Here is a 144,179-nt window from a genome sequence, read left to right on the forward strand (position 1 = left end):
AAGAGCCCTCCATCTAGGGACCTGCCATTTTTCATCAAGTTTTGTATTGTTTTGCAATACACTACTGAGTACTAGATGGTGCTGGCACTAGCACTAATTGATGTTTTTTTTTTTTAATTCTTACTTGTTTGTTAAACACTAGCTAACTAGTCTGAAACCATGCAGTAATATATTGTGGTGATAATTGTTGTGTAAGATGCCTGTAATGACTGGATGAAGCTCTTAGTCATTTTTACAATGGAATGTCTGGAGTGCTACCTCAGAAGGCAGCCTTTACAATATATATATCCTTAGATGTGATTGGCTAAAACCTGATCACATGACCAACAGTAGATCCAACTATTGCCCCCGTGACGCTGTTTACGGTTAATAGTTTTTGTTCAAACTCCCTACTTCACACAACAAAGCAGCATGGCGGACAACAGAAAATGAATTACAAAATATACTACAAAACAAAGATGCTGCAAACACTAAAATCGTCATAAAAACTTCACTTTCAGTGTTTTCTGTCTTCCTAAAATTCAAACAAATCCAACTTGATGATGTAAATAAACAAACTCAACGGACTCCTCCAAGAATTCTATGCTGCAGTGGGAAAGTCAAACGGACAGTTCTATGCCAAAAACCTTAATAACTATGAGCTATGGACTTCAAAAACATTACTTTCTTGACTGATTCATGAAACAAATATGGACTGCAGACCCCGGCTCATAGTGAGAAACTAAAGGCCCCTCAGTAAGAATTATAGTTACCTGTGGCTTCGGGCATTATGGTCCCCTGTTGGTAACTATAGTTCTTCCCTCGGGGGCCATAGTTTCCCACTAGGGACTGCAATAGTTTTCTACTTGTGCTGGTGGACAAAACAAGCTCACATAAGACCTCCAATACATTTCGGGAACAAGTTAAATTAAGGAGAGCTACTGTTCTTGGAATACTAATGCATATGGTGTGAGTTCTTTCATTTTGAGGGCATGTAGGCTAACACATCCCTCAGGCCACATACCTTCTAACCCCAAAGGATTTTTATACCAGCCAAATATAACGTCATTTTGGATCTAGGAATCCACCAGCCAAAAGCAGATTCTGAGTGTGGTGATGATGGGATTGAAATTGTATTCCTTTAGAATTGTGCAGCTGCTACACTTTCCTTATGTTTCTGAATGAAACCTGATCATCTGAGATCATATAGCAAGCAACCTGCTGGGTATGCATATGCACAGGGTATAGGAATAATGCCATACATGTAATTAACTTGGACTTGTGCCATATGTGTTAAACAGGGTGATTATTATTATTATTATTATTATTATTATTATTATTATTATTATTATTATTATTATTATTATTATTATTAGTGGTGGTAGAGGTAGTAGTTGTAGTAGACTAATAATAATAATAATAATAATAATAATAATAATAATAATAATTAGTCATGGCTTCTAATTATTAATTCATCTATATACAGTTACTGCTCATGCATTACTGTATTCTTCATCTGAACCGTTGATATTGTGAGATATTTAATACAAACCATAAATTCCTTCATTTTTCACAGTTAAATGATTAGTCTCCAAAACAAATCTAGAATGTTGGATTTTTTCCCCAGATGTTTTCACATGTAATAGTTTATATTATATAATTCTATTAAGCTTCTTTTTATTCCCAGTGTGGAAATCTGTGATGAGAAAAGAACTGCAGCAATATTTAATTTAGCCCTTTTGGTGCAGATGTTGAATCGTGTTCTGCAAGATTTGAAAAATAGGAGTCTGTTTATTAAACTTTAAAGTTATTCTAGCCAAGTAAGCTCCCACTAATTATAGTTTAAAACCAGTTGGTAAGTATTTACTTATTTTGTCAGATACTGTAAAACATCACATTTGTTGAGCTGTTGAAAGATGGAATCTTTCCATTTGTCCCATTGATAGTTATAATTGCAACAAGTGGTCAAAGACTATTAGTCTTCTGCAAACTAATTAGTTGTTCCCACTCTCAGCCTTTTGGGAGAGTGAAAGCTCTGTGGCGTCAGACTTTTATTTCTCTGTAATCATAAAACAGACAGCAGATTTTTTTAGTTTGCATGCATGTGTTCAAATGTTTGCTATACATAGGAGTTGCCAGTAATCAGTAATCAAATGTAATGCATGTGAAAAAGTAGAAAAAAAACATGTCCTTTGCCTGTAGCTTGAGAAAACAAAATGGACAAAAGCTGAAGGCCTTTAGACCTTTTGACATTGTACCGAACACTTGGTGACACGTCTAAGAAGTGCTTTGTCAGTATGTTAATCTGTGTTCTGGCACCTCTCCAAGACACTTTGAACACTACTGACAACACTTTATTTTGGGGAATAGTAAGACAGATCAGCTCTCAAATGGTTTGGAATTTATTGCTTCAAAAATGTCACACAGAAGTGGTATAATAGTGTAATCCTACGCACAAGCTGCCACAGGACCATATTGCCAGTAGTACAGAATTGGTTTGACGTGTGACAGTGACTATCAAGCAACACTTCACGAGGAATCTCTAATAAATTTTCCATTAGTTTCTGACAAAACACAAGGCTGCAGGCCTCACTGTAAAAAGTTGCCCTAAGCCGTGGAAAAATAGGTCCAGAACATTACAGACTAGTTCAGAAATCTTTTTCCACAATGGAAATACCTGTCAGCTCATGAATACTATGAATCCACATTATGGATGTTCAATGACCCTGATCATTTGATAATATAGGCTCACTATATGAAAATAAGCAGGCATCAAATTGTTGTTACAGCCTTTAAAATGACTTATTTTCAACTCAGAACTTTCCCTTTTTACTGAAATTTCACGAGTTTCCACTCTCAGCATTCTAATTTGAAATGCATTCAGATTTTTTGTTAGACTGTCATCTATATAGTTTAGATGCAGAATTGAAAATACTGTGCTTTCTGCTTCAACAATGTAATAATATGTAAACAATGTGGGTGATGGGATTTTATAGTATTCTGTGCCTATGTGTTCTTTTCTGTAAACAATATTAATGATTTATTCACTTGACAATTCCTAAAGAAAAGTAAAGTGGTGCTTTTTTGTTTGTGGTTTGTTATTACAAATTGCTTAGGCATAAATCATGTTGTTGTCCATACTGCATTTCATTGGGAGTCATACACTGGAGTGATAATATGTGTGGGAACTCACTTTAAAATCTATTTATGCACATGTGATCTGTCCATGTGTACATGTGTGTGGGCAAGTTAATCCCATAGAGCCTAAACCGAACTGAGATCCTGTCACTGGCCACAGTGTAAGTCATATCTTGTATCATTACAGTTCTGTCAGCAGTGCATCAGCGGCATTGCTTCAGGTGGTTACAAGGGGCTGTGTTGCCCATCAAGGGAGTATCACCAGCAGGAGCTCTGGAATATCTACAAAATATCGGAACTTTAGAAATGTATGTATTCCCTTGACAATACTGCAAGTAAAGTGCTGCATGTATAACATAATACAGTATTGTAATGATTAAGCAAATAAACATATAGCCCTAAGTACCTGTTTTAGAACAAAATATTGAATGTGTGTGTCAGTACAACCCTAGGTTAGGACCCTATCTCATTACACAGAAACATTTACTGTACCGGTAAGCGGTCTTTATAAGTTCATATAGTTCATACAATTCTTTTGAGGTTTTAAAAAGGTGATTTTTTTCATTGCTTTTCAATATTGCAGCATTGTACCTCTAATAAAAGTTGGACAGCTCATTGTATCTGTACACTGTTGCAGCTTTAACAGCAGTGAATGATGCTACATTGTTAATTTTGTGTGCAGGTAAAACCAGGTTGCAACATAAAGCAATGTATTTTTGAAGTTTATTGCCTTATTGTGTTTCGATAATAAAATGAACAGATGAGTAGACCACCATTTTTCAGTGCATGATTTAAAGCACTAAAACTTTGTGGAAGGCCACATTAGCAACTACAAAATCTTTGTGGACCACAGTGCAAAACTATATTTACTGTTATAAGACACTGTTTTGCACACTAGGCTATTACAAAAGTCACTAAATCTTAATTCATACCTTTCTCTCAGCAGTCTTGTTTAAGTTACTGCTGCTGTTCTGACAAACTGTGGGTGTTGTTACAAACTTGAGGAACAGTGTCCAGTGCAGTGTACCTGGAAAAAGTTGAAGGGAGCACCCTGGGTGTCCTGGGTCGCATATGGAATGTGGGTCATATTATGAGGACCACCTATTAAATGGCACGGTTAAAAGCTAAAATGCTCTTTAGTCAGGGAGATGTCCAGGGAACAAGCTTTTGGCCAAACATTCTACAAATGTAGACATCTGAAAAAACTGAAGTGCCTAAGGTGCCATACTTTAAGCACTTTTGAAAATAGTTCTAGATGTCATCTAAATATAGGTTTAAACTAGCTGCTGTATAAAATGCATACACACTTTAATAAAGTATACTGTAAGTACAAAGTTATAATGTGCGTAAAAAAAGCATATCTTTATCAAATGTTTAGTTTCTAAATCATTATAAATGTCAGGCAATGATTCTCTTAGACATTTTGGATTCTGCTTCTAGTTTCCAACATGGACTGCTTTTCATAGTGCAGGAGATAAATGAGCCATTGTCAAACCCAGTGGAAAATCACGTTCAGACCATGAGAATGATCTCACTTTACTTATCTGTATCAGTTATTGTTTGCAGTGCATGTTTCCCTGAAATGTGGCTTTTTTTTCCAGGAGGCTTAAGAAGTTTACATTGTAGGTATGGTCTCAGGAGTGAAATGTTTACATTAAGCTTTGTACTTGATGTGTGTAATAATTTGGGAATGGATTCAGCAAACATTATTAAGGTTGCACATGTACTGTTTTTGAAATGAACTATGAAGGAAAAAATGCTAGCCATGCACAAAGTATGCAGCTGTGGAGCAGCAACTCTTTCCTCTTTAACACACTGATTTCTGTATTGTATCTGTGATAGAACAATAATAAGTAACGGTAAATACTGGTTGGGTTTATTCTGTTGACCGCTATACAGAACTCACAGACTAGTTTATTAACACCAAAACGTTTTAGGCCTGTATGTTTTTAAAAGTGTAGTCATCCTGTCTCTATCCAGTTATCTAAAGTCTGCTTCAGTATCTTGTCTGTGTCAGGCCTGCAAGGCATAATTGAGCAGGTCATAATGCAGGAGAAAACATGCCAACAATGGAAAGTAATAGGCTAATTTCAGCTGCATTTCTTTGAAGATACCCACAATGGAATACCAAGATGCCAATTTGTCAGAGTGCTCTGTTCTGTGTTGCAGACACTGCATAATCTCTAACTGAAGATGTTCTCCTTAGAAATTTGCCAGGTTTCAACAGAAAATATATAAAGGTACTCTCCAGCCTAGACTACTGCAACTCCCTCCTGGCCGGCCTCCCTGTGTCCGTCACCCGTCTGCTCCAGCTCTGCGGTGTTCTCTTTGCCTCACTTCTGCCACGCTATTCCACTGCTCCGCCCACTCCACTGCTCCGCATCACCGCTTGCATCCAATTCAAGACTCTTGTACTCCAGTTATGTGCTCCCTAGTCATTAAGACACTCAAAAAAGATGACCGATGGGCAGAAAAGTGCACTTCTCCTAGGGTAGGATCCATAGTTTGAAACCCACTGGTGGTGACCAATAGGTTTAGTACCAATGTATTACCTGTTTCTGCTCAGCAGCCTTTTGCCTCTGGGTTATTAATCCACCCTCAGGGATTTAGTGGTGAAGGTCCATGGGGAGTGGGTCTACAGATATTGGTGGTTTCTGTGGGGGCCAAACCTGAAAATGTTGCTGTTTTGGTGAGGGATTTGCAGAATGTATTTTAGTTCAGCCAAATCCCTTACTACGTTCTCTAAATGGAATCTACTCTTATAAGAAAATATTTTTACTATAAGTTTAATTGCTCTTAATCAAATTCTCTTAAATGTAATTATTTACTGTATTCTTTATTTTGCTCTTATTTAAATTTGATCTTATTTTCTTCTGATTTTACTGTACTTTATAACTGCTCTTATCTGTAATGTGATATTTTGTAATGTGATATTTTGTAACAACTGTAAGTCGCCCTGGATAAGGGCGTCTGTTAAGAAATAAATAATAATAATAATAATAATAATAATAATAATAATAATAATAATAATAATAATAATATCTGTTGGACGAAAGATTAAATTACATTTAAATTTGCAAAACAAACTAACTCCTTGCCAAGCTTTTGAGGAATGAATTGTAGTCTGGCATGAGATATCTCTCCACTGATCTCATTGCTGAATGCTGTATAATGGAGAACAGCTGGCAAATTTGTCACTGTAACTGAGTTAGAAATACTGTTGAAAAGAATATGGAAAGGAGCAATGGTGGGAAACCTTTTGATGATAGATATATTACTCCTACACAACAATTTATGGGAATGATTGGGGCAGTGAGATTGGCACCCAGGTAAATGTCATTTAGAACCATGCACACAACCACATACATTTTTTCTACCCTCAAAACCCAATTTGAAATGCCCTATTTGAATTCACTGCTGCAGCCCACTTACCAATCAAGAGGACTGAAGGTGAACATTCCTACTATCAATCCAATCACTTGTTTTCACCCACTGAACCTAAGTAACCAGTTAAGTTTGGAGGTGTGGAAGCACAATGAGGTGAACATCACCAGCATATTCCCTCCTCAACCTTGAAGGACCAATGCAGCAGGCCAATGCAGCAGGCCAATGCAGCTCTGCCAACTCGGCTTGACCGGGGTTCGAACCACGCTTGCAAGAGTAGTTATGAGGACTCATTCTATTACTTAAAAGAACAATATTGTGTAAGATCACATTTTAAAGAAAATGCTGTTAAAAGGGGCAACAGAGGTTCCTCGACCTGCGAGAAAAGGTTTATGTCTGCCATAAATATGGACAGGAAGGTCAAACAGCTAGAGGATGTATGAGAACTACTGCTAAAACCTCATATAAATAAAGTTACCAGTTGGACATGGGAAAGCTTACTGGGAAACTCTAGGTGTGAGTTCAGTGTCTTTTGGAATATGGGATGCATGCAATCCATAAATACAATAGTTGGAAATGGTTGTGTGTATGTATATGTGTGGGGAGTTAGGGGTCTTCTTATGTGGTCTCCTGTGGCAAAGTGGTGAGTAAATACAGGTGTGTGCAGTGCAGAGTGGATACAAAACAGACAGACAATGATTTCCAGGTGCAAGGGTGTTGATTTAATTGACAATGTCCAGAGCCTTATGTCACACACTTGTAAATAATAATGTTGGAGTGATACAGTGGTGTGTATCACTTGGTATTTGTAAATCCCCGGGTTTGACCCGTAACCAAAAGTCCAGTTTTACACACCAACACTAAACACAAAACACAAACACAGTTCCTACTGATAGTGAATAAGTGCAAGTGGTGTATTACAGTTCTCTGTGAAATGCAGGGGTGAAAGTGATGTCTGGGTTTATGCTGGCTTTCGCTACAGCTCTGGATTGTGCTACTGGTAGTCTATTAAAAAACAGACGACAGTTAACAAACACTAACAAACACAAGACAAAACTCACGGTTCACGATACTGCAACACCGTCTCCTTGTAGGTTTAAAACACTAACCATTTACCACGGAACAGATCACTTACACTACGCCCCCCTATTTATACCCTTGCTCATGACCCCTAGGTTAACGAGCGCAACCGCTCCTCCAGTCCTCGGATGCCACGCCATTTCCGTCCGAGTCATTGAGTTTGGGTACCATAGCTCTGTCCCCTTCCTAAATGACCGACTTCCACCAACCCTAAGGAATAAATTGTCGTGCCATTTAGTTAAGAGTACTCTGTTCCTTTTTTACAATGCCCTCACAGGTCGGGAGGGAGATCTAACACCAAGAATCATTCCTGTCACATCCCCTCAGTTATGTTGTGCAGCTCATCATGATAGATTCACATTTTCAAGCGCACTTGAGTTGCCCATTAAAGTGCTCTGTGTGAATCCAACATTCATTGCTACCCAAGCTCTGTATATTAAATGGTAAATGTTACTTTGAAAAATATAGAGGTATGTCCATTAATTATTTTTATTTTTTAATCCAAGTCAGCCAGTAGTGTTAATAAAAGAATGCTGTTGTTTTTTTGTTTTTTTGTGGCTCTGGAGAACAGATTTTCCAAGTCCTGTTTTATATTATTTCATAGAATACAAGGAAACTTTTGCACTGAAGTTTGATGTTTCAATTATTATCTTATTTGTTTGTTCCCAAAAAAACTGGACTGGATACAAGTAACATTAACACACAAAAATGTAGAAAGCATTTCTCATGACTGTCAGTCCCCAGGCACTTCAGCTCATCTGAGCAGCATTTCGAACAGACAGGAGTATCGATATCATGGAACCATTGGTGTACAATGTGTTCTGCATCACACCATGTGTTGCCCTTTTTTTTAAAGTGTTTGCACCTGCAGAAAAAATAACAGCAGTCCCAAAGCTGAGTACAGATTTCTAAGGTTTCTTAGAACGATGCAGCTTTCATGGAATCTCTAATGGAGATTTCAACTGTCCAAATTATTGTGAACCCTTCCTCATCCTACACAATCGCATATATGGTAAAACACCACTTCTGACTGCATGTGTTTCTGGATTGTCTTGTCTCCCAATCCGCACACTCCTATCTAAATTGAAAGGGGTGAAATATCTGTCATCACCCCACGGGATATACAATGCAATCTCAGTGCACTGCTCAAGCACTAGTTTCAGGAACTCAATTTGGTGATATCACATTATAATCAATAGCAGGAAGATTCCTAATCTACTGTATGTATTGGCCAGACTTCCTGATCTTTTGGGTTAACTCCTTTGTTATAGATTGAAGATTGGAATGTTGGGTGTTCGTGACAATCTTGTGCTGTATCCGGTGATCATGAAAAGTGACTTTCTGGGGTCGCTCAGGGCAGCTGAGCAGCGTTTAACAGTAGTTTGCTAAAGTAATTGTCATGTGACCTTTAAAGACCTGACCTCCATATGTTTACAATTTGTTGAGTGCCACAGGCAAAATATATCTTAAATATTTGGCAAGTAGTATAAATGACCTAAATCTAATTATTTTATGGCTTTCCCAACAGATTTCAGTACTTAGTATGTACAGGAGGCTGTGTGGTCCAGTGGTTAAAGAAAAGGGGTTGTAATCAGGAGATCCCCAGTTCAAATCCTGGCTCACTCATTGTGTGACCTGGGGCAAGTCACTTAACCTCCTTGTGCTCTGTCTTTTGGGTGAGATGTTGTTGTAAGTGACTCTGCAGCTGATGCATAATTTACACACCCTAGTCTCTGTAAGTCGCCTTAGATAAAGGCGTCTCCTAAATAAATAAACAAATACAGCTATCAAACTATAACTTCCACAAGTATTTTCATGCTCAATATAAGGCAACACAAATAGCATGGTCTTGTAATTATGACTCTCGACTATAGCATTGTATTATGGTAAATGGATATTTTTTTTCATGAGCTTCTTGCAGATATTCCAATGCTGCACTTTTGCTGCATCCCTACATTCTACTTCAGTAAGTTATTTGAATGCAAATAGAGACATTTGAAACTGTTTTGTTAGGTCTGTGTACTTTAAATGCAGAACAAGTATATAGTGTGTGTGTGTGTGTGTGTGTGTGTGTGTGTGTGTCTGTCTGTGAGAGAGAGAGAGAGAGAGAGAGAGAGAGAGAGAGAGAGAGACAGAGAGAGGTTCTAACTTGATCAACACATTTACACAACCAGTGGAACTTTCAGATTGCAAGATTAAGCTGTAAGTGGACACAGACGATCTCTCAGGAACGTTAGTGTTCTTTTGAAACAATTGCATCATTACAGAAAATTTGGACCACCTGAGCAGAAGGCCCAGGTGGACAGTTAATAGAACACTGGTCACCTCAGAATAATCTGTACATTAACCACAGTCTAGATAAGGAACACACACTACTATTGTCCAGATATTTCTTACACAGCCTAATTTAATGTCATTTTTGTGTTGTACAGTAGCTGTCGTGATCTGAAGATTTATTGTGCTAGGTAGAGAAAAAGTAAACAGGTTAATATTGAAAAAAAAAAATTGCATTTTCTTGTTGACAAATGTTTGCATACGTTCTGTGTGAAGGTCTTTCTGTGATGAACTCTTGCACAGCTGTGTGTATAATCAGGATTCCCCTTCCCACACTTATCTCTTACAAGCTGTTTGCCGACCCAAATTAATTTCAAGGACATATTTGCAGTTTCGCCACAGTGGTCCCATTAATCAAAGCTTATCCAATTGTGACAGAACATTGTTAAAACATTGTTAAGTTATTCAGCGTATCGGTCTGGGGAATTTTGGAGATGCCTGTCTTTACATATGTAGGGATACGACACATTTGTGTGCAGGCCATGGTTATCAACCTTTTTGTAATACTGATATCTCTGATTTTGTATTTACAGCTGTGGCTGGGGATGTATGGCTCCAGTCTTTTTTTTGTAACATTTACTGGTGCACATTGCATCCAAGTTAAACCTGTTTTAAACTGCTTAGCATCTTCAAAGTCAACAAGATTAACATAGACTGACCATTTTTGTCTTGAGTGAGAGTAGAGCAGGATTATCATCGTTGGGTACACACTTAACTCTCAAAGTCAGAACTGATATTTCTATGACTATTCACCTGATCTGCTTGTTATCTACTCATTCAATGGAAATATGAAGGATTGTATGACAAGAGGAATCTTTCTTTCATTTGGATTCCAAATTATGTTATCCTGCAAAAACAGAACACAGTTCGGTTTTAATAAACAATCACAAGGGACCCCTTTCACAGCACATCACAACCTGTGTAAATAACTCCTGCTTTATAATAACTGAATGCTTTAAATTAATTTGAATAGACCCCACTATTATTTCAAATGTTTCATTATTTTATTATACATTGCTGTATATTAAGAAATAATATTTTTGAAGAATCAGATAAACCTCTTAAATATAGCTTATCTACTTTACTGAATTCAAAAGGCCCTAGGTTTAAATCCTGAGGAGACTGGCATCTACTTACACAATGAAGAGCTGAGTTTTGGCTGCCATTTCATTTGAGCCCATTGATGTATGGCAGAACATCTCATTTAAAGGACACTTTGAAACTGCAGTTCCATTCACCATTAAATAGAGGGGTAAAAACGATGGCATGATAAAGAATTATGTGGCTTAGCTTTGCTGTTGTTCTAAAGGATTAACCGTGAATAAAACACTAGTGTGCTGCATAAGATAAATGACATCTTAAAATAAAAGATTCAAAAGAAAATGTTCAAATACCTTGATTTAATCCTGCCTGCATTTTTGCACATTAGAAAGAATCCCCCTCAAGTCATGGAAAATCTGCTGATATCTTTCCATAATCATATTTTGAAGAGGCATACATAGTTGTCAGACTTGATACTAAAAAGGGTTATTATAAACAACTTAATGAACTGCAGCTGTCAAACCATATTATTATTAAATACTGTATGAAAAACCCATCAATGGACATTTACCACTTACTGAGATCTCTATTTTTGCACTTACTGTTTTAAACCTTGGGCTGTTAAACACTTTATAAAACCCAACCTGGTTGTCATGCTGAGGCGCTGGGGAGACCACACTGTGGTTGATCCATGGAGCCAGCATCACAGTCGTTGTGTGTGCTGATGCGCCAGGGGCAAAATAAGCTGATCCCTGGAGCCAGCCATCAACACCAGGCAGAAGGATATCTACATCATCAGAATGGAAGGAAATGCAAATGGATGAAAACATCTATTCTCATGTAATGGAAATCATGAAGATTTGGACATGTCCATTGACTGCCGTGAATAGTGCAGCTGGCAACAAGGGGAAGACCTTGTGACAGCCTGGAGAGACAGTTCATTCAAGAGGAAAGAGACCCCATTGCGGCTGGCAGGGGTTAGCTACCCTTGTCGGCAGTATCCAGCTCTGTGTTTTCAAGGGGAACAGGATGCTGGAGACATCCACCCAAGGCTTCTAAGAAATTAAAGAGAAAAATACCCCTAGAGTCTGCGAGAGCAGGGGCAGAAGATGACTCAATGTTAGACAACATGGTTAACGACTTAGGAAAGGAAACATATATGAGTATGGAGAGTACTTCACAAAAGACTAGTTCAAGATCAGCAGTTAGCAAAGACAAGGAACTCCAGGTTTGTGTCTGCGGCTGGAGCAAGACGACAATGGTCAGGGGTTTGAAGGTTCATCAAGGGAGAATTAAATGCTTGAGGGAGAAGGGACAAGGGCCTCGCATTGATCAGTACTTCTTACGAAGTCAGTCGAATGAAATCCAGCAACAGGAAACAAACCACAGTTTGCAGGATATCAGCACCCCTGTCATAGACGTGAGGAAGACTTGCATCGATACAACTAGTGATGAACCTAATGATCCTTGTGAACCCGGTCAGATAAACCAGCGTAAGCGAGAAAAGAACCTCAACGGGCAAGAGCCTGGAGTCAAATGGCCAAGAGCTTGTGAGAAAACTGCGTGGGACACAGTAAACACAGATCTCTGTTTTGCATTGGAAAGGTTAAGTGGAACAGTTGACATCATAGGGACATCATCTACGCATATGGAAGGGAGAGGTTTGGAGTTGAAAAAAGGAAGGAAAACATAACCTAAACCTCTGGGTAGGAGAGGATCCGTCATGTAATTTATGTTCATCACCTGCAACATTAAGGCACATTTTGACAGGATGTAAGGTGGCTCTTAGCCAAGGACGGTTTACTTGACGTCATGACCAGATGCTGCGTTGTTTGGCCTTAGCATTGGAAGACAAACATAACATGGCCAATAAGTTGCCACCAGTTCCATTAAAACATTACACACAAAGGACAACATTCCTCCATTCAGGGGAGCAATTCCTTGTCTAGGACAACTGGAAGCTAATAGAACACTGGTCACCTTATTTTGTTCATCTGGTAGAGTTAACAGTGCCATGGGAGGATGCTGTGGATGAGGCGTATGAGAGGAAGAAACTTCAGTATGCTCAACTAGCTGCTGAAGCAGAACAGCGAGGACGGAGAGTCCGGGTTTACCCAGTGGAGTGGGTTGTCGTGGATTTGTGGCATACTCTACAACCCACTTTCTCAGAGACGTCGGATTCAGTAGTCAAGAGTTGCGCTGCACAGTGAAGAACTTGTCTGAAGCAACAGAGAGGAGCAGCAACTGGCTGTGGTTGAGACGGAAAGGTTCTGGTTGGGGATTTCAAGCACAATAGAAAGAAAGCAACTTTGATGCACAGGTAAGTAAGCTGGGCTGAGCTGAGTGGGGGGCAGAGGGGGGGTGATGCTGGGACGCCAGAGTCACCATCGAGCCCTCTTGAGGTGTCATGGGCTAGTTGAGGAAACACCAAGGATAGAAGGTGCCCACTTGAAGACCCCAGAGATGTACCCTACTTAGCTCAATCCAGACGGTTGTCATACTGAGGCGCTGGGGAGACCGCACTGTCCCCGGAGCCAGCATCGCAGCCGTTGTGTGTGCTGATGCACCAGGAAGACAAAATAAGCTGATCCCTGGATCCCTGGAGCCAGCATTACACTTTAGCCATCAACACCAGGCAGAAGGATATCTACATCATCAGAATGGAAGGAAATGCAAATGGATGGAAACGCAGATGGATCACATTAGTTTACTGTAGAACTATGTCTTAGTTGGTGCTTATCTTGGAGAGAGCCGAGTCTAAAATCAGCATGAAGTTGTTTTGTTTTTTTATTTAGCCCTTAGCGGTCCGTTTATTCAGCACGTCACAGGTGCGTCAGGTCCAATTTATATTCACACGCACAGTTTATTTTAGACACACTGTTTAAAAGTATTTTTTTAAAGAAATACTTTTAAACAGGTTGAAAAGGCACTGCATATCAACAGGACACTCAGCCCCACCCCTTGTTCACATACCTCTTCATAGTCGTGCATACTGATAAATCATCTCTTGATCACTCGTTTTATCACCAAACAATAATGCGATCCAAGTCATCATTTTATTACTGTAACATCTCAAAAAGCTTTGCAAATGTCTGTGATATTCTTTGACCGCTGGATGCGGAAGCAGCTATCTTTTTTGTTTATGGCCGTGTTATCTCTGTGGTGCCGGGGCCATGTGTATTGCTCAGATCCGCCCCCTTTTTTTTCGGCTTCTCTCGGCTCCTATGGTAAAGTGTATTCATCAACATGACAAACAAGTGTAAACTATGGTAAATGCATAGTATAACTATGGGAGAAGCAAAGGAAAACTGCAAAGATACTGTGCAAATATACTTGGGTAAACTTTTATAAGTTTGTAACTTGCTGATAAAGATGGAACTGTTCTTCTTAAACTTACATACAAACAAAAGCATTGGCACCCTATATTTAATATAAGATAATTCAAGAAAACATGTTAAATGCAATTAATACGACAAAGACCAAAATACACAATTTCTTATAGTTTAACAAACAATCTTTATATATATTGGAGTATATATATATATATATATAAACAGGCACTTAAGCATTATGAAAAGTGAAATTGGAAATTACATTATTGACCACTTTGACACAAACCGTACACTACTTTCAGCTATTTAAAGTAAAACCACTTATGCGTAATACTAGGCATACCATCAAGGCTGCAAGAAAATTAACTAACAGAAAGGGAGTGTGATTCGAAAGGCACTCGCTTGACTCTTTGGTTTAAGTTAGAGCAAAGTTACTAGGACTTCTACCACTGCAACTGTAACAACACTAGAACCCCAGCAGCCGCAGTTGTGCAGTGTAAGAGGAAGAAGTGTGTAGGAATAGTAGTATATAACAGGCTGAGAAAGTCGCACTTGTGATTGGCGAAGCAGCCCCAGGGGCGGACCTAGTGTTTGATGTTGGTTGTGGGGTAGGGGGTGTTCTATGGATGGCCAAGGAAAGTTTAGCTGGCACCGATCCCTTCTGCTTACAAGTAGCTAAGCTAGCGAAGTAACTATACATCTAATCGATTTTTGGTAAATCGCACGTTTTGCTGAAGATGGTGGATGTGGCTGCTTTGTAATGCGATGAAGGGATTGCACTTTCCCAGATTTGTGCTGCAGAGATCCTCCACGGACCCGACGACCTGTTGCTGCTGACAAGCCGGGAGAGTAGTTGGGGAGACGCCGGTAGATTGAGCAGGCACTTCCCTGGAGACTAAAGCCCTCGTTTCTTTGCTGAGGGAATCATGCAGTTTGCAATCTGGTTAGTTGGGCTCCTGTGTCATCTCTCAGCACTCATCTGCATTTCCATGGAATTTAGATTTCATCCCAAACAAGGTAAGCCTCTTGAGTCATAGGGAAAAATGCACTGGTTATAGAAATATAAAGTTGAAAACGTTTGTGGATCATGGCGCTGAATAGAAAGCGCAATGTTTAAATAATGTGCAAATACCGTAATTTGTAGTTGCTGAAGCAGTTACTTTATCTGTTGTGTCGCTTGAAAAGTACTGGAAATAAAACTGCATGGTATGCTAACATACAGTAATCAGCATCACTTAGTTTTGCAGGCAGTAGGTTACACAACGCATAATATATAAATACACCAACTATAGTCACGCTTCTGTATAGTCAGTATACACCACATTTTTATAATATTACTAACTAGGTGTATTAGTGTTAATACAGTTTTATTTTTGTTTTAGAAAACTTCATCAAACAGCTGTCATTTTATGAAATTATCACGCCCGTCCGTGTGAATGGTTTTGGAGAAACATTTCCAACCACGCAGCACTTCAAGAGGAAGCGGAGAAGTTTAAATTCAGACCTTTGGGGGTCAAGAACTCATTACAAAATTGATGCCTTTGGGGAGCACTTCCACCTCAACCTCAGCGCTGACTCCGGATTTATAGCACCGTCCTACATGGTTTCACATCTAGGGGCAGAACACAGCAACAGGTCGGATTTACAGGAAGATAGCTCTGAGATAAGGCATTGCTTTTTTAATGGGCATGTCAATGCTAAAAGCGAACACACTGCTGTTTTCAGCATCTGCACTGGCCTTGTAAGTATTATTATTATTATTATTATTATTATTATTATTATTATTATTATTACTTAAAAAACACTTTTGCAATCACTACATTTACAAAAATATGTATTTGAAAATGCTCTGCTAGTTGCCATAAGTACTGCTGAATGAGTTTGCCAGGGCATTTGAACTTCAAGTTTGAAAGGATGGCTGTTGAGTGGTGGTGATATAGTATGTAAACCATATCAGCTGTCTTCTGATTTTACAACAAAACCTTGGTATTGGTAACACAAAGCAGCAGAGGCTTGTGAACTCCCCATTCTCCAGCTAACAAAACATCTCAAGTGTAATTGGTAATCTAAAAACGAACTGCAGTGCAGGGGGGTTTCCACTGAAGGAGTTAATAATGCGTAAGTGGTATCAGGAATTTAAATAGCAGAACACATTTTCTATCTGTGCCAAATCCTCAAAGCTTAACCTGGGAAATTAAAGTACAACCTAAAACATATTACAGTTTCTGTTGACTGTGATGTTGAAAGCACACCTGCTGTAGGACTTGTAAAAGTAGTAAATACTTGATGGTTTAACAGGTAAGAATAAGGAAAACGTGCTGCAGTATGTTTCCTCACAGAGACCAGGATGCTGGAAAACAAGTTTTAGCTGAATGCTGTGCTTCTGTGGACTTCTGCCATTGGCATTTAATTAGCTCATTGTAACTCTGTTGGCCCCACCTTGTCTATAGGTAAATAATAACAAATAACATGGTGTACAGCTATTTATACATATATGGTTTCCTTATAAAGTATGAGGTGAAGCCAAGTACTGTCAGTATATCAGCAATAGGAAAAATAATAAAATGCTTCCTGACAGCTTCTAATGTTTGTTATCTAATCAGATTTATTCAGTGCCCTTTTAAAAAGCTGTATAAAATAACAGGTATTGGATGAGTCTATAGATTTGAAAACTCTATGGACATACTAGCTTGTCAAACCCAACAGGACTAAGTCTGGTGTGATAACAGTAGCGTCACTGTACAGCATGTCTCAAAACGTTTATCAAACCAGGGAAAACCTTGAGAATCAGGATCTTTAAGTAAGCTATTGGCAGCAACGCCTAATTTCTCTGATAACCTTTCCAGCTTTAAGTTGACATGACATGAGGTTTTGTTTTAAAAGCAGGTTATAACTGTCCACAGAGCGATTTCCGTAGCTACCACTGCCATCTATCATTGGCTGTAGGTGGGAGCATGTCACAGAAGCTGCCTAACATATGCACTGATGGATGAACTCAACTCTCAAATTCATATGCTGAGGGTGTCATTAGAGTTAGGATTATATTGAGCTTAGTATCTGAACAGTAAGGTGGAGCAAGTGAAGCCCCACAACAGCACGTAATTTAGCTGACAGGGTGGGGGGTGGGGGGGTGGGGTGGTGTCAAAATGAGGTACACCGGGCGGCATTTATAGGGGTCAAAATAAGAGAGTCGGTGGGGTACCTCGAGGAGGAGTAACTAGGAGGCGTGTTTGGAGGCAAGGAGAACGGAGAAAGGAAAAACAAAGAAAGAATTACAAAGTAAAAGAATTGCGATGGTTTTGAGAACCCGGTCAGGTTACAGAAATAGCCCAAACAAAAAGTTTAGTCAGTATTCCTTGTTGGAGTTAGACTTTTGTTTTGTTTATTTTGTGTTTTTGTATTATAAATAAATATGCAGGTACCGCCCTTTTTACACCCATCTAGAAGTGTTCATTTTACACAAGGAAGACAGTGGAAAAGGTCCCGAAAAGTGGCAAAGCAACCCCACTTTGCCACACAGTGCACACAAGACAACCAAGGCAAAACTGTACAATACAAGTTTAATTTCATGATCAGATCTCACCACAAAGCATTGCACTGGAATGACAGGTACAACCTTTGTTTTTAATTTGTTTCAAAATGTACATTGAGCTGAAATGTAAACCAATAGGTCAGACAAAACAAATACTGTCTGCTTTAAATCTAAATGGATTAAATTATTGAAAGAATGCTGAAGAAAAAAATGCTACAGGGGAAACGCGTCACAGAAAATGAAGAATCTTGGAAACTGAAAGACAATAGCAATGTTGAGGTAGATGTCATTGTGTTTAAGCTGCCCTTGTCCATGTCCCTGGGGGAAGCAGAAATGCCCAATTGTTTGATTCACCTTTGAAGTGTCAGAGACAGCACACAGAAAATGATTGACTTGGAAACCAAGACTGGTATTTATACAATGTAGGCATGCTCCAGGAACATTCTGTAGAAGAAGGTGGAAAAATGTTCTTGTTAAAATGTGTACTCTTTAGAGTGCTCTGTGGCTTCCTGTCCTCAATTGTGTGCTATGGGGCCCTATTCACAAACCTTAAGAAATTTTAAGTACTGTTTAGTTAAGCACCATTTCAATTAATTGAACCAAATTTGCAGTTTATTTGTACGTTTTTCAACTGTGTTATACTCTATTCACACTACCTATATAATGAACAAACATCACATTTTGAAAACATAATTGTAAATGAAGTAAATGTCAGATACACAGTAGGTAGTGTGGGTAAGTTATTAGATAGGGTTTATTCTCATTTTTCAATGCAGTGTTTGGTAAGATTATGTTTATAAACACTATACAAAAACAGTTCAGTAGTTATGGACAAACCGAAGACCCAGAATTTGAGAATAGCGGTATTGTTATTGAGTATGGACTGGAGTCTGATACCCACATGAGAGTTAAGGCCAAATGACTGATATGAACAAGGCGATAGACACCCCCCTCCCCCCCCCCCCCCCCGCCCCACCGTATCCAAAGGGAAATTGAAGAAAACAAAAGGGGATTGCAGTTGGGGGAGGTGGGGGAATTGTTCACAAGGAGATGTAAGTGTCTGGTTTATTTATAATCTCCTGATTGGTTAATAGATGATGTAATGAGTGTGTGGTAGTCCTTCCTCCAGAACTAAAGTTATAAACCTCTATTCCTTAAAAGAACATTCCTTAAAACAGTGTTGTGTTGTGAATAATCTCTTTCAGCCTGCTTGTCTTGACTTTTTCCCTCTTTTTTGTGTTAAATTGGTACACTTATAATGTGTATCTGATACCCTGAGTCGAATGATATTGTTCCATCTTGGGGTACGTGTTGTGATAACGTGTTGTGTGAATTCTGCAGTGCGATCAGGTTTTCACTTTATTTGCACTCTCGGTTTGGATAAGCTACACGTAGCTCTTGTGGCATTTTATTTCCTTAGTTCATTACGATATTTTCAAAGAAAGTTTTTAAAGTTCTTTAAGCAAACATCTTAAAATTACTCACAGGTGTGTTATTATGTGATAGCTCTTCTCACTTTTTGTGAACTTTACTGTATCCCCAAATTACATTGCATGTCAACACTCTTCTATATCTGCATGCTAGGATCTAGCGGATGGTCTTCTCTTTACAAACTGAAAAGGATTGCAGTCATGTACTAACGTTAACATAGCTCCTTTTGTTTCTACACTGCACTCTTACAGTGGTATTAAATGGTCAAGTAGATCAGAAACAAAAGTACAAGTATCCTTTATATTGTGCTTCCTGGTTTAAGCTTTTAGCATATTATGGGTCTCCTCGAGTGATGTTATCCTCTAATGGTAGCCACAGACAGTACTGTGCTTTCTTCCTGCATCAGTAACAGGACATCAGACCTCATCTGTTCAGCCTTGAAAGCCATTATACTAGTAGTCTTGTTAGCTAAATTACAGTACTATTTGAAAGTAAACGTGAGTGGAAGTCATTAGTAGCCTTGGCATCTAATATTTTGGTGTGTAATCGTCATTATTGGTTATTTTGGTATTAATTAGTCTGTGTGAATGTACTGTAAAGATCCAAGTCTGTACTGCACATCGCTGGCTGGGCGCAAGAACATTATAAACAGAGGATACTCCATGAGCATTCATAGAGTGCTGCAGTTATTTCACAAACGAAGCTGAATAACCACCAAGCCCCTGAAGGGATCCGGTAATAAAAATACTCACTCAGGACCACTGAATATGGAAATGTTGTTCAATGCTAGATGTCTCAACTCTTCTTGTATAACTGCAATTATTAAAAAAAAAAAAACAGATATGATTGGTCTGTCTCATATGTAATCGTAAGTGCAATTGTATTTTATTAAAACTATTGTTCTTGGTCTCAGCCAGTGGCATGTTAAATACATCATTAAGGTTGGTGGATTACTATAGAGACGGTACTGTTCGTTATGTGTGTGAGACAGTGAGGGGTACCAGATCAGATTAAGACAGTGCCACTTTGGTATGATGCAGTAGTTTTTGTGTACAGTACTGTGCGACTAAGGTAGTGTAAAACAGTATTTGACTTTTCTAGTACTGTGTAGGTTTTTCAAATGAACTTTGATAAGGCGCAGAAACTATTTCTTAGAACGGATGTGTTCCAAAACACACAATGGTAATATTTACATTTAAACATAAAAAGGGATTACTGTTAACTTGCTAGAGCCATTGCCTTTCCTGATAAGCACTATTGGTTTAATTGGGAGATGGATTCTGTCTTTGAGAAATTCATGTAAACACAAAAAATGAATGGCTTAATATACATTATGGTACCTTAGGTGAAAGTAAGTTTGTGTAATAATTGAAACCCTTTTTTTTAATTGAACAATTTTTTAATAATAATAATAATAATAATAATAATAATAATAATAATAATAATAATAATATTATATTTTTGTATTATTATTTACAGTAAGAATACCTAATTGTAGTTTTGATTATGCCTATGTATTTTGAGATTTGATATGTAAAATTGTAAATAAATTAAAAAATAAATAATAAATAATTTCACACTTCTGTTCCTTTAGGACAGCATTACAGTATACATCACCAAATTGGAATGGATTGAATTACTGTAATAGTCCTATGGTTTTGGAGGCATATTTGTGTGTGGGACCTAGTTCAGGTGAAGAGCTTTTAAAACCTTTGTTTGGGGACAGGTTCATTTGTGAGCATTGCCTAGGGACATGTAAATCGACACCGAGAAGAGATTTTGGCAATAATGATTGTCTAAAAAGTACTACTGTGTACGCCCTTTTATTTAAAACCTGGGTACTTCTATTCATGTGTACCAGTTTCCTCCATTTCAAATTTGCTGCTCAGTTAAATTATAGAAGGGACTCAGTTTGACATCACGTTCAGGTTTCTACTGGCTGCCTGGCATTGCCTTTCTTTGGCATTCAGTTTAAGTTCATCCTACTTGTTCACTGGGTAAACCGGATCAGGTGTGTCATCATTATCATGCACATGTTCAGTTGTATTTTAAACTTCAGCTTCTTCTTTTATAAATAACAGACTGTAGCCTGGTGGTTATGCTCACCTTCAAAGAGCAACATAACAACTTAACAACAGAGTACATTTACATTAGACAAATCCGCAGTAGGAAACACTCCAACATGAGAAAATGGGCTTTCTGTAATTAGGGATTGAGCTTTATGTTTTAGTCTTCAGCAGACAGATGTTTTTATAAGTCACATGCTCCTGTGTGATGTTTAAATACATTCTTTGGAGTCTCTTTTGTAGAGTTAGGATAATGTATAACCTGCCTGGTTGTTTTAAAGGGGAGAGCTTAACAAAGGCTACACTGAATGTGGTTGGTTATAACAAAGACGTTCGTAATGGGTGTATATATTGGAGTCCGTCTTTTACAAGAGTTCTAGCAGACTTGTTGCAACTGTAGATTGTGGTACTTCATTGATTTGTTTTGTTATTTTGAATGTATATACAGTATGTGATGTTGGTTTGTGATTGTGTTTAAATATCACAAGTACAAATGATATTGGAGAGGTGGATATTGAGGGATACCAATATATTTAGTTAGCAAAGGTAAAACAGTCAACAAATGCCCACCCCCGGTCTTCTTTATTTACGTTGCTGCCATTGTGACTTCAAACACTGCTATATGGTGTCAACTGCAGAAACATATTTTTGGGGATAAAATGAGATACAAATGTCCCAACCAGCCATTCTGCATTCCTCGAAAAGCATAGGGGTAGCAAGGCTTGCTCATTAAAATATTTTCCATATATAGAAAGTGGAGTCTGTTATCAATTCGGGGCTGCTAAGACACAGTTTGGCAGTGGCCTCTAGTTCTCGGTTGTAAAGTGGTGAAAGCACTGTTGACATGTCACCAGTTTAAAGAATGTTCACTACGCTGTCGGAGCCCACAAAGCTAATAAGTGTAGATCTGATTCCAATTTCAGGTGTTCACTTTTTGCTAGTAACCTACAGAGCTTTCATTCAAAGCAACGGTTCATTGTCATTCTGTGAGTCACGCTAGAGTTTTATAATTATCAAGATAACGCATAATAAGAACATGGAAGAACTGCTAGATGATTACACAGTCCAGCCAGGTTTAACTTTACTGTTTCTGACATTACTGTTTCTGACCATGATTAAGTAGTCAAATGTTTCGAAGTGATGCTCCTTTTTTTTTTTTTTTTTAAGAAGAAACCCTAACCATATTCTTTTTCCATAAAGATGATTTCTTTCATGCTAAACCTCCAGAAAATCAGAATTTCTGTGACCTGAATATTTAAGTTGATCTTTCTTTGTGTAGTTAATCAAGTAAAACAAGTGAAATTAATTCACGTAGACAAACATGTTGGCTGAAACAAGTGTTTACTTGCTCAAGGCACTTGCCGAAACAATTTTTTCCCCTGCTTGACTTTCTTGCAAGTTTTGCGTTCTAATCTATGATTTGGTATTTTATCAGCTTTTTAAAGATCTCTGAAAAACTGAATTGATAATTTTTGCTTTTTCCACAGATTGGCACATTTAGAACCCACAATGGTGAATATTTTTTAGAACCACTCTTGAAATCAAATGGAGAAGATTATGAAGACGAACACAACAAACCTCATCTCATTTACAGACAAGAAATAAAGAAAGAAAAAACACTGGAGGAAAAAGTTAAACCATGTGCAGCTTCAGGTAAGGATGGGCATACTTCAAATCATTTGTGTTAATGTGGATAGGATTGAAGCCCTACAGACAACAACGTCTTGAGTTCAGTTTCTTCTGTCAAATGGAAATGTGTAACTATAGTAGTCGACGCACAGTGTGATTCACCAGGACCTCTGTGTTAGCCTTGGGGTGTTTGGTTTGCCCTCATTGCTTTAAAATTATGCCATTACAGACAACATAGTATGTCATCATTATGTCTTTTGTGAATTGCTGACTTCATGCAGATCATTTATATTGTCTTGTGAGGTTTAGGATATGACACTTTGGGCTTGATATATTAAGTAAAGTAAAATGTGCCGGTGGCAGGAATATACTGTCCAAACACTCTGCTCTATTGTGGTTACTAATGAGAGAACTTGGGCTTTTACTAATCACCCCAGAATGAACTTGCCCCAGCAAATGTATTCAACCCTTATTATGTAGTGTTTTTGAAAAAAAAAGCTAAGCTATGGTAAACTACTGTAAAATGGCATGTTTTTAGCCTGGGGGGGGGGTGAAAAGATTATAGATGCAGAGCATGTGCTGATGATGGCTTGTCAGTCTTGACTGTAAGAAAAATAAATGAAGAACAAACTAGTCAGTTGCAGGAAATCAATTGTTAGACGAGGGGTTATTCCAAGGATAAATCCCCACTGCCAGAATGGGACAAGATCTTAATGCCAAAATGCAGTTGTGAAATTTTATGTGATCTGAAAGTCCTAATCCCTTAATAATCAGGAATGGCTTGACAATTTTTAAATAACTTATTTGTTAAAAATATACTCCACATTTTACAAGAGGGGATATTTGCCATTGGACAGTGATTCATAACCTTTTGATGAATGCTTGTTCCCTTTTTGTCAATATACATAATTTAATTTGCATGTGACTTATATTTGTGAGCTGGTTAGAAACACAATACTACATAACTGCAATTTGAGACATTTTCTTTTAGTCTGTACTTCACGTGTGGTCACCAGCGATATCTGCTGGTAGAATCTGATTTTCTTTTTTATATAGCTTTCCCCATTTAGAAGAATTCTCCACAAATAAGCTTTCCCCTATAAAGTTCACTGTTGCATGAAGCACAGTTATCTGAAGTTGTCTTTGTGGGCGGCCTTTGTAGAGAAACTATAAATTCTATATTCACAGGAGGCTGATTTGTAGGTTGCCTAAACTTGTCATTATCTGGCAATGGTAAAAGACAGAAATAGGGGTTAAAGGGTTAAAATGATCTTCTGTCCTGGACAGATTATCACATTAAGCTGCCTCCCAGCATGTGGACGGAGCATCTTTGGAAATGAGTTTGTGTTGAAGGACCAGGTTGCGACTCAAAGACGTGATCATGTATAGATAGCGTCCAGTCAGTACCACATGCCGACTTAAGATCACTAATTATATTTCTTGGAAGGTTTTTGCCTATTTCTTTTTTGTTGTGTTATTTCTGTCATCTTTATTGTTTGTAGATTGGCCAGATCCTATTGATTTCCCTGTCAAAAAATCAGTTACCTCCAAGGACAAGTTATATTTCCTGTGACACTAACTTACACTAACAATGTTGAAGATGGTTAGAATTAAGCAGTAATATTAGACACATTAGTCTAATTTTAATACTGCTGTGTAGTTGTACAAAGGTTTCTCTGTTAGAAAGGCTGTTTGGAAGATACCAGTGGGTACCTATGCATGTAACTCATTGAAGGGCTAACAATTATAATGAGACATGAAAAAAAGACACCTGCAGCCATCATCAAAGTGCAAAATCCAGACAATCAAGCTGCATTAAAAGGGATTTCGTTGGAATAGTAGGTGCCCAAAGCTCTGGTTGCTAACGCTGTAAGATACCGTTTGTTTTCAGATATAATGACAAAGAGGCCTTTTGAAGGGCTGTGCTTGTGAGAGCACTTCTTAAACCCTCAGTTATTGTGCCATTTTAGAAGTGGTTCTTTCTTCGTCTGACTTGACACAAGTGTACTCTCTCTGTTGCGTGATGTGTTTTAGTGGTTCAAAGAAAACATTGGTGGAAAAAAAAATTGCAATATACACAAGGCTAATGAAATAAAGAAACTCTTGTGTGTCGCAAAGGAATCGCCAACAAAATTGATAAATATACACAGGTCTGAAGAATGTTTACATTTCTCTTTAAGTTCACAGCTAGTGTCCTTCCCCAGGGGTAAAGTGGTTATAGGAAGCCATAAACCTGTCCATTTCCTCCCCTCAAGCACAATGTAATTAGAGGCCACAGAGCTATTAGGCTTCTAGTATGTAGGTGTGTCATTGACTTTTTATGGATTCTGTGCTGCTGTAATACCTTGAAGCAGAATCTGTCAACTGGTCTGATTGTTACACTTTTAAAAATAATAATACATTGTGACCTTGCGATGGCATTGATGGATTGAGAGATACTGTGTCATGCTAATTTGTGTTTTGGACTTTTTTTACCTCAAGATTAACCCCAGTACACCAAGTAGTTTCTTTTGAGAGGTCAGTGAGAAATGTTGGCTTGCAGTTCCTGAAGACACTCCAATAGCAAGTGTCTGCTAATTACTGCACCTGGTAATCAGCCAGACAGTTTTTGCTTGTGCAGAATCTTTGATTTTCCTGCCTCCTCCTGCAAATATTTCAACCCATGACTTGGTAATGTGAATCTCTGACAGGCTGATATGTGGAGAGAAAAAAAAAAATCTGAACAATATAACAAAAGAGGGAGAACATTGGGATGCTTCTGCTATATCCATTATGCTGGTATTCCCTCTACAGCTAGGAAACATGTTTTTAAATAACCTTGAAAAGCAGTAAGTGCACGGTTGCTCTCCTGATTTAATATGGAACTGGTTCACTTTAATTGATGCAAATTAAAGATGTTTGTATTTGGCCACCACATGGGGTTACGCCATAGGCCATAGAGAGCAGCATGAAGCCCAATGGTATATATTTTTTTAAAATAATGTTATAGTTGTTAAAGATGAAAGTCTGGCATTGCTCAAGACTGGAGCCCCCTCCATCAAATCCCCAGGCCAGGTACCTACTGCAAGTTGGTATGTACAGACACAGGCATTCTCTACTGCCTTGCCAACGAGCATCACTCTCCATAGGAGGGACCACCGTGGGAGATGAGACGGGAATGTAGCTTTGGCTTATTCAGTCCAGGGCGTGTTTAAGCAAACACTGCCAGTTGTGCGGAATCATGCCAAATTGTGTGAAGATTTTTTTAATGTGAGCCCCAGTCCGTAAAAGGACCACCAAGCTCACTTTGCTTGTGAGGTTTGCACTGCTCTATTATTATTATTGTCTGCAGGAAGAAACTTTCCATTTAATCCAATGTTTTTTTTTATTTAAAGACACCCTGATTTTGTTTTACAGGTATTGAATAAATAAAGTTTGATCTGTTTTTACTGATATGACCAGACTGTCCAGATCTTTTTTTTTTTTCCTTCAGGTGTGGTGTAAAATCAAGATCCCACTTCCTTTGTGGGTGTCATTGACCCACTGGCACGTGACTGCCCCTGCCCCCTTGAGACTTTAATTGCATGGAGAATGCATTCAGAAAGGCTCTGCAAAATCTCTAATCACTATTTGCAGATACCATGCAAGACTTAATTAAGACTTCCTGGTTTTGATTGCTATGGGTGGCTGCAGTAAAAACTGACTCGCTGTCCAAATTTGTATTTTAATTTCTCAGATAGACAAGAATGCCAGTAGTCAACAGCCCCAACAGTTTTACTTTGTGAAACATATTATTTTTCATGCTGGGGGCTGTTGTAACATACATCTGAACCACAGCGTATTTTGAGCAAACTTGAAACCAATCAGAAATGTTGTCAAATGTATCTCCAACACCAGTATGTGTTACAATAAAAAAAAAACTCTACCAGGAGACAAGGATTAGGCCAGTATTCATTAATGTATGTCCAAAAGAATTAAACTTGGTTTAACTGCCTTAAATGAAACATGACTTAGTAGTGTTGTAACTCAAATTCCAGTTTTTGGACTCTGTGCACGTTGCTCCTCTGTGTATTTAGTAAAGCCTCTGCTTTTCAGTGTTTTCTCTTGTCACATTGAGCAGAGCCTGAAAACCAACACTTAAATGCAAATGCTATTGTCTAAAATCCTGGGCAAGCATTTTAGGTTTGCATCAGGTAAACCTGAAGACGGTCGTTTTCACTTCAGAGTTTCTTTATTGGTATTGAATTAAAAAAAAAAAAAAAAGACGGATTGATGATGCCTGCTTCTCTCCTCTGCGTCATCCCTCTGTTGCAAAAATACAACTTTATTCTGCTAATGTAAAACCCTTAAAACAAGCTGAATCGCTAGAGACTACCACATCATTACCAGCAAGGGCAACACCATTTTGGGGAATTTGATAGCATTCCCAAAACTGAAGAAACATCTGATGATTGATTTTAATGTTTTTATATTAAAACTTTTTTTTTTTTTAAATACAATTTCCAAATGGCAAAGTAGTGTATCTTTGACTCAGATTGTCAGTAAGCATCTTGCAGTACCATGTTGTATGAATACATTGGACAAGATTTGAAGTGTAGTGCAAAGAGAAAATCTGCCAGTTGGACTGGGAGATAATAATGGGGAGTTTTCTTGGCAGGTGCTGGCTTCTTGTATCAACTTGTTGCTAAGTAACTGGAGGATGTTTGCAGTAACGTGTGATCTGCAAGAGGGCTAACCCAGAACACATTCAGCATTAGCTGGTGCCAGCGTTATGTGACTCACCCAGGACTTGAACAGATACAATTAACAGATTTAAGTTGCATAAAACAATTATTGATCCCAGTTCAGAGAATTCAAAGTGCTGCACCCTAAAAAATAATAAGCAGCATTTTTATTTAATTTGGTGTTTGTTTTGCTTAAGGTTTTTGTGACTTGATGCAGACACTGACTTTTCAGTCTTCATGTGTAGTAAACACAGAAATACTTGTAATACTTTTGAACCAAGTGGATTCAGTCCAACAATACCAATACCCCTGCAGTGACCCCTGTCTGGGTCTAACTGCATTCTAAAACCTTTAGCAACTCTTTAACTCAGACACCTCATTTTAGTAAATAATATGGATTTTTTATTTTTATTTTTATTTTACCCTGATAAAGACAACTTCCGGTTTTAACAACATTTTCGCGGGAACCAGTCCCATCCTATAGACTTTAATTGTCTGCCTCTTAATGGCAATTTTTTTTAACCAATTTCTATGGCTACGTCACGTACACGAATACATCACACGCACTCACAGCGTCTATTTTATGTCAGTTTTCATAACTCAGCTGTACATTTGAGTCTGATTGTCGTAATAGCTTCAAAACGTGTAGACCTTTCTATAGCCAATAAAGTTCGGATTCTGGATGCAGTACGTGAACCCGGTGCTAAACAAATACGGGTAGCAGAAAAGTTTGGCATCTCAAAATCTGTTGTATCCTGCATTTTGAAATTGCCTACGAAGCTGCACGCAAAATTGAGAGTGATTTACATTACAGCTAGAGGTGGGGAATCATTCAACAACTACTTATTTTAAAATTATGCTTCTGTATTAAATGCAAGTACAATATACCACGTTTGTTTACTGGTTTTAAGGATATTGATAGTACGTTGTTGTTGTACTATGTGTACAATACAGTACTGTGTATACGTTTTTGTTTTACACATCCGTGTAGTATTAGTAAACAGTTGTTTGTTCTGATATTTGGTGTTTTTCGTGTTTATTTTAACACTAATGAACCAAGACATGTATTTCAGTGCGCTGTTTCTACAGCTGTAGTAGAATATCGTTTCTACAACTATAACATCGTTTTTCCATATACACACTTAAGTGTTTATTTTTGCTTAATAAGAAGTTTTTGCTGGGAACAGTGGTTGCTAATAAGCGGCAGCTAGTGAGTGTGTGTGTATGTGTGTGTATGTGTGTGTGTGTGTGTGTGTGTGTGTGTATATATATATACACACACATATATATATACACACACACATACTGAGCATCAAAAGAAACTTATCACTAATTAGGTGATTAAGTGCTTCAGTTATAGTCATTCAAGCATGTGATGGTCAAGGATGAATGATCGAGTAATTAAAAAGAAACCAAAAACATTTCGTCAATGTCCATCATCTATATACCTTTTCTTTTGATGCTCAGTGTGTGTGTGTGTGTGTGTGTGTGTGTGTGTGTATATGTATATATATATATATATATATATATATATATATAATATATATTTATGCATATATATATTTATGCATATATGCATGTGTGTGGCAAGGTGAGAGAATGGAGAAGGAAGAGGATGTGTATACACGAGTGTGAGTCCTTGCCTGGAATGTGGCTGAGGCGTAATTCGGTAATTTGTGGGCTAAGCAGGTACTGTGTGAACCTTAGTGTGTTCTTTAACTTGTAAACTGTGTGTGAAACTAGTGGTTTTGGCTGGTAAACGGCTTAGCCGTCCAGCTCAATTGAGGGATTTGGAAAAAGTTAGTTAGTATTCCAAGGGGAGTTAGGTTTTTGTTTTATTATTTTGTTTTTTAAATAACAAAAGTGCATGAAAGTGCTTAAACCCGCAGTTCTTGTGTCTGGGTCATTAATTCAAGGGTGCAAACCCACCTTGGCCAGGGGCTTTGCCAGACATATACTAGTGACGTTTTATCATCTTTTCCCATCTGTATGAAACGTACATGGTTACTTTTGAGGAACACTTTATACTTAAAAAATAAACAATAAATACTCATTCAGTGTCAAATCACCCAAACAACAATTCCATAAAAACAAAGCATACTATTTATTTATTTTTTATTTTTATTTTTTTTTAACTGTGCATTTGAACTTTAGTGTTTGTGGCACGACTGTAAGCCTGCTGAATACTATCCCACATTGAACGATGCCATCTATTTATTTCACAAAGCAATTTAAGCTCAACAGCATTTTTTTAAGCAGTTAAAAAACGTTGAATATGTACAGGCAAATGTTTTTCTTAAACGTAAAAAAAAACAAAAAAAAAAAACTATTCTGCTGTTTTCAAAACGGATGCGTTAGTTTAACTCAGCCTTTATTTGTGCAAAACTTGCACGTAAACAGACAAACCTCTTACCATACTTTTTTTTTTTTTTTACTGTAAAAGTAACTTATTTTAGACTGTGTCAAGCCTTTTTCATGTTAAACAAATCGACCCGACAAAGTAAGCCATTTGTTTTTATCCATTAGAATGTCTCCAATTGTCCTTCAGTTTAACAGTATATGCCTCACTTAGGTAAGAAAACATTTGCAATGTCTTGCTTTCTTATTTTCAGATGCATATATGCAGATTTTTTTCTTTTGCTCTGGTGTTAAATGTAGGGTCGACTCGCCATTTTATACTTTCTGTTTTGCTTTGAGAGAGGGAGTGTTGATGACATTGGTATGAACGTTCACTTAACAACGAATTAGGAAAGCGAGTCAAAGGTTAACTGCATAACTTTGTTGTTTTAATTGACCATGATTATTTCACTGGAGCTACAATGAGGGAAACTACAATATTTATATTTACAGATGCTTGGCTTGGGAAGTTGGCGGGTGGCGGAGAGTGGGGTGGTGATAACACGGGTAAAAATAGCACTGTTTTTATATTGGTGACATTTGTTCAGAGAGAATAACTTTGTTATATATAGATTATAGTATGGTTAAGTATTAGCACACTTTTTGTTACTGTTGTATCCTTGAATAGTTCCTGTGGTGTAGGTCAAATTGACTGTAATGGGCAGTTGGCTTAGTGTCCTAAAGCACAGGTGGTGATTAGATATGCATCAGTAGGCAGTAGTTAATCTATATTTAAGTGGAGGCTACTGTTTCATAATTTCAACAGACGTTTACCGGTAGTCCTTCACCCTTTCAGTGGAAATTCTTTAAACATTTTTTTATGCATCATCAACATTTACAGGAGCTGGGTTATAATATATCTTCACTTTGTTTTGCCAGGAAGTCTCACTTAGATCTTTCACCACAAATCTCTTAATAGTGGCTGGCTGTATTGAGGACGTCACCTAGAATTAGCCTGAAGTGGTGCTGAAATTGGACAGTGATATGTGTTTTGAAAGTAAATGTTTCAGTCATACAGGTTTGTTTTTCTCTTTCTAAAATCAATTTATCTTTAAAGAATCTGTCATTGAGGAGTGCACCATTAGTTTTTGGTTTTACATACAGATCACACAGACATCCCCTACAATACTTCGTCAGGGTTCTCAGCAAAGAAAAGTTACCCAAATATGTTTTGAAATCTTACATGACAGGCAATACATTTGAAATCGGACACTTTGAATTCTCATAAATGCTTTCTTTCTTTGTAACAATTCTGTCATACCAAATAGTTGACTGGTTAACAAAGAGTAAACCAATTTGATTTTTTTCCATAAAGGGCAAAGTATTAAAAAAAACAACTTTTTTTTTTTATATAAGCAATGGAACCCTATGTAGAAGGCACCTACCATGTTGAGCTTCCTGATTTGATAGAGGTTTTTTTTTTTCTTTTTTCTTACAATTCATTGGAAGATGGAAGACTGGCTCTGGTCCCGTTCTCCACAGAAGACAAATACATAAAGGGCATTAGTCATGGGATTCATTTGAAGTACCTCAATTATAAATAATTCAAGAATGTATCAGAGGTGCAGTTAATATTCCTCATTGTACATTGCCAGTCACGGTTGTCACGCACCCTGGAAATCTTTAGACTACTGTATATAAACTAACAAAATATAACATGTATACTTTTAAACATGTTTAGGCTAGAAATAAATAACACCAACAATTTGGCATTGCAATTTTACTAGATGATATTTCACCATTAGATAATTCAGTTAGGTCATATTTCCAGCGTGTAAAAAGTACTATATTTTACAATATACTCTAAGAGCCGTTCAATGTTTTCAGTATTTCATGATTTTTTGATGTGCAAGTCAGATTGTGAAATAAAGAGAGAACAATGTGTATGGATTTTATGATAATATATAGCCATGACGTTCTTGGGGATATGCATTGAACACAGAGCAATGAATAGCCTGCCACACACAACAACTGAAGACACTCTTGAGACCAAAGTTTAATACATGAAACTTTGAAAGGACCACTCAACCAGAGTTTGTTTCTTTGTTTGCGGCCTGGTTCTGTAAGGGAGATTGGCACTTTGGCACTTTGGCTCTTTCATTTTCATCTAACTAAATGCTTGCCAATACAAACAAATTACCCAATTGAAACATTTTGTGCTACTAGGTTCTTGCATGTTTAAAAGTATTTCTTTTTTTTTTGATTTACCGCAGATAATTTAGCCTTTGTATTTACAGATTCATAACAGATTGAATACAGAATACAAAAATAATGAAGTTGTAGCCAGCTGTGATGTACCAGGGATGAATACTGTGCATGCTCAGTGGGTAACCTAGTAAAGGTACTGTGGATGCTCAGTGGCTAACCTGGTAAAGCACTGCATAATCTGGGTTGAGGACCCTTCTGGAAATATGCATTGGCCTTTGCTCTCCCGCAGGCTGAGGAAGAAATAGTCTGGGTTTGGTTTGCTTCACCACTCCACAGTGACCCACACTGGTGATAACTAGGCTAGACCAGGGTCCTGTAGCTTGGCAACCTCTGAAGAAGTATTCAGAAACACAAGTAGTGTGGGGCAAAACTGCGCTGATGCGCTTGTATTTATTCAATTAAATAATACAAAACAAAAAGGCACAAGGGCCAAAATAAACCAACAAAAAAATAAACACAATAAACAAAACGAGTACCTCTAAAAAATTCACCAGTAGCATTTGTTTGTCTTTTCTTCTCCAAACAGTCTCCTGTACTGTCCAACTCTCCACCACCCAGACAAAGGATTTCCCCTGGCTTTTTTAGTGTGGGTGACATTGTATTTTTATAGTATGGGTGACATTGTATTTTTATAGTATGGGTAACATTGTATTTCTGGCAGGGAGGAATTTAACCCCCTCCTTGCCGATCCAAAACAAGTAATAGCAAAAATAATAGAAACAAATGCATATACAGACATGCTCAAATTTGTTGGTACCCCTCCACAAAAAACGAAGAATGCACAATTTTCTCTGAAATAACTTGAAACTGACAAAAGTAATTGGCATCCACCATTGTTTATTCCATATTTAATAGAAATCAGACTTTGCTTTTGATTTTTTATTCAACATAATGTAAATAAGAAAACAAATGAAAATGGCATGGACAAAAATGATGGGACCGCTAACCTAATATTTTGTTGCACAACCTTTAGAGGCAATCACTGCAATCAACCGTTTTCTGTAGAGCTCTCAATGAGACTTCTGCACCTGTTAACAGGTAGTTTGGCCCACTCTTCCTGAGCAAACTGCTCCAGCTGTCTCAGGTTTGATGGGTGCCTTCTCCAGACTGCAAGTTTCAGCTCTTTCCATAGATGTTCGATAGGATTCAGATCAGGACTCATAGAAGGCCACTTCAGAATAGTCCAATGTTTTGTTCTTATCCATTCTTGGGTGCTTTTAGCTGTGTGTTTTGTGTCATTATCCTGTTGGAGGACCCATGACCTGCAACTGAGGCAGAGCTTTCTGACACTGGGCAGTACGTTTCGCTCCAGAATGCCTTGATAGTCTTGAGATTTCATTGTGCCCTGCACAGATTCAAGGCACCCTGTGCCAGGTGCAGCAAAGCAGCCCCAAAACATAACCGAGCCTCCTCCATGTTTCACTGTAGGTATGGTGTTCTTTTCTTTGAAAGCTTCATTTTTTCGTCTGTGAACATAGAGCTGATGTGACTTGCCAAAAAGCTCCAGTTTTGACTCATCTATCCAAAGGATATTCTCCCAGAAGGATTGTGGCTTGTCAATATGCATTTTAGCAAATTCCAGTCTGGCTTTTTTATGTTTTTCTGTCAAAAGTGGAGTCCTCCTGGGTCTTCTTCCATGGAGCCCACTTTCACTCAAAAAGCGACGGATGGTGCGATCAGAAACTGATGTACCTTCACCTTGGAGTTCAGCTTGTATCTCTTTGGCAGTTATCCTTGGTTCTTTTTCTACCATTCGCACTATCCTTCTGTTCACTCTGAGGTCGATTTTCCTTTTGCGGCCGCGCCCAGGGAGGTTGGCTACAGTTCAATGGACCTCAAACTTCTTAATAATATTTGCAACTGTTGTCACAGGAACATCAAGCTGCTTGGAGATGGTCTTGTAGCCTTTACCTTTACCATGCTGGTCTATTATTTTCTTTCTGATCTCCTCAGACAACTCTCTCCTTTGCTTTCTCTGGTCCATGTTCAGTGTGGTGCACACAATGATACCAAACAGCACAGTGACATTTTTTCACCATTTAAATAGGCTGAATGACTGATTACAAGATAGGAGACATGTGTGATACTAATTAAAGAAACTAATTAGTTTGAAATATCACTATAATCCAATTATTTATTATCTTTTCTAAGGGGTACCAACAAATGTGTCCAGGCCATTTTAGAATATCTTTGTAGAATAAGCAATAATTCATCTCTTTTCACAGCTTCTTTGCTTTATTCTATGACATACCAAAGGCATGCAAGTATACATGATAAAATAGCTTTTAATTTCATCACTTTTCAGGAGGAATGAAGCATTATTTCAATGAGCTGTAAGGGTACCAACAAATTTGAGCACGTCTGTATATACACATAAAAACGGAAATAAATCATAACAACAACAAAATAATATATACATTAATAAAGATAGGTTAACAAATGCAGACTGAAGCATGATATGATTTTTTCATCCTCTAGTTAACCATGGTATTACTATATGGTTTGCATGGATGGTAAACAAAAATCAATTTATACAAGGTTCATTTATTTATTTTACTGGGGATCTGCCTTTTGGAGTTTGTAATGACCTATTTTCATTTCGTTTGTTTTACACAAAAAAGAGCACCTTAGTTGGTTTTGGTGGACAATAAAATTAATTTTTACTGTCCAATAGATGTGAACTATGCTTAAAAATAAAAACAAGTCAAAAAGAAAGCCACCACTTGCGTGGATTGATTTTAAATTTGATTCACAGTTGGTGCTGAGTCATTCCAGCGGGCATCTACTGTCTATTAGTGCCCGCTAGACCTGGAAGCTGATTGGCTGACGATACTTAATCATTTTCTAATTTCAACTATATAACGTCCCAGATTAAACTATAAAAACATGCATAAAAGTGGAAGATATTCAACACATGCTTATGCTAATGAGATGGATTTTAAAACCTTGGTTATCACTGTCATAAAACTATTTAAGCTGACAAAAGTGGCATGTGACTAACTCTGATGGAGTAGATCACTAATAGTGATACACAGCAAGTCAACTGTTACATTTTGTGCAGCATTTCAACATGGGTCACTGTTGACAATGGATGGTAATGGTTGAAATGCCTAGCAAACAAACCTCCCAGCTGTTTAAATTGAGCCCTACCTTACTCTCTACTTTTAAGCTTTGAGAATACCAATGATTTACTGTAGGCATGAGTGTCAGTGTTAATACGTTAAAATTGTTCCTTTTGAGAAAACTATATCCTTGAGTGTTTCAGAATCTTAGACTAAAAGCAATAACTTTTTTTTAGAACCCTTACCCTACTCAGAATTCTTGATGTTTTCATAAAAAAATGAAGCTGCCAATTGTATTAGTATGCTACTGGCAACGTTCTTTATGCACAGTTGGTTGTAATGATTAAAGAATGTTAATGAATATAATAAATAAACAGGTGCCTCTTGTTTATGGTATAAAAAAAAGTCAGATATGTAACCAATAGATTAGTGTACGGAAAATACGGCTTTTCGTGCTTTTCCCACTTTACAAACAGATTTTTTTTCTGCTTGTAGGCATCTAGCAGCTGACCGTCAGCCTAAGCTCCATAAATGATTAATAGCTAGCCCCGTCAAATTAAGCTTGGTGTAAAGTGCTCCTGCAATTCACACAATGTTAGTAGCAGCTAATTCTTGTATGAAGAGGATTTGGAAGTAAGCAGATTTCTTAAGAGGTTTCTGGCTAAACTGGCATGATTCAAGTAATGGCATTATGGTGACCACTGAAGAGAGGATGCTGAAACCACTGAAAGTGTTCACTTTAAAAGCTTTTAAAAGAATAACTATTCAGATTTTATAGCATTAAATCAAAGATTGGTTATATGTATGCTGGTTATATGTATGTTTACTCAATGCAAGATGAAACTAAAGATCATATTACTCAATTGTGAAAGAGCAAGTAACTTCAAATGGCATTTTTACCATTTGCTTTACACTCTCTTACCTGTTTTACTATCGGTCTGAGAAGATCGTATGTCTGTCACTCGAATATTTGAGTTTTATTGCTTTCCCCACCATGAGCTGGGACTGAGTGGTCAAAGAATGCTACAGTACAGGTAGCCATGGAAACCCAGTACCATTAGGAATCATTCCAGATATTCTTAAAGATTAGAGAAAGTTAAACAGAAGATTTAAAATAATATAAAGCTACTTTCTCTTTTTAAGGATTTGGTCATCTTAAAACCAATATAAATGTGTTAGTACTGTATGGAGTTAATCTTTGACACGTGTGGGGGAAAAGAGTGGGAGGGTTAACCCATAATTCACGCAGTCCTTTTGTATTGCAGTATTATAAATAGCTACTGATCTGTACAATCCAGGACCCGTCACTCAGTGTAAGAAGTCATTGGCCTGCTAGCAATCGAAGGTCTTGGGGATGTTGTCTAACAGAAATGCTTCAGCTGTTTCTCAAGGGCGCAGCATTGGTGAGAAATATGAATACACATAGTACAGTAAGGAAGCTGGACACTGCTGTGTTTTCTGAAGAAGTAATGAATTCCATATTTCTGCATATTATAACAAGGGACACAATACAAGCCCAAACCTGAGTCACATTGTCTAAAGACAGTGTGGGCCATAGGGGTCATTCTTCTGTGGGTGAAACATGTCTAAGTTCAAATATAGGTGAGGTAAGGGTCCCTTATTAAAATAAGATGTTCAGCACATCTGCAAACATATATTGAAAGCCGTAATTCATTTTCAGAGTAATTTGGAAACCTGGTTTTTAAGCTGATAAGAATGACCCACTTGCTATTTTTAAAGGACATGCTTCAAGGTAAGAGAATACACAAGTCAGCAGTTTAACCCCATACTGTTAGTCTGGCGCTGCCCACCCAAATACCAGCACATTTACACTTCCAATTAGCAGCACCTGGATCTAATTAACATGGCGTTCCCTTAGGAGCTTTGATTTGATATGAATGCTGCTTTATATAAAAATTCTTATAACAAGTAGCTTCAAATTAAAATAAGTATTGGTGGCAGCTGAGTAGATAAATGGGATTTTAAAGTTTTGACTACATTTTGTGGAAATGTATTCCACCCTATAGCGTTTTATTGTTTGAATTAGGTATCAGATTCATCTTGAGTAAATTCACAGCGGGCAATAAGTCAGAGAACAAGGGGTGGCCATAATCATTTTTTTTTCAACACACCCTCTATATCCTTCCTGTTCAGAGAATCACCACAGACCTTTGAAGCATTCTTTATGTCATTATCTTGTTGAGAGATAAAGCCATGGCGATCAGCTCAGTAAATGTCCCCAAACATTTAAAGGGTAATGGGCTTCAGTAGATACGGCACCGTCTGAAGCAGTTGCCTGAGGTAACCCATTATAGTGAAAACGATAGCTATTTCTTTGGAGTAGGCACTTGATGTAGTTCTGTTTCCTGAAAGCTGTCTGTTGTATGTACTTTTCCACTGTGGAAGCGAGTAGGGAAGGGCAACATTCAAACCCATTTGCCTCTAACAACAGTGTTGATTTATATATTGCATCCTATTTGTTAATTTATTTTTTTGGTCTAATTCAACATACAGCAATGGTGGTCCAGCAAATTGTATCAGTTAACCTAACCTAAATGGAATACGTTTTTTCCATTTCTTCCGAGTTACCCTGGGTTAAAGAAGTATCAGTATTGTTGTAGTTGTTTTTATTTTGTAGAATGAAAAGCATGTACATCAGTTTTCCTCTGACACTTAAAAGGATTACAAAGAGCAATAGCCTGCTTCTTTAATCTGATTTGTGTAGTATTGACATGTGTCACTGTCAAGGACCTATGTTCCAGACATGCAGAGTCAAGCCTAATTCTACTTTCAGTTTGGTATACGGTTATGTAGGGTTATGACTTATGTTGCTGGGCTGCTATATTTAAACCAACCTAGAAATCAAACTTTTTTTATTTATTTCTTAGCAGACGCCCTTATCCAGGGCGACTTACAATTGTTACAAGATATCACATTATTTTTACATACAATTACCCATTTATACAGTTGGGTTTTTACTGGAGCAATCTAAGTAAAGTACCTTGCTCAAGGGTATAGCAGCAGTGTCCCCCACCTGGGATTGAACCCACAACCCTCTGGTCAAGAATCTAGAACCCTAACTACTCCGTAGTGAAGATAAATTCAGAAGGTGTAAATGAGCAGAGCATTTCCCTCATGTACTGAATTTTATAGCCAATGATAGCTGAAGAACATACAACATCAACAATGATGAGAAACAAGATACTAGGACGATGAAGCCTGTAAATGAATTGCATGAACTGTTCTAGAATGGTATTTTAAAAGTACAATGAAACCCTCTCATATGCTGTGCAATAAATATGCACAGCATCAACAGTTACCAACAGACCAATGGCTGGCTGGAATTGTTTATAGCAAAGATTAGTAGCTAACACCAATATACTGGATGCCAATTTCAAAAGCTTGTGTTTTACTGCAGACAGCCTTGAGGCCGATGAAGACAACTATAACAAGGTTTTGTGGTATCTGAGTCCACAAATTACTTGATATATTGAAAATGTTTTACCGGCAAACCCAGTTTAATGTAGTTATAATGTCATTTTCAACACTAAACAAAAAGCAGCTTTCCTCTCCTGATGTTATCGCAGTTTCATTTCCTTGAGTGAAAATGACAGTGACAATGTCTGTAAGCTATGACATCAGTAGAATGCACTGTAATTTAAGTAACACGGCTCAGAAGCTTCACTGTGTTACAGTTAATATGAGAAATGGGGGGGTTTGTTTGGGTTAATGTGAATTTTTCAGTTTACAGTGTAACGAATATGAGTTGGATATAAATCTTTGAAAAGCAGCAGTTATGTTTCATTACTTAGACTGCAGTACATTTGTGGTTTCCATTTCAAATGCATATGCATTTGAAATGGAAACCATATTTTTGAATTCGCATTCAAAAACATGTTCAATGTCTGGGGAAAATGTCCCTCCTTTAATATTGAACAAGCTTACAGTATACACTAACACTTGGAACGCTTAACTTCCTTACGTTGTATCAATCAAACCTTATGACACATTTCCTTGTTTTGTATAGCATATATATTTTTTGTAACTGAATCCTTGAATCTTATTTTTAATGTATATTCAAATACATAATTGTTTTAGTTTATATTACAATATAATTCCTTATGGGTATATGTTATCCTTACTTTCTGTGATACAATTAATGTATAAATTCCATGTCACTTTTTTTTTTTTGTTGACAGAAACGAACATCAGGAAACAAATTAATTTTCAGAACAAGAACAGTATTGGAGAGCATCTGCATTCTATACATGAAGCCATGAATTCAGAACAGTCTTCAAGCCACGAATCCAACATGAATAATGGATCCCATTCACGGCACAAGAGATTTTTGTCATATCCAAGGTTTGTGGAAGTGATGGTAACTGCAGACGCCAAAATGGTACACCATCATGGGCGAAACTTGGAGCACTACATCCTAACACTTATGTCAGTAGTAAGTAAAGTCTTTCTTTTTTTAACTTTATTTTTGTGTTTTATTTGTTAATATACAATAAAATATATGACTAACCCATAGATCTAATGTGTTTAATTATGAGTACTGTATATACAAGCCCTGTAATATTTGGGGGGCTCTGTTATACCTTATTGTTGTGCCTGTATGGAATTAAGAGGCAGATATAATGATGCCGTGATTTAACTCTAGATTATGAATACTATTGGTGTTTTCCCTCGGTATGATATATTGACCCCAAATGTTGACCTAACAGCAAGTGTCAATTCCATTGTCTATCTACTGTAGGGTTAACCTAGAGCAGATCTTTTAACCATTTGTATTGTTTACTATTTCAGCAAAACACCTTAAAATGAAATACATTGATGTATGTTAAGCCATTCTAAACATTACTACCAATGGCATTATTTGTGTTGTCTTCATTTACACAAAGGGGCCTTCCTAACTGAACTTTGTAAAAGATCCCCTATGAAGGCATGACAAGCAAAATATGTATAGTCTGCTAATTAGTTCCTGTCAGGGGGGTTGAAATAGCCAAGGGCAGTGAATGAACGAGTAAAACGATGTCTCAACTTTTTAAGTGTGCAATGGTTTGTCTGTTCTTGTAAACTCCAATACTTTCTTGCTAAGATTAGTGGCAGAAAAGCACTTCATGATATTTGGCCTGTTAAATATTAGACATATATATATATTTATGAATTCCTGTCATATCTGTTTAGCCATAATAAAACTGGTGGGGGATCCACAGCCTTTCCTGAAAGGAAGGCTTGCCTTCTATTCCTGTAAAAGCACTTGGTGGATAGGTTTTATTAGTGCAGCTGCATTGGGAGTTCAGCTACTGTTAAATACTTAGTTGTTCTTAAGCCAAGCCGCAGTTTCACAATCAAGCACAATTATAACGCTTTCAAATATTTGTTTAAAACCTTTTTCCTCCTGTGAGGACTTAAAGGATTAATAGCACCAAGAACCCTATGGTGTCAAACAGGCATGTTAAATCAATCCCCCCTTTGTAATATTTGAACAGTGTTTTGTGCAAAAGAGTGAAGATTACTTGTACAGTAGCCCATATACAAATGATGTTCACATAACCCAGTTTACATACTGTAAATGAACCGAGTACTTAAAGTAGAGTTAATTTAACTTGACACTCCGGATGTGAATGCCAGTAATATCTAGGTAAAACCTGGATGTAAAAGCTGCTTTATACATTATGAACACAGAACATCATCAAACATCACTTAAGTTGTTGAATTTTCCTCTGTCAGTTATACTTTGTACAAGTCACCCCTTAGAAAACATAAGGTTTTTAAATAATTATTTGTCTTTCATATTGTTCCAGGTGGCTGCAATTTACAGAGATCCAAGCGTTGGAAATCTTATAAATATTATGGTTGTGAAATTAGTTGTTGTCCACCATGAACAGGTAAGGTAGAAGCCAGCAACATGGTTCAAGTTCCATTAGAGTTTAAATTTAATTTTGCACAGAAGATGTCTGAAGATGAATTGGAGTTCTCTTGTCTCCTTTTTGGATAGGAAGGACCTTCTGTCAGTTTCAATGCGGCAACTACCCTCCACAATTTTTGTGTGTGGCAGCAAACACAGAATGTTGTAGATGACACCCATCCTTCACACCATGACACAGCTGTTCTCCTCACCAGGTATTGTTATTTGAACTTACAGGAGAACAATAACATTCAAAGGGGTAATATGCTGACTTTAAAACAGTCCAGTATCTAGCTGCAAACTGTTTATCCACCACACTTGTCTTCCTGCTGCTTGGTACTTTTTATTACCTTTCCTGTCAGGTGTTTCATAACGGATCTGTTATGTGCACATACCCAGCCTGCTTTCATGTCAGTTTCAGAAGGTTTATTAATAGAAACGGCACAATCCATCCATCACCTTGTTACTCGGGACATGCTCATAAATTGTACACAATATATCGTGCCATATTTCTCTGTCAGAAAAAAAAAAGTTAAATATGTACCGTAATTTAAGATACATATTGTGCACCTTTTTGCATATGGAATTGGCACAATATGTGCATAGGGAAGCAAAATTCACACAGCTGCATGTTATGTGAGTGTGCTTGTTAATTGAGTTGTTCCTATTTCAGGGAAGACATCTGCAGAGCAAGGAACAAGTGTGATACCTTAGGTGAGTGGACAGTTCTTGATTTCTGATTTTTAAAGCCTTTCCGCTGTTGGGAGACCAAATACTGAACAAAAGTCTGTTTTGACCAGCATTGCTACCTGATTGTGATTTATCTTTCTAAGCGAGTTGTGTTATTGTGTTTTGATTTCTTGTTCCCTGCAAAGGAAGCTATGTTCTGTCTTTCATAGGACAACATAGCATCCCATTGTTATTCATTTGGTGCTCTAATGACAAGTCACTTTTATTATAATATTAAAAAGTGAAAAGCAATACACATCCGAAGAACATCCTAAGAGTGGGCATGTTAAATATTAGCCGTGTAAGCTTTTGTTTTTGTGACAGCAACGTACATTTTCAGGAAGATGTTTGTTTAACCTGTCCTATATTCATTGTGCAGGCTTAGCTGAACTTGGTACGATGTGTGATCCCTTCCGTAGCTGCTCCCTTAGTGAAGAGAATGGTCTTAGTGCTGCATTTACCATTGCACATGAGCTGGGGCATGTGTAAGTATACCCATGGCTGTGTTAACTGCAAAACAAAAGGCTTTTATTTAGAAGCATGCAGGTGCAAAAAATAATGAAAAACCTAATAACATTGCAGGCTTTATATATATATATATATATATATATATATAATTATAATAAATAAATAAATAATGTAATTTTTTTTTTTTTTTTGCATCTCTTGTTCTTGATTTAAATCTGTTTGTATTTGTATGGGTTCTGGGTGCCGGTGTTTTAATTTGTCTTTTTTGGGATTTGCGATTTTATATATTTGAAACGTCCAAACAAAAAGTAAAAGTCCCAGGTCCAATACAGCACAGTTGCTAGGCTACTGACCCACTGGGACATAGTGGATGCAGAAGGGTGTCAGAAAGTGCATGCTATGGGTTACTGAAAGGGGGTTTAACAGGTAAATATAATTTGAGTCAAAATAAATGTAACTTATGGAAAAAAGGACATTTTAACATTAAATACACAGGGAGTGAGAGGGGTTTTACATATAGAGACATTTGAGCTATTGAGGTTCGAGATATTTTTTGAGTGCAAAAACAGAAACCCTGTGCAGAGAGAGAATTAAATATTTAGCAGTGGGTACTTTAAAATGCATGGGGTTTAAATAATTTTGGCAGGATGCTAAAATGAGACCTTCTTTAAAGCACTTTATATTAATTTCTCCTGCTCTGTCATCCTTAAGTGCATATACATGTAAGAGTAAATATAAAAGGGGTCGAAAGTACTTGTTGACAAGTACTGTATTTTCAGTCATGATGTGTTCAGGTAATGGGCCATGAGAAGTTCACTTCAAGTTCCAGTGTTGGAATTAAATATTAACTTTACTCTGCCCAGATAAGTGAATGCCTAGCCTAGCTAGGAGTTAATACTGCCACACATAGTAAATGTGGTAAATGCAGACATTTCCTCTCTCTCTCTCTCTATATATATATATATATATATATATATATATATATATATATATATATATATATAATATATATATATATATATTTTTGGTTTTACAAACACCTGTTAAATTATAGACTCAACTCCAGTAATCTTTACCACTTGAACTTGTGGCTTGTCTGTCATTTCACATTTGTAATGTTATATAATTAAAGTTCCAAAAAGATGGAAAAACCTGACAAAACTGAACATTTTTGATTACTGAACCATTTGTTGTACTGCTTCTTTTAAAATATCATACTTTTGTTTAATTAGTTTAAATAAAGAAAGGCATTCTTGGGGGGCACGAGTCTAAAGGCCCAAAGGACCCACAGTAATCGTCAAAAACCTTGCAGTAAAATGTCCAGCAGCGTGTTGTAAAATACTGTATGTTTATTGTACAAAAGATGTTGAGACACTTTATAGTAGACATTGAGCTGACTGCCATATCTCCCAGTCCTTCCAGCTGTAAGCCTAGCCACAAACAACTGTACATTTTCACTACAATTTTGCAATATTGAAAACAGTGAACTACAGTAGTCATAATGTACTGTCGGCATTGGCCTAACCATAAATTCACCATATTTGTAACTCATTCTATTGTGAAAAAAGCAGGAGCTCTGTAATGTTTTATAATCGCCAACAATACAAATAACATGGTGTATGGTAGTTTTGACAGGAACCACAGTAAATGCAGGATTTTCTTTTGAATGGTTTTACAATCAAAGGTTGATTTGACCGGGTATTACTTGGTTGTTAAACTTGATGTCAATGAGTCAAATAAATAATTGAATGTATACAGTTCTGTATTGATAGTATTACTTTAATGAGCACTCATAATCCTGCTTTTCAGGTTAAGTAAGAGGGATCTGTGTTTGCTTCTCAATAGATGGGAATGCCAGTCATTCTGATCTCCCACAGACCTAAACATTCCTTCAGAAACAAGACTTCAACTGTAAAACTTCCAACTGTAGCTTTTTAACCAAAGTATGTTGTTGATTCAGAAGGTCACACAACCGGTTTTTTTTTCCTATTTTGTTTAAACAATGAAAATCACATTTAAAATAAAAAAATAAAAATATATAAAAAAAACTGTCATACTATTTTAGTAGTACTTTTTGGACAATTAAGGTTTACAGGTATTTTTCGTTTTATGGAGAGAAATTCTCCTTCAAAATTCAAATGAGCTAATTAATATTAAAATATGGGAGGGTATATTTAAATATTTCTGTCGGTGTTCCAATTTGACCTTGCATGGCTACTAATATCGTGCAGCTTTCTTAAACTGGGTTTCCATGAAGTTTTTAGTTTGTGTTGAAGCACCACAAGTGCACCCTGCCTCATTGAGCCACCAAAAAAATTAAATAAAAAAAACAGAGGGAAACGAAACAAAAACCCAGACATAGCATTACACAAATACCAAAAACAATACCAACAATTCCATAAGAGAGCGCTTTGTACTATCCAGGTATTATTTGCTAAACACTTTTTGACTGCATATATATATATATATATATATATATATATATATATATATATATATATATATATATATATATATATATATATAATTATACACATACATATATAATATACACAAGGTTTTGGTAGCTTCAGTAATTCTGATCCTTATGGTAGTCGATGAACAGAGCTACAATCCAGCATCACAGGTGATATAGAAGTTACGTCGCAAACAGGATCGTAATGGATGAAGTCTCATGTTATGGTATGGCTTTCAAACTTGTTAGCACACAACATAGTTTTTAGTCAATTTGCACAGCTTTCAAGCGTGAGGTGATTTACCCACCCTTTTTAGCCATCCCATGTTTTGGCCATGCGCTTCCTATAGCGTGAGGAATGTGCGTGATATGAGGGTGCTATGTCACATCCTCACGACAATGGAGAATGTGGAGTTTCTAAACCGCATGCAAACCAAGCCATGGATATGTCAAAAATAATTTAGTGTAATGTAGGCTATAAAAACGAAATTGTCACCCTTTCTTGAGAGAGAAACAAACCTAGCTTTATACACTAAGTGCTACTTATTATTGCACTTCATACATCTTTTTTCAAGTTTTCTTCAAGCAGTTTAATTGCTTTTTCATTAATATGATATATTGTTCTCAGCTACCGTGGATAAAGCCTAACTAAAAGGTAAATCCCTTTTTTTAACTTTTAGTTGAATACCATTTGTAGTTTTCCACAGTTCAGATTGGTCAAATCTATTTTTTTTTTTTTTTTTGCCAGGGCATTTAACAAAGAATGTGGAACTGTACAAGGCAAACGATGCATCCAGCAGGATAGAAATTAGAAAATGAAACTGTAACCCTCCTCCACTTAGCAAGCCTCCCACAAGAATACCAACCCCATACGAGGCTTGAGGATCATTCTGCTCACTGTACCCTAAAGGAGAATGAAGCACTTTGTTTTATGGTTCCAGGAATAGTGTAGATTGTGTAGATGCCAGATATTTCTGGAAGTCTTCAACAACGTCCAGGCAGTATTCCTTATCTTTAACCTAAATCAGCACTTATCTATCGGTGACATTTGCCAGTAGGATTTGAGTAAGCCTCTAAATTGTTCTACTTTGGTTACTTATATCTTGTGATTGCTGCTGTTTTAAAAGGACTGTTTTCATTAACCCTTCTGTCATTACCAGGACCCCTATGGAATTTAACATTTTCTTTTATCTTGAAGAAAAAAAAAGGAAAAAAAAAGTAATGTGATAAGCTATAGAAAAAATCTAGGTACTAAAGTGTTTCAAGTAAACAGACATCAAAAAGCAAACGAGACCCAACTAGGAGCGACCTCAGAAAGAGGCATGAGGACTCTACATCAAAAAAGCCATTGCACAAAAGAGAAGAGCAGCACAGACAGTCTGGAGACGACTTGCTCTTGCACAAGTTTAGGGAGTGAAGGAATAGGGAAGTAATACATGGAAATGACTTGAATCTAGCCCTCAGACCCGCTTAAAAGAAGGTTGAGATAATACCTTGAAATATATTGGAAGCAATTACAAAGAAACTTTGAAGACATGAAGATGGGAACCTGGAAGTGACATGTTTCACAGTTACTGAACAAAAAAACACCCTTAAACCCTTAAGTCTCTCTGAAGCCCAGTATCACTGCTACCTCCAGAGAAATTAATCTGTGGTGGGGAAGGGACAAGATTGTTGGTCTGTGTTAGCGGTTACATATTATGTAATAAAAACACTGCACTCACTCGCTCTGGAAAAATACAGGATTGTTTCATATACGACTTGATGCTTTTGTTTGACCTTCGATGCAGTATATGCTCCCGTCCAACAAGTATTTGGACGATTAAATGAACAGCTTAGCAACAAGGGGGTGGTGTCCTACCCGCATTCTGCGTTCCAAGAAAAGGGAGAACACTTTGGAGTACGACTGCACTAGTGAGATGCCTTTTCAGTAATAACAGGATATTTAATAAGAAAGGGGGTGAAACAGGCCCACCTGCGGTCATTCTGCATTTATAAATCTGTCATCCAATGCATGTGCTTTGTAAGGCCAATGTGTGTAATGTGGAAAATTCTTGTATGATTTACATGGGGCATTGTGAGAGGAGGTTCGACACAATATGATGAAATAGACAGTAATGTCAACAACTGCATCATGGGAGTTTTAATGAAGGGTGGGAACAGTGGACTCATTAAAGAATAGCACTGTTCATAAGACTATCTCACTATTGTCTGTTTTGCCTCTCTATTCATGTTGTTTTTATGACTTCAAGCAAAATCCACAACATATCTTCCTGTCCATCTGCATGTTTACGTGGTCCTCAAATATTATGTACAGTGTTTTTACAGTAACATTGATTGTTCTAAATTACTTTTGTTGTTGTTGTAGGTTTAACATCCCTCATGACGATAGTTTTAAATGCAAAGAAGCTGGGGTGAAACATCAATACCACGTCATGGCCCCAACACTCAACTACAACACAAGCCCATGGTCATGGTCCAAGTGTAGTCGCAAGTACATCACTGAATTTCTTGAGTAAGTTATTTACTTCACAGTCTTCTATGGGTGCCTGTTCAAAACATGTTTTGCATGTTAAAAAGTGTCTTGCTCAAACACCTTTGCTTGTTGTTCCCCTTCCTTGCTTGCCCTGTTACACAGATTTAAAAGTGGCTGGACAAACACTCATTTAGCCACGACATACTTTCCCTGTAAAAATGGTAACTAGAGGCAACTAGAGTCTTTCACTTGCTATAAAGCCAAGTAGTGACCACCAGCCTCTCTGAAGAGTTTCCATTTAAGATGGGAAATGTCAGTTATAATTAGGTTTTCCCTAGACATGACCCTTTTGATCTTTCTCCATGCTTTGTTGATTGTGAACCTTTTTACAAAAGGAAGCCTTGTTAATGAGTGAATCTTGGGGTCACTTCATTCTGAAAGCGTTTATAAGGGTTTTAATGTTATTCAGCTCTGCATGTATCTCTTTCCAGCCAATCTTGCGTGGTGGTTTGATTTTAAAGTTCTGGTTTTGTCAAATATCTACAAATGAATAAAAGCAAAATTACATTTTTGGATTCAGATCTTGGGGCTCTAGAGGAGGTAAACGTGTACATTGTTCTGGAATTCTTGAACATTTCTGACAATTGCCTTCCACGCAATGCTTGGGAATAAAACACAGACCAGTCTAACAATGGTGATATTTATAAACATTGTGGCCTTTAGGAACAGACGGTGCAGAATTACAGCTTGGTGGGAAACATTTATGAAAAAATACAGCCTATGGCTTTTGATGCATATGTTTGTCTTACATGGAGTAGTATTGATCAAAACTGCATTCTATATTCTCAAGAGGTTATTAGGTCAAGTGCATCAGTGTTTTGGCTGCCGACACTTCATCGGGATATTTATAATAAATCTTTTACTAATGATAGCAGATTTATTGCTTAAACTTTTAATTGGGGTAAACTAGTGTCTATTGGATTTCTCAAGTTTATTACAAATTGTGTGAAATAACTACTGTGTTACTATAAACAAAACACACTCTTCATGACTGATACAGTAATATTTGTTTTGTTGCTGGTAGGTTTACTTGACATTTTTAAGAATTTTTGTTGTGAGGAACTACTGAAATATTTTCTGTAATTGTCCTTGGAAGTGTCTGTTTTGTGTTTCCTTGGAAACTAGGTAAGAGTTGAGTTATTAAAAACTGTAACCTGCATTGTGTATTAGAAAGCCATTGTACATAAATGAAGTATAGACAAATAAGAATATGTTTGTGAAGGCATTTTCTTTCACGTAAAATAAAATACATTATATATATATACACACACACACACAAACACGTGCAGTTCACGTTACAGTTGGAACACTGTATTATAGATTTACCTTCTAATTACATTATAATTGGGGGGCTCCCGAGTGGCGCATCCAGTAAAGGTGCTCCGTGTGGAGTGCAGGATGTGCCCTATAATCTGGACGTCGCGGGTTCGAGTCCAGGCTATTCCTTTGCCGACCGAGGACGGGAGCTTCCAGGGGGCGGCGCTCAATTGGCCGAGTGCCGCCCGGGGAGAGGGAGGGCTAGGTCGGCCAGGGTGTCCTCGGCTCACCGCTCACCAGCGACCCCTGTAGTCTGGCCGGGTGCCTGCGGGCTTGCCTGTAAGCTGCCCGAGAGCTGCGTTGTCATCCGACGCTATAGCTCTTGGGTGTCTGCGTGGTGAGTCCGCAGTGTGAAAAAAAGCGGTCGGCTGACGGCACACCCTTTGGAGGACAGTGTGTGTTCGTCTTCGCCCTCCCGAGTCAGCGCAGGGGTGGTAGTGGTGAGCTGAGCCTAAAAATAATTGACCATTCTAAATTGGGAGAAAATAATAAAAATAATTGACAACGACTAAATTAATAATAATAATAATAATAATAATAATAATAATAATAATGACATTATAATTGTGATTTGAGATGATTCTGTAAAGCATCCACAACTTAAAAATGCAACAACACTTATATCACTTTGGATTTCCATTACACTCCACCATAAAATCTTTAAGTAAAGACATTTTTGACAGGCTCATCTTCACTGTTTTTAGCAGTTCTTGCTGACAGACGTACTGTGTGTGTGTGTATATATAACTAGGGTTGGCTTCGTAACCTCATTCTGTATGCTAACATTACGTTATATATTTCATCATCACTCTTTCACCCAACCTGTATTGTGTTATAGCAAATAATTTTACAATTTTATATGATACAGTGAAAGATATAAGTATGTTTGTGAAGGCATTTTCTTTCACATAAAATGAAATAAATAAAAATAGTATTTTAAACTCTATTTTAGCCACTTTAGTTGCACTGGTGGAAGTATGTGGGCCACGTTACAGTTGGCGGGCCACATTTGTGACCCATAACCTTGACAATCTCAGTCCTACAGTGCAATGTAAAGGCAGCATTATGGAGTAGTGGTTAGGGCTCTGGACTCTTGACCGGAGGGTCGTGGACACTGCTGCTGTATGCTGTACCCTTGAGCAAGGTACTTTACCTAGATTGCTCCAATAAAAACCCACCTGTATAAATGGGTAATTGTATGTAAAAATAATGTGTAAAAAAGAATGTAATTGTATGTAAAAACAATGTGATATCTTGTAACAAATGTAAGTCGCCCTGGATAAGGGCGTCTGCTAAGAAATAAATAATAATAATAATGTAAACATCGGCAGGTATTTTAATTCAGTTCAGAACCTTTGAAAAACAAAATCACTCTGTTCCGGTACACAACAATTATGAAGATTGTAAATCAATCTAAAAATGGATTTGATTAAACCAAATAATTTTACTGCTAAGGGTATTTCTTTAACATACAATAAGGGCATTTAATAATTCATGTTATACAATGAAATCATTCAATCACTGTCAGCAACTCAATTACATTTTTCATCTTAATGCAACTGTTGTATATTTGTCTGAGAAACTGACCTCATGGTATCAACAGAAAAGGATTATTTTCTATTCTGAAGTCTCTAAAAAGGGTACATTATATCTGGAATGTATGCAGTACATGCTCATCGCATATTGTTTCCTTCTATTGAGGATGGAACATTGGGTACAAGTATTATAATAATATTTACTTCAAAAGTGAAAAGAAATACAAAGGGCTGTGACAATGGTTTCTTTAGAATTCGGATTTCTAAAACTGTAAAGATGGTCTTTTGTAACCAAGTGTATTTTAAAATTTGAAACTGGTGACAGCCAGGTGCATATTTTGGAAAGTTGCCATCTTCAAAAATGTGTGTCCTGTAATTATATATGTATATTCTTCACTTTGCTGAGCAGCGTGCTGCATATAATATCTCAGCGTTGCAGTTTCCGTAGTTTCCAACCTGGTTTTAATAGTATATATATTAATTAATACTAATATAAAGAAAACTCTTCTTAGTCACAAACCAATAATCCTTTGGAATTAATATGTTGCAGACTTGGCACATGAACAAATTAGAAATGCTGCAGCAACTTGTCATGTAATTATACATTGCATAGCATATTGTTTGATCTTTTTTTCCCTGGACAGAAGGCCTTTTGAACTGGAATACTTCATTTTATAAGTACCTGGTGTGGGGCAGCACTTTTGTAACAGTAGTATAAAAATGGTCTGAAATTGGGGTATTCATTCACACAAACTGTAAAATACTTACAAAAAAAAAAAAAAAAAAAAAAAAAAAAAGGTTATGTATGATGATGACCATAAATATTTTTTTTTTCTCGGTGAACAGCACTGGATATGGAGAATGTCTCCTTGATGAGCCGGTTAGTAGAACATATGAACTTCCTTCTCAACTTCCTGGTCAGCTGTACAACGCCAACAAACAGTGTGAACTCATGTTTGGACCAGGATCACAAGTTTGTCCATACTTGGTAAGGCTTGTCTACTACTGTCGGGATGCATAACTAAAGTGGCAGTGTTTCTGTTTCGCTAAAGCCTTGTTTCATTCTTACATATTAGTGAATAATAAATTGAGTCTAGTTCCAGTTCTTGTATGATAAGCAGGAATGTATGCAGTGCTCCTCTTTTTATAATGCCCTAGTCGGGAATCATAGTTAACAGACCATATCATTTTTGTTTGCCCTTTTACAGAGAATGCGCATTCTAGTGCAACAGCATTTTGAGGAAAACCTGTGAACTGGTTCTGTAGCATAAAGGGTGCTCCTGTTTTCTGTTAGATGCATAAATGAATAATAAGAACTCGTAATATAATAAAATATACAACAACTAGTACAAAATACCCAATTTGTGTACAGTTATAAAATCATCAAGAAACCACTAATAATATCAACCGCACCTAAGATGAGGCATGTTTTCTCCAGGTGCAGACCGAAACAAAACTGAGTCCATTGCATTGACTCTCTGGAAATCAGTAAAAAATAAATTGCTTCTCTTTCTCCAGAACCGATTCAGTTGTCATGCAGTACAATGCATGTCTCTTGACTTATAGACTTCTTACATGAAAAGGATATAAAGCAATGTAATGCGTAGACAAGGCTGTACGCCAACCAAATGACAGTAAGGGCCTGGTTTTTCAGATTTCTTAAAAGGGTTGGGTAATAATTAGGGCCTTTTATTACATAATGAAGAACATTGTTTCAGCAAGCTTGTAGCCATTTATGTAGAGTTTTCAACAACGTTATCAATCTGTCAGGCAGGTCCTTAAAATATCTTTAACTAGCTGCAAGGATTTAGTGTGGATAATTAAAGGGGGGCAGACTGCCAAGCTGGCATTAAAAGTTTGATTTCCATTGGCCTTAAAGTCTGTATTCATAATGTATTTAAGCAAGAACGTTCTATTTAAAGTTAAATACATATTATTTTTCTTGAATACTGATTAGTAAAAATATCTTGACTTCTGATTATATTTGCATTAATTTTGTTTTTATAGTGCTGGACAGCTCTAATCCTCTTGCCATCTGTGGTTTTCTTTTCACAGAAGCAGTGCAAGAGGCTGTGGTGCACAAGTGCAGAAGGGGTTCACAAGGGCTGTCGCACGCAGCACATGCCTCTGGCTGATGGGACTGATTGCGGCCATGGGATGGTAAGTTTACTGTGGTACATCAGAGTAAATTCAGGGATATAACATTTTGACTTAACACTCTTACAAGTTCCATATTGCTGAAACTCAGAGCATACCTTTGTTCCCTTCATCGCTGTGCATAACAGTGTATTTTCATTAAACTAAAAGCAACAGCAAGAAGTTTATTTTTGCCCTTATTGACCAATATGTTTTTTTTTTTTTTAACACTGGCAATTGTGAGTTTTCTGCTGCTGCTTATGATCCAGAAATGTAAACACGTTGAGACCACCTAGGTATTCCACAATTTTGTTTAAAAATGTCATATGTAATTTGGGGGAAGAAGTACTTTTATATTAAATACATGTTGAGTTACAATTCGTAGCTTTACTATATATATATTTTTTTGGATAAAATATGTGAAAGAGAATTACAAAAGTTAATAAATACCAATAATGTTTTTGGTTTTTGGTTTTTTAATTCATGAATAGAAATGGCATATATTTTTCCCAAGTAATAGGGTAAAGCAGCTCTTTGCCTTCGGCTCAACCTCCACATCTTCCCAGACACTTTGGGAAATGTTTATTTTGGTAACCTTCATTCATACAGACATAATAGTCTTTCATAGTAGGATAATAAACCAGCATGAAAACAGAACAGGAAATCCCAATAGGGCTGTGTATATATATATTATCTTTGGTATATTTCAGAATGGTACTGTATCTTTTTTGTACTGTAAAATCAATATTTGGATTCAGCCTTGTAATAAGACATGGCTTAACATACTCTTTCTTTAGGATTATTTCCTTTTTTGTGTATTGAGAAGAACCGTAATATTTGCAAACTTGGAACATTTCCCCTCCCAATTAAAAATAAATAAATAAATAAATAACTGAATCTGGAGGAACTAAGGACAAAGGGTATCTGATGGAAAAATAACTGGGGTTAAACTGTTTAATGTATACTATACAGTACTGGCGTTTGGATAAAGAACTTGGTCACACTGGGTGCAATGAAAGCTCAAGGGAAGAAAAAGTCAAGCTGTTAGAATTAGACTTTTCTGAGAGGAAATGCAGTCAGGGTCAACTTGCCACCTTGTTCTGAACCCTTGACCCAAACCTATTTGAAAATCAGGGTGAGGAGGTTAGTGGTTAGCATACTGGAGTTCAATCTTAAAGCCAAGTTGAGGCACACAGAAAGCTTGTACTGAGAGGATTCAGCTGCAATCGGGTCCTCAATTGAAATCTAAAGGCTGTCAGACGCAACTCTGGCGGTATCTGTTTCATGTTGTCCCTTCTTTAATGTTTAGAAGTGTCTCAATAAAGAGCCTGTTCTATAGGCCGGAAAAGGGTTGGGAAAAATGACTGCCATCGTAACAGAGAAGCCAAAGAACTTAATTGTGGTTTGTCGAATTATTGCCTACTCAACCACATTGCAAATGTAGCTGTCAAATTTAATATTTTAACAAATTATTATTAGACATTGCTTCACAGGTACTGTAAAACTGAAAGAAAAGACAAGCCGACAAACGTTTCGAGTAATTCCTTTCATCAGTGTTGCTTCAGAATAATATTGTGCAGTAAATATATATTTCAAAATAACGGTTTTATAAATATTACAAATGTATGAGATCATCTGGTTTGTGATTACGTGAACCATACATCTGTTAGCAGTTTTGCTTTGAAGGCAGTAAGATATATTTTCTTTTGCGATTTGATTGACTTTGTCCTGAAAGGCTTCATTTGGACCATTCTGTAAACAGACATTTAAAGCATTGAATTCTGCATGACCGTATCCTGGAAGACCAAGCATTTCAATAAAATATGTCCTTTTAGTTATTTTAACACTGGAAAGATGTAGACAACCGGAACCACAGTGCCTGCCAAACAAAGTTACACCATATACTGCAGTGTCCTTTCCAAGCAAGAAAAATATAAAGATCAAACAGTGCGCTCTCCAGAATATTAGCAATATCTTTTTTCCTTTTTTGTTCTGTCATGTCATCTTAACTATAGTCTTTGAAGTCAAAGAAATGAAAGACAGAACTGTAAGCAACGTTTTGGCTCACCTAAATGCACAGTGAAGCATTTTATGTGGACATGGGGCGTGTGTGCTTCATTAACTTGAATGTCTGGAGCTTTTCAGATCCATTTTTGTTTCATTGTCATATTCAGCACTCTGCAAAAAAGTCAGGTGATTCCCAGTGTTCTGTAATATTATATTCTCAGGCTGAAATAATGGGCCTTATTATACTGATCTTCTTCCCCGGCAGTATATTTGTTCTTCATTATGTACAAGAAACTATAAAGAAACACTTACTGCAGTTGTTGTTTAAATGTATTGGTCAGTGCAGGTACGTTTCCTCCAGGGCTTAGTTCTTGGTTTCAGTTCAAAGTTTGTTCGGTAAAAGCATTAGAAACTTGGCCAATGTCATGATAGAAAAAAGGCAAGCTCCTAAATTAATGTTATCTTAAATCTTTGTAGACTCATTTTATTTTAACAAGAAGAAGAAAATTGTATTGTACTGTATAAATATAGTAAAAAGGTAAAGATAAAAATAAAAAGATAAACTTTTGTATGGTTACTGCGAGATGGCCTATGCTTCCACTGTTGAGGTGATGGACCAAAACATTTCCCCCATGTCATTGAGTGGTAGACAATATGCAATTCCAGAAGTGGGTTTAAATATTCCTCATGCAAATGTAATATTGTCTCTTTTGTATAACATCCTTTAAACTCTTCTCCGTGGTTGTATTGAATGATTCATTGTGTCACATGGTCATCACTAACCCTGTCATCTCACGGACTGAGGCTTGTTCTAATGAGTGCATCTCATTTCTTGTTGTCTGTAAATACCTCTGCCTCACTCCTTCTCCAGAGTTCAAAGCCTTTGTTATGCTTTGGGAAAGGTGAAGCATGAGAAATCTGTCCTCTTTCATGCCTGTCCATTATTGCTTTTTCCATTCCTTGCTACTCAGTGGAAATGAGAGCAGGCACACCGCGCAACACATCAACCACTCTACTTGATGTCACCCAAAGAACTACTCCCTCCAACTCCATGACAGATTTATAGATTGATTTACATTCTTAATCATATCCACACATACATACCCAGTTTTATTTTGCATAAATCAGTAAATAAAATATCAGACAATTTCACAATCTGCTAAAAAAAATTAAGTACATAAGGCAGTGTACAGTAATACATCATATGCCAACAGAGCATAATTTATTGTACTTTACTTATTATAGTATGCGTGATATATAGTATAGATCTTAGTTGTTATTTTTTTCTCATCTAGATGAAACTCATAGAATAATGTCCTACAGTTCAAGAAGGTCTCATTTTTGTTTATTGTTACTTACATTGCAATTTCTTGTTTTTAGTACCTTTTATTTTAATGCTTTTACGGGTGTTTTTCTATAATTGCAATAAATGAGAGATGTATTGTTTCTAGTTTGTTATTTGCTAGAGGTGACACATGAATGGATGGGAGACTGACAAGTTTTTTAAAACTTCATTTGGAGGAAATCCATTCTGTAGTATTGGTTGGCAGTCTTTGATGTATAATGGTTGACACCACAGATTCTAACATAAATTGCACTGATTAAAATGCATATATTGTTTTCTAGAATAATATACTGCTTTACAACATGCTCACTTTGAGTAACAGTGCTGTTTGTCCAGGTAAACTCTTTGTTAAAATCTAGAACGCCGAACAACGCACACACGTGCTGCTTGATTGGCTTGATAAAGCTTGGATCTCCTTCACAGCAGCAATGCTCATGTTGATCCAGTATTAACTCCTGCATCTAGACTTTTGTATCAACATTTTAGTAATCCAGTAAGGCTTGTCTTCCAGTAGTGTCAAATGAGTGGTTAAAGAGATGGCTCAGCTGTGAAATTATTCCTGTACATCAGAGAGAAAAGCCTTCCTTTGGTGTTTTGAAGTGAACCGTATCACAGTATAAATAGGTGTACATTTCTAAGCCATTCCATTTGCAGACATTTCATTTTATCATTCTGTATTGTCAACATTGCTATATAATTGCACCCATATTATACCTGACTTGCTGTTGCAGTCTTCATCGTAGTCAAAGCATGGAAATTATTACCAGTGATGACATCAATCACAGTTTGCTTAACAAAGCTAGTCTCAGAGCTCATCCATATACACTGTGCAGTAGTGCCTTAACTAGGTAACAATCTGCCACTTCTAAACCTTCCAGTGCTTCAGGTTGACATTGTTTGAAGTTTCTCATTTAAAAACATGTACATTTGATATTGCAGCATTTTTTCTTGTGTTAAAGTGACATATGAAACACATGGATACACATGGGTAATGCGTCCAACCATAGAGCTGAATAGAAGACATTTGAAATATCAGAACTGTATAGTAGCTATTCATAGTACTTTTGATTAAGATGGAAAGGTGTGGATGTTAAAGCTACTGATAATGCAATCTTAATACTAGTTTATTATCCTCCTGCAGTTTTATGTATGTTAATGTAGGTTCCCAGTACGTCCATCCATATGTATAATGTACTCTTAACATTCCCACATCTTCATATATGAGCATATATAGGCACTTGAGAGTATTAGCATCCTGATCAGGGTGACCTAATTTTTCATGTATTTTTAAGATTGGTTCTAATAATGAAGGCTATATCTTAGGAAGTGGTTGTCTGAACTCTGAGTGGTCATTTCGTAATGAAGTGATTGAGTGTACTATCCATTCACCACAGGAGAAAATTGTTCATGGTGACATTTATTTTGTATGTCGGTCATATACAGTTTTCTGGTTATTCTAAAAAGTACTGCTGCTAGTAAATAGTGTGAATCATAATATGTTTTTCATAGTAAAAAATGACATGACTGCACATTATTGAATAATGTCTTGTTGTAAACGATCCGATATTTTAAAAAGATCATACCTAAGCTGGCTGCTACGCAGTTAGTCCTTTAAGTTGTCAGAAAGCAAATACCAAAGATGATAAACTCTGAATAGGTTATGACAGAGTTATAGCAACAATGTAAGCTTTCTTGCAAATTGACATCTGCTGGCGTTTGATGCAGGACTTCAGAGAATAGTGTGAAATATCTTACAACTTGTAGTAACATTGAAGATCTAGCAGGTGCTGCAAACATTTACAGTATTGGTATTAAAGTTATCTGTGATTGGTTAAAAAGTCTGTAATGGTGTAGAATTCCAGATATGTGTCTCTCAAGAAATTGAACAGACAAAAAAAACATATGTCAAGTTTTGTTTGTCAAAACACCAAATGAGAATCACATGTTGAGAACAGCTGTGGAACTTTACCCTCTCACAAAGTCTTGATACCCCAGTGCTTTCTCATTAAGGTGGCCTCTTATATGTTCAAGGAAGCTTTCTGACTGTTTCTTGAGGCACAGCACTGTTATAAACTGGCTTTGTAGTACATAAAGCACCTTTTCAATCCAAGTTTGGAGCAAAACTGTCAGGCAGCATTGTTTTTAGTACGGTATGTGATTTTTTAAATTTTATATATATATATATATATATATATATATATATATATATATATATATATATATATATATATATATATATATATTATTAATAAAACCACCAAATTCAGCAACAGATACCAGACCATAAGAATTGTGTGTGTGTGTGCAATTAAATAGTGTATATTGACTATATACAGTATTTATGTAAGTACTGTATTTGTAGAATGCATTGTAAACCATCATTTTAATTATGAGTATGATGTTCAGGATGAATTAGTAGGATAGAAAAAATGTCCCTTTTTAAGAGTTGACAATGTAGTTGGATTAGGAGGCTTGTTTTTTAACTCGCATATAGATATAGCTAAGTGGCAGGTTTTGTGAAATTACTGCTGTGAAGCAGCTGCTATAAAGGGTTTGTTTTTTTTAATATTATGAGAAAACCTGGATGACAAGATAGCCATCTGTCACGGGTGCAACCTGTAGTGTGTGATATTTGAAACATTTTGTATCTCTTTAGTGACAGAAGGTCTTGAAGTAAATTAGTAGGCAACTGTAGGCCTACTATTAAAAAACTTAAATTACATGCACATTGTTGCATGTTGTTGCTAGGGTAAGAAAACATTGTAATCACTGTGGCCTGCATGCACCACCTCACGGTGATGCAGGCAAGCACGCTTTCACAGTTTACTGATGCATGTTAACATTCTGTTTAATTATCATTCTCACTCGGATAAAGAGCAGAACATAGTCTTAGAGTTAACCGGAAACTTTACTACAAACACAAATAAACAATGGTATAATCTCCAACAGGCCATTAAGTTGCCTGCACGGATATATAGGTGAGTTGTGTATTCAAAGCAGAATCGTTACCCAAGTGTACAGTATAACAGTTATAAACACATGTAAACATATATTTGTTAAAGTTTGGTCCTGTAACAGACTACTGTGTGTGTGTGTGTGTTCGTGTGTGATATATATATATATATATATATATATATATATATATATATATATATATATATATATATATACATCAACCACTCATCAGATTTAATTCGCCTAGGGTGAGCGTGACCCTGTATATATAATATATACAGTCAGCACTCGCATATCCGACCCTGTAAAATTTTGACGTCGGTGACGGTTAAACGCGTGTGACACATATCTGATTATTTCATTTTGGCCCGTTCCAAACCTTGTCCCTTTTTCAGGGAACACAAAAATGATTTACCGCAAAAAAAACCAAAAAACAAAACAAAAAAACCAGCAAACAGTAAAATATAAAGCAAAATACAGTAAAATACAACAAAGATATAATTAACGGTAAAGATAAAATATAAAGACATTGCCACAGTCATGCATATTCATGAGCAGTCAAGACTGGGGCGTTGGTAGCGGTTAGATTTATTGTCTGTATCAATTAATTAATAGCAACTGCTTCAGACTGATTTGGCATGCAGAGAAAAAAAAACTGCGGGCTGCGACGGATATTCAATTAAATTGTAATATTTAAGAGATGGGCTTTGTGTCACAAAACTGGTGGGAACGAGTCGGAAATCGCATGTGACAGGTAAGTGCATTAATTTGTTACATATACAATGGGGATTGATTTTATTCTTAATACAAGGGCTGTAAAACGCAACTGACGTTTTATTCCTTGGTTTGACATAATGTGTTACAGTAAATATGTGCCGAAGTTCATAAAAGGGAGGGAACTGTCATGATATAAAAATCAGAGAGCTGATTGGTTTCTGCTAGTGGAGACGATGGCAGCCCGACTGGCCACATATCAAAGTGAGATGGAGAATTTGAACATTAGACTCATTTTACACTAAAATAAGTAAGGTGAGTGGGAAACAAATGCCAAATGACAAATGGAGAGAATCTGTTGCATAGTGTATTCTTCCATTGCTTTTGTGGTTTGGTTTATAGAACTATAAAACTACAATATCGAGGTTCTTCACACCTATGCTAGTAATTGTATGCTGCTGTATTGCATTTAAGCACAGCTAAAAGGGTAAGCAGACTAAATCTAATCAGCTCTGTATAACGTGATGTAATAATAAGTTGAGCATCCTTCTGCTAGAAATAAATGAGTAGGCTTTGCAATGGTGTGCTGTGTGTGATCCTAACAGTACCATGTGTTCCAAATGAAGCTGTTGCAGTGACTTTGTGTTTTAAAATTCCTAACTATGGGTCAGACTCACATGGTCCCGTTACAAGTTGGACAAAATGTTAATGTTACAAAATAAAAAAATTCTGTAAACCTAGCAGTCTGGACAATTTTATGGAACTTTCAATTTACAGCTGTGTTGGTTTTCATTTTGACCTGCATAACAGTACAGGGTTCATGTTTTAAGCTTTGGTCTGCAGAAAAAAAAAAGTAATTGTAAGAGCTTGGAAGCACATACTATAATCTGGATTCTCATGTTTCCTTGGTTACTGTCTGTAACATTTCTCATGGTGTGCATGGTTGATGTTGTTGTTGTTGTTATTATTATTATTATTATTATTATTATTATTATTATTATTATTTATTTATTGGCAGATGCCCTTATCCAGGGCAACTTACAATTGCATAAGATATCACATTATTTTTACATACAATTACCCATTTATACAGTTGGGTTTTTACTGGAGCAATCTAGGTAAAGTACCTTGCTCAAGGGTACAGCAGCAGTGTCCCCCACCTGGGATTGAACCCACGACCCTTCAGTCAAGAGTCCAGAGCCCTCACCACTACTCCACTGCTGCCCTTGTAATGTCTATCACAAATTAAAAAAACATACACTTCAATTTAAAAAAAAAAAAAAAAACACTTCCATTTTCTACCAGTTCTGTTGTCGTTGTTGACATCTTGTGGATAGCAATTCACACATTGATTTACTATGGTGGCAAGGTCTTAATTGCCTTTGGGATACAGTATGTAGAACACAGGAAACCAAAGCATTTTAATAAAAAAACCAGTAGGGAAATATTAGTCAGTTTTAAAATACTAATATTAATACCAATACCAACAATGACATTTCCCTTCCGGTTTTTGCAATAATTGTGAGTTGTTCTGGGTTATGTTTCTGTAATAGTTATCATTTTTCTCTAATCCAAGGTGCCAGGACTGAACAGTCTTCTTCATTCCATGCAAATCATATGACAGTGTGACCTTTCAACTCTGCCAGATCCACCTACACTGTCTATATAAATGTAGAGCATGTGTGTGTATAGCAGTTGAAAGGTCACATGATTTGAATGGAATTAGGAGGTCTGTTCCATCCCAGCATTGGAGCAACAGAACCCAGAACAACATAGAATACAAAGAAGAGATTCAAATGACAATTGAAGCTGTAGGTGTTCCTTCTGTTACTCCATTCCCTTCCACAGCACTGCCGACATGGACTTTGTGTGAATAAAGAAGTGGAGCTGCGCCCTGTGGACGGGGAGTGGGGGCCCTGGGGACCCTACAGCACCTGCTCCAGATCATGTGGAGGAGGGATTAGAAGTGCAGCTAGAGACTGCAATAAACCAGAGTGAGTGTCCTTTTTAAAATCACAGATTTTATTTGAATGTTTCTCTTAAACTGTCAAGTTTGTCCATCTAGCATTAGTTAAGAGAAAACACATTGGGTGAATGTAATGGGTCTTGCACTGTGTTTTTTATATATATATACACACACACACACACATATATTACAGGTCGGCACAAATACCCGAAAACCTGGGAAAAACCCAGGTTTTAAATTACCGGACGCTACCTACACAGTTCTAAACTCTCATAGCTCAATCGTAATATAATCTGGGAATGTAGTTTATTGGTGTCCACTGCCCACTGTTAATCACACATTAAAAACTACAGATCCCAAAACCCGCTAATTTCACTGATTCATCAGTGTGATGGCTACTCGTTTTCAGCCAGTTTGAAAACTTGTCAAACCAAGATGAGGAAAATAACAAATTATTTTCATGTGATTTTTGGAGAAGTTTAAAAAAAAAACCACGATGAACAAAATTTAGATATGTCCATGTAATTACAAGAAATGAGCAGTGAAGGTGTTATTATTATTATTATTATTATTATTATTATTATTATTATTATTATTATTGTTATTATTATTATTATTTTGATGTTTCCAGTACTGAAAAAGGTTACACAAGTCAACAGATCTGAAGGGCTAAATGTATGTGTACTATATAGTATTTAAATATATATCATGCACTTATATACAGTACATACACCCAGTTTTAGTCAAAAGTTTACATACCCCAATGGAAATTTATAATTTCTATCAATTTCTCAAATTAAATAATTATAGGAAAAAAAATTTGCAGCAAAAGTTTTGCTTTTGTGGATGAGGGAAAAAAGTTACAAGAAATAGATTTATTTCAGCAATTTGTTTGCAAAACTCCAAAAATGCTAATTCAGATTTTTCCTGTAATTTATGTTTTCGAGAAATTTCTAGAAATTATAAATTTCCACTGGGGTATGTAAACTTTTGACTACAACTGTATATACACACGTTCACCACATGTGGACCCCACAAAGTGTTGCTTGTAAACATATTTAAAAACACCACCTCCTGGAATTCAGTCTTAAAGAGTAGATACATGAATATGCAAAATGATGTGCATTGCATTTTCAGTACGTCTGCAAATGTTTAAGTCCCCATTAACTTCTCTTGTTTTAATGCAACCCATTCTACTTAGGGTTTTAAATGTGTGAGAAATGTTCCTCAACTTCCATGTTTTATAGGCCAAAAAATGGAGGGAAATACTGTGTTGGGCGTCGAATGAAATTCCGCTCCTGCAACACTGAACCATGTCCAAAAGGCCAGAAAGATTTCCGAGAGGAGCAGTGCTCAGAATTTGATGGCAAACATTTCAATATCAACGGTCTACCTCCTACTGTACGCTGGATACCAAAATATAGTGGCAGTAAGTAGCTGGAACAGTATTAATAACACATCAATCAAAACACATGTACAGGGTGGCTAAACAGTCAGTAGGCCACCTTGCAATGCTGCTCTGAAAAAAAATATTCCTAACAGATTACATAATCTGTCAAGAGGTATTGTTAGTTCCAGAAATGTTATATTCTTCCCTTTTTGTAATGTTGTGTGGACAAAGAAGCCCATCTTAAGCAGTTAATACCATAACTCTTCTAGGTGTCTGCTATGAACAGACAATGGTGGCGGTCATAGAGTATTGTCCCACCATTTGGTGGAGTACTTGCCTAGTTTTCTTGCTTTTCTGTTAATGGTTGTGCAATGTGGCTGGCTGACTTACAATATGAAGAATAACTGACTTGTATTTTTTTGTATAAATGATAGCAGGCACTGGCAGCACTAATGAGAAGGTGATCACTTGTCTCCACAGTTCTAATGAAGGATCAATGTAAGCTGTTCTGCAGAGTTGCAGGAACCACTGCTTACTATCAACTGAAGGACCGTGTGGCCGATGGAACCCAGTGTGGACCAGAGACGAATGACATCTGTGTACAAGGCTTGTGCAGGGTATCCATAAATAATAACTCATATTTCGATTGGTCTTCCGTTGCATACCGGAAATGATCCAAATGGAGTTTTAGGTGTTGAAGGTTTCATGCTTTCTTTATAGCAAGCTGGATGTGATCATGTGCTGAATTCCAAGGCAAGGAGAGATAAGTGTGGAGTCTGTGGTGGTGATAACTCCTCCTGTAAGACTCTGGCCGGTACTTTCAACAGTGCTCAATATGGTAGGTCGGGTTTAGGGTTACATCAACATTATTCATAGCAGTGCATTACAAGCTGTCTTGCTTATCCAAACTAATTGCATCTAGCTCTGTACACTGTAAACATATATCCAATACACTCTACGCAATCCAAATCACTCGGTTATACAAACAAAATGGGACTGTACGGGTTAGAACAGCACAGCACTGGTACAGCTACACATGTGCAACACAGTGGAGTGCTTTTCTAGCTACAGTATGTCAGTATGTTTCATAACTTTGTTAGAAATACTGTACATTGAGCTTTATATCTTTGTCTAAAGAAACACAGGAAGACTGTTAATGACAGGTGTTCAGTGCTCATTTGCTTCAGTTCCAGAGCACCAAAAGGGTTCCAGGTTAAAGTGACCTGAGGGTATTGTGGGGTTAAAAAGCAAATCACTATTTAAATGGCAACAATTTAAATAGCAACGCTTTTTGTATAGTGTCAAAGAATTAGCAGATCAATTGTAACTAATTTAAGAATGTCTCTCGGCTTAAAAGCAAATTGCATACATATTTCAGATTTGTTTTTAAACTAATGCTCCTTACTGTTCAGAGTGACCCGGATGTTAATTTAAGAAGTGACTCTTGGAGACTTGGGTTTTACTGTTCACAATCCACTATTGTTCTGTGGCCTTGTTAATTGACATACGTGGTCATGATAGGAATCTGTGTTTAGAGTCCTTCTTGTTAATTGACATACGTGGTCATGATAAGAATCTGTGTTTAGAGTCCTTCTTGTTAATTGACATACGTGGTCATGATAGGAATCTGTGTTTAGAGTCCTTCTTGTTAATTGACATACGTGGTCATGATAGGAATCTGTGTTTAGAGTCCTTCTTGTTAATTGACATACGTGGTCATGATAGGAATCTGTGTTTAGAGTCCTTCTTGTTAATTGACATACGTGGTCATGATAGGAATCTGTGTTTAGAGTCCTTCTTGTTAATTGACATACGTGGTCATGATAGGAATCTGTGTTTAGAGTCCTTCTTGTTAATTGACATACGTGGTCATGATAGGAATCTGTGTTTAGAGTCCTTCTTGTTAATTGACATACGTGGTCATGATAGGAATCTGTGTTTAGAGTCCTTCTTGTTAATTGACATACGTGGTCATGATAGGAATCTGTGTTTAGAGTCCTTCTTGTTAATTGACATACGTGGTCATGATAGGAATCTGTGTTTAGAGTCCTTCTTGTTAATTGACATACGTGGTCATGATAGGAATCTGTGTTTAGAGTCCTTCTTGAGGCTGTGCAGGATAACGCTGTAGACATAACGTGTTTCTGAGGCTTTCAGTTCACTTTTTATGTGTACACTGACCCTTCTTGTCAGTGAAAGATATTTAACATTGTACTTAACTGGTACTGGTATTTGCTGTCTGTGCTATTGCCAATGTTGCTACCCAAGCACAATTGGTCATTGGAATTTAGTTTAGATTATGCCAGACAGATAGGAGTGATTTGAAGAGGGCTCTGGTGGAAGCTTTGGGATACTTACTAAGATTATTACTAAAGCTCAGATAAATATGAAACATTTTAAGCTCAGTTCTTTTGTATTGACATTAGGTGCAGTCTTATCCTGTAGTTAGTGTTATACCATAACAAAAAGATTACTGTAATGGTATGATTGGGTTACCTTTGTCAGGTCTGTTATAACTTTCCCTTATTTTAAATATCCTTCTAGGGTAGTTATCTGGTTATCATTGAGAGAAAAAAAAAACATAAAACCTACCAGTATGTGGTTTATCATTCACATGTACGACAATTTATGTTTTATGTAGCATTTAGATATTTATAATTATATCTTGTATACTGAAAGAAACACCTTTGAGATGGAAGTTTAACTGTGGGTTGTCAGCGTAGGTTGACCATAATGCTGGCTGAGACTGCTATACATGGGTTAATGAAAGGCTTTTTTACAACCTAGTTTGTTGAGTCATGTTGGACATTAGACAGAACCTTTACAAATACTGTCCTCTAGTGGTTGATGTAGAAATAAGTGTATTCAAAAGCTAGATCTGGTCCTAACTCACTAAACACAGAGAAACAACACGGAATGTCTGCAAAACCACTGACATGTTAATGCAGTGAGGTCAAAGTGTTTAGCTAATTTTTCTTAGAAATTGCCTGTTTGTGATTTAAGAAGTTTTGTTAGCCTAATGTGTATCCGTCCATTTGGCAGAGTTGGATTTACTTTGCCCTCCAGTTAAACGCGCAATGTGTTTTTTTTTTTTTCTTTCTTCTAGCATGGAACACACACACACACATTATTAAATCCATATGTGGGGGGGAAAAACATAATGCTTAGGATCTTGAATAAAAACGAGTTTTAAAACTCAGTCTGTACAAACACTTGCAAACTATATAATTATTGCTTACATAGTCATTAAATGTCACTTTGCCTTTGTCGAGGTTGATGCAGCTGTTAGGGTATCACAATTAGTTGTTATCCTGCCTCTCAATGTGTATGTCTTTGTTTAGGTTATAATGTTGTTGTGAGAATTCCTGCAGGAGCAACCAGCATTGACATCAGACAGCACAGCTACTCTGGGAAGCCAGAGGATGACAACTACCTCGGTGAGTCTCGTGACCGTTGGCAAAAATATTACAGGTTTGAATGAAAATAAAACATCCTAAACCGGAAAAGTACTGTTTTGTGACTTGCAATGGTTTTCACTTTTTTTTCCTAAACGTTTAATCATTTGTAATAGATTGATAAACTGCTTTTGGATGCCTTCTGTAAAAATTCGATACAAAGGTAAAATATAAAGATGACACTGCTTTTTTTCATTGAAAAATATTTATTTTAATTGGTAAACAACTTTTTACACCGACAGTTAAATGTTTAATCTATTAAACATCAATTTACAGCCTTAGTTTCCAAGTTGCAACTTTAACCCCGTAATTCCATTGGTGTATCAAGTACGATCGAATACCTGTGTCACTCCTGTCACTTCATGTTTTCTAAATAACAATATTGTTTAGTGATGGTTTTATGATGTATTAACTGTTCTGTGTCAATTATTCTGTAGCTTTTGTGCACCTACTAGTTAATTCGAGAAATTGACAACTTTTGATGATTCTGAGGGTTTCATGCAGCAGTAGATTGTAGAATAATCAAAATAATGTTAGTCATTCAAACCAAAAAATACCAGTACATTATTTAAATGAGATCAAGTAGTCCATATACACTTTTTTATGTGTCTCTTGCAAGAACAGCATGTGTGTGTGTGTGAGTGAGTGGGAATAGAAGAACGCATGCACTATAGTTGGCTGAGGATAGGGGCCAACAGAGTAAAAGAATGATGAGGGGTAAGATAACTAAATGAAGGTTGAAGGAAAGAAATGAATGAAACCAAAATAGGTGATACTTAGGGGTAAACATTCTCAACAGAGATAAAAGGGAGTAGAGGAAGAAGGAAATGTATGGAGATAAGGATTGCCATGACGACATTTGTAAGTAGACTAGCACATTCTTATGTAGCTCCCATTGGTTGGCATTGTTGAAAACATGCATAGTATTTTCAATTTGGAAAATGTATACCCACTGTAAAGCCCACTCTAAAGACAATTCAAAATAGTAGCAAGATATGAAAATGGTTTATGTTTAAAGTGTTGTTTAGCAGTTTGAATAAAGTAATGCTTCACTTGTTGTGAATGTTGCTTTACAAGATTGTTACTGCAGGGTCTCATGGGTGAGGTAAAGCAAAGCTAAGCAGTCTAAATGAAAGTGTGGAATTACCTTGAGCTAATAGGTAAAGCTCATATGGGAAGAGGTGTATTACTTGTCATGTTTTATAATTGTTTTTGATTTTTGTTTTGTTTTTTTTCTTAGCATTATCTGACAGCCAGTCCACTTTTATTTTAAACGGGAACTTTGTGGTGAGCATGTTTAAACGGGAAATCACCTTTCAGGGGACCGTCATTGAATACAGTGGATCAGACACTAATGTGGAGCGCATTAACTGCACTGAAAAAATAGTGGAAGAGCTGGTTCTGCAGGTAATAATTTGCCCTTGGCCCCTGCTTTTTGCCATGTACACCTTTAAAGGGCAAATGGGAGCCATGACCGTACCACTTTATAACATGTTCTGCAGTATAAAGGGCCACCTCATAGAGAGCACTGTATAAGTTATTTACATTGTACTTTTAACATGGCAACCTTTGCAGTACTTGGAAATCCATCAACAATTATGTTAATACTATCCTAAAGTACTGCTGTGGTATGATATAGGAAAGCAGGATAGTCTTAACCAAACCAATCTTAGTACATGGACTGCAAAGTACAAAGTGAATACTTTGTACAAACATGTTTAGGTACATTGTAAGAACCTGCATACCCACAATACACCTTGTACTTAGTGCAATGTAATTAGAAGCTTTGGATTTTTTTGTTGTCTAACGCAGCTTGATGTGAATAATGCATTTGAAGACGTGTCCAGGTTACTGCCTTAGAGGGTTAGCAGCATGTATTTGTTTCGGCTTGTTATTGCCTCTGTATGCAAAGTGGTTGGCATAGAGCAACAAGTGTCAAATCCTACCATGGTGGACATTTTATGTGCCATAAAAATGATAAATTTAAGCTAAATTCAAGCAACTTTTATGCAGTTCAGTTTTGGCTGATTTCTTGAAATCTGAAATGATTTTATTTTTGAGGTTTTGTATTACATTTTAAACCCCCATTCTTATTTTGTTTAATCAAGGTCTTATGTGTGGGAAATTTGTACAACCCTGATGTGCGTTACTCTTTTAACATACCAATTGAGGACCACAAGGAGCAGTTTGTGTGGGATTCATACGGCTCATGGCAGGAATGTAGCAGTATGTGTCAAGGTAAAAAAAGAAAGCGCTTTTATTGGGGTGGTGTGCTAGTGTGAAAACTGTATGTATGTATGTATGTATCGCTCTCTTTCTTGAAGAGCCAACACTTATATTGTGAAGATCCCACAAATATATTGTGAAAAGTGTTGTATTTAAATCAAAGGAAGTAATGTTAAAACTTTACAATGTAAAGTAATCAAAAATTAAATCAAGGGAAGTAATGTTAAAACTTTACAATTAAGTAATCAAAAACTTTTTAATCCTGTACTTTAGAGTACTGTAATCTGTCACAAGTGTTACTTAATCTGTAGTATTTTTAATGTAATTCCTGATGTACCTATCACTGACACTGTTATCTGCTCCGTTATTGAATCGTATTTTGTTATATACTTGTACTTGCTAGAACCAAAGTCAAAAAGAAAAAAGAAACCAGGACCAGGGGTCACAAATGGAGATTAGATAAAGGGGCATTCAGAACAGAAAATAGGAGGCACTTTTTTACACAGAGAATTGTGAGGGTCTGGAACCAACTCCCCAGTAATGTTGTTGAAGATGACACCCTAGGATCCTTCAAGAAGCTGCTTGATGAGATCCTGGGAATAATAAACTACTAACAACCAAACGAGCAAGATGGGCCGAATGGCCGCCTCTCGTGTTCTAACTTCTACTATTTGGTTATATGGCACTTTAAGGCCTTGTTACTCAAGCAACTTTGGCCAATTGCGACTGTTCGCAATGTCATGTAATTTATGTCAATTGCATATTGCCCAAACTGGTTGCTTGAAACATTATTGTCTTATATATTCCGCTCATCAATTTCATCACATCTCGAACAAAAGAGAAAATAGTTGCTTGAATATCATTTCAAAGAAAGCAAGTTCACAACAGACAACAATCATTTAAGAAATTAACAGCATGCTTGTTTCACATGAAGGTGAACGGAAACGGAAAGCAGTATGTGTGCGTAAGAGCGATCACCTGGTTGTGTCGGAGCAGAGATGTGAGCATTTGCCCCAGCCTGCCCTTGCCACAGAGCCCTGTAACACAGAATGTGAACAAAGGTAAATGCTTTGTACATAATGTTGGAGGAAATAGAAAAGGGTATGTGAAATAAACATTTCGATAAAAAATATATATATATACACTGTGGGGAGCAGAGGGATTTCCAGTAGCATGCTGGAGGCCATTCACATGTTTTATTTTTTTTATAGATATGTTGAGTGAGTGTTATAGTTTTATTATGAAATTAACTAAAACCAACTCAGTATTTATTTTTTATATAAATGGGATAAATAGATACATGTATGTGAATTTAAAAAATGAGAAAACTGTTGTGTTCTCTAGTTTATACACGTGTACATGGGTTGTACATGTGAAATGCATTCATTGATAGATGAATGTTTGTTCCTAGGTGGCATGTGGTTGGTAAAAGTGAGTGTTCTGCTAAGTGTGGACCAGGCTATAGAACTCAAGACATCCAGTGCATGAAGTACAGTGCATCCAAAGGGCAGAGTGTTCCAGTAGAAAGTAGGTTCTGCAGTGACCAGCTGAAACCTCAATTCAGAGAGCCATGCCATGGAGACTGTCACTTGACCAGCTGGCATTACTCATCATGGTCACAGGTGAGTACTAAAATTCACTGAACCAATGCTTTACTGATGTCGTAGTATATACTGACAAATGTTTGAAACACATCACCCAACAATATCGTAGCTAAGCTGAAAAGTACGTAAATCATGTGTTTCTCTTACCTTATTTTTCCAATCCATCTGAGTGGCCCTGAGTGCATTACTTTGTTATGTTATGTTTTGATTCCTTTCTGTTTTATAGTGTTAGCATTCAATCTTGGTGATTCTGTCTTTTTGTTTCTTACCCCAATGTTGAGTTATTATTATTTTCCTCTGCCTTTTTACGTGGCTCTGAGCTTGCTTTGAGATTGTCTGTCTGGAGCATCCTACATGCCGGGACTAAATAGCCTCCCTCATTCCATTCATAATACCTTGTGACAATGTGACCCAACCTTCTCTGTCTATGAACATTTCCAGTGTTCGAAGACCTGTGGAAGGGGCACCAGGAGTAGAGATTTTTACTGCGTGAACAACCTTGGACGACGTCTTGTTGACAGAGAGTGTAATGAACACCAGAGAGTTGTAACTCAGACCTGTAATGATATTTCCTGTCCGGAGTGGGCTACCAGTGAATGGACAGAGGTAAGAAAAAACAGTTACTATGGTAACACTTGTTTTCTTCTGCCTTAAGTCTGGACTGTGAGCAAGAGGGGTTACTTCAAAATAACTTAATCATACATAGTAATCCTTTCTTTTACGGTCATTTCCCTATATGCACTGAACGTGTCCACGATACTGTTTTCTATTTTTCTTTCCTATTCACACAGAATAAGAAAAAAAAATCCATATTGCATGTTTATGGCAGGTTTCAGAGACTCTGATTAGACTAGGTAAAATATCCATGAATAGTGCAAACAGGGGTCTGTGAAGCCAGCTGTAACTGTTCTTTGTAAATATATACTGTTCACATGGGTAGAACTGCAGGTTGTGAGGGAGTGAGTGTTTCATAAAACTCTGCTAAGTAAATTCATGTGCACAAACTTGCATATTCTGCTTTTTAAGGCCTATTTGGAATGCAAATGGCTAATAGAAGGTCTTTCATTGTCAATGCCTGTAGGCCCTAAAATGTGTGTGCTTTGTAACATTTCAGTGTCTTGTGACATGTGGGAAGGGTGTGAGGCATAGACAGGTATGGTGTCGCCTGAATGAAGAACGCTTGAGGGATAACCTCTGTAACGCAGACAGCAAGCCAGAGGCTGTAGGAGCTTGTGAACTTCCAGAGTGTGCCTCCTGGCAGGTTGGGGTCTGGGGAATGGTGAGTTCATAAACAAAGTCAGAGTAGCAGTGTGGACGTGAACGGGTCACTCGAGATGTGTGCCTGACTGACAGTTTCTATTCAATATGGTAAACTCTGCTGAACTACTGTATTGTGCGTATATGTTACAGTAGCCACAAAACCTATAGTCACCCTTATATGGACCATAAAACCATACACAAGTACCTGTACCTCATTGATATCCCAATTTGTCTTCAGTAATTTGCCTGTCTTTGAGTGGCAAGTGGTTTACCAGAATACTCAATGAATTGTTAATTGTATAAGAGTTCATTTGTTTTTTAAAATATTTGCATACATTCTGTGCTGGCTTGACACATTTAAAACAGTTACTTCAATGACTTTAAACAGGTCTCTACATTTTTTTAAATATTTTAAAAAGTAATGTATAATGTAATTTATGTGTATTACCTGTGACTCGAAAGGTTATTCAGCTATCTGTTTTTTTTATTCCATTTATTTATATTTGGGATAGCCGCCTTTACTCATCCTTGAAATCTGTCAGCAGTTATTCAAATAGGGCTTAGGACTGGAGACTTCAGGCAAGGGTCCCGTCTTCCACGTACACTGAAGACTGTTTCAGATCTTTGTCATGTTGAAAGATATCTGTAGCTTCTTGACTGATTGAGTCTTGTGTTATTTCAGTAAATCTGAGGTAACCTTCCTGTCAATGACCGCTCCTGTCAGTCTTTACATCACATACTCCACTTGAACCCTGTTTCCCCTACTATTACTGTACTATAAAAGCCTTCTTTAATGAAGTGTTCTGTAAAATCACCTTCTAATAAGTGAAATACAGTTACAGTCATTGCAGTGCAGAGAATATTTGTTTTAAATATATATATATATATATATATATATATATATATATATATACATATATATATATATATATATATATATATATATATATATATATATATATATATATATATATATATATATATATATATATATATATATATTTTAGCTCAAAGAGCCAAATATGAAGTACTATTAAAGTCAACATTTGTCTTCAAGGAATAAGTCGAGTGCTATTGCAAAAAACAAAGTATGTATCGGTATGTATTGAAAATATATCTCTTTGCCGCCACCCAGTGGTTGGAAGTCAGAACACATTCCATAAATTGTTAACAAGAAATTAAAGTTGGTGTTCCCTATACAGGTTTATTTATTTATTTTATTTATTCATTTTGACTTAGTTTAGAAAGTTCATGCTACATGAAATGAATGAGGATTCAGCCATACAGAATCTATAGGAATCCCCTATACAGCGATGTACTGTATCACAAAAATGCAATCTGCTTGATTACTTCTACTGGCTCCACCAAGTGGTAATCTGTGAGTCTGTACATTGTATTTACATTCCAGTGTTCTGTCTCACAGTGTGCTGTGACCTGTGGGCATGGCTATCAGATGCGGGCTGTAAGGTGTGTAACTGGAACACATGGGGAGGCTTTAGATGACAGAGTCTGCAATGCTGCTTCCCGACCAAGAGATAATCAGGTAAGCGCTTTTGTCTAGACAGTAAAAATTGATTAGGTTTTTGTTTCACTCACAAACCAATGTTTTTTGTCTTTCACAAGTCAAACATTTGACAGTGTAACCTCACACAACAAAATATATTAACTGTATTCCAACAAGTTTAGAAAAAAAAACAAAAAAAACAAAAAAAAACTTGGTGCTTGCATTAAATAACTAAATAAGTAAACTTACTGAATTATGTTAATGAATTACTTAATCGCTAAAACTTTATGTATGGCTGATGTGACATCACAAGTAAGCTTGTTTGGTGGGTGATAATGAAAAAAAAACTCATGCAGCAGTGGTTGGATACTGGCTTGTCACTATTAGGTTTTATTATGGGTTAAAATTAAGAAGAAATGACAAGTTTGGGGACCAGTTTGCGAATGTCACTGCACTTTCAAAGCCTACAATTAATTCGTGCCTTTAACCTTTTTGAGGTCTGGGTTCAAAGCTGGCTGCTGCAATCAAAATAATTTCCCCTTAGTCTCAAGTAAGCCGTCAGAGCGCGTTATTGTAATCCACATTCTGACTCAGACTGTTTAGAATTTTTTGAATGTTTTAAATTTCTTTCATTTTGATTTAGCTGGAAAACAAAAGTATAATTTGAACTATTTTGCAGTAAAATAAAGCTGGTGATCCTTTGCATATCGTTTTGATACAGTCATTTATAAATTCTGTTATACGAATGAATACAAGCATGGTCATTTTTGCCACTGGATATACTTCAAGCAGTCTTTGGTTGAATGTTTGAATATTTGTCCCAGCACTATATTCAATCTAATATCACTGCACATTATTAAAATGAGGTTGTCCCACTTTCATTTGTGAAGCTATTAAGATGAGGAGCTACACCATGTGTCTAAATAGTTTTCTTAATCTTGTCTGAACAGGAATGTGAGATGCCTGCTTGCCCTGAATCTCCCAAGGTTTTTTCTACCGCCCTTCCTGGCACTCAAAGGGGATTCATGACGCAGTGGAGATATGGATCTTGGACTCCAGTAAGTAACAGATCTGGCGGCCACAATCTTTTATAAGATTTCAAAAAAACTCAAGTACAGTATGAGATATTTCTGAGTCTTTTAACCCTTAAATCCTCATTTCCAGTCTTTTCAGATGTAGGTCTAGACTATTAGCCAAGGTCACTCAGACACCCTCTTATTTGTTTAGGACAGATGACATATTGATCCCTGAAATATATTGTCATGAACAATTACTGAAACAATTATCCATATATTGCTTGTTAAGGAAAGCCTTGTATTGTTCTATAGTTTAATATAGTACAGTAATATACTTTCTGTGCTAAAGTTCAGTTCCATGGTCTGGCCACACTGGGCCTGGGTGTGCGTTTTTTAGTAAAAATATATTTCTGAATTGTTATCAGGCTTTATACACAGTAAATAATACTATCACAGGGAGTGACTTTGATCTTGGTTTATTAAGTTTTGCCTCCAGATGCATCACTAATCCATTGCTGTCATCAACTAATGATAGAGACTGCCTTATTTGGCCTTGCGTTGTCGTGGTGGGTTTCACTGAAGAAGCATTCACTGCATCTAAAGAATCTGCCCTTTTCCTTTGATCATTTACTTACCTTGCATGTTGCCAACACGATGCAATATGAGGGTGCAGACTCATAGATAGGAAGGTGAAAGGGCACGGGCTTCACAGAAACATCCCTTTTAACACCAATATATTTCAAGTTAATGAAATCTGTAACAGCCACGATCCCTTTTCATTGCCTCTTTTTTCAATACAAATACACTGGTGTATACAGTAGTGAAAGTCCATCTGTCTCTTTCTTTTCTTCGGTTGTACCCGTCACTGGTGTATGTTTCAATTGCAGTGCTCAGTTACATGTGGGAAAGGGAAGCGGGCTCGCTATGTGAGTTGCAGAGATGCTCATGGAGGGGTAGCGGATGAATCGTATTGTGCACACCTGCCTCGTCCACCAGAAGTCTCCACCTGCTTCAGTCCATGTGGTCAGTGGCGCGCTGGCGAATGGTCAACTGTAAGTAGTACTTATTTTTTCTATGTTAGATACTTGGTTAATTTGGGTTGGCAACTGAATGTGATATTAATGCATATAAGCATACTGTTTATTCCACACCTAATGACCTGATAATTTATATTTCCACAATAGAATTATTTCTGTTTATACAATGCCCAGTTTGAATAGCCCTCAAGTTATTACACAGTGTCACATTCAAGCTCAAACATTGCATGCACTACATTTCGATTTGCTAATCGAACACTAAAATAGGAACCAACTAAAAAGGGGGGAGGGTTTTAAATATATTACAAACCAAACAAGGTCATAAAAGCCAGCCAAAGCCTTAAACGCCAAACTTAATAATAACTTTCAAATACCCAACTTCTGCCTTAATGTATATTAAACAATGTATCTACATTCATCTCAGATAAAACATGTTGTAAATCTGTGGAGCTGCAGCTGATTTCCCTCCAGGCAGTTTACACATGGTCAGCACATGGTCAACACATGGTTGCATGCACATATTCCCACAGCAACTAGCTGCCATTACTCATATTATGTATGTGTATATTTGTGTGTGTTTTTCAATTGTTCTGACACTACTTTTAATATGCAACACCAGCTGTAACAGTTCTACGCATTAATCAAATGACAACACAAAAAAATCAACTAAAGAAACCAACAATTTTCAATCAAAATGAATTCCATATGTGCTGAATAAACATAATTCATGATGTTCTCGAGTCGAATACACTAAACCAAACACTTATTGGAAAAGCCTGTATTTATGGACTCTGGGGGATCCAGATGCCCTGTCACCATCCTTACATTTGGAAGTTGCTAAATCTTTAGAACCACTCATTAAATTATGATGAAACTCAATAGCACGTGTTCTTTTGGGGTATAGGTAGGTCATGGTTATATCTTCAGAACTACTTGATTAAACTATGGTTTGGCATTTGTTTGATGATATTCAACATGTTTTGAATGCTAGTAATAGTGACATGAGTTGTCATAGTACTGATGTTGCTGACATACCTTGTACTATCATTTGGGCTTCTTAACCAGAAATGATCATAGTAAACAAATAATTTCTTATAAAATATCTAAACCATGCGTGGCCAGTCACTGTCCAGGAGCATGATTGGCCAGCCCTGATCTAAACTGGCACATCCTAACCCTAACACTAACCCAAAATGCTGCCATCCTTTGACTCACTAAACCTACCTCCCTGGCGATATTGTTGCAGACAGAAATGTACTAAAGAAATACACTTGCACTGCTAGTTGTTTGATTTTCCTACCATGTTATGTCAATGGAGGTATTTATATCTGCTGCTGTTTAAATCTCTTGAATGGACCCCTTTGTTGTTTTAACAGTGCTCAGTAACCTGTGGTCATGGGGGGTCAACACGGCAGGTGGTTTGTAGTAACTACCACCATCAGATTGATGAAGGCCTCTGTGATCCAGACGACCGGCCACCCTCAGAACAGGAATGCATCGCAGCACCGTGCCCCTCCCTGTATCGTCTGTTTCCTAACAACCAGCCGGCACATTTCCCCTCTGACTACCAGCGCCCCCACCTGGATCACTCTCCCCAGGACAGTGCCAGCCACAAAAATTGGAATGTGCCGTCTGCAGACAATCAGTGGAGGACAGGCCCTTGGGGAGCAGTAAGTTGTTGTTCTTTAAGGGTGTAATTCAACCAAGCACTTGCCATTTGAATCAACGCTGAAAGGAATATAACAACACATTTACAACGTGATACTTTAGATTTTTGTTAAGTTTATACTGCACAGCTGTAGTGGTGTCCTGCGGTTTTGTACCATTTTAATTTGTTCCCGCATGCTAAGTGTGAATGAATGTCATTGCCTTAGATATCTTAAATGGAAATAAATATATATATTTACTATACTTGGGTTTACCGCCTTACCATTTATAACTATTATTTCAGTGTTCCAGCACTTGTGCTGGAGGATTCCAGCGTCGGGTTGTAGTGTGCCAGGATGGAGAAGGACGAACCATAAACTACTGTGATGAGAGAATAAAACCAGCAGAGTCGAGAAGCTGTGATTCCGGACCGTGCCCTCGCTGGAACTATGGGAGCTGGGGAGAGGTATGCAGACTGAAGCTCCAATTCATAGTACCAGGCTCTACAACAGGGGTGTCAAACATACAGCCCACAAATTCTGTTTTCATCAGGCCCGCACAACCATCTACTTATTATTACTGTAGTCCGTAAGACATTGTGCTTGGACTGTCTCCATTGGTATAAGAGATGCCACGCCGCATATCTCTCATTCATTTGACGTCTTAAGAATATTCGTCATGGCTTCCAGTGCCACATAACTGGTAAAAACAAAAATACCTTTATACACAAGTGGATATTCACATCTAAAAAATGTACAACTTGCCAGACACTTTCAAGAACAAATTGAAAAAGCACTACAAAGAGCAGAAGAAAAGTTAGGTAAGATACACAGGTTTAGCAGCATAACTTGTACCGTGGATCATTGTTATTTATATTTAAACTTGAGATAACTTTATTATGATTTTATTATAATGCTGCCTAATAAAATCTAATACAGTAATACAACGTTTATCGTTTTACCCGTAGCTCTGTTTATTTTAATTTAGTATGAACTGATTATTGTATTGCTGCATTGTCTTAGACGTAAAATAGAATTGTTTAAATGTATTTTTTGGCGGCAAAATCAAAGAACCAACTAAAAATCCTGCCAATAAGGAGAAAGAACACATTTATGTTTAATGTGAGGTTGATTGTTCCTTTTTTTACATTTGCCTCTTCATATTAAAAGCTTGCACAGGCATTCAGATATTATCTCCATTTTGTGAGATCTACAGACCAGTTGCCGCAGAGCTGGCAGAGGAAGTTTGACACCCCCTGCTTTTTAGCATTATTTCCAGAAGTTTTGGGATATTGTAAGCACTTGGTTGACAGGTATGCAGTATTGCACAAATTACTAGTGTTTCACATTGAAAAGACCTAAACGTGATGTTCTATGGGCAATTTTGGAGACCGGGTTTTGCTTAATACATCGTTGTGACATAGTCATGTATCGCTTTAGCATGATTAAACAATGTTATGGCAGGTGTTTTCATATTTTTGCCCAACCCTTGCATAAATTACTCCTGAAATATGAAATGTCCCTTGTGTGTGTGTATCTCCCTGATATCCATCATCACATAAAGTTAAATTAACTCTGATTCACTGCCGTAGTTCAAGGACACATTGACCAAAATATAAGTGAACTACCTTTTATAAAAATGAAAAGTGGAAATGGAAAGTGAACGAAAGGCATCTTTAGAAGCAGGAAAGTGACACGTTTTCTCGTTTTAGGGAAAACTGGACGGGAAGTGAATTTACCTTTTTGACGTTTTTGAATTCTCAGTGTAGACCAGTTATAAAAGTCCTACTGCTGTCAGAAATAATCAGTGTAATACTAGATCCTACTGTGCTGATTGCATGCATTTATGTTGATATACTTTTTATTTATTCAGTGCACTCAGACTTGCGGAGGTGGAACAAGAACAAGACTAGTAATCTGCCAGCTGTCTAATGGTCAAAGATTAAACGATCACAACTGCGAGATTCTGGATAAACCGCCAGACAGGGAGCAGTGCAACATGCACCCTTGTCCAGGTAGTGTTTCATGGCACCGAGGACCATGGAAACTGGTACGATAGCATTCCTTTTTTCTCCTTTTTTATATTCTTTTCTTATAAAGAAATATCAGTCGTGCTTGATTGCAGGGAGATTATTTCTGCTGAACCTGGCTAATATGTTTCTGTGTATCGAGTCCTAGGTTTCATTGTAATTACAGCCCACCCAGACTGAATTTACATTTTTAATCTTACACGGTGCTGGTTAAAATGGTGCTTATAATTGGAAATTATTAAAAACATATGTATCAAATTCCAAGGAAGAATCTGACATTTAAAACCATGAATTAGTATGGTAATGTCCTGTTTTATATGTTATATTTTAAAAGCGAACAAAATGAATATAATCTGGAGTATATTTATTTAATAAGTTAAACATTCTTTATATCTGTTGTAATTGTTATGATTACCCTGTAATCAAAGTACACAAAATGTATATTTGTGTATGTGAGTTTCAATATTTATGCCTAAAACAGCAACAAATGATGATAATTTTTGTATATTGTTTATGTAACTTTTTTGTAAATGTGTTTTTTTTTTGTTTATTTTTATTTTTAACTGTAAACCATATGATAATATGTTGAACTATTTTTATTGGTGCTTCCAGGCAAGTCTCAGGCTTGTCTGTATATACAATTAAAAAAAAACAAAACATTTTATACAGAGGAAAATATTTTTTAAACCAGCAGCAAAACATAGTTGTAAAAAATCTTTTTTTTTTTTTTTTTTTTTTTTAAAGAAACAGTATTTTAAAATAAAATATACAGTCATAATATGCATCTGTTACAGTGTGTGCATAATGTAATACCAGGGGCTGCTGTATCATCTGAAATAGGGTGTTCAACGATGCAGCATCTGTTCTCAGAACATGCCTTTAAACGTACTTGGACTTGCCAGTGAACGCTCTGAGGCTAAATGTGAGGAGCTGTTTCTAAAGCTAAGAAAATCTATAAGCAATTCCTTACCTGCAGTACTTTATAATTGGTTGTGTGAGTTCCAGCATATGATAGCACTTGTCCTGAAATAAACAGTTTTGTTTGCTGGGCCTTTTGTAGTCCTGTTTAAAAAAAAAAAAAAAAAAAAAAAAAAAAAATGTGTATAAGAAATCAACCAATCGCAGTGGATTTATTAAAATGTACATAGAACACCTCTGCATAGAACATTTGCACAGCAACACTTTTTAATGTTTAATAGCCATTTCCAAGTATGATCTTCAGATTTTTCGCTTTGCGTTTGCAAGGTGGTATCTGTTATATTAGTTTATATGATGTGCATACAGTGTTTCATATTGCAGAAGAGATGGCATCTCATGCAGTTTGGGGCAAGGAGAGGGTCTGGCTGCTTAAAGTAATTATAGCAAACAAAATAATTCCGTAAATAGAATGTGTGATTCTTTTCAGAAACCAGAATATACAACCCACACAGCTTATAATAATGAGTTTACTGTTTTAGCTTTAATTAAACTCTAATATGATTAGTGGTGCTGTTGTTTTCCTTTTAATTAACATGTATATTGAAAGGTGATCTGTAAATAAGTTGTGTGTCTACAGCGAATTTAGTTTCTTGAAAATGTGGTGCTGGGAAAGTTAGGTTTATACAGAAATAATCTAATTGTTTAGTAAGTATACATAGATAATGGTTTATTATCTCTAAACTTGAATACATTTAAATCATTCAAGAAGAATTACAGGTGGAACCCTTACATAGCATTGATATAAAATATTATTTTAGCAAAAGCAATAGAGCATATGAGGTATCTGACAAGAAGTTTCCGGTATTTCCAGTGCGAGGCACTGCCATTCACGCAAACGTTTTCACTACTCAAACATAAACGATGACCAGCACGGACAGAACTGAACAGTACTAATTAAGCTTTTTAATGTGAAATATAAGGACCAAATGCAACATATTTAGCAGTCGAACTAACTGCCGTAAAATCTTGATTTTATACGTGAAATACATTTTCAAGGTTCGAAAATGGTAGTAGGTAGTATAGGTGCCACATTCGTGCGAAGCAGGCCCCTTTTTAATGTTCTGTTGAGCGGTGTTTGTACTCTTCTATTGTTTTGTATGTGCTGTTCATAGTTTGGTACCCATAAAATATCTTCAAAAACCAGGATACAGCTAAATGTACCACCTGCAGTGCTCCCCCTTTATAATCCAGCCCTTTATACTGGTTTAAGACAGCATGGTCATGGTTTAGGATTATGTAGCATTCAAGATTCGACAGTAATGCACTGCTACCAGTGAGGTCTGTTTTAATGATTCACAGCAAACATTTCAAATGTTTAACAGAAATAAAAATATTCAACCTGATGACCTATGTTGTTGCTTAAAATTGACTTTACCAGTAAAATAAACAGACATGTGATTAGCAATGGAGCTTGGGTTGTGAATGAATCTAGGCATCATGATGGTGGAATGACAGTGTAGTTTTTAATGTTTCTGTGAATCACATTAATGTCTTAATATTGAGTGTAAACTACAAGCACCAGGTTTAAAGAGCCGGCTGCCTCATTACAATGCTGCTTGGTGAACCCAAACACGTAAATACCTCTTTTAAAGATGATATGAATTTGTTGCAGTGTCTTTTAAAAAAAAAAAAAAAAAAAAAAAGGGGGGGGGGGTTTACCAGTATATTTTCTCTCAGTCTCACAGATTTCTCTTACATTTAGTTTTTTAGGGATTAGTGGGAACACGTTTTCCCAAATAAAAGTTTTAACTTGTTTTCAATGATAAAGATTAGCAGATGAGTTTTACAAAAAAGCAGTCTGCTTTTACATAAGCTGAATGCTATAAGTCTCATTTGTTTTTTTGTCTCAGTTCTGTCTTCTCTTTGTCAAATACCACGCCTATTTGTTCAGTCCATGTTGGTGCATGTTTACTGTGGTGGTTCTGTTTTGTTACTCACTGTACATCTAATGTGTTCTGTGTTCTGTGAAGCCCTGGAGATCCTTGTGCCCAGTCTGCTTTCAGCCACCATGAATCAGCTGTAGTCCTGAAGATGCTCAGTGAAAATTGTGGAAACGCTGCTTAGTTTGAAAGAAACTTGTGTAAAATGTATTTATTTTCACCTTTTCCAGTGGTTTTATATATTTATTAAGTGAAATAAATACATATATGTTTTTAAAATACCTTTTTCAAACTGTAAAATATTAAAAGACACATAAAGGATATATAATTTGTGTTGTTTTTAATGTACTATCAATGCCTAGTTCTCAGTGGCCAGTATAAGCGAACCACATGCCATTTTGGCACAAAATGGCATATGCAGCTGGTAAATAGAGTCCAATGATTGGATATGACTGGAGTATGAACTACCCGCCTTCTGTTTAAACCTCACATAATACATCTCTCCACTGCTGTGTTGAGAAGGCTCATTGTGGTGTTGTCAATACTTTAGTGTGTGTTGCCAATGTAGCACCTAATTCCCTATAAGTATAGTTTAATCTAAAGTGTTTCAGGTGTGTCACAACTGCTGAAAAAACTGTGTAAGCATGTCTTTGTCCTGCCCTTCCACTGGCTTCTTTCCCGTCAATAACTTTAACGTTATTGTTATATAAAAATAATTGTTTGCATGCAAAACTAATATGAGCCTGTAAAGGCTTACAGCAGTTCCGTTGGGGAAGGCCAAGGCTGGTTATATAATTATCTATGCAGAGACCAATTAAAAAAAAAAAAAATCTGAATTTGGAAGAGAAACAGTATCACGTGAAATACTTAAGTCTGAGGGCTGTAAGGGGGCCCCTGTATTGACTTCATCATTCACCCCTTTAATAATTGCCAGTTAATTAGTATCACCTCTCTGGCAGCCTACACTGTGAAGGCTCATATTTAAACTGATTTGGCATAGCTGCTGTTATGTTGTAGTCTTGCAATGCTTTATTGTAGTTAATTCATCTATAACTCTGAAGTAATGCTGTAGCAAACTCAAAGTCCAGTTGACAAAAGCTGTTGTCTTTCACACATTCTTTTTATGTTGAATCTACATAATAATTATTATTTTTTTAATTATACAATTTGATATCAATTTATTCATGAACTATCAGCAAAAAAGAAATCATTTTAGGGCTTGACCCATCAATATACATGGGTTAATAATATTAATAATATCATTATCAAGCTTTTTTAGTTTATTAACTGTTACCAGCAAGCTTACCAACACATCAACAAATGTTGTCTATTTTGTTTATAAATTCATTAAAATATATGAACCCATAAACTAATTTGCGTAATATTGCTACAGTAACCTCTAAACAAATTATAACCCCATTTCACAGATATGATCAACATCTGATAATGCCTAAGTAGGGGTCTGATGTTTACTGAACAGTTTCAACTTTTTGTATAAGTTCATGAATAGGATACCATATAAATAAACATTAAGAACAAAATGAGCACCATGTGTTAACATGTAAGCAAGTTATTAATAGATAATAAACTAAAATATATATAATTTTGACTATACACTGCACTATACAAATGTGATCTCTGGGGTTACCTTTTAAAAATAAAGTAAAATTAATAAAATTAAATAAAACTACTTAATGGTCCATTTGTAAATAAAGGAGACCAAACTAGTTATGTGTTTTTAATTGTTATCGTTTTTATTTAAGCTAATTGAACAGGCATACCCAGAAGAGGTTGAAATTGTAACATAGAACTGATCTGATGATCATTTATTAATAAGCCTCATATACCTTCACTTGTATTTACTTGGCAAGTGACTGAGAAACGATTGCTTTTACTACAGACATAATTGCTATTAATCAATGCTGGTATATTTTAATATTCCCAGCAACAGAAAATGAAAAACTGTCAACATGTATTGGCACAGAAAGAACTGTTTTTATTTTGGTTCCTATTGTGAATTATTTCTTTTTTTATTAAGTACATTTTATATCCCCCAGCCATTGGCAATAGTATTCTCTTTTGTGTATTGTTGCAGTTTCATGACTTGACATGTAGTGTCATTAAATCATTTTCAATTCATAGTATAGGTGTGTTGCACTTACCTTTTGCTTTTTAATTTGTTTTGTTTTGTTTTAATGATGCAGCTGTCTCTTGTGCTTTCCTTTCTGGTTATCTGTTGACTTTACATTCGTATAAACCACTATATACATGTACCTAAATGTTCCAGGGGTGAAATCTGAGGATCCAATGTTTTTATGTTGATTGATGAACACAGTCCTGATGGGTGCACAATGTTTGGTTCAGCTGTAGGTGATGCAGATTTGCCTTGTTGTTTCACTTGGCTCAAATCGCTTTCCCCTCTGGAGGCATAGGTGCTGTCTCAGGTCACAAATGAAATTAGTTTGGTGGTCTCATCCTAGTTTTTGGGCATTGGCCACATCACAAAGCCTTCACACACACACACACACACACACACACACACACACAATACGGAACTATTGTCAGATTTTGCTTGAGAGAGGCCCAGGAGGGCAGAGGGGGGAAGTACTGAGTTGCTCTTGCTGAGTTACAGTAAGACTTCTCGTTGTACTTTCCAGAAGTCTGCCTGATTTTATATATATTTATATATTTCAGTTTCCCAACAAACCTATGCTGTATTCCCCTGCTCTGAAAGACCCCAGTGGCAACCCCTGGATGTGTGCTTTTTGTATTCAGATTGATCCACCAGCATTGTTGGTAACCTGTATGCCCCAAACTCTTAACCCTTAACTCGTTGTTGGAGTTGGTATGTCAATGGTTACAGGCCCTTATGCATAATAGGCCATGCAATCTCAGTCTTCTGAAATAAAGTGCTTCTGGTGTTGCTATAGTTGAAAAACTATAAAGCAGGAGTTGTTTTTATAAAGTCATTTTATTTTCATGGTTTTGTTTCTTGACTAATGTTCTCCCTGTCTATCAACTGCAGCTGGGGTGTTTATTATGGTTTTATATGGTGCTTGAATGTGCACTGGTACATGCTTTCTGTACCATTACTGTAGAACATTACTGGGAATAAATTAAGTCTGAAACACTGAACTATAAAACGTCTGTTTCTATTACAGGGTTTTATTTCCCTCTAGAAACAGGAATTATGTTGGTGGTCTGAGGTTGTGTGTTTTTTTTTTTTTAAATCACTTGTCAGGTTAGGTTGTGTATTGTGTTGACGTGATCTACTTACTGTACACTGTCTGGAACGTTTGATAGAGTATTGTAGATCAAGCTGAGTTGTTTGGCTATATATGTGACACATCTTAGTGACTGTTTCAAACTTGCACAGTGAGTGAAAAAGATCAAATGAAGCAATAATTGGTGGTGTACAGTAGATCGGTTTTAACAGCTGTCACAGAAGCTAGTGGTATAAATGGCCTTTCTTGAGTAATTAGAAGACAAATAAATGTGAAACCAACCTATGCAGTATTCATGAATTGCATTCTATTATATATAAGGCTACTTAATGTTACTTAACAATTGTGGGTCTGCTGTAGATATGTACCATCTGCTACATAGAAACAAAAATCCCACTCCTTGAAATGACAGCTAGTTTTAGAGAGGCATCATTAAGTATAATTGAGTGCTGATTCATGTTGAATATTTGCATCTATAAATACTAAGGATTACTGTGCATGTAACAAACCTGCTGTTTTTTTGTTTTTTTTTAAACGACATTATGTTCAATTTGCATAAAGATCACAAATCAATGGTCCTGCAAAAAGCTCAGATGGGAACAAAGCAATCAGTGTTTGGAAATTCTAGTGTGACATGTTTTCATTATGAGAAGCTGCAGGCCTGAAAATGTTTGCAAATGTGGCTAGCAATTGTATTAGTCATATGGTTTACATAGGAGTTCGTGTTGCAGACTTTGTAGAGAAGGAATAATGTGTAAAGTTCAAGTCCCCTGGCACAACCTTTTTTGGTGTTTCAGTTAAATTACCAAGAAAATGTAAATTACCAAGAACCTGTCAGATATTTTAAAATCATTTAAATCTTGTCATGAATACCGTAGTTGGTGATTTTTTTTTGTCATAATTTTTTGTTAAAATGTCCTTAAGGTGGTAACAGCCAGCATTAAAAAAAAAAAAAAAAGTTGCTTTCCTTTCATGAACATAATCATTTTTTTTATTGAATGTGAAAAAGTAAAAAAAAAATAGGAAATGGAGCTCCAATGAGTGCTGTAAATATATGGCAGCCTGTAGTTTAATCTCAAGAAACCAATGCATGCTGTGAAAGACTGAAATTTCAACAACTCAAACTGTTCCCAGACATGTGATGCATTTGTTAAATCAGAAAAAAAATATATAGATACATATACCTGAAGCGCAATTGTGCCTATGGCCATTTGAGTAAAGCTTCAACACGTTTAATCACTTGAAGGTCACATGGCCATGACATCATTGGGCTAGTGTTTCATGATCCACTCCATATGCTGGCCTCAGTTTACACTGTTGTGTAAGACCACTAAATCCAGTTAACTTACCTTAAAAAAAAGTTATACATGTGCTTGGTCAGGGTGGAATTGCCATTCACCTGTGTTGTCTTAAACATTTTGCCTGGTATCATGGAGAGTTACTGATCTAATATAACAATATGGAATGCAGTAGCATGACAGGCAGGGCATTGAAAAAAATATGAGAAGTATTGTAATAAACAAATAATATATACAAATATTAGAACGAACGAACAAGCAAATGAATGTCCTGTTGAATTAACAGTTGTTTTTACTGTTAAAGTGCTGTGGTAAATGTTTGTGAATATGACACGCTGTCTATCCAGTCTAGTTGTGAATACTATATATGCCTGCTTAGAATGAATTACAGCATATCATTCCATACCAAGTATCACTGTCTTTTATATTTACAGAAATTGTTGAGTTAATATTTGGTTACTTACATCTTGTATGTGGCTTTAGAAGTTTATATGCAACTGGTTATCGCATTGAAGTGTATCCTCTTCTACTGATTTATCCCCAAATACTTACCAGTTTTTGGTAGGTTAATGAAAAAGTGGAAATAGTTAATCTAACCTTGGCCAATAACAATTAAATATGAAACTGCAAAGGTATTATTATTTTCTTTATTATTTTGTTCACTCTCCTTCCCGTTTGTCTAGATCTACAGTACTGTCTTTGATCTTTCTGTACAACAGCTGCAGTGTGTGTGGTCTAAATAAGAAAAAAAAAACATCCTCATGCTGGTGAATGGAAAATGTTTCTTTGAGACCACTTCATTACCTGTAAAAAAAAAAACATAATTTCCAGAGCACAGATGCACAGAAAATACTGTACTGGATAAAGTTGTTTGTACTAGATAAAGTTGTCAGCAATACATATTTTATAGTTATGATGTTTTTAACAAACATAATTATATTGGTCATGATCTAAAACCCGGAGCCAACTGCGATTTTTAGAAATTAATTCAGTTTGAATGCAGTGTAACAACCTTAGACTCTGAATATTATACATAAACTATAGCCTAAAGAAAGGCCTTGTTCACACGAGAAAATGTTTTAACAAACGGTAACAAAAAAAGTATATCTAATCTTCTCCTCAGCCAGTGGATTCTTGTTTTGCCTCAACTATGTGATAATTTGTTTCACACTAATGTGTCAACTAAATATTTTGCTCGACAGTTTGATAAAGTAGACAAAGGCTTTGTGTGCATCAGAGGCTAGGCTTCTTTTTATATTTTTTATTTAAAGTTGCATAAGGTGTATGAAAATGTACCACATTCCATTTTAATTCAAAAGAAACCTGTAAAAACTTGATAGGAGAACGCAGCAAGTTCCCATGCATGTAAAATGTTTAGATTTAATGCAGACAGTGACCTTTGCATGGCACCACCACTAGGCATGAAACAAAAACTAAATAAACTGTGTAGCCCCCTACGGAGAAACATGGCTATCAATTTAAAGGCTATCGGTTCAGCCCTACAGACAAAAAGTATAACACTTAGTATAGTTGTATATCAAAGAAACATTACCAATGCAAAGCACCCATCAACTAGTCTGTTGTTGTTGTTGTTGTTGTTGTTGTTGTGTTTTTTGACTTTTGGGTTGAAAAATGTAAATAAGGTCATTTTTTACTTTTTAGTTTCTATTCGACTTTAGCTATTAAATAATGATGTCATTATTTATTGCATTTTAAGCCTTGGTTGGTCTACTTCGGCTCTATTTTGGCTCCAGACGAGAGGAGAAGCCATTTCATGATAGTCAAAATGTGCAAAACAAGATGGCACCGGATATTTCCAGTTGTCAACAATAGGGGCATGTGCCAACAGTTTTAAATAAAGTGGCTGTAGGCAGTGTGAGATTGCGTTTTCATAACCCCCACTGTTTCTTGTTTAGGAAATTATGCAAAAGTAAAAATTAAGAGTACACACCTGAAACGTGGATTTTATTTTTAAATTATTTTTTTAACTTTTATTATTACCATTATGTGTCTCTTTGAAGTTTCCTGTTCATGTAACCAAAGGAGAGACAACATGGTCTAGAAATGTAGAGTGACAGTTAAGAATCGTGAGGTTTGGCAGATACATTTATGGACTTGTTCAAAATGTTCTGGTCTAGTAATGCGTCCTGTGTAATGACAAGTGGTTTAGAAAACAGCAGTACTAAACATGAGAACACGCAACATGGATGAAAGAAGAAGTACACTCATTTTTTCCATGCTGTTTAACAGTTGTCAGCCTGCATTTTAAACAGAAATGAACCTTGCTTGAACTTAGAATGCTGAACTGTGTATACTGGATAGTAAACAAAGACCTTTGACTTTTTGATTATTTATTGATAGAAAAACAAGTCAGAACTTTCTAGCAGATTAAAATAAAAAAACAGTTGCTGCTAGCATGAAGATTACGTTGGCCTTTTTTCATACTTGCATTTTCTAAATACAGCAATGCTTTTGGAACCCTGAGCAGCATCTGTTAAGTTGCAAGTTAAGTTTTTAGTGCTTGTTTTCCACCGAGTTATATAAATACATTTCAAATCCAGTGGAGCTTTACCAATTTGTGGCTTCCCATTGAGGGACACACTGATAGATTTGGAACTCGTCAACAAGGAATTAGAAAGGGTAAAGAGCGTGGAGTGGATATAAAGCCGGGCATGTCAATTTTCAAGTTTGATTCTTCCCACCCCGTTCCCTTCTACAAGAACTACCATTCCTACAGCTGGAATATGATGAATGCTGCCTAATCAGAAATGTGTTTTTTTAAAGCTGTGCCAATCAAGGTTTTGAAATCCAATTATGTACCCCTTATTAGCACTAGAAATATTAATCAACTACGCCCCCCCCCCCCCCCCTTTATTCTGTTCAAGACTTTGGTTCTTTGCTTGCGTTTTATAATTTATCCTGTATGTGTTATAGTTCAAACTCACACAAATGTCCGAGGTATATTTTGGCAAAAGTACCAGGATAAATCTGTTTATATCGGCATTGTATTTTTAATGTTTTCATATACTGAATTAATACAAAAAAGCGAGTGAAAAAACAAAATATTATTAGCACAATAAGAGGGACTTGTGAGCTTCCCTACTTGCCAGCATACAATGACACTACTCAGGGATTAACAACAATGGTGGTTTTGTGGTTTGGAACCTGTGACTTTAATTTACTAATACTAGACAGGGATTTGATCAGTGGCTACCCTTATAAAAGTTTACCATGGTATTTCTGCATGATAATTGTGCAGTTTTCCCCTGCATTTCCCATGGTTATACTGTGCATTTACCATAGCCTACCATGGTATTATCTTCTGTGTGAACATTTGAAAATGCCTTGGCTGTACTTAAAATCTAATGCAGTCAGATGTGTTGTATTGGGTCAGCTGCACCCAGGTAGATAGTTTAAAACGTGATACAGTTGTACGTTTTCTAGATTTCTTACCTGGGTGAGAAGCAGGGTCTGCTTCTGTTTAGCTGAAAGCTGCCCACTAGGTACATACACTGCCAGCAATACCATGTTGAATCTTATCTCTCAGAGAACAAAATATTCCATCATACTGCAAAATAATAATGGCTTACCCACACCCAATCCTTGTATATTTTTAACACTTTCTGTCTGTGCCAGATCCCGAAGCTATAACAGTTTGGATGTGTCAAGGCAAGGATTATACAGACAGTTCAAGGTCTTCTAAATTGTTCCAAATCCCTTAATAGAGTACTAACCGAGGCATTCAATTTTATTTGAGTACGTTTAATTAGCCTTAGCAACATTAAAACCTTCCCCCTTTTGTTGTACTTGTTTTCAGGGGGTGCAGATTTTTAAATTGTGATGCTAGAGATCCAAAGGTTAAACTGCAGTGTCCTGGTATACATTCATTTCCTGGGTTGTTGGTGAGGTTGTCTTGCTTATAGACATTAGCCAAGGTGAACCCATAAGGCTTCATGGGGGTTTCCCAATCAAGATGGCAGTTGTACATGGGTATCATGGAGTTCTGCTAGGAGCGCACCTTGCCAAACAGGGATGGAAATGACTAGTGCCATGTAAGCAGTGCCTTTAACCACTGATCCAGAACAATCAGAATGATTGTTAACTACTTTACTGTAGTTTATTGTCTTGGAAGCAATGCATTAGGCATGCATAAGCAATCCTGAATTTCTGGTTCCAAGTTGGCATGGATCTTTTTTTTTTATTTTTGGAGGTGTGAGGATGTAGAATATGCAAGAAGGAAAGCCTAGTTTAATTTGAATCTCTTCCTTAAACTTCCTTATCTTGCTTCCTTGAATCTGTCAAGATACCAATCCAGAAGGAGAGCCTAGTTTAATTTGAATCTCTCTTCCTTAAACTTCCTTATCTCACTTCCTTGAATCTGTCAAGATAACAGTCTACATAGCGTTAGGCTTTCCGCAAAGATAACTGTTAACTTTCCAGTGCTTATTTTGGTATCTTATACTGTCTCAATTTGTTGGTGCTAAAATATACAATTCCCCAATGTTATTACACATTTCCAGATTCATATTTTACAAGCTGTGTTTGGTAAATTTCGATATTTGGTTATTTAAATGAATATACTGTACAGTATGTTCTTCTTATTTTTGGCATCCTTTTGGCAAAGTATTGTGTTGCCAGATTTCTTTAAAGCTAATTATTTCACACTTGATTTTTAGGTCAAGTTTAAAATGTCAATCACAATAGCAGATTCTCTCCCACGATCCATATTGGATTAATTTGATTAGTTTTACTAGGGTTGCATTTTTTAAAATAGCTTTAATGTCCATTAGCTTTTCTTCCTGTCTTATGTGCCTGCTATTATTAATGTTTAGGTAATCTAGCTAACTGTACCATAAATATAAACCGTACTGCCGCCTCTTTGATTTTTAATTAGCAATGGAAAACCAAGCATGTATGATGTATACAACAGTTCCCACACACAGCTTATTACTGTCGTGTTTCAGAAAATGCACAGACCCCTTTAAAATCAAACTCAGTTAACAACAAATCAGATTTGAGTATACCTTGACCTTGCATAGTCTAGCTCTCGTATACTTTCTGTACTTACACAACATATGTAACAAAAAATATGTAAAATTGAAAATACTAGATAATAACTATAAGATGTTAGCATACCATGTCTGTTGTTTATGTTATCTTTCATATCTGCTCACTGGAACGTGTTTGGCTTGTTAGTAGTCAGAACTGTATTGCAGGCTTACCTTGCTTGCCGTTTGTCTGCTGAAACTTTTTCCCAGACACCAAGCTGATGGTCAAGCCTCCTCTTGAAAATGGAGTTGTCCTTGGAGCCCCGTTTGCAGTGGCTGTTCTCTGCTCTAGGGATTAACATCTTTGATTAACTAATGGCTTTCAGATGAGTGCTTTTGGGAGAAGGAGGAGCAAGCTTTCATACCATATCTTATCCCACTGTTGGCAGCGCATGTAACCGAGTGACGTCGCCCAGGAGGTATGGTTTAGAGCCTGTTAAAAGAAAAGAGTTTGACAAGGAAGAGCTGTTTTTTTTTACTCTTGTTCCTTTTCAGTTCTGTCTGTGCTTAAATGACAGGAGTGTTCACGGTGTGATCATTTACCAGTTTTGAAGGTTTTTTTAAGACCAGACGTTATCTATGGATTGCTTTGATGTCCCCAGTCTGTTGACCTGCAGCCCTGTGTTTAAAATGCCTCCGTAATTACAATGTTTATGAAATATATACAGTGTGTCAAATGCATCCAAGTCCTTTATTGAAAATACTTACACTGGACGAACTGAAGGGCTTGTGTACTGCATCTGTTTTCAAGCTTTATAAAACCTAAAAGTGAACAACAGTGGTTAACAAGGAGATGTCAAATTGTCAGTGGCTTGATTTTGATTTAAAATGTACACTTGCAAATGAACAAGTACAGCCTCTGAATTTCCAAATCATACAGATGCTGTACTTGTTCATTGAAATATGTTAAGTGACTTAAACAAAGATAACTATACACAAGATTGTTACATTATGTAATCAGGCTGAGCAAACAGTGCAATATTATATTAATCGGCTGGACTGGAAAATATTATTTAACAAAACAATGTCACTTGTAGGAATGCATACAGTAATTTGGTTCCCTTTCAATTCGAAGATGACCACCAACAACATTACGTATGGGATATGCCTGCCTATTGGTAGGTATTTTATGAGCTCTTTATACCAGAGCTGCCGATAGGCCCTGGAATGACGCCCTCGGTCCCGCCTACCGAGGGATTAAAACCGTCATACTGAGGAAGCCATTTCTCTTTTTGCCGCTCAAGACGGTAAGGTAAGACTCTGTGTTGGTATCTGAGTGTATTATGAAAAAGAGGTTTGAGTCTACAGCAGTTCCCTTGCCTTTCAGGCTAAAAACTGGCTTGCCGCTTTCATGGAATCAGTGACTCCTGATTTAGCCTTTTTCTTTCTTTCTTTCTTTCTTTCTTTCTTTCTTTCTTCCTTCAGCAACCTGCGCGCGGTTGCGTTGCAGGCTGCTGCTTTCCTATCTGTGGTACGTGACTCGACTGCCTGTGCAGTTTTGATTTAATGGAGTGGGTGTTGTCATCTTTTACAGCCTTTCACTCATGTGGGAGCACATCCTCCACCGGGGCTAGGCTCTGCCTTATCCCTGCCGTCGAGCGACTCAGCTGGCTGCCAAGTGGCAGTTTTAATATATATATATATATATATATATATATATATATACATATATATATATATATATATATATATATATATATATATATATATAATATTTACTGTTGACTGAGGCCTTGTCCTCCACGGGCTGTATTTTTCCAGACCCACTGTAGAGTAGACCTGCTGTAGAGTATGCTCGGTGCACGCGGTGTGCTAGGTGCTTCGTGCACTCAGTGCGCACAGTACTTGGCGCATAGCGCCTAGGTGCCTTCGGTGCACTCAGTGCTCGGTGCTTAGTGCACTCAGTGCGCACGGTACTCGGCGCATAGCGCCTTGGTGCATCCAGATTTATAAAAGGACCGTAAAACAGGCACTGAGGGTTCTGAATTCTTGGATGGGATTTATAAAACACGCAATGGCATAAACATGCAACTGAGACGTGATTTGTGGGGGCAATGTCTCTGTGCGCTTTAGCCCTTGATGCATATGAACATGATGGGAGACTACATTTGGGGGCTGATTCATAAAAGTGATTTACAGTATAATCGTAAATCTCGAAAAAGTACTCACTTCTAAATCTTTTGTAGTCATTTTTGTATTACTTTAGTATAAATACATGTTAATTTGGATTCATATGTTGTTTTTTTCTGACTTTATGTGAACGAAAAGACACAAATTTGCCCGTTTTCTCATTGGAAATAGGTGAATTTCAAAATATCACTGTCCTGGTCACAAAAGCAAAGTTTGTGGGGAATAATAGCCATTTTCTATACTTTTGAGGCATAAGCAATTAGGAAATAACACTTACTACCCAGGAACAAAAACTGTGTTACATAGTGTTGTCAACCGGTTACAAAATGTATTCGCCTATAGAACTGGGTCTGAACAGATTCCCTATGTTGTAATGAAAGGTGAGTGGAATGTTCCCAGATGCATTGAGATGAAGTACATTGACCAACCTGAGTGTCTGAGTTTCTATGTATATACTGGGCTACTGCTTATGTGTAAACCACTCTGATGCTGTCACTTACTGGTAGAGATTAAAATATTTGAATGAGTGAAAACAGATGTAAACCTAAACACGCTGTGTTCCTTTTCTTCCAGTGTTCGGTGAGCTGTGGAAAAGGCACCAAGCATCGGGACGTTTACTGTGCTGATAAAGATCAGGCCCAAGTGGAGGAAGAACACTGCAAACAGCTGTCAAAGCCTCGCAATCACAAGCCATGTAGGTCACGCAGATGCCCTAGCTGGAAGGCCAACAGATGGAAAGAGGTATGCATGGTTTACTTCAAGTGCACTGCAGGTATCGGAAATCACTGGCAGAATCTTGAGTCTGACAAACAAACTCCAGATCTGTGAAAGTGTAGTGAACTTATTTACCACTGTCTTTGAAGTGAGGCAGTCAACCCTACCAATTGTTTTAATAAAAAAAAAATACCAATAAAGTAACGTCAGGATTAAGTGGCGGTGAGCATTGCATAACACCTTCCCACACCATGGCAATCTGGGGTTTCCGTAATTCTTGGAGTATAGAAACTTAAATAGAATTTCTGCGTGTTGTGTACTTGATTCACATTGGTATTCTCAGGTTATACTGTTAACAGAGCATTCCAAAATGAGATCTGGCGAAAAAGAATATTCCCTCAGTAAGTGCTGAGAAAGAAAGAGCATGCAGTGTCAATGGATCTGATTAATGGAACATTTGAAAATGATAGTTAGAAAATTGAAGAGATGAAAAAGAAAGTTGTCAAATGCAGAGGGAAGGGGAACAAGTCTGTCTATAGTTGATATAAAATTTTAAAATCCTCTTTCGGTCAGAGGTAGTCATTTGTATTTAATGGACAGTAAATACATCTCGGCTGCTTAATAAATGTCACTTCCATTACACTGTATCAAAGAAAAAAGCGTGTCTTGCAGGAAATGTTTTCATGCTTTCACCACTTATTTAAACCTTACAGACCAAGTAGCAGTTACCACTAAACTTCCACCACAGCAGATTCAGAGGAAATGCTGAAACAGGCCAGTGTCCCCACCCTCTGAGTTAGACGATGTGTGGGCCCATGATTAGAGCCATTCTCCCTTACCACTTCGAGGCTGAAATAATTGGTAGCAGATTGGGTGGAACTCACCTAAAGAGACATCATAGAATTATTATTTTTTTTTTAGTTGGGGTCTTTTTCTCATGGGACCTGGATTTGATTTACCATAGCAATGTCATAACTATTTCTCTGCAGTTGCACCTGTACTGTGCATATGTAGTCATGTATCCAATTACGTAGTGGCTACATACTTTCATTTGGGTACTTGACCACATGTGCATGGTAATGCAAAATTCTGTGCACTTTTTTTTCACATTCTGAATAACCCCTTACTTAAAGTGAAATACCAGACGCAGTGCACACCCCTATCAGTCACTGTAATAATTTGATGTGCTTATCGCAATAGACATACTCTGAGATCAGAACTCTAAGTAGCTTTAGTTGCATTTTCATACTTATGTTTAGTGTCTTAACTCTTTATGATGTAATCATTGAGTTGTTCTTGTTGTACTTAGTCAAATATTGTGTCTGCCATAGATGTGTAAGGTTTAAAAGTTAAGGTAAACATGACATTAATTTGTTATGCTATAAGGATGAGACCAGACCATGTTTCAAATCGTTTGCCATTTATTAGTTCCAAATACCAAACATTACATTGAAAGTTATTGGTTAGATACAATACGTGCCACTAGTATTAACAGAGGTATGCAATTGATTAAGTCACCTCAACCCCTGGAGGGACAGCCTCAGACTACACAGATGATCTGGAGGTATTAGGAGCTTCTCTGTTTGTGTATGCCTCTATGCTTGGTATTTATGCTTGAGTAGACTCAGAGCCTACGTGACTACAGTTTGTTTCTGTTATAATTGTCAGCAATAGAAATGAGTTATTCAACACTTTATCCACTCCAGTGTAACCAAGCACAAGCTACTCTATTTTACAAGGTTACTGTGGTGAATTCTTTACCATAGGTCTCCTTTCCTGTACTTTCTAGCACATGCCTAATCACTCAGAATTCTAAGCCTAAGGCCAAGTGAGTCACTGCCTTAGCAACTCTACGTATGCCAATGTCACCTCCGGCAAACTGGTTTAAAATCACCAACACATTTTCCTTCATATGATTATCAATACATTTTCACTCTACATATGTAACTTAGGTTAGATCAGCTAGCACCAAAATGTAATTTGAAGCTACTTACTCTTAAAGTATAGGAAGGGCAGGAAGTAAAATCTTTGATCCCAGGATCTTATTGTGTAACATGACTGCTTTCTTGTCTCAACAACCACAGTAGTGCAGAGTGCAATCGTGTTGATCGTTTTAAGTTAAAGACCAGAAAGGGTTCAAAGAAAAAGTCAAATGTTCTTTTGCTAAGATTTCCATTCGACTGACTGTAGATCTTGCAGCGTTTCTCTTGTTTTAACTTTGTTTTAAAAGTTGTCAAAGAAAACCCTCCATTTATCGATGTCAGTACAAAAACACTTCTTCCTTATGCAGGTGGAGATTCAAAGGCACAACAAAACTTCAAAGAGAGATCAAGATTCTGATCCTACAGTAACCGTTATGAAAATTGTATTCATAAAAGAAATACATTTTTGTTTTATATTTCTGTAGCACTTGAAAGTGCTGTCTACATGCTGGTGAGAAAGATTTACCTCACAAAGTCTATGTATGTTTATCTGTACTCTACAAATTAGAAAAGCGTGTCGGAACTGCTCCAAGCCCTGTCACTCTGGTTTCACTCAAGCACAACATTGGTGTTTCTATAGAAGCCTGATTTCTTAACCCATAAAGCATACTATGTACAGTAAAAACTTAAAAAAGTACAGTGTTGTATATAAAGCCTTTGAAATGACTGAAGAAAGTTCCAATAGTGACAACGGCTTGGATACTAGGAAAGGTTCAAAACTATAATTACAGTGAAATGGTATGCATGTGTCGTAGTATAGTAAGACAAACATGAGTGTGTTTAAAATCTGCAGACATATATTGCTGAACTTGCAATTCATCCATGAATTTAATAACACCCCACCATAGGTTCTAAAGGAAATCTGTTAAGGAAACCATGTCCAGTATACAAATATTTAAACTGGTAGTTGTACCTTGGGATGTTTTTCAGTGCTCCGTGACCTGTGGCGTGGGGATTCAGCAAAGGGAAGTCTTCTGCAGATTGAAAAGTGTAGGTCGAGTTGATGGAGTGATGTGTGATCCCCTCACCCAACCCCCCCATACACAGCCATGCCGGGCTCCTGACTGTCTTCACTATGAATGGATTGCAGATAAATGGCAAGGCGTACGTATTGCTTGATATGGCATAGGAACAGAACTTTTGCATCTGATACATTAAACCAGTTTCCTTTGTTGGGGTTTATCTGACAGACTTAGCTTCCTGCCTGAAACTGTTGCCTAAACCACATAAATACTTACTATAAATAATGCTGTAGCCCAGATAACGCCCATAACATGACTTTACAAAGCCTGCTTATATCAACCAATTGCTTTGTCTACTGGTGAACCATATATAACTTTAAACACTGAAACATCAGATAGGTAGTTATACTAAAAAATAAATCTGGCAAGAAAAATGGGAAGCCTTTATCAATGTCTATATTGCCTTCAGTTCTCTGGGGACACAAATGTTGATATGGTAGAACCAAGGCCACTTTGTCCATACTTCAGTGTGATTTTAAAGGGGCAGGGGATACAGCTGGGTCTAAGGGATGCAATTTCATGGGCTGTACATAGCATCTAACTACATAACTACATGTGTAATTGCAGTGTAACCTAATTAGTTCCCAAGAGACATCATTGTTCTAAATACACACGTGCTGTACCAGTTAACTAGCAACTACATTCTACCTTTTTGCATGAAATAAATACCACCAGTTTTTTTGAAAAGCCCTTTTTCTGTACTGGTATTTAATTTACTAGCTGCATGTTCAATGTACTGTTTATTTTCAGTGCCCTGTTGCCTGTGGTGAAGGGATAAAGACACGAAAGATTGTGTGTGTTGATCAAGACAAGAAGTCTGTAGATGACAGCCGTTGCAACTCTTCGTCCAAACCTATCGCTTCACAAAAATGCAAAACAGTACCTTGTGAATATTTATGGATTACAGGAGATTGGTCACAGGTATGAATTACTTGCAGGTCTTTTTATTTATTATGTTTTCCCATATACGTTATAAACCATATAAACTTTTCTTGACAAGTTTAAAAGTGTAATTACTTTTCAGGTTTAAAATGTGTCTTCTACCACCAATATCTCTTAGCATTGGTTAGTTGTTCTTATTTTTTACTCTTTAGGTTCTCTTATAAACTTTGTGCTGGATAGAGTGTAAAATAAATATGTAACTATGTGCCATTTGCCTGTCCTGTAAAGAAAACAGGTGCAGACCAACATGAAGGAACAGCCTGTTTAAATGTAGAGATTTGCAAAGTCCATCTGCACAATAATGAGGGACACAGTCAAAATGATATTTAAGTTAGTAAAGAATATGGAAAATGCTAGCTGGTATAAATGTCAATGCTTAAAAAAGGGGTTCCAAATGTTCACCCTCCATATCTGCTCATTATGCACCTTCTATATGTGCCCAGTTATCCTCCTTCCATATATAAATATGGTAGCTGATCACCACGGACACCAATACAGTCCTCACATACTGGAAAGGAGTGTGCCTAAGAATACCTGTATACCCATGCTTAATAAACACACCCATGGATATGGATTGCAACAATATATACATTCAGTATTGTGCCATGGAAATAAAGTACATTTATATAGTATTTATTTTTACTGAGGAACCTTTCCAGTTTTCTGGGGTTCCATTGCATCAGGTCCTGAACTGGATTAGATCATTAAAGCATGCTTCTCAAGGCTGTTTATCATTAAGTATAGGTCTTCGAACATGGAGTAGTGTAACGTGTGTGGCTACAGGAGGTTTGTTTTAATGTCAGTGCACATGGAGAGGATCGAGAAAGCCCAGTAATTTGACAACAACCCTCTCTGTCAATATCCTGTTGAAATTGAATCCCTCTGTGCGAGTCGGGGAGGGGGGGGGGGGGAGGGGGGGGGCTGTCAAGTCACAACTGATATGTGTGCTGTTTTTCGACCAGGTATACTGGTTCAATAGACAGTAACTGATTAAACAGTGTGTGGCACAGGATTAAGTAATGTTATGTGAAGTAAACGTGTAATTGTAATGTCCTTATTTAAGTCTGTAAACCTGTGCTATAGTTTTATATAAATGCCAGGTATTGTGTCCAGAAAGAAACCAGTACACATGGAAAGTTACCAAATTGCTCAAACGTCTGTTAGGAAATGTTAGGTAAATATATCTACAGGGTTAACATAGTGTCTTGGCCACTTTGGATGGCAATAACTTTAACTGGTAATGCATATAAACAAAATGTTTTGGAAATACATTCAAGGGGCACAAGGACAAGGATCGTGTGGTTAACAAAATAGCCACCAGTATAATCGTACTGTATATATCAAATATTAATACTATTTTTTTGTACTTTCCGTTAAACATGCAACAAAGCAGATAATGAAGAGCGTTGTTTCTGCTGTGTATTTACAGTGCTCAAAAAGTTGTGGCTCTGGATACCAGCAAAGGATGATTTCCTGCTCTGAGGTGCACTCTATTCAAGATCATTATTCCTATGATTCCCAATCTGTATCTCATGCCAACTGCCCAAAGCCACATCCTCCAGACATCCAAAAATGTAACCTCGGGGAGTGTCCCTCTGCTGCATCCTGGAAAGTAGGCTTGTGGAGTAAGGTGTGTATCCTCTCTCTTTGAATTGACGTTTCTATTGAATTACAAAAAGCAATCCGTGCAGCTACAGTATAGGCTTGACTCACACCTGAACTATCAGGCCTTATTCAAGCTTTAACAGTCATATTCAGAAACTCGATTACTGTTAAATGTTGTTGGCTTCTTTAACCACACTGTTACGGGCTGAAAGGACTGGGAAGAGGGAGGCTTGTATTATGTTTTGTATAACTGTATTCACTTAGGTTATGAATGACATTGAACAGTGCATTTATTTTAATGCTTAAAGAGGATGTTTTAATACTTGCACATTGCAGTGTTCTATGACCTGTGGAGCCGGTGTGATGGAGAGAAAGGTGGAGTGCGTGACCTCCAAGGGTTTACATTCTGAACTGTGTCGTCCAAATGAGAAGCCAGTATCCAAGGCTGCTTGTCAGGATAAAGAGTGTGAGTAGTATGTTAGTGTGTCTGGGTTTTGTTTATAGGTAGGTGTATATAAACATATACAGGTATATCAGATACAGAAGTCGTAATAGAAATGGAAGAAATGTCAATAAAGTAGTAAATTAATGCCAGCAGGGTCAGGTATTATTCATAAAAAGTGGTGAATAAAAAAAAAAAAAAAAAGATTGTATAATTGTAATTATTTTATTTTCTGCACAGGTGAATTATCGACAAGCTGCAGTGATGTGCAGACTAAACAAGGACTTACAAAAGATGGTGAATACTTGCTTAGGATTAAAGGAAAAATTATTCAGGTAGGTTATGCAAAAGTACAAGTTTTTCATATTGGTATATTATATTTAGGTTTAATCGGTAAAGCTTGTTAAATGTCAAACTGAATTATAATTTCGACTGAAATAAATGTATATAGGATAAACATCGGTAAAACCACTTGCTATTTTTTTCTTACCAAAATTATAATTTAGAAATCATCTCTAGTTTGTGTAGTTTTTATACTTGCTGTCTGTCCCGGCCTCGTTCCGTTCTGAATGGCTTGGGGTTGCTGTCGGTCAACTCGTGTCTACTGTAGTTTCACTGTCAGTCATTTCATCCTGTTCTGACAGATCTCATTGACTGAAGCAGCACTAGAATGCTCTCATTCGTTTAAATGTGACAAGGTAGCTACAAGTTAGCTCCACTGTGACGAAACGTTATTTCAACTGGAAAGGGGTTTTGCTAAATGAGATGTTTCTCAATGGCATAAAAAGTCTGGGTTTTTTATTTAAGCATAAAGGTCGATTTCATCCATTCTCTGCTTCAATTGAATAAGAAAGATCGAAAAAAAACCTGTTGTAGTCTTCCAAAAATAAATGTCTATAATAATCATCAATTTGGCAAAAAAATAAATCTTGTATAGTAGCAAGTGTAATTATATTTAAAGCAGCAACGTTCTGTTTTACAATTCCTTGAAGTCTACTGCAGCCTTAGTGTGGGCTTCATTACGCCGTATTACATCAGAAAGTCATTTTCAGTCTTTTTTTTACCTTCCCCTTTGAAACACGCTTTACTTATATTCCTACTACTGCTTGCAAAAGGAATCTATGTTATTGTTCCAACATTTTCAATACGAGGCTATAATGTAACAACCTTCCTAAGTTCTTTTAAAAAGTTTAAAAAACATTTGCATGCATTATTTTTCCCCCCAGATTTACTGTGCTGAAATGCAGTCAGAGTATGCAAAAGAGTATGTTACCTTACGCAGTGGACAGACAGACAACTACTCTGAAGTATATGGATACAGGTATGTCTTACGGATTGAATTGTAAAGCATAATTCACTTTACACGCTCAAGCTGTGATATATTTTCAACTATATTAGCCCCTCCCCCCTTACTCGGCCACCTTTTAAATGTGTAAATGCCACCATTTAATTTACTAGTAATAAAATACATAAACTATAAAGTAACATTAAGTAGCAGAAAAGTCTGTATCATGTTATCCCTAATGCATTTTTTGTGAGGTAATGTTTAATATCCAAATGATATTAGTTTTTTTTTTCATTCTTGACAAGGCCCCGTCCATCGTTTAAACGTGACATTTAGTGTACTACAGGTGGTTTACATGTTTATAAAAAAATCTAAACATGGCAACCTTAACACTAAAAAAGACACGAGCTGAAACTACATTGCTTCGTTTCTTTTCAGCTGGTTACACTGGGTAGTCCAGGATTACTGCTAATCAGGGACTGTAAAACCAAGTTTTGCTTTGGAGTTTTGATTGAGTGTTTTGAAGTTATGGATAATACTAAGTATTGTAAAAGCTGAATGTAAATGTTTTTTCTAGGTTGCAAAATCCATATGAATGTCCGTTCAATGGAAGCAGACGACAAGATTGCTTGTGCACTAATGACTACCCTGCAGCGGGATACACACTTTTCTATAGGGTTCGACTCGATGTCAGTTCCATGCGGATAATAAGTAAGTGTGAACCAGATTCTAAACTGCATTCTGCATTTGCTTAATTAAACATATTTGTTATTATTAATATTTACAGTTGTAACATCCTGTAAACATGTTAAGCTACATTGATGATGTTGTAGACATTCTCACACCAGCACTCTGTTCCAGCCCCACCCACAATGATCTCATCTTTTAATGCCAGAACTCAAGACACCCTTTATTAGGGGACTGGACACACAGGATCTGTTTATCTTCACCCCAAGTTGGGTGTCTTCTACATTCATTGTCAGAATGTGCCCCTACCAAGCAGCTGAATTGAATTCACAAATGGCCTCCTTTATCCCTTCTAAATACCCGTTGAAATTGGGAATTGGAAGGAGACATTTTACCAGGAGACATTTTAAACTGATCTTAATCTTTGGAACCCATGTAGGCAGCTTTCAGATCCAATCCTTTGTTGCATTTGTTGATGTATGTTAGTTGAATACACTCACTGTATTGTATTATAAACTCTGTGTTCTGTTTCTCAGCCTCCTGTGTGTCAGACACTATTTATATGTGAAGAGACTGCCCGACCGATCATATAAACAAAGCCAGAAATCCAAGACTGCACAAAATGACCATATTGACAGTATTATGGCAGGTCCCCTATAAATACTGTATCTTATAGACTGCTGAGGATCTTCCAGCCAATCAGAGCTCACAGTATACCTGCTGTCCATGACACATCATGGAGAAACACCATTCATGAAATCACCTGAACCATTTTGAGTTTTTGCTGTGCTGTATTGTCTGTCGGTTCTGTTTATGTCACCCGTTTTAAAAAAAATCATACCTTAGTCCATTCATCTCTACTGGTGCCAATATTACCCACATATACAGACCTATAGCCCTATAATGACCCTATGTGAAGTCCTTCTTTAAACAATGCAGCATTTTGAAATTACAGTACACAGTCGTGTACCTGGAAGTCTATCAACCGGGACCCATATATATTTGTGCATTATTGTCTGTGTTGGATGTTAATGTTGGTTTTGCAGGCTACACAGATGTTTGTGCCTTTGAAGTAGACAGTTTGGTGCTTTCAGTAGTTTTTAATCTTGCAAAGAGTCCTTGTTAATCTCTTGGTGTGGGTCAATTACAATATATTTCGAAACTTGGTTAGAATCTGGAGGAATATAGAGGCATCAACATTTTATTTGTCATTAACTTTTTAAGTAGCCTTTTTGCAGAGTGCATGTTGAACCACTTTTTCACATTACTGATTTTGTATTTATAGTTGTGGCAGGATATGGATGTCACCAACATGCTTGTTTTGTATTTGCAGCTATGGCAGGGCATGTATCTTACTGTAATACTGCTTTCTGCTATTTAAATGGTGGTACTGCCCAGTCCTATTTTTTTTCTTAGTGCTAACATTTCCTATGGAGAGCTATTTGAATGACCTCATTTACAGTTTTATATTGTAGTAACACACTCCAAGTCTGGGAACGATCAACCTTCTACAAAAGAGAGAACAATCCTATCACCTCTTTTTTCAATGCCATTTAAAAAAAAATATTGAGACATAATTGTATTGGTATTAGTAGGGATCTTTCCACATGCACACACATTATATCATGTTACAGAACATGTTATCTGCAGTGGTGATCCTTTCCCCGCATACTAAATGCATATATAACAACACTGTGCCCCATACCATATGTCAAACCGAGACAGCACATGTTTGTAGCAAGGAGCCACTCAGACAGTATGTTACCCATTTGTTATGCTCTCTTTTTTCTGTGTAAAAAAAAAAAAAAGAATAATGAGTTCAAGATGACTTGAAGATCATATACTTAAATAGTTCCAGGAAAGCTGGAGAACACTGTAATTTACTTGAGGGGCATTCTAGTTACAGGATAACATTAAATGTACTTTCTCTAGTTATAAGAAAGTACATTTAATGTTATCCTGTACCTAAATTTATATTTAGCAGCATTGATAAATAATATTGAAATAGAAAAAAAAATTGCTTATTCTTCTAAACAAAATGAACCACTTCATGTAATAACTAAGATCAATATTACAACGGTTCTCCCATAACATTAACAAAATAATAGTCGTTTATTCTTCATAATAAAATAATGGACTACAGAAACATACGGTACTATATGTTCACAGATGTATTGGCTATGTTCATAAATTTTTAGTTTGTATTTTGCCCTATGTCTGCTACTATGTCATATTGCGTTTCACTGTAAAAGGCTACAAATGGGATCCTCCCATTGCCTTATTAGACAAGTTTAACTAATTAAGCTCACATTAAAACCTGAAATGTCTCAAAGCAGATATGAAATTGAGTCTTCTTTACATACATGTTATGAGGTTCACTGATAGAGATAAAATGAAAAAAATATACAGTATATTTTGTTCAGTCGTTAAGAAACTTCATAAATGTATGTACTGTAACCGAGGGTATGCTCTCAGAAGCTAACCTGCAGTAATAGTGACTGTGTGCGTTTGTCTGTATGTACTGTAACAGAGGGTATGCTCTCAGAAGCTAACCTGCAGTAATAGTGACTGTGTGTGTTTGTCTGTATCTACTGTAACAGAGGGTATGCTCTCAGAAGCTAACCTGCAGTAATAGTGACTGTGTGCGTTTGTCTGTATGTACTGTAACAGAGGGTATGCTCTCAGAAGCTAACCTGCAGTAATAGTGACTGTGTGTGTTTGTCTGTATCTACTGTAACAGAGGGTATGCTCTCAGAAGCTAACCTGCAGTAATAGTGACTGTATGTGTGTTTGTCTGTCCCGCAGCTACAGATCTGTTTTTCACTGAGACGCTGCTTGGGAGAGCAGTTCCTTTTGCCACAGCAGGAGACTGTTACAGTGCAGCCAAGTGCCCACAGGTACGAAACTGAGACTGCATCTTGTAATGTGATCTTTTACATTGAGCTTTATGGTGTATTATTTGTATAATGTTGCATGTATTTTCCATTATAAACCTGGAGCTGTAGACAAAACTTTAATGAGCGTAGCAGGGAATCGGCAAAGAAATCTGTTTCCAATGTATCATTAAAGAATCTGTTATTCACAATACTAGCCTGCGTATTTGAAAACTGAATTCACTACCTTTTAATTTAGTAGTCGCCAATTTTTTTAAATTTTTTTAATTTTTTTTTTACCATTTTCTCCCCAATTTGGAATAGCCAATTATTTTGTTTAGCTCAGCTCACCGCTACCACCCCCGTGCTGACTCGGGAGGGGCGATGACGAAAACACAATGTCCTCCGAAGCGTGTGCCGTTAGCCGCCCGCTTTTTTACACACTGCAGACTCACCATGCAGCCACCCAGAGCTACAGCGTTGAAGGACAACGCAGCCCTGGGCAGCAAACAGGCAAACCCGCAGGCGCCCGGCCAGACCACAAGGGTCACTGGTGCGCTGTGAGCCGAGAACACCCTGGCCAACCTAACCCTCCCTCCCCCCGGGCGGCACTCAGCCAATTGTGCGCCGCCCCCTGGGAGCTCCCGTCCTAGGTCGGCAAAGGAATAGCCTGGACTCGAACCGGCGACGTCCAGACTATAGAGCGCATCCTGCACTCGAGTGCTTTTGCTGGATGTGCCACTCGGGAGCCCCTGTACTGAACTTTTAAAAACAAATGTGTCATGTTAAATAAAATACCTCTGCACGTATTTATTTTTTTCAGTTTGTTGGATGTACTACATTAATAAATATTAATACATTGATTTAATAAACCAATACTAATATTGGCAGTTACAGATGAAAAAGTGTTTCCTCCATATTAAAAAAAAAAATCATATTACCAACTTCCATGGATCATTTGATAAACTGTCAAAGTGAGCTTGTTTGTGGCTCCATCAAGATGGAGATGTTAAAGAAGATCCTTACACGAATGTACAGGCGGGTTATAAATTGGATTCATGACATAATACAGTAATATTAATTTCTCTTTTTTTTTTTTTGGTTTACTCAAATATTTGAGTATTTATTACAGAAAGCTGGGTTAAATCTGAGATAAGAATATATGTTTTGGGCTTGATTTCAGTTTGTTTGAACCTGCTACTGTACATTTTAGTACCATTTGCTTATGCACAGTCCTTAAATAACCATGTATTATCTGCTATCTATTTTTATAGGGACAGTTTAGCATCAATCTGACAGGTACTGGACTGAGAGTATCTGAATCAACTAAATGGATAGCGCAGGGTAACTATGCGACAGTCAAAGTACACAGGTCTCATGTAAGTGAAGTGCACTTGTTTTTAAGCCCATACATTTCTGTTTTATGCAACGATTGTCACACAGTTATTGTGACAGAATTGGGAAACATTTTCAGACAGTTCAATATACTTTTTTTTTTCTTGCGTAGTTTATTTTCAATTTTAAAATGTATTTAAGAAAATAAACTTGAAGAAATAAATAAACACATTATTCAGACAGTTTAGACGGCATACCAAAATGGGTAATATAGTAATTGATGTCAAGAATAATCAATCTAGCTATTTTATAAGGCAAGTGTTAAGTGTAACTGCATGCAAGCAATAGTAACATGATGGTGACACACACGCACACACACATTATAATATATAATATATTTATTTATTTATGTATTTATTTATTTTAAACTTGGTTATTACCCAAGGTAGAAATCGTTTTGAGTCAATAAATAAAAGGGTCAAGCACTCCTAGAAAGAGGATTAACAAAAAAAAGGTAATGGACTAAAAACAAAACCACTAAGCAGCATTAACTGTATGTATTGTCAGGTAGATCAAATGCATAGAAAGCTCATCATGCTGATAAAGTGTATAGCAATCTCTGGAGTAATACAACTGTTTGTGTCTGTAACTGCTCATCAAATACTTTTAATCTTTTGTAGGATGGTACAAGAATCTATGGAAGATGTGGAGGCTACTGTGGGAAGTGCATTCCTCAAACTAACTCTGGGCTTCAAGTCCAAGTTCTGTAAAGAAGAAATTAGGATTTGAAGTACTAGGAATCAAAAATGAAAAGCATATCTGTCCAGAATGTAATGTACCTTGTGTGTAAAGACAAAGATATTTACCACTTATATAATATTGCATATTATTTATCTATTTTGGCAGCTACAGCAAAAAGTGATCCAACTGACTGTAATGGCCACTACAACATAAAACAAATTCATATGAAGATATTTATTCAATTTCTGATAGTGACAATGATGATCAAATGCACTGGTATATTAATGTAAGCTAGACCAAACATGGAGTAAAAGCACTACGGGCTGGTTATGTTTAAATTGGTGTCTTATGTCAGTCCAGCTTACTGTAAGGACAGGTGCATAGTAAAGACGCTGGGTATAGCATACAAAATAAAATACAAAACGTATGGTACAGTACTGATACAGGCTTTCTCAAGATGTAATGTCCAATTACTGTAATTGTAGTTCTTTTACCTGATTTTTTAGTACATTCCCAATGGTGCTCATTATCCAGCAGCTGGTTAAATAGCAAACATTGTATTTACATTGACATTGCAATCATATTCAGTAACTGAGTGAATTACACTGGAAGTGAATAATGATCAGATAGGTCATGTCCCCAGTAGCAATTATACTTCAGTGTTGCATGCCTTACATAAGACAGCACAAGACAAGCCTCTTAAAATGGTAAGAGGTAGCCTTGAAACAGCATTGAATTTCATGCTGATTTAAATACACCTGAGTCAGTTTTGTTTTATTTTTCATTCATATAACAAAAACCTCTGAAATCAGTAGAAAAACCAGGGGACCTTCTCCTTACATTAGGAAATATAAGGCTTAAGGAGCATTGGTACCCACCTCCGGATTCTTGAGATCATCAATCAAAAACCCTTTAATTTGTTACATATGAGTTACAGTACATGAAAAACCTAATTTAGCCAGCCAGCGGACAAAATATAGGTCCAAAAAAACCCAGTCATATTGCCAAGTCACTGGTGCATAAACCCTACCTCTCATACGCATGTAAATAAGAGAGACTTATTTTATTAAGGTATAAAATATTTATGTACGATTTTATATTTATTCTGTGCTGTTTTGTTCATATGTTGGATGTTGAGTACTGCCAGCTAAGAAGCCATTATTTGACTTTAAGTTGCATTTTTGTTGAATGATTGTAACCACTAGCTAAACAGAAAAGAATGATGTTATTTTTATGGTGCTGTTAACTACTGAAATTACCTCTTTTAAAAAACAGGAGTTATGTGGTGATGTACCACTACCATCCACTCTGCTGCAAGGTTTATTGGAGTAGTATTAATATTTACAAAGCTTCACACCATTTCTCTCTGATACAAATGCAGACAGTAAATCTTGGTGCTAAAAGGTTTGGAAATCCATATAGTGTTTAGCTTCAACCAAAGTTTCCTTTTACAGTGCCTGAGTTGCACAGTGCAGCTATATCTATATTGGAACATCCCTGTTTAAATTAAATGAGCAGCTAACTTAACTGTGGCTATCGTGTTCTGTGATAGACAGTTCTACCTATGAGATCCGTATCAGAAACTGTCGGAGTACTTGATGCACTGTGTGCCTTTACATATTTTTAGAAAGGTAAACTTGGAATACTCCGTTCTTTTTTTTATTAACAGTAAAGTTTCTTGTAAATATTTATGTAAAAAAAAAGTTTTTATAATTGAGTGTATATTGAATATAAGTGTATTCTGTTATATTTTAAGAGGGCATTTGGCAAAAAAGAAATGTATGAAATGATGCTTTTGCAATGTATTATCCAAAGAAACCACACACTTGTTGAAAATTGAGTATTCACCCAAATGTGTGTACTTTAAAGTGTGTATATTTAAAGGAATCATGTTGGTGCTATAATAACATTTATTGGGTTTTTTTTGTTTTGTTTTTTTAAAGATAGCATCTGACTGCTGTACTAACAAAGACAATTACATATTAAAATGGTGTTTGTATGTGTGTGTTTTATTAAAACTTTTTAAAACATTTACTTGGCAAGTTTTAACTCCAGTAACTTAAAAGTGGATCTAACAGGTTTACACTTAAATTAGCATTTGTAATCAACATTTAATAACAGCAGAAAAACAATCCCAGAATAAATCTTCCAGGAAAATGAGAATATATAAAGTTTCCTAATCTTTTAGTCAACACTTTCATGCTGCAAATCATAATGCGGTCATAAATAGGATAAGGGTCTTATTGGGTAAACCCTCACTTGTCCAGCTAGAACCTTACAGTAGTACATCTTAAATGGATAAAGATGAGGTTTGTTACAGTAATTGTGATTTATAAAAAGTTTTGATTATTACAGATAATACGTTTTAATCCTGTGCATAACAACGAGGCAAGATCGTACAAACTGGTTAATGTCTTTAACTTTCTAGCCAACAAATACATGGGACCCAGGGCACAGGCTGAAGGGAAACATATTCCAAAGAAATGTATATACTGTCATGTACAGAAGACAGTCTACGTTGCCTTTAAGTTTAAGGATTGTTGGCATCCTTGATCCACATGTTCCAGAGACTAAACTAAATCTGTTCAGGTCCAGGGCTACAGAAAGACAAATCAAGGTTGACTGAAAACAGAGCCGATGCCAGTTTAATGTCAGAAATGGAGGTCTCAACATTTTGTAGAATGCGCCATAAACTATCGTGATGCCAGACAAAGTTCAATACTAACAGAACATTTGGCTTGAAAGGAGTATCCTTGATACAAGTGTTCTATTTAATGGAAAAGTATTGGAAAGAGGGCTGCAATAAATGAATTCCAGGTTCTTATTACTGAGCTTCCTTTAGTATTTAAATATTTAATGGTATCTATCTGTTTAAACGTACAAACAGATACATTGAAACTAAAGTGATCTATTCCACAGTATTCTAACAAGCTGTGTGGGTGCTCATGAAAAAAGGCACAGAGATTCAAGGAGAAGAAAGCTTTTTATTCAGCAGACACTTGCAGGTATAAGCAACACTCCCCAACCAATGCGCTCACTGCCCTACTTCTATACATCGCAAGCGGACCTGGTTGTAACCCCCGCAATGCCAGCTGAGAGTCCCAAAGACGGGCTAGCACAATGCCAACTGCGGTAAAGAACAGCTGGTACCACAGTGCTGCCCGGACTGTCACAATATTATTGTGTGAATATCTTGAATTTAAATAGTTATTTTAGCAAAAGTTAATATAATAATGAATAACACGGTATAGACATAAAAAAAAAAAAGATTGTTTGTAGCCTAAACAAGGGGGTGAAATAATTTAGTTTTTTTCTTTTGATTGATGGATATTTCCTAGATATTGTTCTCTTTTTATTGTTTTTTTTTTTTTTTTTTTTTACTGTGTTTAAAACAGGACCCCCTTTTTAGGGCAGTTATTATGTTGTTATTTAATAGAATCCTAATTAGAGGACTTTACCGTTTGTAATTGACTGCAATGGGAGGGAAAGAGCTGTTCAGACAAGGTCAACTATCACAGTACTGCCCGATTATCTTATTATTTGTTCTGATTAGAAACTGGTAATAAGAGCCTTTATTGTTATTTTAAATATTTTAAATCTCCAGTTAGAGGTAGCCACCGAACACTTATAAACATAATAGAAGTCATTAAATCTAAATAAAACCTAAAAGGCGACATTAACATATCTAATATGTTTCTATATTACCTGGTTTAAACATTCAGAATGCTTTGTCATTGAAGTACACTCTCATAAAATTAGAAGTGCAGTTGCTGCTAATAGGTTCCAATGACTCTGTATTATACATTTAGGAACCATACAAAAGTATGGTTGCTCTCATTATCTATGCATGATGGCGTTGTGGGAGACTCATACTGTATAGATTTGTTTAAAATCGATGGGTAACTGGAAACGTATAACTCCTCATAAACTTGAGTTTTGAGCAATGTTATTTTTACACTTTAATTAAAGAAGCCTGTTTGTCCACATAATCATTCAAAGTAACAGATGATTACTGGACACACTTGATTTTATACAGTACTGTAGAGAAGTTAAGGAATGCTGGTATCTGACTTATCCCAGGTGGAACTAGTTAGTGGTCACATATCCATATGCCCCACTGTCAAGTACATTCAATCCAACTATAATGTGGTATTCAATTTAAAAAAAAAACAAACAAAAAAAAAAAAAACTGCTTGCAGGTCTAATGATCGAGCACATCTGTTGTTGTTTTTTTTATAGTCCACCAGTGACAATAATCTGTTGTGAACTGCTTTTTGTTTTTGTTAGCAACATTAGTTTGGCAAGTTGAATACTAGAAACTCTGCTTTAGATTGTGTATGAAAAGTAAATGTGTTCAATCTGAACAAAAGCTAGTGAAGCTGAAAAAATTCCAGATGTCACTTGTGTATTTTTTATTCAGATTTTGGCCAACTGAGACTGGAAAACATCTTTATTTATGAACGTATTTACTTAAATTTTAATTCGAAACAAGCCTTCAGCTCACGAAAGGCTAAAAAAAACAAAACAAAAAAAAAACACCACAATAGAGGCTAAGAGTGTATGGTAAAAGAACATAATAGAAAGCTGTCGAGTTAATTGAACCAGGGGATGGAAATATAGCCTTACTTCTGGAATTATCAAACACAGGACAAGGCTTTAGGGAACCTGGGGGTGGAAATCTGCAGTCATGATGCAGAAGCACCTGCCAACCAAGTGCTTACTCTCTATCAAAGTCAGTCAGATCTGCTGTGGTGGTGTTGACAGGATATTACATATATGTTTCAGAATGCATGTCAGGGATTCCACCAGCTTAGCAAATTATTCAGATTTGTGAAATTTGAAAATGTGAGGTACAGCCCATTTACACAAAAGTGAATGCTATACATTCCTGGTGCTTTTATTTTATTTGTATTTTTTTCTGACCACATCTTACCACAGTTTTGAAGGGGTCTAAAGGATGCTAAATCTGTTCTACTGTAGTACAAGCACAAAGTACCACCTGGTGGTTGTAGCAGATAGTGTAGGCTAATGTATGTAACTGCTTCCTAACAAGTATGCATCCCCTGCCACCATCATGAAAAAGTAAATCACCATGGCCTACGTCCACTGTATTCAAAAAGGTGTCTCTCCTCTTAGATTCTGATATTTAAAATTTCAAATGTATTTATTTAACCAGGATAGAACCCTTGAGATACACATCTCATTTACACGGGGATCCTGGCAGGAGAAGGCAATACGAAATAACACTCAAAATCAAACGTACAGGACAAATACACTTAAAACAATCATAAAACAGTAAAACAAAATAAAAGCATACAAAACAGAACAATTTACATGAGCCAGGTCATAGTCAGTATTTACAGGATTTGCAACCCTGGTCAGATTTAAATATTGGTGAGTGATTTAAAAAGGTATACTGTTCATAAAGTGTGATGAAGAATGTCCTAACCAAGTTTTATAGCAATGAAGAAGCAGTTATGTATGTAAACCTGTAAATGTGATGTACATACATCCACCTCCTCTACTGTATCCCTTTCTCTGAGAATAGGCATTCCTACTCGGGTATAATAAACAGGACATTTTTGTTATTTAAATGAAAATAGGAGTTTAGTAGGTCCATGTTTGCAGGGAACAAATTATATAAATGTTTTATTTCAGCAGCTGACCAAAAATGACCATCTAGTATCGACACGTTAAAATAATTTATCCTGATTGACCAAAGGAACCCAAGTCTACAATTTTATTCATAACAAAAGGAGATTTGGGGAGCTTTTGAACCACACAATAAGGCAAAATAATTCTGAGAGCTCATTCTGGAAGCTACTACAAATAGCAAACATTGTATGCCAGTTACTTTATTGATATCCATTTTATGTGAGTACAGAATACAAATACACACAAGGAGCATAACTCAGAAAATGTGAGTATCTTGTAAAGTACAACAAAGCTCCAAACTTTGTGCTGAAGGTACTGGAATGGAAGTAACACACAGGTGTGCTAATATGCATGTTGTTGACAAACTTGTATACAGTTGAATTCCTTGCTTCAGGTGATACTATACTGTTTCAAGAATGCCATCATTTACTTAAGCATTGCTGCTGAACAAGACCTAATGCTGCACCTATACCCTGGTGGCGATGGCTACTTTCAAAAAGATAATGCACTCATCCAGCATGCCAGGATTGTGTGCAAATGGTTTGAGGAGCCTGACAGAGACATCTTCCATGGCCAACACAATACCTGGAACCCAATCCAATTGAGCAGGTGTGTGATGAACTTGAACAAAGCCTTCGTCGTCACAATCCTCTGTACCAATTGCATGAAATATTAATGACTGAATAGCACCTTGTGGAGTCTATGCCTTGTTATGTCAAGGCTGTGACAGGGCAAATAGTGGCCCAACTTGATATTAGGTACATTAATTACGAAGCCAGACAGTGTATATATTCATTATAATAATAAAACAGAAAAACATACATCATTGCTGTTTATATAAGAGACCATGCTGACAGATTGTTTAGGGTAAAAAGGTGACATTTTTCCATTAAAATCAAGGATTGTCAAGGATAATAATCTTTTCCCTTCAGGAACAGTTGTGCTTATGATGATTGATGTGTCCCCACGTGTCTGAGGGTCCTCTGTAGTTTACTTGATAAATGCTGTGTGATTGAACAGTATTTGATTAGCACTGACTGTTAAGTCTGTTTTTGTAAGTTTAGTTTTTTTTCTGCCGAGACTGAAAACTATTTACATTTGGTGTGGAAGCATATTTACACAGCCAAGCACAACAGATCTGTGTGTATTTATGTCTGTAGCAGCTTTAACAGCTTTGTCTGTATACAACAGATTGCAGTCAAGAAAGGAAGGTTTGGTGGCACTATTGGAGCAAGTCTTTATATATATATATATATATATATATATATATATATATATATATATATATATATGTGTGTGTATATATATAAAAGAAGAAAAGAAAATACCACATATCCCTTTACTATTACTTTTTCTAAATATCAAAAAATTTAGATATCCCTTTGTAAACTTATAAACATAATTTATTTGCCAAATAAGTGGGGGGTCACTTTTTGGAGGGGTGTTAGTATACCATTATCAAAACAGAAACACAATACTGTATCAAGTGTAAAACAGTGAGAGCAGGAGACTAGAATGAAGCGTCCTTTTTTTAGTGCTCTATGCAGTAAACGGTATACAACTTTTATACAATAGCAATGCTTGTGAACTGACCACGAAATGCTCAGCGGAGAAGTCAGAGTGCGGGTGTAACATTCAAATTCTGTCAGTGCTTCCTGTGAAATAATGCTTTTTCACCAATTGTGTTCGTGTCCTTTTTTCTACCCAAGGGGCAAAGCTCTTTGCTACTGTCGCTATAGCAATGAATGGGAAGCATACTAGCACATTACATTTAGGGGGTGATGTAAGGATACGCGCAAAGTGATCTGCGGGTGCAAAACCCCCATAATACTGTGTAAATCATATTTAGCAACTGTAAAGTCTGATTTTACCGGTTGCTGAAAATGCGGCGTATGTAAAGAATGGTGTTCGTCTGGCGTTCTGCACCCACTATTAAATCTTCACTTTGCCATTAATCCATTAAAATGACATTGAAATGCATTCAAATAAAGAAAAGAGCTTGGAATTGGGGCAGGGTCTGGATACTAAGCAGGTGCAAATATTATAATGTAATGTAAGGATTTTGCCTTGTGCTTAGGCAATTGCTGACCCTCCAAAAACTTTACACCTCTTCTTACAAGGTGCAAACCATTGAGAAGTGCGTAACTAAGAGCTGTATGAAAGCACACACCTGCAGAGACCTGTCATTGGCTTCAGGATGGCTGCTGAGGTGAAGGGCAAGATGAGGAAGACCCCGCATATTCAATCCCAGGGTCACTTTGTTTGGGATGCCAGAGGATGCTGTGCTAAAGCATTATCGTCTCACTCCCCAGGTCATCCTAGACCTAATAGTTGAATTGAGGGATGAGCTACACCCCAGCGTCAATCTAGGGACCGCTATCCCAGCACATGTGATAGTGCTGTGTTCTCTGCACTACTTAGCCTCTGGTTCCTTTCAGACCACAGTTGGAATGTTGGAGGGATAGCCCAATCCACCTTTTCCAGAGTGCTAGTCACATTTATGGATGTCATGCTGAAAAGGGCAGGCCAATACATATAATTTCCTAAGGATACTAGCATAACAGATGTATGATGAGGCTTTTCCAAACAACTCTGTAAAAACTCTCAGCTCCTTAGAAAACTTTTCTTCTCTTTTCCATGCTCCAAGACGACTTTGCTCTGCCCTTCCTCTGACTCATTTTTTTGGTTTGTATTTTCGTGCTCCACAAATATCATAGAGCGACTACTGCTTTCTGTACTCTTGTGGCTGCTAAATAGATGCGCTCATTGAGACCCTCATCATCATTATTTGTGCGTGTTGAGTAATTTGCATTGCTCTTAAGCTTACATAGGGCGCAGTGCAATTTGTCTTTTGCATCCGAAATTATTTGCACTGCGCCTATACTTAACATCACCCCCTTAGTGTCTGATTTATGTATTTATTTACTTTATAGATTGACCATTATCCTCCTGGTGGTGATATAGACTAACTGTATGTGAAATATGTTTTCTCTACATCCCGCTGAGTCCCAGATGTACCATTACCTGGGGGGATTTGTTGTCTGGGGAACATTTTAAAAGGGTACTGAGTCGAAGCCAAGGTCCTGTTCTTTGTTTGTAAGCCAACGCACATGTTTTAAATTTTGTTTTTGTTTGTTTTGTTTTGTTTTTTAATTGCAGCTTTTAAACTGAAGTGTGTTTGAAAGTCTAGTTAAATAAATAACAAAATGAGTATCGAAACACGTTTATGTATTTATTTATTGAATTATATAAACATGAAAAATGAAAAAATGTCAACACACATGAAAATGGTATACCGTTTGAATTAGCCTGTTTGTATTATTATTTGCTTGCAGATACTTTTTTTTTTTCATATAATGAGCTAATAAAATATCAATACCATATGAACACGTTAAAGAAAATCAGTTTCAAACAGTTTAATTGAAAATGTAATGGCGGATAATTTGTTTTTGTGGTAGTGTGACAGCGCCCTCTGCTGGATGTAGAACGCAATGTTCTAATAATTTGCTGATCTGTTGGTTTTGTTTTCTGTTCTTGTGGTTTCTATTAATAACATTATCTGTTTAGATTTGTCATCCACACCATTCAGCTGTTTTCCAAATTCCAGCATTCCAGCAATAAAAACATTGACCCGTGGGCAGTGGAACTGAATATTGATCGCAGTGATTGACAAGAGGGTCAGCATGCATATTGTTACAATGTCACACATTGTTTTTACTGGTCGCTTAACTTTTTATCATGTTTGCATTTATTGTGTGTAGTTTGTATTGCAAAGTATATACGTCTAGTGCTTTCACCTGAGTTCAGGCTCTTCAGTTCTAGTTGTATGCCGTAGATACTTGTAACTAGAGCAGATAAAGTGTTTAAAAATAAGAGCCAGTGCCAGCTGGTGATCTTTTTGTATCTGTTTTACTGGAACTGCACGTCTGTGCTCAATACACAGCCATGCTGGCGCTTACTGACATATGGACCCTTTGGTTGATCTAACCAATGTTACAAACAGTATATCGTGGCAAGCAGCTGGAAGTGAAGAGCACCTCCTGAACTCAAAGTCAAAGCCCCTTAACACAAACCTCTCAAAAATGAAAACAAGTAAATACATTGCAATAAGAACCTAACAAAAAGAAGCAAACCGAATGCTAAGGGGCACAGTAACAAAAAGAAAAGAAACATTCTTACTCTTAATATTGTTATGCTAATGGAAGGATAGAAAGGGTTTTTAAAGACCAAGTTATTAACATTGTATGCACTGTATGTGAGTTCATTGTGGGACAAAACGGGCTTAACCCCTTTATCAATAGAGTACTGTTACCATGTAATAACTGCTAAATAGTTTATTCACTGGGATTAGCTGCTGTTAAGTAGGGATTTAAAAGATTGCCGGACAGCTATTAAAGATAGACTTGTTCCCTATATTTGAAAATAAGTTTGTTATACAGCTGACAGACAGACCCATTACTTTGTATATTACTGTTTCTGTCAGTCATCATTATCAACACCATGTCCAATGCATAGCACGGTGCCCCTTTGTAATTGATTCAGACTAGTACAGTGGGAAGTAATGGCTTGAGTGCCGATACAGCAAGTTAAGCAATCAATCAAGATGAGACGTAAAACCAAGGTCCTATTGTAAGTAACTCTGCAGCAGCAGTTGTTGATGCATAGTTCACCCCCTAGTCTCTGTAAGTCGCCCTGGATAAAAGCGTCTGCTAAATAACCAATTAATAATAATAATAATAATAATAATAATAATAATAATAATAATAATAATATAGTGCTTTCATGGCAAGCCATCCCAATACACTTTACAAAACAAGATAAGAGAAGATGATTGTGGTAGACAATGAACTGTGCTAAGACTCAATAGTGTGATGTCTGCCTTTTACATTACATGTAATTTGACACTCTCAATTTATAAGTTATATTATGCAAAGAGCAGTGTCATCAATGAAATAAAACAACATAAGAATGCTGTCTAGTAAAATGGATAACTAAATCATGACCATAAAAATACAAAATCACATGAAACCAGGTGGTGCTAAATCACCATTACAAATTCATACTTTATTTATTACAGGAACTGAACATGAAGAAAGAGTATGAATATTCAGGTATGCTTTTTATATTAATTGATATGTTAGAGAATAAACTGACTTTTATAATAACCAAACTTTAATATATTATATATCATGTACTTTTGTATATCAGCATATTGTGTAGTTTGGTGAATTACAGGAGCTGTGCCATATTTTGTTAACTAGGTGTTCGTATTTCTTTATTTCATTTTTTAGGCTTAAAAAGAAAATTTAGAAAATTAATTAGTTGCTATTTTATTTTAACACCTCGGACATGACTAGTCTGCATCACAACAATACTGCAGTGGTTTAGCTCCCCGTGTGTTAATCTGTCAGAACTAATAAAGATGTGCAAATGAGGACTCACTATGAGAAATGATTTCAGGGGCAGGAACAGGGCTTCTGTTAGTAATGTGTAGATGCTGGGTGGACGGCCGGCAATTAGGAACCGAAATGTAAATAGTACTGTTCTGGAGTCTCGTAATGGTAAAAGAACATATTCATTAGGCTGAGCTCTGGGTACAAATGTATGTTTTAAACCCTGTACTTCAAGAAAAAGTGTTGAAAATGAGCTTTTCCTGTGTGCAGGCCATTGCCCCCCTTGATTTTCTACAGTACTTTTCAAGATGTGCAGAGCAGGACTGAAGAGCTCTCTCAGAGCTTTCATAAAGAATCTCTTGCAGTGCCTTTATCAGCACTAAGCGTAAGCACCACAATTAAAAACAAAAAACAAAGTGTGCCTGTGTGTTATGATTCATGTAGCACATTTTACTGACTATTGACTGGGCTGTTTTAGCTTTGTCTCATTTGAATTGTATATGTACTGGTATTAAAGAAAAAAAGGTGATATTTAACTTAAGAAAAGCTTACTGAAATGCTAACTGGAGATAGGAATGCATGACTGCCCCCCACATGATGTATATACATCATGAATTCTCTTTTATTTTCTTTCTAGGATATAAGATTACATTATTGAAAAACCATGACAAAACCACAAAGCTGTGGGTAACTGCGTTTATCAAAAGATCACAGGATCAGGTCTGATCTACACATTCTGTTCACAATGACATTTTCAAAGGGCAATTTCAGCAGGTCAGTGGGTGACCCTCTCCATTGAGTGGGAACATTGCTGATGCCATGATTCTGTGTTTAGCTATTGAAGGTCCAAACTGCAAAGGGAAAGCAGGGGGATTACTATTTCCTGTTTAGTAATGAGATTAATACCTTCATTTCTAACCCTCATTCAGAATGCTTCCCAACTATTTCCTGGAATTTTAAATTCCAGTGGTGTACAAAATGGCAGATTAAGTGCCTATTTGTAAATGACAGGGGTAGCAAACAAAGAACATGTATCTACCTGTACTTTCCCAGGGGCTGAAAGGTAGGCAGTGTTAAAGAGTCCTCAACATCACATTGGGTGACTCGACATCCACTGAGAACAATATACATGCTCAAGGACGGGGATCGTGTTTGCAGTGAGGTCAACAAGTTTCCATTTTATTGTAATTGTAACTCACATTCAAATCTTTCACATTCTTTATTGTTTTTTTTTATTTTTCAATGAACACAGAGCAAACAATCTTCAATCTGTGATCCAAAAACATGAAAATAATCAAATATATAAACAAATGCACCCACAGACCATGTATTTTATTGATTTTAGCCATATACATTTCTGTTTAAAGTGCATTAGAAACATCAGGAAACATTATAAGGAGTGGGTTCTAGAAGGTAATACAGAATGGCCTGTTTTATGGAGCTATTTACTCAAACAATTCAGATGTACAGTAGAAGTACAAGCCTCAGACACCCACGTCTTTAGCAAGAATGAGACACTCTTATTTTAACAAACATTACAATAAGCCTTTGAATCAAAAAGCACATACTGTACAGTATATATAGTGACTCTGGAAAATGTTACTAAAAGTCGCTGCCACAGTGTCACGTGTTGCACAAGCTGATCTAGCAGGTAGGTACGAGAGGGATGAATAGAAAAGGAGCACAAACGGCTTTCTTACTCTGTTCTTGTATCAGAATTTACACTTCAGATCTGGGCAGATTGTTTAAAACCCAGCCACAATGTTAAAGGGGGGCTGCTTTGTCCCCTTACACAGCACCTTCTTTTCATACTGCCTTTCAGTACCATTCTACAACCTCCCATTTTCTCCATTCATACTGTACCAGTATGTCTAAAGCAGTTGTGGGTCAATTACTTTCCTCCAACTGATATCGCTCATGGATTCTGAGATGCCCACATGCATATTTTAACGGCCCAAGGCATGTACAGTATGCAGGTAGAATCTGGGTACTTAATGAAAGAGTTTACACAATAATCTACAGGGTATGCCATAAATCAGACATCATAGGCATAATTATTAATTTTTTGTTGTCTCTCTGTTCCTTTCAGGTGTGAAATACAGATTTGATGATTGGTGAAGGTAGTCAATGGGGTGTGGCCACCCAGTTTAATACAGGTCATCCTAATCTGCATTAAATATGATATTGCCTTTGATGTTTGACCTATGGGGCACCCTGCATTTCTGTACTAGAAAGAGTGCAAAGAAGAGCAACCCTGCATTTCTGCTCTAGAAAGAGTGCAAAGAAGAGCAACCAGAATTATCCCGTGTTTAAAAGGCATGTCGTATGCAGACAGGCTAAAAGAATTGAATCTATTCAGTCTTGAACAAAGAAGACTACGCGGCGATCTGATTCAAACATTCAAAATCCTAAAAGGCATAGACAATGTCGACCTAGGGGACTTCTTTGACCTGAAAAAAGAAACAAAGACCAGGGGTCATAAATGGTGATTAGATAAAGGGGCATTCAGAACAGAAAATAGGAGGCACTTTTTTACACAGAGAATTGTGAGGGTCTGGAACCAACTCTCCAGTAATGTTGTTGAAGCTGACACCCTGGGATCCTTCAAGAAGCTGCTTGATGAGATTCTGGGATCAATAAACTACTAACAACCAAACGAGCAAGATGGGCTTAATGGCCTCCTCTCGTTTGTAAACTTTCTTATGTTCTTATGTTCTTACTTAACCAATACATTTCACTCATTTCTATCGATTCCATGTCTTCCCTTTGGTAATTAAACAGTGCAAAGTACTTAACATTTTAGAAGGGAAGATAGCTTGCTCCAGGTTTGCATGCATGTTATTCTCACCTGCGGGGGAGCTGTTATCCCGACACATTAAACCCACAGCACAGGATTAGGACTGCTACCATCAGCCCTGTCATTGAAACGTGAGTCAGGGGACCACTCACCCCGTCACAGTTGCTGTAGAACAGGGAAATAATGCATTGGCTGTATTATTATTTTTTGACAGAATCTACACATAAGAACATAGTTTGCAGCAGTTGTACGATAACAGTGTTTTTTGAGAATCTTTCCATTTATTTCAGTTGCAATGACATTCTCCCTCTCTGCTTAGAATAACAACAACAGCAGAAATATAAATGAGCCAATTTAGTCCTTTCCATTTGGGGTAAGTTATGCCCTGTTTAGATCAACATTACATTAGGGAACTGTGGCAAAATGTGTAAATGAAATGGATAAATTACATTTCTCAGGGAACTCAAAAAATTATTTAAAACATAATAGCAGTTGGAAGGTAAATATTGAGGCTTTATAATAGACTTTAGTACGGGCATACAGGTATTCTACTGTATATTTCCAAGTTTTCAGATACAGTGTCGTTCTTTCTCAAGTGTGACATGCAATCCAGTTATTATTATTATTTATTTCTTAGCAGACGCCCTTATCCAGGGTGACTTACAATTGTTACAAGATTTTAACATACAATAACATTATTCTTTACATGTTATTTTTACATACAATTACACATTTATACAGTTGGGTTTTTACTGGAGCAATCTAGGTAAAGTACCTTGCTCAAGGGTACAGCAGCAGTGTCCCCAACCGGGATTGAACACACAACCCTCCGGTCAAGAGGCCAGAGCCCTAACCACTACTCCACACTGCTGCCCAGTTGACAATATACCTTGTTTCAGTCCATTTCCTGCAGGATTCTATTTGGGGGAAGAGCTGCTTTATAAACACAAGTATTCATTCATTGCTGGTAAGGTAAACATTCAGCTGATTGGTTGTTTGGTTTGTAACTTCTCACCTCTTGCCCTGCTGTGTAACACTACCGTTGCTTGATTGCTGTGCTGAAATAAATAGGTTAGCAGCTCTCTGAGCTAAAGAAGCCTTTGTTTCAATAATATTATCACGTGACAAATAAATTCCACATAGAGGTGTGGTTTTAAATTGCAATCTCCTCTATAAATGACACCCAATACAGTACTGCACCCACATGTTTCAAAGCCTCTAACTTTTACTAAACAATACACTTGAGAAATAGATTCAAATATTATAATTGTGCGTGTTCACTTGCTATGTAAAAGTTTACCATGATACGTTTAATAATCCTTTTTACTATATTTGTTTTACTATATTTTTACCATGCTGTATCGTACATTTACTGTGCTTTTCTAAGCATTCAACACTTTGCTATTATTTTACCATGCTGGACAGCTGAAAATGTCTGTGTTTGCATTGTGTCGATCTCTTTTGGAAATTACAGCACAGATGTTTGGCCAACCTTTAATCCTCAATAAACCCGATTGTATTCTTGTATTCTGTGTGACTAGAGAAGACTTGGATTTCAGGATTTCTCTTTTTCACATTTTATTGAAAAACAAATACTCATTTGCAATGAAATATGATATCGGATATTCCCCCTTTGTCTTTGTAGAATGTCTAAATAAGAATTATTTGAAAAAGCCTGCAGTTCAAACATTTGAAAGATCGCCCTGAAGATGTTAACTGTTCTATATGAAAGACTCCATGTTTAGTGTAAAAGAAAGTACCAAACAGTTTTCTGCAGAAAGAGCATACATGCTAATAATAAGGGTGGCTCTGGAAAAAAAAAAGCAAATTATTCACTTTCCAACAGAGTGCCCGTATCTCACCGCTTTAACATTCTGTTTTATTTCAGTTCATTGTGACACATTAAACTGTTCAATAGAATGATGGCTTTGTTCTGTTGCAATGAAACTAACAACAGACCCGCAGCCGTGGTCTGCTCAGGCTGTTAATCACAACTCCCATGCCAAGGTGATGATACAAAGAAGAGCTCAGTAAACTGTCAGCTTCACCAAAGAAGAAAAATAGAGCTACCTTTGAGTGCCTTACAACATGTTGTTAAAAGAAGCAATTAAGGCATGTGATGCATGAAGGGGCTGCCCTTTTCTCTTCTGTTAAGATAAAGGATATTTTACATGTTGTTAAGCAGCATTGTTAAAATGGATATTTCAGCATGTTAAATATGTGACGGGAGACAGTGGCTCTAAATATTATTCACAAAGCGGCAACAAAAGAAACATACTGTATGTCTACATTCCAGCTTGCTTTAGATATAGGTAACATAAACTCTTTTCCTCTGTTGTATATTATATCATATAATTCTCATACAGAGAATGCATTGAACAGCTCTTCTCCAGTACGCCTTTTTATTCTGTTGCACAGAGACTTACTTTTGTACTTCTGTGCCCTTGAGAATGCAAATTCTTGCACGTGTTCTTCTCCTTGGTAACCTGTTGTTTCTCAGTGATCAAGGCTGTTAAAGAAAGGCTACCATTTTGACCGCATATTTAAAAGACATGTCTGCTAAATGCTGATATCCATTGACTAAGCATTGTCACTAATTTGTATGCAGATATGGGATGACTTCCAGTTCAACACTTAAGGTCTTGACCAAGCTGATTAGCTTCACTTTCTATATGGTGACCATTCATGAGTTTCCAGAAAGCTGTACAGTTAAACACAATGTCTTCATTGAGGCATTTAATTTAGTTTCATGTTAAACAGGCAGACTGTTTGTCTGTGCAGTCCTACATTTGTTATATTCACATTCACCAACATTGACTACAGTACCCAGCGCACATATTTTATTGAATGAGAATGGGAATGGGTTTGTGCTTTAATGGTTGATGACTGGGAACCAATCCAACCACCAACCCACCTATTGCATGCTACATAGTGAGATTCCCTCTACAAGGTAGAAAGGGTATTAGTCAAAGAGCACTGGAATTTGATAGGTAGAGTTGCCACATCACAGCTTCCGCTGTGGCCAATAGGGAGCACTGTTGTTCTCCATTTAGAAGCTTTAATGTGATTTCCATTTGCTTCAGTTAGAGCATCCATTTCTGCATTAATCACTCGCGATTGGTTTCACGTACTGACCTTGAAATAAGAAATGTCATTTTAAGTAAGGTAATCCAAGACTAACTGGGATCTGCCTTTTTTATACAGTGCAGATGCTACAGTGGTTAATATACAGTAACTGTATGGAATTTGTGACAATACGGAGCACTTCAAGTCCCTAAGTGTAGATATCCACCCTGTAAAATTTCAGCAATGGGTTTCTATTAGTGAAAAGATATGTCTGAGATACTTTATAGCTGCTGGTAACTGTATAGAAAAAGACAGCTTGACTTTACTACTTTGTATATAAATTGTATTAACATCAGGTGAACATAAGGGAGCAGTGTTGTATTTATCCACACAAATTTGCCTCAGAGTAAACTTTGTGTGGTTTTTAAACTAGAAAAAATACAGAGATAATTAATAAGAAGGAGGAATGGGTAGAAAACAGTAAGCAATCTAACTTAATTTAGGTTTGTGTACAGGGGTGTTTCCTTTATTTTTATAGAAACGTACAGTTTGCATATTTTACTATTTGTTTTATTTTATTTTTTTAATCTATTTTTGTGCATGATTTAAAATTAATTTTCAAGCTCTCTCTCTCTCTCTCTCTCTCTCTCTCTCTCTCTCTCTCTCTCTCTCTGCAGCAATCCATAATACTTACTTTGACAAGTTATAAATCAATCCATCATTTCTTTTGACTGCTGTACAAAGCTTCCCTGATGACTCGTGACTTGTTAAAGCAGGAAAAGCTTCCCCATTGTGCAGGGTTGAAGAAAGTAAAAATGCTATTTGTCAAAGTCTATCATCTTTTAATCACATGTATATTTTATTTCAGCATTTCAAAACAATGTTGTCACACTATATAAAGCCAAAGATTTTTTTACTGTTTGTGATCAATCCATGTGCAACGTAACACTTTGAAGGCTATGGGGCCATATTCTCAAAGCGTTTCCTTCATTCTTTAATTAACTGTTTTTTAAAGGAGAAAAAATCATGTTACTGTTACAAAATGAGAAACAAAACACCTTGGGGGTGCATTGAATTATATCACTTAGTTTGGTTTTGGTTTTGTAAAATGAACATGTGTTTTACCCAAAGACATAGTTTGTAGAAAGGCAGAAGAAAAATAAAATACAGCATACCCCTCCATATAAGAAGAAATTCAAAAAATGAAAATTATGTAAACACTTAGTAGTTTAAGATCGCTTTAAAATATATTTTTTTCAGTATCTGATGTACAGTGAGGTAGGCATGGAGATTAAATTTTAAAACACTGTGACAGCTGATTGAATATGATATGTAAAGTATTGCTGGAGAAATCTAAAGAAAAACTGATTATAGCGAAACAATAATAATAACATAAACATAATGCTATTTAAAAGAACATACTGGACACTTGAAGGCACAATGGGCAAAATCACTATCCTTTCACCACTTTCTGTCAGTCTTTGGGCCAAGTGAAATGGGTTGGGTAGTCTGGCCTTCTGTGGACAATATCACAAAAAACCCTCACAATTTGTCAAAATGACACCTTTAGCCAAGGACTGAATAGGCCCCTTAAGAAGGTAGGTTTAAATTATGATATCTGTATAATGAACAGCTCACCAAAATATATAATAATGTAGCATGAACAGGCTTAAGTCCTGAACATTTCACTGAAACTAGTTTCTACCTCTTGGTGACAGGGTTAATTTCTGCCTTATTATTATAAGTTGTTAGTCTGAAGTGATTTAAAGAATGTCACTCAGTCAATAAAATGATCATCTATGGGTGTACGCTAGGTAGGGCTCTGTACAGAAGGGGAACAAACATGACAGCACCACCAGTTTACACAACATGTAATACCAAACACTGGATTTGCTGCAGCAGTACAATTTAACAGAATATCTTCATTTTTCAGTCCCATAAATAAAATACACTTTAATGCATTGGTTTATTTTAAAGTTGCTTAAATAGCGCTATATAATATTTATTGTGCAAAGTAGTTTCATATGAAACCAAAAATGAAAATCTTTGGTTCACCGCACCCAGAACTGTCTTGTCCGGTTGTTTTGTTTCTCCAGATTTCTCACTGATGTGGTGCTTGGTGCCCAGAAACAATTTTTTCAACAGGCTGGTTTTGTGCAGCATTACACAAAAATTGCACATTCAGCATGGAGAATCTGTAATGATATAATGATTTATTGATTACAATTGCAGATGATTTAATGAACTGTGATGGGCGCTCAGGGCCTGATGACTGTGATTGGCGCTCAGAGCACAAGTTACATGCATCCCAGTGCCGCAGATAGGAAGTGGCTATGGGTCACCTCCCCCCAAAAGACGAGGCCGCCAAACCATGAATGGAAATATAATAATAAAAAAACCCTATGCACATATTTTTAATTTTTGACGTAGGGGGAAACCACAGGGAATCTGTGGCTGAGGGTAGCCCTTCCTCCAGGCTCTAAGTGGTCGACTCCCGTTTCAGCTTCTCCGTGCGTGACTGAGAGGCTGAAACAAAAGAAGCAACATGGGAGAATAACACACAGAGCCTTTATGCGCTTGCTGATGACGTTAGGGGCGGATTCTTCTTGCAGATTTGATTTCCATTGATTTGAGAGATGAAAGACATAAACACCAACCAAGTTTATACCAGGTAGATTAAGCACCCCCCTTTTGAAGTTCATCAAGTCCTTCTTCTTTCCCATGCTTCTATGTCAGTCTGACTAAAGTATCAATGATCCACTGTTTATACTTATACACTTCAGGTCATCTGCCATGTCACTAATACTTAGTATTGGCTCCTACACAATATGGGGGGGGGGGGGGATATTCCTTATAAGAGACAAGGCAGTTGTGCAACTGAAAATCTAAAAGACAGTTGCTGTTTGAATTAGTTTAATTGAATACAGAAAAAAACTACTTCCTGCTACAACTGCTAAGTTGAAACATGTTGCAAAGATGCCTTTTAAAATAGTGGTAGCAATAAAATTTGAGGATGAGTGACCAAATTGTAATTTTAATGCGGGTAAAGTCACACACCTCAGTCTCCATAAAACTAAAACAGTATCATGCATGGATCTGAATTTTTATCTTTCAACCTTTGTCCCATTAACAACAAGGGTAGTTTTGCAAACATACTTTGAAAAGGAAAAATAAGAAATTCGATATTCTATATATTTTTTCAATGTAATAGCTTACATTCACCAAAGGATATATATATATATATATATATATATATATATATATATATATATATATATATATATATATATTGCAGTTGAAGTCCAAGAATATTAAACAGTGATCCAAGAACATATGCTGAAGGCCTAATTAATTGAAGCTGTGCCCCACAAGTATATAACCCCATTCGTTTCCTTTATGCTTCAGTTTTAAAGTCCTTTTTAGGGGTCGACATTCCCTGCCAGAATATAGGGTATTAGTTAAATTGGTCTTTTTCAACAAAAAATCTCATACAGAGGGTATAATTGCTATTGCCACCATGCCAAATAAACATCTCCTATAATTACTAAAATGGAAACATAATATAAAAACTGTACCAATTACTCTTTTCATTTCCTTTACATGCATGTTGTACATACTTAACGCTGCGGGTTCCCTACAGTCAGAAGGTTGATTTTGCCATCAATTGATGTCAAGTACTTATTTCCTTTCAGCACACCAGATGGTACAAAAAATTCAAAATATCTGCTACCGCAGCTGTGTCTGACAACCCAAATTACAAGCAGCCAAATTACTATTAAGAGGACTTTATCGACCAGACTCTGATTTATACAGGAGAAAGCAGAAAGTGCAGTATACGGTTAAAACAGTTGATTGGATCAATTCATCATTTGATGTCAAATGTTCTAGATTGTTCTCCCCATTTGTTCATCATGTTCAAACTACAGCGTGGCTACATACTGTAGTTAAACATCTGCTATGTTCCATATTCACATTAGACCTTCTTTTATGGCCTTTAAAAAAGTTAACTTCTGATCGTTATAACATAAATATACCCTTTATGCATCTTTTACTAAAATAATGGTTTAATTATAGGGCCTGGTTGTCTAAATGTATTAGCACTGGGATATATGCTGTCCTTCAGCTCTGCCTACTCTACATGCTCAGTTCAATCTCAATCCAGGTTAATACTGATGGAAATGTTGATGGAAAGTCAGTCTGTTTGAGACCTGTGTAGATTTAGTCCTGGTGCCCTTAGTGTTGTCCTAAAGTCTTGTCAATAAAGAACATTACAGGCAACATTAGTTAGCAACTTTGACAGTTTCTGAGGGAGGCCTTGCATTGAGTGAGACATTCCCTGTCTCGGTGGAGTTTGGACTCTCCACAGCAGTGTAGAAGCCAAAATGAGCAGAGTAAAAAACGTCCCCATGTAAATTAATTTTGCTTACTGTATGTTATATACATATAGTATCTATCATATTGCAGATACTATATTGCAAAATATATACCTGATGGTATATATTTTCATGTATACAATGACATACTATATATAGAGGGTGACTCATAAACGAGGCACTATGCTATCAGTTTATTTCTGTTACAGTACTGTGCTTGTTGCAGTTGGGAGAAGTGTCAAGAGAGGATATGAGTTTCTTGGAAATGACCCTGCCGTGTTCTGCCATCCCCCTCTCCATTCCTCACTTCTGCTGGCAGTAACGGTGACACCTATCTCAATATGTAGTTAAAAAGCAACAAAAAAGCTGTATTATATAAACAGAGCATTTTGTATGTGTTTCTTACAATGTCATTACTAGTCAGGCTTGTTAGTAAATGTAACAGAACAGAAGCTGTATATTGTATGGAGAGCAAGTTAAACAATCCAACCTAATTTAGAAAATGGTGAAGACAAAACTCCATCTGCAGGGCTTTTCCAGAATAAGCCTCAGGACTAACTGTAAAACAGGGTGAAGCTACCATAGTTAATCTGTCATCTGTAGTTTGATTCAGCCAGCTCCCTGAGAGAAACAAACACTGCACTCATCTTAAGTACTTTTATGTGCCCTTCTCCATTTATCATGGTTATTAGGCTTACTGTTACCTGAGAATAAATTTACCAAGGGAGATAGTAGAATCAAATAAACACACTACAACATGCAGGCATAACATATACAAGGACATATTTTAAAAGAATCAAGAATTCTGAAAGTTTTCCTCAAAGCTTAAATCTGTAAAAGCTAACAGTCAATATACTGAAGTATTAGTCAGTGTTGTTGGAAACTATGCAGGAAACTGAGGAGATTCTTGCACAAAAACTCCAAAACAAGGGACCATGTATTGTTGTAGGCAGACCTGTGTTTAGTCAGTCCATCAGTATTTGTATCCTCAAGGCCTTTATTTATAACTTGGCAGTCACTACAGTGACACTTACTGTCCTGTATAATCATTTGAAGCTTTGCAGCTTTGCAGCTTTACAGTTTATTAATAGCCTCTAGTCAATAAATTGTAATATACCATTGGCGAAAGTTTTAATTTCTGCGTCCATAAATGCAGTTCTTGAATCAGTGGAAAAGCTGTACTCTGCTATACACCAGTAGCTTATCATACACATAAACAAATAAATACCAATCTAAAATGGTGTATACTTAAGCAATAATCATCAAGGATCAAGGTATTTTCTGTGGATTAAGGTAAATAAACTCTGTGCCGATGTAAGTAAAACAAAAATGATAATAATAAGTCATTAATTGAAGTGTTTTACCTGTGTTTCATGTTTGTTACTTAAACTCATGGTTTGAATGTTTTGTTCTGTACTGGACATTTACATTAACATCCTGTGCAGTTACCAAGGTTCTTTTATAGTTTCCTGTCAGGCTTGTAATCCCAAACCCTGTTTGTTGCAATATTCTTCACATATAAAAAAACAAATCTAGGGGTGGTGTCCTGGCTGTGCAAAGTTGCCTGTCTTTGCTGGGAGTGTGGAATACAATAATCCTATGACAAATAATATTAACAATAATACCAACAATTCTCAAAGTAATAATGCATGCATTCATAATGGGGAAGATGACAGCTGTAGGTTTTTTTCACATCTGAAAAAAATAAATGCACACAAGAAAGTCTGACTCATCTATTTATTGGATTTGTTTGATATTTTAGTTTTCTCAGTAATGGTTCTTATTATGAAAAAATGTGTATTTGGTCATAAGCCATGAACACTGGCAGCTTTTTAGAACACTAAATGTGATTCCAGATACAGTACCATCTAATATAAATATTTTCAAACACGCTTATCTTCTCTTTATAGTGCCGTGTATTGTGATATCATACCAAACAAATTCAGCCGCTCTCTCTAAAAAAAATCAAAAATCACAAACAAGCCCACACACAATGTCACACAAGTATGTGTCCCCATTGTGCATTTGGGATGATAACAGTGCTACACCCACAGCATGATGTTTAGATTGTGAGCTGCATAACCCCTTTGCTTTTGTTAAATGTTCTTGTATTCACATGCCTAGCCTCACTCATTTTGCACATTTTGCCTACATTTTTGAAGTCTTACTCATAAAAGAAAATAAATGATAATGAATTTTAATAGAATATTCACAAATCTCACTCCAACCTAGTATAAACCTAGTATATGGTATTTGATCACATCATGAGGAAAACACATGATAACATGTTTAACTTGATGCTATATTTTAATGTTATGCTGGCATGCATAGGGATACCAAAAGGAATGCAGGTGATGTTCATACAGTGTGGTGTTTAGAAAGGGTAAAATACTTATACTTATTATAGCATGGACTGGAATTTCTTTTCTTTTTTTTTTTTTTTTTATAAATTTAGTTGTTGCCAATTATTTTTATTATGTTCTCCCAATTTTGGAATTGCTAATTATTTTATTATGCTCAGCTCACCGCTACCACCCCTGCGCTGACTCGGGAGGGCGAAGACGAACACACGCTGTCCTCTGAAGCTTGTGCCGTCAGCCGACCGCTTTTTTTCACACTGCGCCCGGCCAGACTACAGGGGTCGCTGGTGTGCGGTGAACCGAGGACACCCTGGCCGACCTAGCCCTCCCTCTCCCTGGGCGGCACTCGGCCAATTGAGCACCGCCCCCTGGAAGCTCCCGTCCTCGGTCGGCAAAGGAATAGCCTGGACTCGAACTCGCGACGTCCAGACTATAGAGCGAATCCTGCCTTGTCTGTCTATCCAAGGTCTGAATGAAGAACTTTAAAGAAAATATTCACAAGGAGTCTACAACAAGGGTTCAAATTACTGCCAGATCTGCCAACAACATGCAAAAATGCAAAAATGTTAATATTTGTGTATGCTATAACCCTAATCCAAACCCTAACTCTAACCCTAACTCTAACCCTAACCCTAACCCTAACCCTTTTCTGATATGATTGTGTACTTCCATCTCTCATGCAGACAGATTTACACATTCAGTACATTGTAACTATGCATAATAACATTGTAATTAAGTACATATGTATTTACTAAGTAACTACTATGTAACAACACATGAATTAGAGACACAATGTAAAGTGTCACCCTGCTAGCATCACATGATAATTCTGAATTGGTGTAAGCATTTTACATAGACAGAAATACACTGTTGTCCACAAATTACTCTCTTTTATTTACCATCATCAGTGGCAATATTTAGATCTGTCACTGGTTAGTCCGCATCATGCTAAGCTTTTTACTACATTTATCAAAAGTCTTGTTTTCAGTGTAGTCTGCTTTGCCTAAACTTGTTGACAGTCCCACAAAACCAGCCTGGGTGGTCAAAAGAACCACAGAGATGGCATAAGAAGAGATAGTCCACCGAACCACAGCAGTGTGGAGTAGTGGTTAGGGCTCTGGACTCTTGACCGGAGGGTTGTGGGTTCAATCCCAGGTGAGGGACACTGCTGCTGTACCCTTGAGCAAGGTACTTTACCTAGATTGCTCCAATAAAAACCCAACTGTTTAAATGGGTAATTGTATGTAAAATAATGTGATATCTTGTAACAATTGTAAGTCGCCCTGGATAAGGGCGTCTGCTAAGAAATTAATAATAATAACCTACTGTACAGTACTAACTCATTGTCCGACTGGCTATGCACATTACAAAGTTAGTACCAAGAACAAGTAAATGGGAAAAATACAGCAAGCTGCCCTAAGTGATGTAAGGTTGAAAGAAAAGGTTTGAAATAGACTGTTAAATGGGTTGGATTTATTCAAGGTAACACAAAGTGTATCTGGCTATAAAAAGGCAAGAATGGTGTAGTAAATTGAGTTATTAAGTATTTAAAATGTTCTACTGTACTTTCAAGCAGTCAGCACACGCCAAGATACACACATTTCTATGTCATGCTACATTTGCTCATTCCAAATATTTAGAGAAGATTATGTTACCAATGAAAACATTATGGTTTAACAAACTGGAGTTCGCTTCCCATACAAGGAGCTGCATCCTCTGTGCTTATGAACGCCAACACTATGACAGTTTTGTTTTCTTATCTGAGAGGAGTTATGGAGCAAATCTGTGATTATGTGGCAGTATGAAAAATGGAGTAGCAAACTTTCAGGTTTCCTTGTCTACAACTGTGATTCTTTAATGAAAACCAGATCGCCCGGATTAAGATAGTCACAATACATTATTATTTATTATTAATTTCTTAGCAGACACCCTTATCCATAACTCACACTTAGGCCTACACAACTGAAAATATAATTTTCATACAGGAGGTCTGATTGTCTGAGAAGGAGAGATGTTTGATTAATCAGGTGCTATTGTAGAGTGCTGATACAGCACAGATAACTCCTTGTTTATATTATTTTTATTTATGTTTAAAAATGAAACATTTTATTAGGGAATAAAAACAGTTGACAAAAGAATATATCGCAGCATCTTTGACTTTCTTGGCTATGGTGTTGCCTCGAAATTCTGATTGACATCTGTTAGCTGAGAGACAGGCAGGCAGGCAGTTTGACTGCCAATCCCCCAGATAAGGCTGAAAAAGAAAGGGGAGGACAAGGCAAAGACAGTAGGTTTAGGTACCTGGCGTGAATCCTGTTGGTAGCTGCAACTGATTAAAGATTAATATAAAGGTAGGTCTTCACACCCCAACCACCACCACCTCCTCCCCAACCACCACCACCTCACTCCCCAACCACCACCACCTCACTCCCCAACCACCACCACCTCACTCCCCAGCCACCACCACCTCACTCCCCAACCACCACCACCTCCTCCCCAACCACCACCACCTCACTCCCCAACCACCACCACCTCCTCCCCAACCACCACCACCTCACTCCCCAGCCACCACCACCTCACTCCCCAACCAGCACCACCTCACTCCCCAACCACCACCACCTCACTCCCCACCACCACCACCTCACACCCCAGCCACCACCACCTCACTCCCCAGCCACCACCACCTCACACCCCAGCCACCACCACCTCACTCCCCAACCACCACCTCCTCCCCAACCACCACCACCTCACTCCCCAGCCACCACCACCTCACACCCCAGCCACCACCACCTCACTCCCCAACCACCACCACCTCCCCAAAAGTCAAACATCCAAAGGACACCAGTGTGGAGTAGTAGTTAGGGTTCTGAATTCTTGACCTGGAGGGCCATGGGTTCAATTCCAGGTGGGGGGACCCTGCTGTTGTACCCTTGAGCAAGGTACTTTACCTAGATTGCTCCAGTAAAAACCCAGCTGTATAAATGGGTAATTGTATGTAAAAATAATGTGTAAAAAAATAATGTAATTGTATGTAAAAATAATGTGACATCTTGTAACAATTGTAAGTCGCCCTGGATAAGGGCGTCTGCTAAGAAATAAATCATAAAATTTGGTCCAGTGGTTAAAGAAAAGGGCTTGTAACCAGGAGGTCCCCGATTCAAATCCCATCTCAGCCACTGACTCATTGTGTGACCCTGAGCAAGTCACTTAACCTCCTTGTGCTCCGTCTTTCGGGTGAGACGTAGTTGTAAGTGACTCTGCAACTGATGCATAGTTCACACACCCTAGTCTCTGTAAGTCGCCTTGGATAAAGGTGTCTGCTAAATAAACAAATAATAATAACAAATAATAATAATAGCATCTGATTGGCATTCTATTGTCTTCCTAAAATCCATAAAGATCCAGTACGTCCTCCTGGAAGACCTATTGTCGCAGGTATAGGTTCAGTTATTGAACCATTATGCCAATACATAGATTTGTATCTACAACCCTTGAAATTTTGAAAAGGTAGAATAACACCCTTCAAACTACTGTATTCAACAAACCAATGGATCGGAATTCATTGCTTTTAGCAAAAAGTCAACATCCTCATTGACTTATAAGAAATATACCGAGAGGTCAATTCTTAAGAGTGAGAAGGAATTGCAGTACGGAATTAGAATTTAAGATAAAAAAGATTAAATGTACTCTAAATTTATCACTCAAGGATATGACGAACGAGTTCTTAAAGAATCAATGTACAAAGCCAAAGAATAATTCACCTCTGAATTTAATTATTTATCTAATGATGTAAAAGGGATAGTTTTGAAACACTGGCAGATATTAAGGAGTGACACATCTCTAAATTCAATAATAGAATAACAACTTTATTTTGCCTTCAAATGTGCAAAGAATATTAAGGACAGATTGGATCATTCATCCAGTCCAAAACTGGATACAACCACTACATGGTTATCTAACCCACCAGATGGTAATTTTAAATGTAGGCGGTGTGTCCACTGTTCAAACACAATAAATACCAAAACTTTAAATCATCCAAGATCAGGTAAAAATATAAAAATGAAGGGCTTTATTAACTGTAATACTACAGGAGTAATTTATATGTTAACTTGTCCATGCTGACTGGTCTACATAGGTCATACAAAAAGAGCCCTGAAAGTAAGGATCTCTGAACATAAAGCAGATATCAGGAATCAAAATCAAGACAATACAATAGCTAAACACTAAAAAAAATCTGATCATGGATCATCCCCACACTCTTTATGATTTGTGGGAATACTGAAAGTTACTTTACCAACTCGAGGTGGCAATCTAATACATTTATTATTACGGAGAGAAGGTGTGGTTGTCCATCAAATCAACAGTATGAAAGTCCCTCTTGAAATCTGGACTTAAAGAATGTGTTGCAGTGAGAATACCTCTGTTAAGAAAGGGGAACAAGACTAAAAGGCTAAAATATGCACAAGAACACAGAAATTGGACTATGGAACAATGGTCAAAGGTACTTTGGACTGTTGATGGATGGACAACGACACCTGTGCCTTCAGCCAGTTCTGCTGTCAATTCAACACTTGTCTTCTTTCTATTCCTTAAGGAAATTATCTTCAAGTATTGCTCATCCTTGTTAGAAAGCTTTTTGGGTCTTCCAGTCCTGGGTTTGTCAATTATAGATGATGTTTCTCTGTACTTGTTGATTATGCTTCGGATACCACACCTTGAAAATCAAGTGATGCAAGCTATTTCACTCAATGTTTTTCCTTCTTTATGCAAGTCAAGGTTGTTATAATAGTAGGAAACACTAGTGGAGGCTTTGAGTAAATTGTTGATGCTCATAATGTATCAAAGTACAAAAATGCAACATGTCTAAGACTTTTGGACAGCAGTATATATATAATCCTTTTTCAATTAGTGATTCATTACAACCATTATGTTAAATCCATCTGGTTAATTTGGATTTATTAAGGCTGGCAGGAAGTTCAGCATAAAGGGATTGTCACACACTGCCTACAGCTGGTGTGTTTGTGATAACATTTCAAAGCGGAATAAATGTACGGCTCTTGACTTATATACTGTAACATTTAATCTATTTAAGGCAATGCAATTAAAAAATGTCAACAACTAAAATCTCTGCAAGTAAGTCACATAAATGTAATGTTGTAAAATGACCCCATTGAGCTGAGCTTGGAAATACATTGAAATAAAATTCTCGTATTGAAAACATAGTCAATGTAAATAATTCCTTATTAGCCACTTGTAATGGATTCCCCCTAGCAGCTGATGTATACACCAGGCTGGGCTAAAAGGTGTGCAACATAAGGACTGTTACATTTATTTGCAGCTTCTGAGTGCGCCTTAGACATGTGACTGTGGAACTCTTTCTAACATTGTCGGCATTCCAAGTGAGTATTACCTAAAAAGAAAAAAAGGAAATGACTATGGGTTGCACAGCATTGACATACTGTACTACATCCTGTAGTATCCCACAGTTTACGTTCAGCCCTGCCTTGCCATTTAAATCAGGGTGCTGAGATGAATCCCAAAGGCTGATGGTTTTTTTGGACTTTAATTCTCACTTTACTGCTGTACTTGAACTCCCACTTCAGATGGGAGATTTACAGGATGGGGCCAATAAAGTATAGGCAGTGTTATAGTTTAAATAGAGCTTTAGCTGTTAGTTAGTGGGCTGTAAATGTGGAACAGCTGGTATGAAAAGGCTAGAAAACACTAATAAATAAGATACCCCCAAGTATGGTCAGTTGTCTAATTTCTTTTGCTTGAAAAATGCTCAAATGCGCAGTATGTAGCTTTGGCCAGTAGGTGTCAGTAATAGTGCCATGGAATTGCATCAGTACAATAGTGAACAGAAAAAAAAGAAAGACGCCATAGCAAAATGATGCAGCAACTCAAAAGAAAAGTGTAACTTTTACATACTTTCAGGTAGCTGGCCAATCCATTTCAACATATTTGATGTATAAATAACTTAGGAACAATTACGTTTGGTTATTGAGACATTTAGTTCTGTTTTGGAGAATATAACTAATTGTTAAAATGTGTATTATAAACTGGTACAATAGTAGAAGTCTATGGGGAAAGGAAATGCCGAGACAACTGTTTGAATTTTATATATTGCTTACCTTTGTCTTATATTATAATACTTATACAAATACTACCAAATAAATCGTTAGTATAGTATTAGACATGCTGTTTCTGACGTTTAGATTTATATTTCGAATTATTAAGGGAAATAAGCAATGCGTATGTATTTGTTAGGCAACATGGCCTAGGCAATACAATGCTAAATTCCAGAGGGAATATATATATATATATATATATATATATATATATATATATATATATATATATATTGTAACAAACTGGAGGGGTACCCTGCGGGATACTCCTCTCCCCGGCTTCCACCGACGAGCACAGACACGTAGAGATTGCAGGCAAGTAACTTTTATTTACAATATTCAAACACAAGAGACTCTTTAAATCACTGAATGCCCTGTACGGGACACTAACTGTCTCACTTCTTCGCCCCTCTCTATCTATTATAGAATACCAAGTCCCTACAGGTCGGAGCCTGTAGAAGTCCGCTACCTCTGCTGGGGTAATCCTGCAACACGGGTAAGTATCCACGGACTCCTCGCTCGCTGCAGGCTCTCTGGCCCAGAGGTAAAAACCGCACCGACTCCCTCTGCTGGAGTCTCGCTGTAGCACAGGCAAGGACAGCGCCGACTCCCTCTGCTGGAGCCTCGCTGCAACACAGGAACAGGTAAGGACAGCGCCGACTCCCTCTGCTGGAATCTCGCTGTAACACAGGTAACAGGTAAGTACAGCGCCGACTCCTTCTGCTGGAATCTCGCTGTAACACAGGTAACAGGTACCGGGAAGACTCTTGGTTGGAGTATGTAATGGGGCCCTGAATAAGAGCTCCTGGATGAACACTCCTGTGCCCGTCTCCTAAGCAAGACGTGCCCAACGGCGTTGATGACTGTATCCAGACTGTGGGGACGAACCCCGGCAGCCAGTGTCCTGGGTGGTTCCAGAGCACCCCTGTGTACAACGTGCTTATTTTCCTGTTACAATAAAACGTGTCCTGCAAACCAAACTGTTGTTTTCGTCCGCTTTCTTTTCCCTTTTATTTCTACCCGCTGCTCCTGCAGCGCGTACTCATACAGTCTCTTTTCAAGTCCCGGATACCTCACACAGACACACAGTCGGCCGCCGTGATGGTCCTCAACCTTCACGGAAGCTGCGGAACTGTTTTACTTAATACTGACGAGCGGCGTCCACACAAACGTTTAAATAAAACAAATTATACTAGCAAAACAAAAGGCTACCTCACCAAGAGGGAAACCGCTCACAATTTACACAAAAACCAAAACTCTTGTTCACAAAACAAAACTCGTTCGCTTTACCTTGCGAAGTTTTAACAACACTCTCTCTCTCTGGGTATTTCCTGCAGGACAAACCGGCGGTGCTCCCCACGATCACCCCCGTCCTGTCCTACCCTACTTCCTTATATACCCCAGGAACCCCGCCCTACCAATTAGTGCTCCGGTTCCTGGGTGCTGTTTGCTTCATTTTCTGTAGTAACGCCGCCATTCCTTAAAGGCGACGTTACTTCTTTCTTACAATATATATATATATATACATATATATAATACACCGTAAATGTATACCAAATACACTAAAAGGAAACCCTGTTAATATCAGAAAAGAAGTTCGTGTTTTGCTTAAAAACCTTCACAACTGGTTTTAAAATGAATTTCTGTTTTAAATTCAGTTTTCTTATCATTCGTCATGAGCCACAGGGTCTCTTCATTGCTGTTGAAAAACAAATTGGTATGCTTGCTGTATGGCCGTGTGTGTGTGTTGGCTGGAACATTCAGTATGACGCGCATTATATTATTATTCATAACCCGGCGTTTAAAAGAGACCCGGTGTCTATTTACCATATTTGCCAGAAGCACCGGCGCTAGAGACCTGGCGAGTATTGGAGACTGGCGATTATTTTAAGTTTTACGGTAATGTTATAAAACGGAAAAAGGGTATTGATACAGAATAAATATAATGTGTATTGATTATGGGACTGATTAATAGTGTTGATATTTTATTGAACAACAGTTAAGGAATTAATAGGAACGATGTAAACTGAAAAGAAAAATGATATAAGCTGCTGTACTAGTTTAAATTGAAAAGGGAGTCAGTGAAAGAATGATATACAAAGGAATATAAGTTTTGTGTTGAATGTAAACATGAGTAATATGAATATTAATTATAAGAAGTTATGAATATGATTATAATTTATATGAACATTATTTATGTTTTGCTAGTAGTACAGCCTACTCAGATTAGTACTATGGTGAACAGAAAAAAGAGAGACGGCATTGCAAAATGATGCAGCTACTCAAAATAAAAGAGTAACTTATTTATTTTTAGAAACATGATTTTGCTTCACACACAGTCTTATCAGCTAGAAGAATTTAAAAAGGAACTTGAATGAATTATCATTCCCACCCTTTGTGGACAGATTGATAGAGTGCAGACGGTTGAAGGATCCTGTGCTAGATTAGTGGTCAGGATTTCTTTATGGAGGTTATTTATTACAAGAAATCCGGGGAGTTTTTGCTGCACTTCCAGCAATGGTTTTAACAGCTATCTGGAAAAAAAACCCCCAAAAAACAAACAGTAAATCATATTATATGCATTTTTTTTTATGCAAGCCCCTGGGTCTTCTATCCATCATTATCAAACTATTTTAACAAAATATTATGTATAGTAACTATCCATAATTTTTAGTCAGTTTGAAAGTAAAGCTTTAAAAACGAATGGCTGGTTTCACAGATTAGCACTTGCCAGTACCTTGGACTGCCTTACTTAAGGTAATGTAAAGATTTGTGCTATTTGGGTTCTGTGAAACCAAACCGTATGTCAAACAAATGTTTTGGCTAGTTCCTTCATTAGTAGTTTATAATATGTTTCCAAAGGTTATGTACTGTAGCAATGGAAAGAGGAATATTGCAAAATAAGTTTCCAACATGTCATAGTAGTTGAAATTTTAATTTGCTTTACGTCCTTTTACTGCAGTAGAACCACTTGTGTGGTCCTCATTGTGGCAATATGTTTTTTGTTTTTTTTTTAATTTAGTAGTCGCCAATTTTTTAAAAAAATGTTTTTACCATTTTCGCCCCAATTTGGAATAGCCAATTATTTTTAAGCTCAGCTCACTGCTACCACCCCCGCGCTGACTTGGGAACGGCGAAGACGAACACACACTGTCCTCCGAGGCGTGTGCCGTCAGGCGACAGCTTCTTTTACACACTGCAGACTCACCATGCAGCCACCTCCGAGCTGCAGCATCGGAGGACAATGCAGCTCTGGGCAGCTTACAGGCAAGCCTGCAGGCACCCGGCTAGACCACAGGGGTCACTGATGCATGGTGAGCCGAGGACACCCTGGCTGAGCTAAGCTCCCCCCCCCCCCCCCCCAGGCGGCGCTTGGCCAATTGTGTGCCGCCCCCTGGAAGCTCCCATCCACGGTTGGCAGTGGAACAGCCTGGACTCGAACCAGCGACATCCAGGCTATAGGGTGCATCCTGCACTACAAGCAGAGCGCCTTTACCAGATGCGCCACTCGGGAGCCCCCTTTGTTTGTTTTTTTTAACCTCACCTGAATTGTTTTAAATATATTTATTTACACATTATGGGTCAGAAAGGGCTGTTTGCCAAGAGAGAGAGAATTTCTGATATGAGAATCCCTCCAAGCTGATTGTATTCCTACACCACAACTCATTTTAATCAGCAGAGCACCAGCATGTTGCTGATGGGAACATACTGAAACTGGATACACACTATAATGCTCATAAGCGACATTTTCTTTCTACTAGCAAACCTGACCAAGTAGAAACAAAAAAAAAAAGGACATGCATTTCTACCTAATCGATAACCCATGATGTGTGAATAACACAATCAAAACGATAAGAATTATGTTGAGGAATACATCACTGCGATAACACAGGATACAGCTAAGGTAAAGAAATGTGTTTCTTGAAAACACTGCAGGGTGTTCTGTAACACTTTAAGTATGGCTTATTGGTGATAGACACGTACGCATTCGCTGGATGAAGCTAATGGGAGATTTTAGAGTTGTTTCTGATTTTGAAAATTAGGGTTAACAAAACCCTAAAATACTTAGTGAGTTTCAAAGTGTTGTTAGTCAACCATTATGTACAAAAACATGACATTTGAGTGGATCCTGATGTTGTCAAGACTATCATGACTGAGTAAAGCAATACAAATTTCAATATTGGGATATTATCTTTTACCTTCTACTGTTCTTTTATTACCTCATGTCTGCGGTTTATGTGTTTGTCTGGTTTGGCAAATTAACACCTTCAATAAAATAAGTGACAGCAACTTGCCTTAACAGGGTTGTAATTTCTATACCACATCTAAGCTTGATGAATAATTGTGTCTCTTAAATTCTAAAGGGTTTACATTTTTTTAGGTTCACCAAGTACATACATTATATTGCATAAAAGTTGTGATGTCTTCTTCAGCAAAATTATTGAATGTGCAAAACATCCACTGACTGGGCACGTTATTAGGACCTGTACTGTAATATCTGGCTGGGCCATCATTTGCTTTGATCACAGCCTTGACACGACGTGACATAGGCTCCACAAAATGTTCAGTCATTAATATTCATGCTATTGTGGCAGAGGTAGGCAGTTAGTTGAACAAATGCTTCGTCATCCCTTTTCCTGCAGAACCTCTAGTTTTCTGGATATAAGATACGGTATCAACATGGATTTAAACATGCATGCCTTCTATACTGTACTTTTCTTTCACAGTTGCTCCAAAGCTCAGCATCGAAAACAGGCAGCTAGTTTTGCTGAACCTATCTACACATGTTTAGTTTTTGCTCTTATTCATTTCAGATGTGGAATGCATTTATTCAAACTGAATAATTGACATCAAAGTGAATGTATTTCAGTGTTTCACACCTCGAATTGTAACCTTTTGTCTTTATGTTATTATAAAAATATTCACTTTATTCTCCAATGGTGAAATCTGCCTGAGAAGTGCCTATTGTTCCCCTTTATATAAATAACAATAACAGTGCAAGTTTCATTGTCTCAAGAATATATACAGTATTGTACACTTTTATCAACAGCATGCCTCAACTATATGAACAACTGTATATATTTCCTGTTAAAAATTACACTTGTATTGAATGTGATTCATAATATTTATTTATTTTTGTGACTGAAATGTGTATGCTTTGCACAAAATACATGATTAACAGGGTTGCCGAGGGACAGGTAAACACAACAACTTCAACCTTCTTCAGACAAATGTAATGTCCCTGAAGGATGTCTTGTATCTTAAGATGAAAACATGAATACATATTTTTATTAAAGTTATCCAGTCAAAGCTGCCTAATATCACTCCTATTTGTGTCACCCTCTGCTTATTGAAATGTCCCAGCCAGAATGTAATTGGAGTCAATAGGAACAAGCTCCTGGTGATACCACTTTGGTTAATATCAGTCACATAACATATTCAACTCCACTTAATATCAATTTGGTAAATAAAAGCCTAAGATTAGTCTACATTAGTGGCCCATTTGTTTTGTTTTCGAAATGTAGCATTTACATATAATGCTAAACGTTTAATTTTTAACTATTGAATTGCGTATGTTAGCAGCGTTTTTAGTAGTGCAGTTTGCCAGAAATAGTTTGTTTTCTTTTTATCCTGCTGAACTAATTCTATTAAATTATTTGTAAATGGTGATTTTCAAAATATCTAACACTATAAAATTGTAAAACGAATGCAGTGTTTCAAATTAAAGACAACGTGTGTGTGTGTTCCCTAATGCAACACATTACTGTGTGTGTTTAAAAATAAATGTTTTACAGTGTACATGAATCAAACAGACTACTCTAGTTTAGCATTATACTCTGTTTACTTATTTTACTTTTTAAAAGATTTGAACAGTATAGATTCATGGAGGTGTTATGTTGTAGTGACAAGAAGAGGTCCATTTGGACCATCTTCCTCATTTGATACAAGCAAGAACCTCATCAAGCTATTTCTTGCAGTAACCGTGTAGATCTGCTTCCACAACAGTGCTTCATTTTTTCATTCCTTACTCACATTTTTAGGGCACTTCTATTTTAAATCACTTTTATAGTGCTTGGAATTAGGTTACCTTGTATTACTTGATAAGAAATGTGTACCACTATTGGCTTCCAAGGATACAGTCTGTGCTGTTTGCCTTTTGTTAGTTAACTTTACCTCTGTATCTAATAGTAGCTTACACTTGACTAAAAATAAGCTTATCAATTGCAGACTAAATGTTCTTATTATAAAATTCCTAGAATGTAACATTAAAGGCTAACACCTTCTTTATTTAAATTAAGTCCAGTACTAGACCAGCTAAGTGTATCCTTTACTTATCCTGTGGTTTGTTAATTTCATTCAAGGATTTAACTTGTCAGCTCTCTCTTATTGGGGCTTGGTGGTTAAAAGCAGGTTAGAAGGGAAACATTTCACTAAAGAGAAGAGCCAAATTAATGAGGATCAAACGTAAAACAAAGTGCTATAAAAATAAAAGGTTAAACAAGGCACAATTGTGTTTAACTTGGCCCCCATCCATAATAAATATGAACTTAAAGAGTCCGTGGTGAGTCTCATTCCAGTCTGACTATATGATGAACTGATATGCCACAGTTTAGAGTACTGATCAGTTACATTTAGAATTCTGGTTGACAAAACACAGCTGATATCAAAAGCAGCAAAGGTGCTGGTGAAGTTTATTTTGTTTAAGAAACTAATGATTAATTTGTTGCACACAATAAAACGGAGACCACAGTCACATTGATGGAAACAGGCTGTTTCCCTCACTGTGAAATTTGATTTACTGATTTACTATTCTGGACATTTCCTTTATTGGCAACCTTAGTGGATAAGAAATAGGATAGGAATTATCCCTTATTATGTATATTTAGTTTGCAGGGATAATTGAGCCTGTTCTTGTGCACTAGCTGAGTAAGATCAAACTTACATATCTTCGAGAGGCATACACAGAGTGATTAAACAAATTAAAAACATTCTTTTTTTTATTTTCTGGGCATTACTGCAAGCAGCAATTTAACAAACATTACTGAAACACAACAGGCTCAGCATGGCCTTGCACAAACTTTACAGCTGCTTGCCAAGTTAATCCCAGTCAAGAGAAACGGATGGCTGTGTTCCAGAACTAGATACCAGCTTTGCCTTTCAATCTCTGCTGTCTGTTCACATTTTTTTTTGGCCATGTATAGAGAACAGAGAAGGATTTTACAAAAGATGACATTGGTTTGTTAGTTTTGGGTGATGATGCTCTAGAGGATCCATTATATGCTTGTCGCACTACGTTAGCTGAAACCTCAAGTACTTTCATGTATGGATTAACTTTTACTCCTCACAAATAATAGAGCTTTGGGGTTGCAAATCCTTTCTCCCCTATGGATTTTTAAAAATACATTTATGCAAGCAAGTAAATTGTATTAACAGCAAGAATGCTGACATTCGAGAAATACAAAGAATGTATAAGTGTTTTAATATGTTGTGTTAATCTACTTCTCATTCCTGATATAATCACATCAAAGAAGTTGGTGTAATTCCCAAAGAAACAGACAGTAGCCTTGTTTGTTGTTTTCCGTATTGTTTGTTTTGTCTGTAATGCATGCATTTGCATGTTGTTGCTTGATATAGACCCTAAATCACTGGGTCTCAA

At 36.9% G+C, this 144,179-nt stretch overlaps 1 protein-coding gene across 2 annotated transcripts; it reads left to right on the top strand.

Annotated features, from left to right (window-relative positions):
• The first annotated feature begins 14,860 nt into the window (after positions 1–14,860).
• LOC117419906 (A disintegrin and metalloproteinase with thrombospondin motifs 20-like) lies at positions 14,861–108,760 on the top strand. 2 transcript variants are annotated; one of them, XM_034033269.3, is made up of 39 exons: positions 14,861–15,305; positions 15,671–16,029; positions 22,805–22,970; positions 39,516–39,769; positions 41,127–41,210; positions 41,321–41,445; positions 41,904–41,944; positions 42,339–42,444; positions 47,251–47,397; positions 51,117–51,258; positions 52,326–52,430; positions 61,276–61,421; positions 62,641–62,822; positions 63,264–63,400; positions 63,504–63,621; positions 66,125–66,220; positions 67,479–67,645; positions 68,347–68,476; positions 69,399–69,525; positions 69,876–70,086; positions 70,510–70,674; positions 71,183–71,347; positions 72,752–72,871; positions 73,783–73,890; positions 74,736–74,900; positions 76,262–76,555; positions 76,837–76,998; positions 78,405–78,581; positions 93,693–93,860; positions 96,746–96,919; positions 97,588–97,758; positions 99,209–99,409; positions 99,721–99,850; positions 100,067–100,161; positions 101,053–101,147; positions 101,689–101,822; positions 104,604–104,695; positions 105,946–106,050; positions 106,687–108,759. In XM_034033269.3, exons 1-39 carry the CDS (start codon positions 15,215–15,217, stop codon positions 106,774–106,776), a joined length of 5,745 nt encoding a protein of 1,914 aa, XP_033889160.3. In that variant the 5' UTR covers positions 14,861–15,214; the 3' UTR covers positions 106,777–108,759. The 2 variants fall into 2 exon arrangements, with proteins under 2 accessions (XP_033889160.3, XP_058841735.1); XM_058985752.1 differs by lacking the exon at positions 78,405–78,581 and having other exon boundaries at positions 106,687–108,760.
• Positions 108,761–144,179: the final 35,419 nt, after the last annotated feature.

The sequence above is a fragment of the Acipenser ruthenus genome, chromosome 14, assembly GCF_902713425.1.
Source record: "Acipenser ruthenus chromosome 14, fAciRut3.2 maternal haplotype, whole genome shotgun sequence".
Taxonomy (NCBI): domain Eukaryota; kingdom Metazoa; phylum Chordata; class Actinopteri; order Acipenseriformes; family Acipenseridae; genus Acipenser; species Acipenser ruthenus.

Bases quoted from the DNA above. Each gene is read 5' to 3' on its own strand.
- LOC117419906 (XM_034033269.3), top strand. From the start codon at position 15,215: ATGCAGTTTGCAATCTGGTTAGTTGGGCTCCTGTGTCATCTCTCAGCA. The intron at 16,030-22,804 runs GTAAGTATTATT...CTTTTTCCACAG, and splicing joins TCAGCATCTGCACTGGCCTT to ATTGGCACATTTAGAACCCA. The intron at 68,477-69,398 runs GTAAAAAAAGAA...TTTCACATGAAG, and splicing joins ATGTAGCAGTATGTGTCAAG to GTGAACGGAAACGGAAAGCA.